The 140,427-nt window shown below is 45.2% G+C and overlaps 5 protein-coding genes, 1 long non-coding RNA gene and 1 other non-coding gene across 12 annotated transcripts in view; 2 read left to right on the plus strand and 5 right to left on the minus strand.

The window, feature by feature from the left end:
- Positions 1-13,080: 13,080 nt before the first annotated feature.
- Positions 13,081-31,861, minus strand: LOC141961273 (uncharacterized). The gene is made up of 3 exons (XR_012633756.1): positions 31,717-31,861; positions 30,690-31,455; positions 13,081-13,152 (listed from the first exon to the last, which is right to left on the minus strand). It is a non-coding gene; the product is annotated as an uncharacterized LOC141961273 (long non-coding RNA).
- A 1,388-nt stretch (positions 31,862-33,249) lies between these two features.
- Positions 33,250-96,959, plus strand: USP24 (ubiquitin specific peptidase 24). Its single transcript, XM_074906127.1, has 67 exons — positions 33,250-33,749; positions 43,943-44,108; positions 45,088-45,155; positions 46,646-46,789; positions 47,296-47,418; positions 48,297-48,332; positions 48,914-48,979; positions 50,448-50,513; positions 51,254-51,328; positions 52,093-52,251; positions 53,609-53,723; positions 54,268-54,371; positions 55,403-55,510; positions 55,993-56,088; positions 56,187-56,348; positions 58,190-58,297; positions 58,929-59,078; positions 59,826-59,957; positions 60,465-60,576; positions 60,819-60,895; positions 61,790-61,930; positions 62,077-62,130; positions 62,332-62,447; positions 63,111-63,177; positions 63,347-63,457; positions 63,854-63,952; positions 64,032-64,202; positions 64,846-64,931; positions 65,078-65,171; positions 65,438-65,593; positions 67,854-67,951; positions 68,711-68,806; positions 68,962-69,190; positions 70,130-70,289; positions 70,588-70,743; positions 71,318-71,388; positions 72,144-72,304; positions 73,139-73,200; positions 73,554-73,745; positions 74,909-75,026; positions 76,347-76,491; positions 76,946-77,065; positions 77,298-77,423; positions 77,636-77,734; positions 77,938-78,020; positions 78,250-78,391; positions 78,814-78,933; positions 79,312-79,532; positions 79,977-80,101; positions 80,753-80,894; positions 81,221-81,371; positions 82,666-82,761; positions 83,400-83,503; positions 83,926-84,039; positions 84,811-84,907; positions 86,386-86,502; positions 87,103-87,195; positions 87,542-87,644; positions 88,535-88,656; positions 89,161-89,274; positions 89,522-89,587; positions 89,848-89,914; positions 91,975-92,053; positions 92,673-92,748; positions 93,828-93,914; positions 94,240-94,350; positions 94,496-96,959. The coding sequence occupies exons 1-67, from the start codon at positions 33,441-33,443 to the stop codon at positions 94,556-94,558; spliced, it is 7,797 nt and encodes a 2,598-aa protein (XP_074762228.1). The 5' UTR covers positions 33,250-33,440; the 3' UTR covers positions 94,559-96,959.
- A 2,020-nt stretch (positions 96,960-98,979) lies between these two features.
- PCSK9 (proprotein convertase subtilisin/kexin type 9) lies at positions 98,980-104,510 on the minus strand. Its single transcript, XM_074908076.1, has 12 exons — positions 104,001-104,510; positions 103,633-103,821; positions 103,382-103,505; positions 103,045-103,178; positions 102,288-102,429; positions 101,984-102,180; positions 101,660-101,843; positions 101,192-101,362; positions 100,782-100,930; positions 100,525-100,690; positions 100,085-100,266; positions 98,980-99,802 (listed from the first exon to the last, which is right to left on the minus strand). The coding sequence occupies exons 1-12, from the start codon at positions 104,373-104,375 to the stop codon at positions 99,635-99,637; spliced, it is 2,181 nt and encodes a 726-aa protein (XP_074764177.1). The 5' UTR covers positions 104,376-104,510; the 3' UTR covers positions 98,980-99,634.
- A 1,298-nt stretch (positions 104,511-105,808) lies between these two features.
- On the minus strand, positions 105,809-105,879 carry TRNAG-CCC (transfer RNA glycine (anticodon CCC)). Its single transcript has one exon. It is a non-coding gene; the product is annotated as a tRNA-Gly (tRNA).
- A 1,059-nt stretch (positions 105,880-106,938) lies between these two features.
- On the minus strand, positions 106,939-111,209 carry BSND (barttin CLCNK type accessory subunit beta). The gene is made up of 4 exons (XM_074908077.1): positions 110,998-111,209; positions 109,706-109,785; positions 109,082-109,312; positions 106,939-108,300 (listed from the first exon to the last, which is right to left on the minus strand). The coding sequence occupies exons 1-4, from the start codon at positions 111,172-111,174 to the stop codon at positions 108,027-108,029; spliced, it is 762 nt and encodes a 253-aa protein (XP_074764178.1). The 5' UTR covers positions 111,175-111,209; the 3' UTR covers positions 106,939-108,026.
- Positions 111,210-112,463: 1,254 nt separating this feature from the next.
- Positions 112,464-120,706, minus strand: TMEM61 (transmembrane protein 61). 6 transcript variants are annotated; one of them, XM_074908080.1, is made up of 3 exons: positions 120,602-120,706; positions 115,412-115,822; positions 112,464-113,031 (listed from the first exon to the last, which is right to left on the minus strand). In XM_074908080.1, exons 2-3 carry the CDS (start codon positions 115,759-115,761, stop codon positions 112,746-112,748), a joined length of 636 nt encoding a protein of 211 aa, XP_074764181.1. In that variant the 5' UTR covers positions 115,762-115,822; positions 120,602-120,706; the 3' UTR covers positions 112,464-112,745. The 6 variants fall into 6 exon arrangements, with proteins under 6 accessions (XP_074764181.1, XP_074764183.1, XP_074764180.1 ...); XM_074908082.1 differs by having other exon boundaries at positions 120,523-120,619; XM_074908079.1 differs by lacking the exon at positions 120,602-120,706 and adding an exon at positions 119,856-119,925.
- Positions 120,707-132,626: 11,920 nt separating this feature from the next.
- DHCR24 (24-dehydrocholesterol reductase) overlaps positions 132,627-140,427 on the plus strand; it is a 10,490-nt gene continuing 2,689 nt past the window's right edge. Inside the window, exons 1-8 of the mRNA XM_074908085.1 lie at positions 132,627-132,918; positions 134,249-134,404; positions 134,843-134,948; positions 135,202-135,320; positions 135,411-135,674; positions 136,434-136,577; positions 137,530-137,727; positions 138,487-138,665. Of these exons, the coding sequence (XP_074764186.1) occupies positions 132,688-132,918; positions 134,249-134,404; positions 134,843-134,948; positions 135,202-135,320; positions 135,411-135,674; positions 136,434-136,577; positions 137,530-137,727; positions 138,487-138,665 (1,397 nt within the window). The 5' untranslated portion in view covers positions 132,627-132,687. The remainder of the gene's footprint in view (positions 132,919-134,248; positions 134,405-134,842; positions 134,949-135,201; positions 135,321-135,410; positions 135,675-136,433; positions 136,578-137,529; positions 137,728-138,486; positions 138,666-140,427) is intronic.

Genomic DNA, 140,427 nt, shown 5'->3' on the forward strand with positions numbered 1-140,427 from the left:
TAGGAGGTCACTGAGGTAACAGTCATTGCTGACTTCAGTGTACTTAAGTCAAAGTTAGCCTGTAGTTAAATATACAATTGCTTTCCCCTTTAAAGCTTAAAATAAATTTGTCTTAAACTACTGCATTGGCTTACATTACAACATAAATTATGAAAAATAAGTTGGCCTCAAAACATAGTTTTGCTTAGCTGCTCTGGGCACAAACCATTTCACTCGGACTCTGTTTTCTAGACCACCTATCTTCCTCACCAGGAAGATGAAGAGAAAATAATCAAGAGGGGCTGGAGCCTATTTAGACAACTGGCCAGCTCCTTGCAAAGGCCTGCTAAAGGCTGAACATAGTAATGATGCAATGGCATGATGTAACTGGACAGAAAGGACCAGGTTCAGTAGTTTAACCAGGAACACAGTGTATGGTCAGGATCTACACCTTTCTTTTTCCTGTCTCATCCTCCTCTCTTTCTCTCACTCTCATCTTCTTTCTCATCTTTACATTTCTGTAAGAGCTGAACACGTACACAGCACTACATACAACTCTCATCATACCAATCACTTGACAATGAGGATCCCAGTGCCCTTTATAAGCTCTATAAACAATTATAGTTGAAATCAATAGGAATCCATCAATATAAGCTCCTGAACTTCACAACCAAGCAATATGTACATCCTGAATCTTGTCTAATAGCACGATCTAACTCACTCAGAAGGGGAACTGTATTAAAATACAGTACTGATACACTATGTCATACATCAGCTCTAAAAAGAGAGAATAAGTAATCTACAAAGAGACCTCTGTAAAGGCATTATTGCACTGTGATTGAATAGTGCCTTTCAACAGCAAGTCAACTCATCAGCTCCCTTAAACTTACTTAACTGCAGAAATACAAGGTTTCTAATTCCAGTTCCCAAACATGGCCCAGGGTTGTGCTGTCTTCCCAAGTTTTATGACAGCTCCGCAAAGGTGACCCACTCCACTTGATCTCATCAGCAGACTTCCATTAACTGCTTTGCTGCTACCTCTGTTGGTCAACACAGGCAACTCTCTGAACCAGTGAACAGGACCGACTGTGCCTCACATTTAATATGTACCCTACTTTGGGTTTGTGCCTAGACTTGAACTACGAAAAAAGAAAAATTAAAAAAGAATTTATGATCTCATGAACCTTGAGAGCAGAGGCCCTTGAGCATCTTGTGAATGACAGCAGCACTCTTAAGTCTGGATCCTAGCCTGCGTTTTCAATCCAAGAGGACTGAGCGATGTTTGGAATTACATAGCGAGGAATCTAAACTAAACCAGGTGTCTTCCCAGTTTTGCCAAAAAAATAGTTTGACACATACTAGCTTATAAATAGATGGTTCTGCCAGATCAAACAATGATATATTACACTGACCACTCAAACAGCCCAACAATGAAGCAATTTTCATGAGGATGCAATACTTTTTTACTTTTTTAAATTGAAAATAATAAACAGATTGGATTGTATTATCATGAAAAATGTGCTAAAGGGTAAGGTCTGTGAAGAAAAATCTGACAAGTCATAGGTCATAAAAGTTTCGGTTCAAGCTTGTTCATATTATAGTAAAGTAAATTATTGCTGAAAACTTCTTTCAAAGAGTTCCTTTTTGATTGGGTCTTGGTCTTAAGATGAGCAAACGCTTTAAATGTGAGCTATTTCCATTGTTTGTGAGCAATAAACAGCAGGCTGAATAGAAAAGCAGAGACCACAGGTCATTCCCACTAGAATAAAAGAAATGCTACACAGTGTTGTCTTCCAACCATGGAATAACCTTTACCTGACTATGCCTGTATGCACTGTCTGTCCATGCTCAGGCACCTAAACAGGGGGCTCTCAGCATCATACAAGGTTTTCCTTTCTGGTACAGGTACAACCCACAGATCCAGCTGGCACTGGCTAGTGGAATGCTGATGTGACTGACTCGAGCACAACCTGACAGCAGTGAGATACTCTGGGAGCATAAGTCTTTTTAGTCTAAGATTTAACTCCCTTTACTGGAACTGTTTGCCATTTAATTCTCTTTTTGTTCTTTCTAAAATAAGACTGTTTTGATCACGATGATCAGTGTCTCCCTCAGGACAAAAACGATTTTGAGTGGAGACATGATGTAGATCAGCATAGCTGCATCAAACCACAGCACCGGAGTGCCTTGCACCTGTGGTGTCTGCAGCAGAACTACACAGTGCAGATGATTCGTCGAGAAACCTCTTTTTCCTGATAGCCTCTGGAGAGATGCCTGAATATGGTGATAAGGAGCTGACAGGGAACCAGCCATGCTCAAATGTCGTCCAGTTCATCTAAAGATGCAGAGAAAATCTCCTGTCCATATTTAATGTCTTTGGGACCCTTCCAGTCATGTCTTTCCCTTCTAACAGTCTTCCAGCTCCCCAGGACTTTCTGGCCCTCCTCAATATCCTCCTCTGTCTCCTCCTTCCCCAAGGACAGCTCTTCTCTTTTCGGTCCATTCTGCTTCCGCCCGGGAGGTTCCTGGGGAAGAGGCTGCAGATGCTGCAGCGTGTGCACGGCTCAGCCTGTCGCTGGGACACGCTCCCGTCAGCTGCACCTCTTCCTCGCTCAGAGACCCACTGGATCCTTTCAGACAAAGATTTTTTTCCAACACAGCAGCCACAACTCTCCCCCAGTGGCTGTTTCTAGCAGAGAAGCCTGCGCTCCGGCATGTGAAAGTGCTCTAACACACAGCACATACTTTTCCAGGCTCCACCGCAGTGTCAGGCTTAATGAAACACTTAATTATCAGACCTCAAAACTCGGGATTTCCAAGCGAGACAAATGGATGTCCTGCATTGGGGCCTGGCTGTGCAACCCTTCCTCCACTCCTGGGGACAGGTAAAACTAACAGGCTGAGAAACAAAGAGGCTACATAAAGCATGCCTACTGATAGGAGTGAGGCCATGCTGGTAAGTTGTTCTGGCAGCATAAGGAAAACCTGGTTACAGGATCCAAATAGTTGCTTGCCAGATGAGAAGCAAGGAACTAAATCAGGGACCAGAGACCTAAGCGTTAGTCCAACAAACACTAAAATCATTGCATTCATTGATTGAAGTAGTCTCACCCGGAACAGGCAGGTCTGGCTGGAAGAGTCTGGGATGACTGGACACAAGTAAAAGATGTAGATGAGGAGACACCACTGAAAAGACACTACTGAAACTGTAGCTCTTGTCCCCATTTCCACTTTCAGAACAATTCAGCAAAGTCCACCAGCAGCTCTCTCCCAGTGCTGAGGCATAGGACCAGACACATTGAGAACCCTCTAAATTCTCACTTGCCAGAAAAAGTTGCATATTCTAGACCGAAGAAGAAGCACTTCAAACCGTGGTGGCAGGATGCAGGTTTCACAGTATCCCTGTCACAGAAGCACAGGGGGGGTTGCAGTGCTGACCATTTGTTTCGTACTGAGCACAACAATTCACCCAGAAGTCAGAAGCACGTTGTTTTTTCCTCCCAGCCAGCCAGCCACAAAACGATTGCCAGCTTTCTTTTCCATTACAAATTTAAGATCTACCTGCAAAATATAAAAAGCCTCCAGCATGACAAATGTGCAGAACAAGAGCAACAGAGCTTAGGGCTGTCACCACTGTCTGTAAATCTCTTTGGTAGCTGGGAATTTGTGAGGTGGAAGGTTTTCAGTCCTGCTCTGCTGTTATCTCAAATGGATTGTATGGCGCTCTGAATTTTTTTATCAAATCTGTAAAACCAGTAAAACGCAACAGTCTGGTTAGAAGAACTCTTTCAGGGTGGAGTTAAAAACTAGAAACCATTGCCGGAGAGTATCTGGTGTTGATCAAAAGGAGAAGAAGTACTATTTGCCCAGAGAAAACAAGATTTTTCCACTAACCTCTTCTTCTGCTTTCTCAGCAAATTTTTCTGTTTTCTCTAGTCTGCAGCCCTTCTCTAGCCAGTAAATTCAATATCTTGTGAGATCTAGAGAGAACAAAGTGAGTATTAGTCAGACAAACAAGGAAGGGGTCAATTATTGTATTAAAATCCCCAAGTGCATTGTTTTAGCACAAATTTCACATTTGCTTGCGCATGCTTTTAAGTGATTCCTTATTTTGTACCTTATAAATGGGCACCAGATGCCAGAGAGAACGATCAAAATTGCAGTGAAACTCGAGATCAAATAGGTTTTGCCCTGACCTAAACCTACTTAAGAAATATCATACATGCTTTTCACCTCAAAGACTTAACAACAAAAAAAGCCTTTCTCCTAATTTGTCACCTTAAGAAGTTGACAAGGAGAAGTGTGCACACAACTTGCAAAATCTCAAAGACTTTGTCACTCCCGGTCACTCCCCTGTTAAGGCACTAAAAGACTAGAATTAATCCTTGTCTTAAAATCACGAGTTGGCTTTCCTTTCCCAAATTCAGACATCCAACAGCTGTAAAAATGGCATCCAATCAAGTGCTGACTCTGCCAATTTTGCAGTGTTTCTGCTCACGTCCATCTGTCTCCTCCTGCCACGCTGCAGCACATCAGCAGTACAATGAGGAGGTAGGGCAGAAAATGGCTTGTTACCCATGTGTGTGGGCCAGTAGCCAAGTGATTCCACGTAACAAACTGGCCACAGATCCACCTTTCATGTCAAAACATGGGGAGAATTAGGAAACTTTTTAAATTAAATAATTGTACAATTGATGTTCTTCTATTGTTTTTTTTCTTGAAAACCTTTTTCAAATTTTTAATTAGAAACACTTTATTTCTCTCCTTTTAAAGCCCTCCTGGACTGAGTTAGTTGGATCAAAGAACAGCAAGCTCTATACAAGTAAGATCATGTTAAGTTACTGAATCTTTTTATGAACTATCTGGCTGCCTGCAGTGTGGCTAAAAAAATTTTTTGCCACCATATGAACTGAAGAAAGACTGCAGATTTCTCATGAGACACTCATTTCTGAGAAGACAGTCCCTTTAGACATAACCTGTTGACCCACGTTAACCTCAGGCTATCTCGAAGAGTATTCCTAACTATATTTTTAACAATTGGGCATATTGGAACTGATCTGCTCTGCCAAAGCACCGTCATGAAGCTAGGGAGCTGAGCCTGACCCAAGCAAGGCCTACACAGCTTTCTAGGAGGTATAAGTACCTTTGTCTTGCTGTAAAGCAAAGAGTCATTGCATTTTCCCACAGCTTGGACTGAAAAAATGGTTTTTATCTGTCTGCCCCTCATGTAATGGGAACTACACTCTTCACAGTCTACTAATTATAAAGTTTGAACCAAATGTGCCACCTCAGGCTCCTTTTTCATCCAATATCCTGTTACAACCAGCATGGAGAGCTAATGCTCACAGTGGACAGTCTTCAGCCACCCTGAATACTCCTCCATTCAGGACACCCTGCTGTGTGTACTTGCCATGGATCTCACCAGGCAGGTGGTTCTCCACGGAAAACCTCTGACACTAACTAGGCTTTGGGAGAGAGAAAAGACATGGGCAGCACCACTGGCAGCACCTACTAGAAGATTTAGTAGGCGCTCCAGCATCCAGCGCTGGAGGCAGGGAGAGCCAGTCCTTTCTCTCCATAAGCATTCCAGCCACTTCTGCTCTTCCCAGGCTTCTGGAAACACTTTATCCCTCCTGAGCTTGGTCAGGAGCCTCCACAACATCACAAACAGGATTTTGTTTGCACAGGTGTCCCTTCAAACTTGACACCTTCCTTACATGTATAAATGATATTTTTATAAGCAAAAGAGATAGGGAAGAACTGGCCATTCCCATCATTTGTGCATGAATGTTCTCCACAGTCTGAACCAGAGGGTGCCTGCCAGGTTTTCAGACATTGGATCAGTTTGGCTGATCATAAAGACATCTTCCAGCTATAACCCACCTTAAAGGACAGGAGCCTCCAGTGGTTGAGTGAGCATCCATCTAATCCTTACAGATGTGAGCAAAAGCTGCAGTTTGCATCATGTTCTTCTAAGCTGAGAGAACCAGCAGTGAACCACCACCATACCATGGGTCTTGTTCCCTTAGGGCAAGGGGATACAGCTTATCTCCATCAGTCAGGAAAACAGAAAGAAGAAATGGTATATGGGCATCAAACACAATTGCAGTATTGGCCTATGAATGCCGTGACAGAAATCTCTCCTTTCTGTTAGGGAAAATGGCAATTGACAGGAGCAGCAGAAAAGAGAAGTTAGAAAAAATGGAAATTTCTCTATCACAGAGCTCTGACGCAGAAATGAGTGATTGCAATGTAACAAACTACCACACACCAGCGTCTTTCAGTCCACATGCATGCTCATATCCCTGGGGAGCTTTTTTTTTTTTTTTCAAATATGGGGTAGCTTTCCCACGAGCTAAAGAGAAAAACACTAAATCTAATTATTTTCCATTTACTGTGGATTGTCACAGGGTCAGAATATACCAACAGCAAGTTATTATTGGGCAGCTGACAGATGCTTGCTTGTGTGTCAAACCCTTTAGATCAGAAGCTGAGCTGAGTCCTGTTCCTTTTTAAGTCAACAGAACTTCTCTGAGATCTTTCACTATGTCCTAACTAACACTGCTCTTTATGGCAACTTTTAACTATGAAACACCAGGGATTGTCTAAGTCAGACACCTGGCTTTATATTGATTTCAAGCTAATGCAGCCCTTAAAATGGGAGCGGGGTGCTTAATGCCTTTGAAAAGCCTGCTCCACATTTTGTCATATATTTGGATAGTGCAGAAGCACAGGGAGTAAGTTTGGTAAGTCACTTGTGTGATCTCTCACTAAAACCCCAAGGTACTATTCAGTAATCTAGCCTTGTGGAAATTTTTGCATGCTGATTACAGGATACACTTAATCCTTTTGACATAAATAGGAAAAGTTGTTTGTATCAGAGCTTGATAGGTTGGAATCTTTCCTCTTTCTACATATAATACACAACAGAATAACTTCCGGAGTTGAAATTGCCGAGGTCCAAACCCCGTCAGTGGGAGCTTTGCCATTTACTTCATTAAAAGCCCAGTGTGGCCCTACAAGAACAGTATATACTTTATAACTGCAAGTTAAATTCAGTGTTGTTGCATAAAATATTCCCTCCCCAACTGACAGCACAGGAAAATTATGCCCTCTGCTGCACCTCTGTATTTGTATTCTATCTGAAAGTCTTTCAGGCCATGCTGTCTTTCTCGTCGGGGGGTGGGCTGTTTGTCAGCCCACAACTTTGCAAGTAGGAGTGATGAATTTCCCACTTGATCTTAACAGGCATTTGAATTCCACCTCCTGTTAAAAGACCTCTCTATTCTCCTGCTTAGGTTTTGGAGAGGACCTCACAGGATCAAATTCTTCCACTATTCTGATGGCTATTAATGACTTGCACCATCAGAAGCTGAGTTTAGCACAGAAAATGTCCTTGGATGACCCACCAGCAAGAGGTCATCACAATATATACACCTCTTAATCCAACACTGTCCCTCTGATATGTCTGCAGTGTTCGGCATTTCACTCCTCTGTGTAAAACCCTCGGACTCTTTGGAATTTAGGCCATTTAACTTCAAAGTCCAGGCTCATTTGCTGGTGATGGGTAGTCATACTGAGTCACCCCGTGTGTTTACTTCTAAAAAGTCTGTCCCATATCCTGTTTTCTGGGATGATTATAAGCCCTCCTGGGATGCTCAGTGCATCTCCCCCAGTCAGACAGAACATCTTAAATTCAGGTCTTACCTGGAGTGACACACTGGGATGTGGAAGCTGGAGAACACATCATTACAGCTCTATGGATGCACTTGAAACTCCCCAATGGCCAAAATATTGCAGATTAAGGTCCATTCACCAGGTTTTTTGGTGAGGATTTTGCTACCTTCTTAACCTCCACAAACCACAGCCAGACTGCTACCAGCCCCCAAATTGATCCATGTGAAGTTACTTCCAATCTATCTGCAGCCACAGCACAAGCCTCACTACTGCCACATCTTGCTCCAACTGGATCACCCAAGACTACAACCCTCTTGCAAATTCAGCTATTGCATATGAATTTATTTTCTGATTAGTCACAGCACCCCACTGGTGTTTATAACTAAGGCCAGTGTGGATGTTAGCAAGTCGGCAGGTTCCTATGGCAGCGGGCTGTTAAAGGGCAGCGGAATAGTCTTTGCTCCCTGTGGCTTAATTTGCCTTTGTGGAGCCCTGGAAAGGCAGGCTGGCTGGGAAAGGGGTAGGATAAAAGCATACTGCAACAGCATTTTGAGCAGCCTGAAAGAGGAGGGGAAAATGGGGGTCTGAACAGCCAGAGGCAAGGAAGCTGCAGCACTCGGATGAGTGAATCCTGGACAAAGGTAACCACTGAGAACAGTTAAATAATCCCCCACACAAGGGCACAGCAGAGACAAGCACTCCAATGTGAAATGCTGTTCAGAAAAATCTCCAAATGAGCTAACACTGAGGGAAACAAGGGGCTTGGAAACTGGATGGTGGCGAGAGGAAAGGTTGTTGTGGAAGTCGCTCTTCCTGCCCAGACCTGCCAGTGCAGCTGGATTCTGACTTGCAGCATGATCACTCCTCCAGTCTTGGCCTCCTGAACCTGCAAGCAGCCCCTCGCAGTGACCTGACAAACCTTTGCTATCCAAACTTACCCTCCTTTGAACAGCCCGATAAGGGGCCAACCTGTGCAGTAGCTTCTCACTATGCCCCGAAGGGAGAATACAATGAGGCCTGTAAAGCCAATTGCACTTGTTACCTGAGGCAGCTTTTGAACTCTGCATGGAGAGGCTGGAATGCCCCCTTCCACTTAGCAGAACAAAGGGCAGCCAACCTGCAGGGTTTTAAATCTGAAAGTTAAACATGAATGTGATTAATGTGTGGCTTTGAATTTCATGTATTATTGAATTGTATACATTACTCCAGGCTCGGAGGTTTGTTCCCTTTTATACTGCAACACAAATGTATGTTCTGTTTGGGAGGGGTGCAGAGCAGAGAACACCAGGCAAAAGTATTTCCATATGTATTCCCCAAATTCTCTGCCTGAAGGATTTGAGCGAGCCGGGATTTATACTGTGTTCCACTGACCCCGAAAAAACAACTTGAAACAGATTTAAAGAAGATGCACTGGAGCTCATTGCAATTGAAACGCTGGATACTTATTTGACAGCCTCCAGGAATCCTTCCAGGTCCCCTCCTTCCCGTGAATCTGCTAAAGCTCCAGAAGATTATCAGAGTTAAGCTAACGTGCAGGATGTTGGGTTTGAGGAGACGGGTTGCCCCTGGTAAGAGTCATAAAAATGATCACCTCTTGTAACCAGTGCTCCAACTCAAAAGACTGAGTCCTTGATCCCATTTAAGTCATAATCCTCTGATAGGAGCCAGAAAGCTGGACCACACCACTCCTGTATGATCCTGCTGGCTTTGGTGGAATGCTGCATGACCAGAAGAGTATCCTGGTTTTTACTACTGGGGAAAGGTTTAATGTATTTTTAGAAACAGTTAATTAACCCCATTCGTTACATAAAAGGGGCAACTGTAAAGTGCACCTGGACACTTCCAGTCAGGACTTTTTCATTCTCTGCATGGCTTTGGGCAAGTCTTCAGACTTTACCACAACATAACACAAAGGCTAACAAAGGTGCTGAGAAATATTTGAACATTTTCTTTTAGGGAATATGGTTCTTTTTTAAGTAGAAGGTTTCCCGGGAGAAATCTTAAATATAGAGTGTCAAACGGCCAGTATCTGATACATACTACCTGCCTTTCTGTGGCAAAGGATCTCCTTCTGCCAGTCCTGTGCATTTTCATTCATTCCTCCAGCCTTCTGCTGTGCTAGGTGGAGTTCTCATTACAGTACTGATTCTGTATAGAACTGAACAACATGTCTGTATAAATGATGAAGCTACACAGTTCAGTGCCCTGACACTTTTACTCTATGTTACAATTTTGATCTCCTAAGAAGCACCTTCAGCTTCGCCTCAAAGACAAGAGACTGGTTTCTCTCCAACCATCTAACTCGGTCGATTAGTACCGAATGTGTGCATTGTAATCACAGGCCCAAGGGTGTTGAGTTTATTGAAATTATTCTTCAGTATCCAGCCAGATCTTCAGAGAACTGTTTGCATTTTGATAAGACCACTCGGAGGAGGGATTTGCAATTGTATCATATGCCACCACGCAGCTTGCTATGTTAATTCTACGAGGATCATCATTAAAATGTCCAGTGAGCTGGCCTTTCGTGGGACACTTCTCACTGGGCTGTGCAGGGAGGATCTGAAAGAAATGAGAGGTGATATAAGGAGTTCCCCTTTTCCATAGCTCAGCTCTAAGATGGCTTCTCATAATTTTCCATGCCAATTTGCATCTGGAACTTTGTTTGCTTGTGGACTGGAGCAAGGCTTTTACAGAAGGAGAGCTCTGTCTCCGGAAATAGTTTCTGGCTCAGGAGGATGATTGACCTTTGTTCTGAACAGGAGTATGAACTCCATTGCCTTGGGACACCTCTGAATCCTTGTCTCCTATGCTTTAGCCATTACTAGGCCTATAATTCCAGGCCATGAATATAGGTTTATTCCAACAGCACTAATAACTTGCCTGGCTTGCCAAGCTTATTACACAGTAATGTTTCTTTAATTCTTCACTTCCCAATCAAAAGGTGCAGACAGTAGGTATGGGAATTGTAGCAGTGATTCTTAGACCTGATATATATCCAGTATTAATTTTGCTAGAGTCTTCCTGAAATATCTATAGAAAAAATATTGACCACTTAGGATCTTTTAGGAGCAGGGAAGCCCAGGATATAATATCATTGATACATGGCCTAAGATCAGCCCTGCAACTTCATCTTCAGTCTGAAATCTGGCAAATGCTGTGCACTTGCATGAAGTTTACAGAATCAAACTGCAAAGAATAAGCCTGCCATATCTCCAGCTCGTCTTTGTGCGGCACAGATGTAAACCAGACAAAGCATGACAACCACATTTCTGTCAGAGTGAAAATACACGATATAGTGCTTATTCTGGCTGTGCAATTTATGCTTGGGCCACAAGGACAAATAAGCTTTGAGCTGGGGACTGGGCAAGAATGCTCTTAAAGTTCTATGATCCTTGGTCTGGCCATAAAGTGCTGTGGACACATGATGACTTATTAGACCTGAAATCTGCCAGGATGAAATTACTCCTCCAGAAAAAAATGTTCAAAAAATATTTTTAAAAATGCTGAAATATTGACCCAGTTGAGCAAAGACTGTGATTTGGGACCTGCTGAGCATTTCACTTTGTCTGTAGCAGCACTGATTTGGTATCAGGTGCTTCAAACTGTAGCCCTACAAAGCTTCCTGGGGAATTTTAATTCTAGCACACATCAGTGTAGCAGTCAAATGTAGCAAAAATGTAAAATACAGTTTTATCCAAGCTCCAGAAACAAAAAAATCTCTACAGCTCCTCTGCAAAATGATGCTTTCCACCCTTACATCCTGCTCCCAAGCCCAGAGAACTGCCTGTTTGCTGGGGACATCTGCATCACTTCTGCTATTGTCTGCCAGCAAGAAGGCCTGACCTGCATCTGAACACATTCCAGGGATATTTCAATAAAACTGCAGCTTCCCAGTAAGCCCAAAAGTCCTTGGTTAGGACATCCCTGTCCTATGCAAGCTAAACCAACTCTCCCATTTTTAATATGGCATGGCTGGTCCTCCCCCAGTCTCCTAATTAAATGCAAGAGGAAAAAAAATAGAAATCCTGACAGGACCCACCGAGTGGCCCCTCTTTCTGTGTGCTCATGTGGCTCCATTCTTGGAGGCTGACCCAGGGCAGAGCTCTGCTCTTCTACATATATTTTCCAGTGGAAGCATTTTTTTTCCTTCCGTAGATTTATTCAGACTCCAAACTTCAAATTCATCAAAACTGTCATGGACCATTTGCAGGATGGGAAGATATTGTGGGTCCAATCAGCGTGGGTGTCACAAACAATTATCCACTGCACAGTGATCCCAATTAGTAAACACCCTGCTAACAGGCCACCTCCCCAAGGATGCTGATTGCCTGTGACAGTAGTTTTTTTCAGGATGTCTGCTGGAAAACTACAACTTAAGCCTTTGTGGCTGGCTTCTGGCAAATTCCTTGTTAACCCTACAAAAGAATCTACACATGAATAATTAAAAATAGATTGAAGTAGAAATTTAAAGTACATTTAGCTTTGTCACCCAAACCCTTTATAACAAGACCTTCTTCTCATCTGGAATAAAATGGAAATTCTATTCCCTGTCTTGGCTTGTACAAGGCACTCTGTGTTTTGAAGCTTTGCTCTAGGCTTTTGGAACTAAAGAAAGATTTTCTTCTCTCCTTTTCTGTTGGTGCAAAACTCTTAAAGAGTTGCCTAAAGGACCAAGCTCAGTGAGTGTTTGAAACCTAGCTGCTTACTCCTTGCCTAAGGCATGCTGCCTTTTCTGCGGTATGCTACTATCTAAAAGAACAGTCTTTAACAATCCCAGAGCTATTTTTATGGAATGAAATCACAAAGACAGAAGCAAATGAAAATATAAAACTAAGTATTTTTTTTTTAAATAACCTTTTGACCACACAGTTCTCTCCTGAGATGGACTGGGGAGTGATCAGTCACTCCTCTTCACCCTGATCTACTATCAAATCAAAAGATCGCAAGCCCAAATCTGGTGTAACCCAGGAATAGTGCCACTACAAGTAGTGGAGCTGCAGAGAGACTGAAGAGAGGAAGGACAAAATTCTGCTTCCCACCATGTGAACTCATCTCCTGCAGTTCACCTAAGATGGGCCAGAAAACAACTAGCTGTAGCTAAAATTCAATACATGGTAGGTAATGCCAGGAGTATGGAAGTTTGAAGCTGCACTATAAGATCATGCTATGAACTACCTATTACTTGGATCGAAAGATTGCAGCTGAGTGGCTTCCACACTGAAAGCATCTCGTATTAGCATTGCTGCCTATAATGCAAAGGTTACAGTCTGACCAGTTTTGTGCATCCTTTGACTAGCCATAATTTTAAACGCTCTAATGCCTAAGTCACTGTTTCACACTGCTATCAGCAGATGCTCTGAAAGACTAAACTGACAAATGCCACATAAAGCAATATAAAAAGCCATACCTCAAGCAAAATGGACTGAAGAGTAGCAGTAAGTTGCAGTTTCCTCACTGGTGTCTACTGAGATGGGCCCAGGCAGCATCTGATGCAAACTGTGGAAATCAGATGAGGAAACCCTTCATCCTTCTCCAGAAGCAGCAAGCCAAGTGCAGTAAGGCAGGATTGTTTCAGGTTCAGCCCTTCCATTCCCCCAGCGCTGACTGTGTTTTACAGTGCTGCAGATGATGCCAGTGGAAACTCACCCGGAGCAGGGAAAACAATAAAGAAAGTATTCCTGTTCTCCAAGCAGGTGGTCAAAACTTCATAAGATGCAAGTTGGATGGAGAAATACACTACCGAGACACACAGGTTCCTCCCTGAACTGGCCACAGTACACAAATGACCTGCATGCATGCACGTCTCCAAGGACAGGACCTAAGTATGAGCTATGCATTAATGGTAAAGTCATCATAATTGGACTCCTCGGATGGCAAGTGGGCAGCTTTCTGAAAGAAAATCTCATATTGAGCCACAATTGGTTGGGCTACACAATATTCAAATCTAGTACAGGGCAGAGTAACTCCTTCCTCTGTGGGACCACTGGGTACAATCTCATGACCTGCCTGTAGTGAAATCTTAGTAATAATCCACAGAGTCCAATTATACAGAGGTAAGAAGACTGATTTGGTTATCAAGGCTGCCCCCCAGCCAGCAGTCTTGCTCCCAAGGAATGGGCTTTAGTGTCATACTCCATTTCCTTTCAAGTGTGCCAATTCCTCCCCTACCGCTCCGTAGTACTCCCACACCTCTGCGATTTTGGCAGCCTCCTGTACAGCCTTCCTCCTTATCCTCTGGCCTGGGGTGAGAGACTCTCTCCTTTAATATGTGGGGGGAAGTAGATTCATTTAATTCATCCCCCCTACTTTCAGCTCTGATTTCAATCCAGTTGATTGGTAATTTCTTGGCAGCAAATTCTACCTCAGCTATATCTTCAGCAGGCATAAACTGCCAAATCTCTACAGATTTCCACCGAGCTATGCTGCTTACCCCAGTCTACAGTCTGGCCCAATAACCTGTCTCCAGTTACCTTGTTGCTAGTCTTTCACACAGACCCAAGTATGCAAACACAAACTATACACCACTCACTTTGGTGTCTCTCACATTAAAGCTTTTAGGGTTCCTCCTTCCTAAAGAATTTTGCTCTCAGATGTTTTGTTCAGATAGAAAAACTTACTTGCTTCCTCTAACTTTCCATCACTTTCATGATTTTTATTCCACCAAAATTACTCAGCTTCCTGGTTTCTTCCATGCTTCATGTACAAGGTACTCACTAATGTTTGCAAAACATCGCACCTAAAACTGTCATTAAAATGCTCTTTACTGCTTTGCTAATGCACAGGAGGAGCCCTCAGTAAAATGGATGAATCAAAAACTTTCATCAGTCACATACACAGGTGGAAAACTTCATGATCAGAGACATGTATCATTTGTCATTTCTGCTAATCCACGTGACTGAGTTCCTATCCAAAACAAGCCAAACAATTTTGGAGGGAGGGCAATATCTTGTGAGATCCTGTATCAAATGCTCTACTAGGCTCCAACTGCAATATATCTAATACAATCCTTTTGTCCAATAATTTGCCTTTGCATGATTGAGGATGAAATTGCATAACTATTCCCTCCCTGCCTCTCCCCCAAGCACAATACCCTGTGGTTTGGAGCAATTTAAGACTTAGTTCAAGAATTTGTCTCACTTTTCTCCCATCCTGGTGGTCCACACTAAATGCCAACTCTTTCTCTTTTGCTTCCTTATTCCTTCTTTCCTGGTCCACAATGGCCCCAGCATCCAGAGATTCACCATCCTTTTTCTTCACCTTCATACTGGAAAGTCTTTGGGACAAAATGGAAGAGAAGAGCTCCAATATGTTCAACTCAGTTTATACAAATCTTAAAGGGGGTGCTATTGCTTTCTGATCCACCTCTGTCTTTCCAAAGGAGATTAAGAAAGACTCTGAATTCCTCTCTCAGCTGAAGAGACTGTTCAGTCAGTTGAAGGACTCTTCAGCCCTCTGTAAAACTGCAAGAGGCATGGACACTTGTGAATTTGGGCAAAAAAGTAGGCTGGCTCTCTCCAGGGGAAGGGTTTTGCACATCAAGTTGAATGAAGATAGACAATCTTAAAGAGGAAGGACACAGTTGTATTTCTAGCAGGGACACTGTGTGAGTAACTCCCTCTGAAGACAAAGCATTTAGCCTTTAGATATCCAAAGGCAGAAACCAGGAGCCACAGAGTCAGTCTTTGTGTCAACTGATGGAACAAGCATCCTCCAGCTATAAAAAAAATAGCTCTGAACACTGGGATAAAGCTGGGAGCCACGGGAAGTATCCTTGCAGCCGCAAGCAGATTTATGACCCAAAATTCAAACAGGAATTATCACTGCAACCACTGCTGATGCCAGGAGACATCCATTCTCTGCCTATCCATCCTGTTGGGCTCACAGATCCCCGTGGTCCTCCTCAGGACAGCCACGCAGTCTATGTGAAAGCACTTGGCTTCTGCGGATGCCATGAATTTTCTGCGTTCCCTACTATGCACACTCGCCAAGTAAGTCTTGATTTAGCTACAGTAATCTCTGCTGCCTGTTCCCATAGAGAGAAATGTTTATTTTATAGGCTCTGATCTCAAACGGATGGTAATAAATGGCCTGCTTCTCCATCAGAACAAGGTTGCTGACCCAATCTGCTGCCCAGCAATTGTGTATAAATACAGCCAACTCCAGAACTGCAGTAAGATCCAAGCCTGCCCCAATCGCCCTGGGCTGCCAAGCTGGCTGCCTCGCGTTGGTGTATCCCAGGCAGGGAAATCCTGGCCTGTAAATGAGACATGAGAGATGACGGGACATCAGGGAGATGCACCCTTTGAAGGACAGCAGGGCCTAATGGCTTTCGCCACTGCAAATCCAATATAAGCTACACAACCAAAAGGGAAAGACGTGGCCAGCAGGAGCTTCCTGAGCTATGAAGGAGCAACAGCACTTTGGCCTAGGAGGGAAGTAGCCCATACACATAGCTGCAGCAGCTCAAGACACCACTCCTTCACAGGGAAAGTGCACTGTGGATCAGCTTGAGAAATGGGAACGTTCTGGCCGAGCCTGCTTTCTGGCCTTGATGCTTCCAGGCCAGAGGACTGAGATGAAAGTCTGAGTTGAGCTTGAAGTGTTTTACTGCAAATGGCCACTTTGACACCATCACACACATGCATCCTGTCAGGTTTTGCATTAGGGCTCATGGCACTTCCAGAGCCAACAGCTTCGCAAAGCGTCACATCGAGCTAGCCAGCAATTCAGCACGTGGTCACTGTGCCCTCTTCAGCAGTGGCTCCCTGACCACACAATCCTGAGATCTTCGGGACTCTGGCATAGGACTACTGGTGTCATTTCTGTCCACACAGCCAGGACACAGGCAGTGGAGTTTTCACCAGTTTTATGAGCCTACACCAGGAGGGCAGGTGACACCTGGCCCAGGATAAAGCCTGCCACTACCAAGGGAATCCTCCAGGATGGTTTGAACCAGCCAAGAGAGCTTGTACTGGACCAGCATGCTCACTCGTGTGGCTGCAGTGTTTTGGATCCAGTACTAACAGCCCTAAAGACATTTTTATGGTATCATTGGGGTGAGGACTTTGCTTGAACTCCTTTGGTTTACGCCTTGATTTAAGCTAATGCATAATTCATAATGGGGATGATAACAGATGGCAACTTGTTAAGCCACAGGAACTCAATCAGTTGTGATCACATGACAACACCCTAAATAATTTAAATCATATCTTACTGCAAGAGCTGTTCTGCTGGGGCCCCATGTTACAGAGAGACACCAATGCCACACTGTGGGAGTCACCTTGCAAGGCAGTTGTTATCAAACTCCCCTGTTTGCAAAGGGAGAAACTGAGGCACAAGAGCAAATGGCTTCCACATGCTCACTCCATGAAAGTAGATTGCTGGTGTCCTCCCGCTCCTCTGACCACATACCAGCCATGAGGCCCTGGTCTGTCCTTCTCTATATATTGTGTATGTTTATACAGCTACTTGCAAGAGGCAAATTCAGGCAAAAAGCATTACTTAAAAAAAAGGGGTGACTGGTGCCTGTCCTTCACAGCATGGTTGCTAACTCCAAGCAGGACTCCAGAGAAGTCTATCACCAGACCAGACTTATTAGCAGGTATACGATCCAACCAGGATAAAGGGGTGATTCAATCCATAAAGAAATCCACTGAAAACAATGGATCTAAAAACTAGAACCAGATCCCAGCTTTCCACTGGCAAAACCCCACCCTTGCTCCTGGTTTACCCTTCTATACCAGAGAGGTTGCAGGGGCAGGGTCCAGAGAGTGTATCCACACCAATTCCGACTCCCAGTTTTCATACTCTACCCAGCGGTGCAGCCAATCAATGGGCCAGTGGGAAACAAGAGACTTTGTAGAAAAGGATTGTAAACTGGAGCAGTCCAAGCCATCATACCCTGAAATATTAAACCCAACTATAGGGCTCCTAATATTGGGTAAAAAAAGCCAGAGCTATGTGATACAAAAGTGATAATCCAACAGAAAGTCACAGGTTTAGCTTTTGCTGTTGTAGGCTTTATGTTAGATCAGGACTTGCTGTCTCCCTGCAGCAAAAGTGAGGGGATAAAGCCATCTCATCCGCTCTGCATAATTCACCAAAAATGCAGGCACATCCCCTCTTGCCACAGATCCCATTTGTTCTCCGTGTATGACATGACAATGAAATGTCAACCCCCATTCTCATGTCAGAATCTCTTTCTTCAGCAACTACAGGAGGAAACTACCTCTCCAACACATGGCCTAAACCTCGGTGACATGAAGACCCTTCGGTGTCTCTATGAGAAACAGGAGGCCCTGCCAAATCCCTCAGACACTTGAGGAAGCAATATGGCATGGAGGGAAGCAGGGACTTTTCTCTTACGAGTTTCAGCACCTTGGCTTTTCTTTCCATGAATTCCCAAATTCCCAGGCTGCCACATGCACATGAAACCTGGGGCTCTGCAGGAAAGTTTCATTCCCATTGTGTTGAATTGGTCTTCTGAATGAGAATACTCTTTAGGAAAGAAATGTTCCAGGAATATTCCAACACACTCAGGATTACAGAAATGCTTTTACCACTGCAGGGGACAAAGCACCATAAAGAATATAAAAACTTGAAGGAATTATTATAATCCTCTCAGCATACTTATCTACCCCTTTGAAAAGACACAGTGAGTTTGAGTCTTCCCTGGAATTCCAAATCAATCCTAATCAGTACAGTTAGTCCCAGCTGAAGCACAGGCATTGGTTGCTAACCATAAGCATAATTAACAGAGACTGCTGCCTCCTGCCTCCTAACATATTACAAGGGAACACTGCTTACACTACATTCATCCTTAAACATCATTGGACTGCCAAACCATTTTTACTCATCGCTTCTAAAGTCACCATCCTCTTTTTTAAATACTTCAAATATAAAAGTGCTCATGAGCCGACCAGCTAAATTCTCCTACAGTAACTGTTGCAGGCACTTCATCTCCTGAACAGAAAGGAAACTGCCACCTAAAAATCCTTCCCCATCACAGAGGTGTTTGCAGCCCTGTTTGTTGGTCTAAGCACAATGCATGGAGTTCTTCCACACACAAATTCTCACCAAAGCACAAGTGTCAACTTTCTCTCTGGTGCACTATCAGCACCTGGCGAAGTTGTCTGCAGAAATACTGTTACATAAAACACAGCTCCGTGTGTGCAAGATGCACCAGATTCTCAGGTGGACTAAACTCTTTGAATCCAAGATGCCAAATGACATGAGAGAGATACAGATCCATGTTTCCTCTAAATCTGTGTGTTAGCAGTGAAAGATGTAACAGTAGATGGTAACAACCCTGTCCTGATCTTCAGGCAACACTGCAAATCAGAACATACCCCATGCCATGGAGCATCCTAAAACAGAGCTTCCCCTCCAAAATGGTAATCAACCCCAAACTTCTCACAGATGAAACAGTTTTACACTCAGAACAAGGCCATGCAAAATGCCTCTGTGCTGCTTGGGGCAGGGCCCAATCCTCCATCACTTTGCTAAGTGACTCTAAAAGTCTCAAGGCGTTGCAGCCGGGGGCAGGCAGTACTGAAGCAGAGCCCAGGGAAAGAACAAACCACGGGTTTAACCACAGAGTGATTTCGTCCAGTTGAGTCTGGGCCTAAGGAAGCTCTCTCTTCATAAGGAGCAAAATCCGTTTTTGCCATCCTGAGTGCGCAGTCCCCAGACAAGGCTCGGAGTCTCCCCTCCATTCCCCTGTCCCCAGGGCTGCCTATAGCCTGGGTGCAGAGGCCAGCAGAGCCAGGCTGCAATCCCTGGGTGGGGTGCCAGGAGGAACCTCTCACCTGCAGCGACGGACACTGCCTCTCCACCTCACCTCCAGCCCAGGCTCAGCGATCAGCCCGGAGAGGAGGCCCTTTTTACACACAAGTAATTCAGCTTGCCTTTCTCAGAAGGAAACCTGCAGGAACCCACATCACTCACATGCCCACCTGTTCAGGCTCCTAAGGAATGCCTCTTTCCATCTGAAAAAGCAACCTGACAACTTTTTTTTTATTATTTCAAGCGAGTAATGACATGTCTGTCTCATTGCGCAAACCATCAAGGCACTAACTTCAAAAGCAATGAATCTTACACCTCACCCTTATTACAGAGAATAGAATTATAGGACATTTTTTAGCACAGGGAACTGGAGCGGTCTGAACCCAGACTGAACTTAATCTCCTAAACAGGCCCAAACCCAAATCTCTACTCCAAGTGCTTCCAAACTTCAGGGCAGGTTGCATCTGGCTTATGTCTCTTGGTCCCAAGCATGCCAAGTCCCGCGGCTCCATGCAGGTTCTTGACACACTCCCAGAAAACTGGTGTGTTGGCTACCTGCCTCTGGGGAGGAGAGACAGCCAAACGCAAGATCCTGCGACACAGTGACCTTGTGCGATAGAACTGCCCGAGGAACACGAATTGCCGGGGTTACTGAGACCAGCTCTAAAGCAACCGGTGCCAAGGACAGCTAGCTCAGCAGAGGGTGGTGGAGGGAGGGAGGCTGGAGCCGGGAGTGAGGAATGATCAAACTGAGAAAACCAGGGAGGGAAACGTGACCTGCCAGGCCGGGAGGGGTCTATAGACTATCCAACAGTGTCACCTGGTGGCAGCAGCTAAAGCTGCCGCGGGGGCAGGGCTCCTGCCCGGTCACCCACGGCCGGCGTAAAATGCATGGCTCTTTAAATTACACGAGTGACTCATGTAAGTGGATAAGTAACAGTTGCTAAGTCATTTTGATCTTGCCTGTAGCTATAAGGTCAGGGTATGGTTTTGGTCAAGCTGAGGAGTGAGAACTGCAAAACAAATTGTCTACCTGAATGCGCACGCTCCGGCTCTGGACTTCCCCGTGGCTACCAGCTGGCTTGCCCAGGCTAGTCACCGACAGCCAGACCTGCCCAAGGTAATCCCCAGCAAGGAGGCTGCCACATGTGCAATGTCTTTCGTGCAGCTGGCCAGCAGGAATCCAAGGTTGTCTTCAAAACCTGGCTTGCTAAATTGGAAAAAAAAAAAAAAAATCCTTTGGCTGTTTCCAGCCTTCCCCTTTCATTTTAGTTTTAAAGAGAATTCTGGATGAAAGGCCCGACTCAAAAAGGTGTAAATCACTATAAAAATACCAAGTGGAGATTTGGAGTGAACTCAATTAGGCTTGGAGAGTGACTTTCCCTCAAGCTAGCCCAGCCAGACGGGACCAGCACAGAGCAGCGAGCTTGCTAGGCCACGGAAAGAAGGGAGGCTGGGCACTAAGGCAGGAACTTTCCACTTTGAGCTGGCTGGTTTCTCACTGGCACGGGAGTAAGGAAATCACAACACAGACAGCAGACCACTGATACACGTGAGCAGTCACTGCATGGCAGACTCCCAAAAAAGATGTCACAAACCTCAGAAACCACAGAGGGTGACACATACACCCTTCTGAAAAGGATGGAGAAGCAGAGGCAGGGGAGATCCAGCGAGAAAGAAGCCATTTCTTCCCATGATGGCAAATCTGTGCTGAATTTTTTTCAGGGAAAGGTTCCCCTTCCTGGCACCCCAAGTCTTCCCACGATAATCTGACTTCTGGTGGTCCACAGGCCAAGACTGTCAGGTGTAGCCCATGGCCTGAGGAAACCTGTGGGCTGCCAGAGGAAACGGCAAGCTCAACAAGTGGGCATGGGGCTTCTCTCCTGCTCACCAAACCCACGTGTCAGACGTGTCATCAGTGTGAGCAGTGCAGAGAAGCCCCCATGCTTTGGGGCTGTGGCTGACCAGTGCTCCCCAGCATTATGGGGGCAGATATCAGGGGAGCTCTGTGAGCCAGCATATGCTTTCCCACCTACTGCTGTGTTTTAGCTGCCACAAGACAACAAGAGCTGGTCAGGTAACCAGCTCCATGTTAACCCAATGTATCTCTGCATCTACATCCCCCACTTCAAATTCAGAAACCTAGATGAGGTGCCTCAGCCCCCCTAGCAAGCATAAGGCATAAAAAACAGATTTCTTGGAGTGGGAACGGTCAAAGGCAAGCAAGCAGAGACAACACTTTGGATGCCTCCTCCTCCGAACACTATGTGCTGTCAGGCTTCTTCACATCCGGAGCTGGGAATGCTCTTCAAGGGCAGGCACTCCCTGTTGTGGGGGTGATTTTTTCCTTTTAAAAACTTAAGAAAGAGTACCAGCCTGGCAGAGTGCTCAGCGTATGTCCTGCACCCCAGGACAGTGGGTTCCTAAAACAGAGATGTCTCCTCAGGATCTTTTAGCAAGAGTGTGCTGAGATCAGAGCTCAGAGCCTGTCTGAGCACACGAGGCTTTCTCCTGTGGGGAACTCTGCCTCGCTCTACCCCTCTGCTTCCCAGCGAGAGCACCCCAAGCCTCCCTCAGCCCGCCCAGCAGCTCGTGGTTTCAGGCAGTCTCTGGGAGGTGTGTACAAACTCCCCTACGATGCAGAAAACCCAGCTCTCCCACTCTCTGTGTAGGTGTTTGGATTTTGACTTTGCCTAGGGTTTGACTCACGATGTGGGCGCAGCCCCCAGGGACTTCCCAGCTGTGGGGAGCCAGACAGCGACAGCCCGGAGCAGGCAGTGCTGGGAAGGTGTAGAAACAGAGCTACAGGCACACGGGGCGATCTGCAACCCACAGAGGAGGTGCACAGTGAGGGGAGGGGACCCCTCAAGTAAAACAGGTTAAGAGAGGTGAAACATTTGGGATTACGGGGGTTTGGGGTTTTTTTTCATAAGTCTGTGGCTTCAAGTGTATTTAGATGAAAGGAGAGATATCTATCCATCAACTTGTGCAGCCCCAGGACACTCACTGTTCCAGGACACTCTGACCCAAGCACTGCCTGTTTCCATCTGCTGCTCCTTCAAGAGTCCACACAGTGAGTACAGACACTTCCAAGTCACATTGGGTTTTCTGGCTGACAACAATTATTTTGATAAAAGACAAAACAAAAGAATGCAACCGCTCTGAATAAAGGCTAAATATTCCTAGTGCCTAGTTGCTATAACGTGAAATTTCAGTAATCCAAAAAGGATATCGTGCAGATTAATGAGGTTCTCCAGGACATAAAAACAGTTGAACACAATGTCAGACACTGCCAGTACAAAATAACCCACACGAGGGCAGGAACAAGCACAGCATGTAGCAGAAACACGCCAATGTGAAACCATTACATCCCACTTGTTAAAATACCTGTACTGAGCAGACCAGCGCTCAGCTTCACACAAAATCACTCAGGCAGCAGCCAGGCACAGGCTCTGAGCTAGTGTAACCCCAAAGGGCACCCCTGAAATCGAGTCAGAGACGTCTCTTTCAAACAAGTCTCTGTGCCCAGATTGCTCCCACAACTCCGTTACATCTGGAAGTGTAAATTCTCCAAAATGTTTATGTCATAATTATGATTTTCCAACATTTACATAAAATTCCCATTTACAAGAAAAAACAGATGAAAGTCTTCCACATGTGTTCAGGAATCCAGCTAGCAGATTTCTGCAGTTTCTTACATCACTTTCTTGCATACAATGATAAAATCACTCATAAGTTATTTTTCCCACAACTGATTTCATGCAGTGCTGAAGCTCCACATAAACCCTCTCGTGAGGTCCTGGAGGGGATGTTGGAATCACCTGCAAAGTCTGTAACTCTGACCAAGTTTATAAATCACAGCACATATCAGATTCCCGCACAAAGCTCTAGCAACCATCCCCTGGACACTGAGGAAGGGCAGGTTCCTCAGCCCCAATCCAGAGCCCACCCAGGACCAAGAGAAGGCCGTGTGTCCTGCAGATACAGACAGCATGCCAGGAGCTCTTAGGGAAAGAAGCAAGAGCCTTATTTCCTCACTGCAACCACATGGCATTAGCCTTGTCTCTTATGGTAATTAGGCTCATTTGGGGTGCATCTGTGTCTGTCTAGTCCCACTTGAGTCCTTGGCCCACCCTAACCAAGCTGGACACCAAGGTGCAGACCCCAAATGCAGATAAATTCCTCCTGCTTCATAAAAACTGGGAGTCAGGCAGAAGAATTGTGTTCCCACTGAGGATATGCTGAGAAGCTTGCCTGTTATTAGTCATCAGCAAATCCACATGTGGAAAGGTAAAAGACAATCAGATACACTAGAAATCCAGCTATATTAATCCTGCTGTTCAAGAAACTGTGTGCTTTAAAGAGTGAGGTAATTTGCACTTTTCAGGAGAGGAATAATGAAAGCAAGTTGCTGTATCTACTTTCAGAAGAGTATTTGAGAAGTACAGGGACTAACTCCCATGTGTCTAGGACTGGACTGCTCCAAGAAAAGAGCCTTTCCCCCCTGCACTCCAGGTTGAATCTGCTCCAGACAGGAAGGGTGAAAGCAAGCAAAGACTGAGGCTGGATGCAGCCCAGGACAGAGCTGCATCTGCTGTGTAGAGGGAGGGGAAGACAGGAGAGGGGGCTGTGCAGCAGGAAAAGTGCCTCTCTTCACCCTGAAGATGGGAACTCATGCTGTAAAAGGCAGAGCTAATGGGGAAACGGTATGCTGCTGCTCCACTCCTGCTCCTGCCCCCCCAAATCCACCCCATCGTAAAGACAGTGCCGAGGCTCAGAAGTGGATTCTTTTCAACTCTGCCACTAACCTCCTTTGCAGTCCTAGCTAGATTCTCCCCTCCTGGTGGGGATTACCCTTAAATCAGAGCACAAGCTAGAGATGTGGGATCTCTCTGTGCATTTATAAATAGCTCACCTACACATTTCACAGGAGGGCAAATGCCAGTAAGCAGCTTTAATGGAAGCCCCAGCAACGACAACAGCAGCAGCTAAAACACTACGACCTTTCTCCAATGTGTCCTTATTTCCAGCATCCATCACACTAATAGGGACAATTAAAACCTGGAAGAAGCCCCAGGACACTGACAATTAGTGACTGTAGGCCAGGCCTGAAACATAGTCAAGGATCAGTAGTTATGAATCTGTGAAACAGGCTGGGCAAGTCATAAGAACTAAGCACATGACTGGCACCTCTGCTCCCCGCCTCATTCTCCCCACAAGCCTGGACCACATCTCACATGTTTTCTGCACCAGGCTGTGGCCCTTCTCCTGCCCACACAACAGGCAGAGCTTTTAACTTGCCAGTTCCGCACAGACCACAGTGTGGGAGAAAGGTTTTAAGGCATAAATAAAACAAGCCCAACCTGGCCAGTGGCAGGAAAGCGATTCATCACTATTAAATCACGTGAGGATCAGCACACTCTGGTCAGGACTCCCAGGGTTAGGGATGTATTGCAGATACAGGCTGTGCCACTTGGCTGGACCCCATTAGGAGACAGAACACCCAGGTTAGTCCCAGCCTTCCCTGGATTGCATGACCTAGCACAGCAAACATGTCCTCCACCCCACAGCCCTGCCAAGGTCCACCCTTGAGACAAGCTGGATCACCGATCTGCAGCCCAACAGCAAGAACTGGCTGCTGTGAAGGCTGTGAGGTGGTACGTGTTTCTTCTGCCAGAGTTTCTGCCCCAAATCCTACAAGTCTGGATGGCTTTGCTAGGTCATCTGGTAAACACCACCTCCAGCAGAACTGGCTCAGGTGCTGCTACCGGTTTTGCTTCCAACACTACTGGGAATTTTGCCGATTTCAAGCAAATAAAGTTTAAATTATTGTGTTGTCTCTCCTTTTGCCCATTTGTCACTGTAAAAAAACCTGTAAACCACAGAAAGTGTTTTCAGTCCTGCTGCACACAGAGCACCTTTCTTTGCAATGAGGTCTCTAGCTTTGACAGAATCAACCTCAAATTAAACAAGGTCCAGCCTGGCCAGCAAAAGGGGACTTCCTGCTGGAAAATCTTTGCTCGGTAACATCAGGATTTACAGACCAGCCAGAGCCCACAGCACCAGGTGCTGTGTGGATGGCACAAACAGCCCCTGTCCCATAGGTTTTTAAAAGCAGCAGCCAAAGAAACGCAACAGGGAGAAGGGAAGAATTAACCCTCCATATAGTGTCTGATGGAAATTGCCATCTCGTAGTGATTTTCACTATGATTATTTGAAGATTGAGGGGAACATGAGTTTATTGCATGCTTTAGAGAAAAAGAACTTGTGAGAGCAGCACGCAGGCAGCAGACATTGCAGCAGTTGCGGGTGATGGCAGCCTTGCACAATGTAACACAGCATTAAAAAACAAGGGAAGTTGTTGCTGCAGCACGGTAACAGATCAAAGGCTGGGAGCACCCTAGGAGTGAAAGGAGTAGCTGATAACAGGGTGCAGTAACAGAGCTGATACATGGGTGCGACTCAGCCCCGAAGCACCTCAGTGGTGAAGATAGAGAGCCTTCAAATGAGTCACTGACAGATCAAATGCATTGTAAGAGCGACAACATGGCTGCGTGTGCCAGCAGGCGGCTGAGGCAGGAGAAATCCAAGGCTTTAGGCTCTCATAGCCTTGAAGAAGCTCTTGTTATTTCTAAAAACTTAAGCCTTGTGCCTGAACCAAAAATAATCATGTGCTTCCACCTCCCCTGTAGTCCCACCTGCAAATCCCTAAGCACAGCACTCAGGCCTTCCTCTGGCACAGAATGGCTGCCGCCTCCCACCCCAGAGCTGAGTTTCAGTTTCAGCTGCCCTTCGGCCTGCGCTGTGTGAAATGACAGAATCCGTCCGAATGAGAAATTGAGAAATCCTGTGCAAATCCAACTGAAGCAATGGTAATGTTGAAGAAATTAAAAACGGGACAGAGGTTTTTCCATCACAGCCCCTCTGCCTAAAATTCCTTCTGATTTTTAGTCCCGACAGTGGGTTTCACCTCTTTCACCTCCAAACTCCTGCATGGGGCTGCTGGTGCCAAGCAGCTGCAGTGCTCTACTACAAAACCTGGCAGCAGGAACACGACTTCATGTTCCCACATCACCGAGGGCAAACAAGGTGGTGTTTTGATCAGGAGGTAGAGGTGCCTCTTAAGAGCAAAAGAGGAGTTGTGGACCAGTCTTTAATATAAACCAGTTTCTTGTGCTGATTTAAGCCTAGCACCACGCAGGCCTGTGTTGCTGTGGAACAGAATAAGATAAAAAATAAAAAGGCACCAGATCTGTAAAACTGTTTCCATTCGGTGATTTTCTCCCGCAGCAGACTCGTTCCTACCAATTCTGTGCTTCAGTAATTAGAGCTTAAGAAATGCTCCAGCTTCACAGACTTGTTTCTCAAGCTTCAATGCGGAATTTAGACAATGAGAAACTGAAGAAGCAGGTCTTGCTTTAAAGGTCAAAACCTAATCCAAAAGGAATCTGCACAAGGCAAAAAGCCAGCAAGGAGTTCCCTGTTGCTCTATCACATCGCACCACATTTCAGCCTACACCAGGGAAACGCCAACTGCTTTTGTTCCTGGATATCAGATCCACGAGCACTACAGAAAACAGCCTTCACCTCAGAGCACTGCATGTTACTGCAAGTCCTGTCGCCACACGGCACTGCCCTTAGCTAGACTGATGTGGTCTGCAAACTGAGTGTATCCCGCCAGCCTGGGATTCACTGTGTTGTTTCCTACCTGCATAAAAAGAGCCTCCATGCTGCTCCCCTCTACAGTCTCTTGCTTGTTTGCATGGAATTCATGCTCCTACTCACAGCTCCACCGATGATAATAAGAGTGCAAAGCCTGTAAACGTTGGATTGGTATCACAACAGCCATGACACTCAAACACAGAGCACCATGGCACACCTCCCCTCCCTACAGCAGTAACTTCAGTGGCTCTGTGCCACAGGGTCGGAGGGATCCCGGAGAAGGGATCAGCAAGCAAGGCTAGGACGATTTGAGGACAAAATAAAAGCACCCAACAGCTACCCTGTAAAAGTGTGGTGCCTCACAGACTTGTTCAGTGCAACAAGAACATCAGAAGTTTCCATTTCAGATCGTTTCACTTCTAAAATGTCACTGCAGGAGTTTACTCCTGCACAAACTGAGCTCTACAGTCTACTATTACGTCAAGTTTCCTCAGTTAACTTGGCTGAAGGATAGAGTGAGTATTCAAGTGCCTGCCTCTGGGTGGGTCTCTCAGGGTGCTGCTGCAGCTTGACACTGAATATCCTGTTTGTATTGTTTCTCCTCTTCACCAGAAGCTCAGCCAGGGCCACTCCACCATCAGAAATAATTATGTCGTTACAGTTCATCTGAAGATGAACTCACATGTCAACATGTCATTTACCTAAAATGACAGTAAAGAACTGTAACAAACATAGGGAAATAAATGATCTTTAAAAAAAGTGATTTTACCTACAACCACACATATTAAAAATGGATTAGTCATAACTGCAGGTTTTTTCAGGGCTCTGTTCCAAATCTGATTCTATTGAATGGCTACACTTGGTATTTCTGCATCTTTGTGCTTTCGGCTTGTTTTAAAGTTCAGCCTTTGCTTTCATTTTCCACAGCTTGTGAAGCTTGTTTCAGGAAGAATGAACAACCTCCTTGCAATTGCTTCATTTTCCAGCCCAGAGCCATGGAGATGTGTTGTGAGATGGTCTGAGTTGAAGAGCTGAAAACAAACCCATACAGTGAAGCAGAGGGGGCAGAGCTGCTCAGCCCCTGCAGTCAGCTGTTCTCTCCTTTCAGTCGTGTTTCCCTTAACATACTGTTCCACTCTTTTAATGCTCCCATCATGCTGCTTCCATTCAAGGGAAACAGTATGAAACTTCATTTTTGTATTCAGGAGACCAGCGGGTACTCAGCTTCTGCTGCAGAAAAAACGGTCACGGTTCAGCTCCCGTCCCCTTTGGGCACTAGAATAGCAATGGGGACAGACTTGCTGGAGAAGGCACATCACCACCACGAGATCTGTTCACCTTTCTCCTTTCCCTTTCAGCCCCACTACGGTTTGTAGCAGCTGTAAAAATTAATAGATATTGAGGAGCTAATGATACCCCTCCATTCCCCTATAAAGCTTGTTAGATAGCCATCTTAAAAGCACTGTATTAGAGCTAAATATTGTAATTATGATTACTAGTGTATATGAGTGCCAGCTTGAGACCAAGGTAAACTGCCTCTTTGCAAATCACTGCTGACAGCAGGCTTTGCCTTGGCAGTTACCCCAACACAAATCTCCTTTCTAGCTGGCCAAAAGCTGTGAAAGCAGCAAAAATTCCTAGCGTAGACGAAGTCTAGAAGTATATTGCATGAATCTGTCAGCTGGTGCTGGTGAATACTCACACACTTCTTGTGTCTGCTAAAATCTCTGCTTTGTGTGAAGCTGCACAGCTACCTCAGGGGTCAGATGCATCTGTGCGTCTGGTTACTCGTCCCTTGCAACTGCACTTTTCAGGGGGTTTACACAGTGATTCACTACACAAATGGTTTTAACCCCTCTGCTAAAGGCAACCAACCACCATTCATCAATATCTACATATAAGAAATGTGATTTTCAATAATTCAGGGGGATTTGCACTATCTGGTTCCCGAGGCACTTTCTTAAAACCCACCTATGACTTTATCTATAAATAAAGCAGAAGCAGGAAACTGGAGGAGACTGGGTGGGACAAGGGGAGGGAGGGAAGGAGGGAAGGAAGGAAGGAAGGAAGGAGGGAAGGAAGGAGGGAAGGAAGGAGGGAAGGAAGGAGGGAAGGAAGGAGGGAAGGAAGGAAGGAAGGAAGGAAGGAAGGAAGGAAGGAAGGAAGGAAGGAAGGAAGGAAGGAAGGAAGGAAGGAAGGAAGGAGGGAAGGAAGGAGGGAAGGAAGGAGGGAAGGAAGGAAGGAGGGAAGGAAGGAAGGAAGGAAGGGAGGGAGGAAGTCATTCCAGAAAACCTAAATTAATTCTTTGCCACACTATACAAAAGCTGGGTTCTGCAATCTCTCAGATACTCTTTCTTCAGGTAGTACAGAGTTCCTTCACCGCAACAGCCACCTATACTAAAAAGCAAGAAGTACCTTGCCCAGCCAACCCAAAAGGTTAGGGAAACCTTTGTAAAGATGTTCCTCTTGGCAGTGCTTAGTACGTTTAGGGGTACAGGGACAAGGTATTTCTCACCAGTAAACTACCTTCTCGTCTCCACTGGGTGATGGGATTTCGGGCAAGGCAACACCATTCACTTTGCTGCCTCTGCTGTTAATCTAATTCAAATCCACAAAAAAGCATTTACCCTGCAGCCTGTGGAGTGTCTCTGTTCATCTGGCAGATAGGACAGAAGCCTCTTCTTATAATCCTGAGATCCAACTGTATTAGGTGCCTAAATCCCAAACCGTTAACATCAGTGAGAAGAAGTGTTCTTCCCTTCCAGACGTACGAGCTGGGTTTCATACAGGCTCACACACACAACTCATTCACGCAACAACTGCAAAGGAATTTCTTCCAGATACTGTAACCTCAGCTTTCACACAACTTCTGTGCTTATGTACCATATAGTGGCAGAGCACTGTAATTAAATTTTGTCCTGATTTCCCATATTTAGTCATTATTTATAAAAGATTTATGAACAGTAAGTTTTAGCTCATACTAAGCTTCCCTTGGTAGTATATTCCTATGGTATTTCCAACAAAATATGAGAAAGATACTCTTTTGTCCTGAGTAAAACATACATGTGAAATTAAAGATTTGGTGGCAACTTAATAAACTTTACATTCCTTTCTATCAAAGTCTCTAAGTATATATATGGCTGGGAAGGTACAACAAAGAGCGAAACAAAATCAGGGTGGCAAAGGATGTTTTCCAATTACATCTGACATTTGGGTTGGAATTCCCCAACAGCTGTAAACAACAAGGGAAACCTCCAAATTCAACAAGCCAGAGAGTCACCTCTTAAGTTTGGCTGCAAGTTTATGTTCCACGAGAGCAATACAGCTGTTTATCTTTGAGGGAAAACGCTGCATTCGCTGTTTAAATAGTGAGAAAGCTGTAAACACTGTTTAAATAGTGAAAAAGCCGTAAACAAAGGACTGACTTTAAAACAGGTTTATGAAAAAAAGCATAAAAGCATCTTCAGTTAAAAACACAAATTAACTGAACACTCCTACTGTAACATCTCTGCAGAAGTGATTGCAGTTCTCCATCAAACTCTGCTTTAAGGCAAAGCCAGGTTCAATGTCACAGCATGACCACTTACCAAAACAGTTGCCTCTGTTCCAAAATGTCTCTTTTCTGTAACATAGGGGTTCCTCGTGTCCCGACAGTCTTCAGGATACACATATGATGCATACTGTAGAAAATAACTACCTTCCATAAAGTAATGCAATCAAGTAACTAGTAAACGTGTGTCATATCAAACTGGCAATTGCACAGGCACAAACTCCAAGTTATCCAAAGGCAGATCTTGAGGATATTTGTTCCCCACTCCATTTTCTTTCTTTGCCTTGTCTCCTTGCACCTCCTGGTGCCCCATAAGGAAAGACTCACTCGCTGCTTTTCTTGTTCTCAGTTAGACAAGTTTGCTGTGCTTTTCCCTGCAACTTTTCTTGATTTGACAACGCATGAAAAACATTTGCAAACTGGGACTTCCAGGCTGAATATTGTAACTTCTAGAAAAAGATGTACCCATCCCTTCACTATGCCGGAATATACGATCTTGTCCTTTAAGTGGTCTCAGGAGAAATGCTGTCAGTCTGTAAAAATTAACTTTAGGACCAGTACACCTAACTCTCAAAGTTAAGTTGAGCTGCTATGTCCAAGTGTTACTCTTACGTATCAGTAAATTCAAATTCCCTTCAAACTTTCTTCAGGACAGCTGGACTGTAAGGCATAGGTAACTTAACGGTAAAGCATTCTCTTCCTTCTTAGTCATCTGGGATTACAATCAGTTCCTCCATTACTTTTGGTATGTTTTCATTAGTTAGCTCAGCGCAAATTTACAGGAGCACTTCCTTGAAATAAATCTGAAAGCAATAATGGCATCTAATAAAATATCTTACTTTTTCCTACAAACTTTTCCTCCATTAGCAGGGGAAAATGTTGCCAACTGACTTCATCAGGCTGTGAAGATTAAACCATTATAATATGCTTCAAAAATAAGAAAGTGTAATTTAAATGTTGGCCACATGAGTAAGCAGTGAGTCAATATTCAGCGTATTAACTGAAAGCATTTGAAGCACTGGAATTTTTCTGAAGCCTGCCAAGCTTAACAGTTTCTTTTATACCTGGTGATCAGTGTGAATGAAAGACCTTCCTTAGATCCAGAAGCTGAAGTTCAGTCATATGCACATTACCTCAATTCCACTGAATGTCAGCCTGCAGAGAAAAAGAAAAAAAAAAAAAATCAAAGAATGAGCACAATGAAGGAGCTGTGATTACCTTTCGGGTCAGTATATAAGCAATATGAGACCACTGGTGGCATACTGCAATCTAAAAATTAACCCGAAACCTTGCCAGTCCAACACACTGACCCATCAGTTTGTCTCTTTCTACAAACTCAGGAGCAGAGACAGACACTGAGCCCTGGAAGTTCATATGCGTTAAGACACCTAAATACTGCTGATGTCCCCTACACTTGAAAGTTTCCTTTACACTGAATGTGATTTGTATCTAAAGCTTCAGACAGCTGTTTCTAGATTCCTAATCCCTGTGCTTTCAGTGATGTCAGCCACAATTAACACAAAAGTTTGCCAGAAAACACAAGCCTCCAAAGACTAATGTATATATGTAGATACCAACAATCATCCTGGCAAATCTTTTATCTGTTTTTTCCTTCCTCCTCTTCTCTGGACATAGAAAAGACAGTGTTAAAACGAGGTGATAGATTTTGCCTGGGAGATTGCCAGGAGATCTGTATCTACTGACTTTGGTGTGGTACTAGAGTTCACTAAGCGTTTTTAAGAAATATATACAACTCAGCTTCTGCTTTAGGCACTATTTAAATTTTTTTGCTATCTGATTGCATTCTGCTTCACTTAGTAGAGATTCACATCTCTGCTGTATTATGCACTTAAAGAACACATTTCTACAGAGAAACGAGCTGGATGCTGGCAGGGATGGTAGCCCAGCCTGTGGTCAGACAGTAATTTCTGGGTGTACTCCTGTGAACCCCGTGCTCCACTTGGGCAGGCCCAAAAGGCTGCTGCCCACCTCCTCCCTCCCCAGGTCCAGCTACCACCCACAAATGCAGACAAGGCAGGACCTTTCGGCAGGGGCCAGGGCTGCGTGTCGCATTAAAACCGAGCCTCATCACCTCAGGGAAGGACACCCGCCCGAGCTGCTCCCTCCCTGTCCTCAGATACCCAGGAGGTGCGCCTGGCCTGGCCTGGCCTTGCTTTTCCCGCCTCGCCTAGCCGCCCCCCTCACCCCCGCCCCGGGCCTTGTCGTGTTTGGCTGCGAAAGGCCAGTCACCACCCCGCCGGCCATGCCCCTGAGGGGCTTTTTCAGTGCTAGCAGCCGTAATTAAAGCAGGCACTACCGGCAGCGGGCAGGAGGCCGGCCCTGCGGCCTGCCCCCGGCCGCCCGGCTCCCGCTAGGCCGCGGCGCGGCCCGACCCCTCGAGCCGGGGTCCCGTTCCCCCGGCAACGCCGCTCCCCCTCACGTGACCGCCGCCGGCCCCGCCCACCCGCTCCCGTTGCTCTGGCGACAGCCGCTCCCTCGCCTTCCCCCCCCCGCTATTCCCACTCCATTCATGCCCGGGCTGCGCCTCCCGCCCCCCTCACGTGACGCGGGCTCGGCGTGCGCTCCCCAGCCGGGCTTCGGCCGCCGCTTCCGGGCGGAGGGGGCGCGTGTGTGTGAGGAGGGCGCGCGCGCGGGGGCGGCCGCCGCGGCGGCGGCTGAGGGGAGAGGCGCTCCCGTCAACATGGCGGCGCGCGGGGCGGGCAGCGCCTGAGCCCGGCGGCCCTCGGTTCGCGGCCCCCTCCTCCCCCGGCCCCGGCCCGGCGCGGCCATGGAGAGCGAGGAGGAGCAGCACATGACCACGCTGCTCTGCATGGGCTTCTCGGACGCGGCCGCCATCCGCAAGGCCCTGCGCCTGGCCAAGAACGACATCAACGAGGCCGTGGCGCTGCTCACCAACGAGCGGCCCGGCCTCCACTACGGCGGCTACGAGCCCATGGAGAGCGGGCAGGGCCCGCCGGGCGGGCACGGCTCCCCCGCCGGCGGGCAGGGCCCCCGCGGCGGCGACGGGGACGGCGGCGGCGGCGGTGGAGGCGGCTTCGACCCGCCGCCCGCCTACCACGAAGTGGTGGAGACCGAGGTGAGCTGCGGCCTGCCCCGGGCGGGCTGCCCCGGGGTCGGGCCCCTGTCAGCGCCGGCCTCCCCGCGGGGTGAGCGGGGGCTCCCCGGGAGCCTCCCTGCCGCGGGGGGTGACGGCGGGCAGGCGTGGGTCCCGCGGGAGGGAGCCCCGGGGGCCCCAGGGGACCCCCAGCTCCCCGCGGGGTCGGGTCCGTCGCCCCACGGGCCGGGTGCTGTGCTTCCCACCGCCCTTCGGTGCCGGGGGACTGCGCGCAGTGGCTGGTCCTTGGGGTGGCTGCAAGGTGAAGAGCACCCAGGCTTTTCCTTGGCATTCTAGGAATGTGTGGCTACCGTAACGTGTTTTTTTTTTTTTTTTTTCTTCCCCCTCTTGTGCCTTCTTGCATAATCCGAATGACTAATGACTGTCTAATTTTTTTTAAGTGCACAGTATGAAGGAAAGTACCGTCTGGGTATAACTTTATGTACGGTTTTATTTGGATAAGCTAAGCATAAATTCTGAAATAGGGATGCAGTGAGTTCAAATATTTTCAAAACATAGGCTTTAACTCATAAATTATAGCGGTGTTCTAAAATGGACTTGAAGTAGATAGAAGTGCTGGAGAATGCCAGCCTTTCCCAGTTTCTGACCTTCCTCCTTGTCTGCCTTTTTTTCCTTCTCTCTTCCATCTTTTTCCTGAACTCTGAACTCCTCCGCCAGCAGATACACTCACGGTGCTTTCCCTGCTGCCTGGAACAGTCTCGTAGCACTTACCTGCAAAGCCACCTTCTCCTCCTCCAGGTCTTTTTTTCCCAAAACTACCCTGAAGGCTCATATGAAAAGAGCTAATTAGTAGTGTCCAGACTCTGGAACTCCTGGGGATGAGAACAGAAGAACAGCCCCGCTGCACGGTAGGGAAGGGCCAACCACCTTGCATAGTCCCTGTCTCAAGAAGTCGTCAATAGCCTAACCAACGTGAATAAAAACAGGGAAACTCGTGTACCCTCGCAGGCTTCAGTGAACAGTATCCTGACGATTTCCTGTGCCAGAAGTGGTATCTTTCTGCCTTTCTGTATCTATAAATATACACATATATGAAGAATACATGCACACATCTTCTTGTGCATAGCTGTACTTGCACAGATCATCTGTAATCTGTGGCGTCCGTATATTGAAGGCCAGGCTTGCAGAATAGATACGTGATCCTGTTCACTGCATTAGCTGGGTTAGATCCTTAGCTCGTATCAGCTGATGATGTTGCTTGTGGAGTGAGGTGATCAGTGGGATGGCATGTGTGCTGTGGCAGGAGAGTCGCTGTTTAGCTTCACTGAAGCAATGGGGAACTGGTTTCTAACCTTTGCTTTGCAGCGTTGGGAGTGAATGAGAGTTCTGCTTGTTTGTACTCAGATCTCTGTAGCCTCCAAGAGAGTGGATTTTCCCATCAGGTAGTTATAGTTGGGATAATCTGGGTTGTCAGTGTGATACTTCAAGAGAAGCTGTCAGTGTAAACTTCAAAGAAGCACTTCCCCCCCCCCCCCCCCCCTTGTTCCTATTACAAATGACACTGACAGCTCTGACTAAGAGCTTTTTTCCCCATTATTTCAGCTTGTACCAGACATCAAACTTACTTACACTTTATAGTTTCCTTTGCCACTCATGTTCTTGTTTGCTTTGACTTGTGTTCTTGTAAATTCACAGAATCCACAAAAACACTTCAATATAGGCAAATGACTGCACAAAGTAGGCATTTTAGAAGGACTGAAGAATCTTGCTGCATGAAACTGTATAAACTCAGGCCTCAGTCTAGTGATTGGATTCATTTGCACATGAGCATCTGTCAACTCCTGCACATGTGTGCAAAACGGTATTTTTGTAATATAAGAGTTACACCTGTAAAAATCTTAAGACTTGGGATTGTTGCCTGTGCTTGTTTGTCTAACATTGCAGTACAGCCTAGAAGCTTTTGACATTTTATAAAAGGGTGGAAAATGATATATGATCACTTCTTGAGTGCTTTTATTCTTCAAATGTAATCTAGAACTACATTTAATAAACTAAAGCTATTATTTAGGTGGTTAATCAATCAGTAGTTTTCCATTCAGCACAAGCTTATGGCATATGAAGCTGTACAGAAAGCCATTGCACAAATAGCTGTATTATTCATTGTAGTCTTATACATTATGTTGAAACATATTGTACCCCATACTACCTTGTGGTAATTCAGATGCTATTTCTGGTTTACTTCCTCTTAGTATCATCTCTCTTTCTAGCAGCTCTTGGGGCATGTATTCCTCCTCATCATAATACCACTTTTATTTAGGGGGGAGGTAGTGTCGTGTTAAGAGTTTTGATTAGATTTTTGGATTTTATATATCAGCAGTGTACATGAACATACAAATTACAAGAGCACGGTTATTTAAAATTTTCCCCTAAATAAAATTTTCTGGTCTAGTAATCTGCTTCATGAACAAAAGGTAGGATTAGAATTGTTAATTTAAAAATAACAAGAAGGCTTTAGTCATTTGCCAAGACGTGTGTGTAACAGGTCTGTACTTTGTATTTACATTCTTTTTTTGGTTGAGTACATTTTACCATGCATATAAGAATAGATTTATGAATGATTAAACACTTTACATTTTGCCTGATCAGTAATGAATCCATTCTGTTTGCATATGCTTATTTGGTTTCTATTACATAATGCTAGAATCTGTTGTGTTCATGATGATCAAAGAAAGGCTTGTCTGGTGGTTTTCTTTGAGAATAGCACAGCAACCAGATACATATCATACTAGTAAAAACATACTTTCTTTAGGTCAGATAGTAAAACCAATGTGAATCCTCTTTCAGTAGTCCAGACTGCTGGTTTTCAGGGGTGTCTGGAAGTGTTACAGAAGCTTGAATTTGGAATAACTGGCCCAGAAGCAAAACAGCGGCTATGAGTTGGCTGGACACATGCTCTGTGCTATGTGAGACTTGAGATGAAGACATATAGAAATTAGTTGACATACAGAAATTAGTTTTCACGAGGGCTAAGCCTTCAGTTTCATCAGGCCACTGTCTTCCAAAGAGCGTACAATTGATTCTGGTTTAAGTTAATTGCTGTGGTGTGCCACTGGTGTTGATGCTGTTAGCGTGACCGTGCTTAACTCGTTAAAAGAAAAAGGCCAGACAAACTTGGGAACACAGAGGGGCTGCACATTCATTTGTGCAGTCTTCCTGAAATATCAGGAAGTTCAGCTCGAGGTTTTTGAAGTTTTGCCCCGTGCAGTGCCAAACCACTTCGATGGGCTGCTTTTACAAGAAGTAACTTTGCCTGTTTGACATAACTTCTATATTTATGTCTGTCAGCTGAAGTAAATCTGGTAAATGCATTTTGGCAAGAATCTGGGATTTCAGTGTTTATTCCGTAGGCAACATACAGATTTTTACGGTGAGGTGCTTTGAGTGGGGGGGTGGAAGGATGATATACTCATCTTTTCATGAGTGACAGATAAGCTGTTTTATGAACTGCTTCTAAATCCTTATAATTTAAGATAAGACTATAAATGACTGCGATGACAAAGTCTGTCAGTGTGTCCATGAATTGCCGCAAGTGCCGTAAGCGCTGACTCACGAGTTGGGGAGGAATGGGATGGAGAAGAGCAGACCAAATGAATGTGGGGATGGTGACCAGAGAACCTAAAATTGCAGTAAGGGGTAGGAACCCACTTACACTAAAAATATTGAACATGTAACAGTGGCTTATATAACCTTTACTAAAATAATCTTCATTTGTCTTTGAACAGCTTCTGAGAGTTGTTAGTGTGACCTTTTGGGTGAATTGTGATGAACGGGTTATATTACATTCTAGCTATTCTTGTCTCCTTTAGCATGTGCTCTTTTGATTATTTTCTTTTGGGTTCAGATGGATCAAAAGCTCATATATGCCAGATTTTACTAGATAAGGTTTATAATAAAACTTGTCCAAGATTGCTTTTAGAGGTGTTGTTTGATTTCAAGAGAAGGGGATTTTGTAAAAGAAACAGGCTGGCGACTGTAGTGATAACCAGTGCCAGGAACATTCTCACTAGTCATGCTGCAGAGCTGTTGTGTTCAAAACCCTGCCTCTCCTCGATATTGGAGCTCAGCGCTGAAAGTGGTTCTGCCACAGAAGCGCTGCGTCACGGTGGGTGTGTAACTTCTGGTTTAGCTCCGAGTGTGTAAAATGAGGATAGTGGTGTGTGCTTTATTAGGACTACCACAGACATTAGGCTTGTGAAGTTCTTTCATCCTCGAATGGAAGGAGTTGTATTTATTTAAAGACCAAAAAGGTATTTATTTAACCTGCAAGTGAATGAGGTGAATGTCACACTACAGTTTTATAAATTTAAAGTCAGTCTCTTGTTTTGTAAGTAGTGTTGAGCTTTGCAAAAGTGAGTATTTCTGGCATTCCCATGTGGAAGTTTTACAGTGTGGCCTGCCTAGGAATTGGCCTTGTAAAACAATTAAGCAATCAAATAAAGCTCTGTGGCAGATTCTGGCGTTGAGTCCCTGGCTGGATGCCATCAGAATGTCAAGTGGAATTAGTCTTTTAGCACTCCTGGTTTTCGGCATCGCTGTTTTCAAAAATTAGTGTCCCTGGTGTAGAGCTGCTGTTTAGATTCTGATTCTGTTAATGCTTTCTTGCATTTTGAAAAAAAATACCCTGATTTTCATTCTTGATATAACACAGACCATAAGAGATGCTACATAAAGTTAGAGAAAATAGGGTAATACTGAGACATGCAATTGGCTAAGCTTTGTTTTGAATAATTTATCATTATCATGTAATGTGATTGTCAGAATAATCGGATTTGGTCTAGCACTTAAAATTATTGGTTCATCAGTGAAGGTGATGCCTGTGGGGTCAGTGGAGGTAGGAGACAGCTCTGTTATAGCCAACTTCTCAGCTGGGCAGGAAGTGTCTTTGATATAATGTTCTCTGGAGGCATTTTCTGGTCATCTTCCCAGTTTACAGTGCTATTCTGTGGCAGCTGTTTAATAAGGAAGTGAAATACTGAGGAAGAATGAGAATAAAAACAAATTAGCCAGTGTTAGAAGTTAATTCCAGCAAATCATTTGGATTGCTTTTGGATTAAGGAACAGTAGCTCTTTGTATGAGGAGGGCAAAGATGGAAAGGAAGTGCTTGTTTCTTTTGTAAGCTCTTATTTTGAAAAAAACATGTATTTGTGCTGCCATAGGAGTAGTCTTTGGTATGTATGTCTCAGTTATGCTTCATTGACCAAATTAAAATAAATTTAAAAACCCCAGTGTGCTCAATATTTCTTACTGCTTGATCTTCCTTCTCACTACAGCAGTTCTGGCTTCTCTTGTCCTGATGCCTGTCGAGAGGCATTTAAAGATTTTTTCATATTAATACATCACAATTTTGTAACGATATGTTGTAGAACTAGAATTTGAACTGTCAGCTGCTTTGTCAGTGCTAGTTTCTGTCTTGCTTCGGCATGCATCCATAGAATAGAAGTATAGATGAGTGTTTAGCAGTATTGAATTAATTCTCCCTTCCAGAGCCTGACCTTTGGTCACTAAAATGTTATAATAAATACTTTATCTAGTGTTTCTGCAGCACTGTTGGTTTAATGCCAGGTGTTTTGGCAAAGGAATATAGAAGTATTGATTTAATTTTAAGTACTGAAATGCTAAGCATTTGTGATTCATCGTTTTAATTGTATTAAAGCACAATGTTTATCTGATATCACAGAAAGTTGAGTTATTTGGAAATAAGCATAGGTTTTGTTCTTATGAAAACTCAAGGGTTGGGAGGAATAACAACTCAAGAGTCTGGCTGTTTGTAGTTACGCTAGTGGAATAATTTTTTTAAAATATATCCACAGACAATACTGAAAACACATGCAAGATAAGTGTGTTTTCCTTGGTTCCTTATGAATGGCATTCTTAAGTGACCTCTTTCTGCCCTACAACTAGTTATCAAACTTTAAAATATGTTGCCAAAAGTGGTTGTAACACATCTCAGATTCCACTAAATACTATGGTAATATTGTATAAAAGGGCAAAGGTATCCCTCTATTTATTTTTTTTTAAGTGAAATGAATCTTTTAATCCACATGTGATTTTTATAGAGCCTCATTTATTTTGTTTTGCTGTAATGCTTAGTACTGTGTTTATCTCTGAACAACTAGGCAAGCACACTGGGGAATATTGCTTAGTAACATCGCACCATCACCCTGGAAATCAGGGAAACCAGCACGAGCAATGTTTTCAGAAAATCCTAGTTAATTTCTAGCTTTGCTGAATTTATTTTTCAAATTCATGTTGTGTTCTTATTCCCAGTATTACAGAGTTTTTGGTTGTGGGAGACTGGGAGGGGGAAACCGTGGGGTTTTTGTGGTCGATTTGTTATCATTTCCTTGCAACTGCTAAGAAGGGTTTGGTCTAACCATGCATTCTTGATAGTGCACTTGTACTACTCTCAGCTAAGGTCAGTGTCCAAAACTTTCTGTGAGAACATTCACTAAATAAATCAGAATTTTCTTAGGACATCTTTATAGTGAGGTGAGAGTCCAGATGAGCTTCAGTTAGGTGTAGTCTCTAACACAGGATTTATTTTCCTTTAGTGATAGGCTGGTAGCATTCCTTTATATTAACATGATGAAATATTACTATTTTTTCTTATGACAAGACTGCATTTTCTGGTGTAAAGTAGTGCACATTAAAAAATTGAACTGAAGAGCTAATTCCTGTGCAGAAAGAATAAAACAAAACATCTGTTTATCTCCCCAACAAACTTACTTTCTCTTAGCAGAACATAAATAGTAAAACGCATTCCTATCTATTGCTGTACTCAGAAATTTTGCATACAGATGTTTTACTGTGAATGAAAATGTGAGTGTAAGATGCTGTATCTGGGATTTAAACTGGTTAAAAACTGTTTCACAAATAAATGTCTGTCGGTGAAACATTTAGGAAATCACAGTGGGTTTTCTTACTGTGAGATAAGAAACATAATGTGGAAATTCCTTATATCGCACCAGTTTGAGGCTTACTAATACTGTCATATTCATAAAAGGATAGCAAGCTTGCTCTTAGCAGTGTAGGTTGAATGAGTTTGATCTGATGGAAAGAACAGGCAACTGGGAAATACTCTTCAATTTGTTCCTACATCTGCCATGTAATTCTTTAAACATGAGTTTAAAGAAGTTCTTTAAGCTCTTGGAGCACCAATTGATAAAAAGCAAGTAGATTACAGGTATGAAAATGTAACAATTTTTTTTAAACATTCAATATTTATGCTTAGTGTGTTCAAGTGCAAGGTGGTAGCTTTGATTTCTTTGAAAACCTTTTAATTCTTACCCCTGTGATTCAGTTCTAGGTAACAGAATATCCTCCTTTTAGGAGTTAATTAAAAGAAAAAAAAGAATTGACATCCAGGTGTGAAAAGTAAAAGCTGCGTTAATCAGTAGTCTGACAGATAGAGGGACTGTCAAGTCATTGACTTCAGAATTCATAGCTTCTCCCACAAATTGATAGACATAATAGATCAGAGAGCAGACAAACACTCTGTGTGGTTTTATGGGTATTTGATGTATTTCTCTTGCACTGCCTCCACCTGAGTACTTCGTGAATCAGCATGCATCAGCACGCTGTGGCAGAGGGAAGCATCACTGTTGACACTTTACAGCTGGGGAAGCCGAAGCATTGAAAAATTGATTTCTTCATTACTGTTTATTATGTCTGTAATAAAAGCTGCAAGGTGGGCCTAGGATTTTCAGCTTCTAATTCTGGCTTTAAGCATTTTTTTCATTACTGCTTTCCAGGGCAATTAAATTTGGTCCTGTTTGTAGGTACATGGCAACAAAATACAATTTTTTTTTTTTTAACAACACAGCAAAGCATCAAAACTCAGTTTTCTTGGTTTTAAAATGGTGATCACTTATTACAGAGGCATGAGGGTGAAGAGAACTGTCTGATCTGCGGGTATCTTAGTCTGATCCTCTTATTTCTTGAAAGAAACGTGACTGGGGTTCTGTTTCATAAGTTATACTGGATTCAAGAGCACTTGAATAATGTGACTTAGCTCTGGTGATAAATTCTGTTGGTAGCCTTCTATCAAAATCAAATTAACAAATTTAAATTATAATTTGACTGTAATTTCATTACTAACACTGCCAATTAGCATCAAAACACTTTCTTAAACTCCATGTTGTTTTATGTAAAGTGACCGGCATGGTAAATATCCGTGTCTTTACTTAAACAGTGTTTGACAAGTTAATTAGCTGAATATTACAGGAATACATTTTAAAGCTTTGAACTGTGACCTTTTTGCAATTAAAGTTAATTTGTATTTCACTTTTTGTGTGAGGACTATTCTTTGCTCTGTGTTAGTCTTCTCTGGATGGTTTTATACTACAGACTTAAGCGGTGTTTTACTGATCAGGTATTCAGCGTTATTTGTTTATTCAGCCTTTAAACAACTCTGGGAGGTGCCAGGTCCCCAGAGCGAGAGTTTCGAATCAGTGCTTGACACTGTTCGTGTGAGGATATTTCTCTTGGGAACGTGTGTGTGTGTATGTTTGGACATAACTGCATTTCTATACCTTGAAAATAAGCCAGAAGAGTCGAGACTGTTAGAATGGGGGGATCTTCAGGACTTTTGTGTAATAAGAGCTATATCAGAAGACATGGAAAATTATGTTAAAAGTTTGTCAGCAAATGTTTTCTGGTCTCAAGACTTCAGCTGCAGAAGGGAGAACAGTCACAGGATGTGTGATGTGCACCATAATTTCCTATTTCAGAAAACAGTTGATTCTTACAGACTTTTAGACAGTTTATCTTTGGATGAACCACTGGTTGCCAGGAATTTTTTTTTTTGTGTGTTTTACTATTAATACTATGTGTGCTGTCATCACCTGCACTGGTGAACTTTAAAGGGTAAGCTCTATACAATTCCTGTTTCCATGGCTTAATATTTTTGAATCATTATGAAAGTGAATATGACACATTTACTTTTGAATAAACTGGTCTAATCCTGCAAATAGCAAGCTGGAAGCACACTTGTCTACGTACATTGACTTCATTCTTTGTATACCATATCCTCCTGAGTTCAGTTCTTTCTTTTGGTTTATTCCTTTCTATTTGTTCTATTCACTTTCCTGATGCTGGCTTTGTTTTTTACTCTTGAACATGTTTCCTGCTTGTCTTTCCTCCCTACATGTGCCTGGCTTCTCTCTCGGGGGATCTTGTTACCATCACTGCACTCGTGTTTTCCTCTGTCGCTGACAGTTGCTTGTGGTTGCTGCCAGGCCTGACCCAGACATTCTGTCCTTTCTCCTGCTCTTGTGAAGGCAGGGAAAGTTAGTCCATGTGAACTCTTCAACATATTGGGTAGCTAACGTCTATGTGAGGTTAAAAAATAAACAAAAGAAAATAAATGGATAACTTGTCTACTTTTTCATTTGGCGCTACTGAGGCTGTTACCTCATATGGCACTTCGCAAAGAACATGGGGCTGGTTCTGTGTTCTGCCTGTACACAGAAATAGCTGCTGTTTAGTGGCAGTAGCAAGGGAACCTGCAGAGTTTATCTGCAGACATTTGCTTGCTTTTACCCTGTTTGCCTTCCAGAACATTTTCCAGTAACTCATTTTGACTTGAAGGACAATTGCAGTTTCCTTGTTCGACAACTGCATTTGAGGTGTAAATTTTTCTTTAGATAATTAACTAGTAAAAAAAAAAAATATATGTACTGGATTAATGTCTTGTGTTTCTTAATGTGATGGGGTGAGAGGGTGATGAAATTGGCCTTCCTTAGAATAAGCTGTTCCCTATTCTACAGCAATTGTTGAACAGAGGATTAATATGCACATCTATGAAGATCAAGGCTTGTACTCTCCAGTCTCTCTGGGACTGGAAGTACTTATCACTTGGCTCTAGGATCTGATACGCTAAGGAACAAGATTTGCCGCTTAAATAGGCAATTAGTTAGCAATTAGTTATGTAAACATGGTAGTTATCACCTACAGGAAATACATAAAGGTATGTAATCCCTTCAAATTGAAATATTAAATTCTACTTTGAAAAACATAAGCAGCCTCAGGGTTATGGAGAGTTTGACATGCTTGTTACAATCACAGCTGCTTTTTCTGAAGCTACTAAGTGCTTTAAAGTGTTTAGGAGGGAGAAGAAAAAAAAGTTTTCACTTGAACGTCTTTTTATTCACAGAAAAATGATGAAAATGGGAATTGCTCTGGTGAAGGTATTGAGTTTCCAACAACTAACCTGTATGAACTGGAGAGCAGAGTTTTAACAGATCACTGGTCCATACCCTATAAGCGGGAAGAGTCTCTAGGCAAGTGCCTAATTGCATCCACCTACCTAGCAAGACTTGGTAAGTTCTTTTTCTACACATATAAAGATTATTTGTTCAAAGGATTTTATAGACAGTATGGTGGGCAGTTATATCTTTCATATTAATCTTTCAGTTGTTTACTTAGCACTCTGCAGTGTGAAAGTGGTTAACAGTGAACTATTCCACCCAATGCTGTAAAAAGAATGTCAGTCTCTTTTTTCCTCTAAAGTAATTTGTTTACTTAAGCTTTTTTAAAAAGTGGAGCACATGTTTCTTTATGTTCTAATGATTGTAGGAATTACTGTTTTTCAGAGCTGAATTACTGACTCTTTTTTTCATTGTGCTGGTTATTTTCCATTTGTAAAAACAAGCTGTCATCTAAATCCATGCTGTCCCACGCTTGTATAACTGGTTGTTTTTCCCTAGTGAAATGCTTATACTGCATTAGACCTGAATTTGACTTTCCTGTATTCAGTACTTTAGCTGGGGTTAAGAGTGTTGTGGAGGCATCATGCCCAACAACTGATATATAATGAGAGGGCAAGATAGCTTTTTCCATCGTGCCTGATGGCAGACTAAAGGGATGCTTGTAATCTGTTGGAAAAAAGAGTTGTTAGGTGGTTCTGGTTTACTTCTTAGTTTCTAACCTGTGTTAAAAGGCTGTGCTTATATCTGGAGTTAAGTGGAGGCTGTGAAGCATTAGCAATGATCTGAAGTTAGTATGTGTTGTGTACTTAGAAGGGAGAAATACTTACAGTGCTAACAATGCTTGAAGAAGTTGTAAAAGAGGGAACACTGGGAAACTTCTTATTTCTAAAAGGCAAGTTCTCGACTCACACTTTTTTGTGGCTGAAAAAGCATGCTAGTTATGAATGAACAGTAGCACGTTTATTACTGCTGGTTTGGGTTGGTGCTCCCAAAAACTTGCAACAAGCTTCCTGAGGTAATCTTAAAAAAAAAAAAAAAATCTTTTTTTTTTTTTTAAATACTTTAAAAAAGCACTCTCCCTTCTGTAAAGGTCTTTCTGATTCTGATGAGAATTGCAAGAGATTTATGGACCGATGCATGCCTGAAGCATTTAAAAAGGTAAGCAGGTACAGTAGATAATTCAGTGTTTCTTTATGATGTTTATGGTGGAAACAGTGCCTTGTAATCTAGACTTCAGAAACTATGGTAACTAGTGAGTATGTTCTTAGATTAAAATCGCAGTCAGACTGTTTTCCTAGATGTAAATTGTACATAGATTAAAATCATACTAGGTCCCAGTTCTGCATCTCTGGCCAATTCTGGCATGTAACGTGGTGGGTTTTTTCCTTTCTTTTTCTTTCTTAAATGAAGAGCTCTATGGTAATTAGTGGAGTTTAAAGACAGGTTTAAAGACTTTTGGATACAGCCATTAGTGACAAGTTCAGAATCAGATTTCCTTTAACTCTATTCTTTCTGCTCCTTCTTCGAGAGGCTGCTAAATTATTTCTTGCCTCTTTTCACAGTCTGTTTAGAATTTGTCTTTCCCCTCGGTGCTTAATGCCTAATGTGCCTCTCTGACTGTTCTCTGAATCATTTTGAATTTTCTCTACAGAGACTCCAAACCAATTCACTTCGCACTATTCCATCCATTTCGGATACTGCCTAAGTTTCTTGCCCAGTTTTTAGACCATATGTATAAAAACATATATATATCTTTTAAAAAGTTACTCAATCCTAATCTTAAAATACTGAGAATATAAGTATATTTAAGGAAGATAGAAATTTAAGGGGAAAATTATTTTCCCATTTGGCTATTAGAGTAATAACCTTACATATAATGCTTTTAAATAACTTGGTATTTTTTGCATAGTAACTAAACAGTGTAGATTGCTCTTCCAGAAGGATAATCTGTGGAAATCTAAATTGAGAATGTGCTGAATTACAATTTGCCGAAATAATTGCAAGAAACTCTATTAATGGTACAAAAAGTAATTGTATTTGAAGTATTAAGCTTTTTAACTGCTTAGATTCAGACACAGCTAGCAAAAATTAAATGAAGTTTGCAGATGGAACCTTAATGTCCTTTATAAACAACCACATTAAACCAGATTTAATGAACATGTTTCAGTAGGTGGGAAATCAGCATTAAATATGTCTCTCTTCATGGTACATGTTCTTTGTTTTTCAATAGAAGAAACTGCTCAAAAAATGTGAATTGGTAAATGGTTATTACAGCTGAATCAGTGCAGCTTTGTGGCACGCCTACTTGAGGATTTAATAGTTGTGTGTTCAATCTGCAAACAAATTACTTTCGTATTAGTTGTTCTTTGCAAAGGTTACAGTCTTTACTAGTGTGTGGAAGTGGCAAACAGTTTGCTTTAATACATTTTATTTTCTGTCATAAACTGATTTAAGGTGCTCTTCAATGAAATTACAAATTTAATTAACTCTTAAGCCATTAGTGCAGGAAGAGCATCTGAAAAACTCACTAGGCAGTGATTAGTACACTCTAAGGAAACATTTGCTCTGAAAACAGTCTCGGGAGTTGATAAATTCCTCCTGTTTTGTGATTGTGCTCAAACTTAAAAAAAATACCTTTTTTTCTTCAGCTGTTGACATCCAGTGCTGTTCATAAATGGGGGACTGAAATCCATGAAGGAATATACAACATGCTTATGCTGCTAGTGGACCTGGTTGCAGAAAGAGTAAAACAAGATCCTATTCCTGTGGGCCTGCTTGGTGTACTGACAATGGTATTTGACTCTCTGTTGCAGTTTCTGGTATCTGGATATATGGCATTTCATATTTATGCTGCTGATGCTTTTTCTATTTAAGTTGTAGCGTATTGTCTTACAATCTGTAGCCATTGCTTGCTGCAGATTTCTAACATCCACTATGCAATTCATAAAAGGGTGAATGCTGTTCAAAACCTCTGAAAACTCGTGCTCTCAAAAAAAAAAAATCATATATGCTGTCACTTCACTGTTTGAGTGGTACTCTGAGTTTATCTCCCCTTTTTACAGATATCTGGCTCGCGTGGGTATTGGATATTGTCTCTACAGAATGGGAGCTCTAGAATGCTTTGTACAGTGGGAGCTGAGAGGCAGGAGCAGGGGTCTTCTGTTACACTTTAGTTTTCGCTAGATCTAGAACTGTCAACGAGGAGAATAGTCAACTGAAAAAGTCAAATATTATCAAGCTAAATTTTGAGACTGGCATAAGAGGCATGCTGTTCATTGCCATGGGCTTTTCTTTCAAGGCATTTAACCCCGACAATGAATATCATTTCAAGAACCGAATGAAGGTATGCCAGAGAAACTGGGCAGAAGTCTTCGGGGAGGGGAACATGCATGCTGTCTCGCCCATATCCACTTTTCAGAAGGTGAGCATGGCCATGCCCTGAAACCTGTTTTTAGAGTGGATGTGTTTGTTTCAGAAAAGATTGTTTGATTAGTGGGTATTTGTAACACAAGAAAGCTTAAATGTGTCACCAAGAGTTACAACAAATAGATCTTTAATATATGTTGGTCTGTAGAAATGAATTTGTCCTCTCAAATTGTCACAATTCCCTATTAGAGGTTGGATTCAGAAATTGTGTACTTTTGTGTCTGAAGTAGCACGCAGGCAGAAGGGTAGATCTGTTGATTCTAAGGACTGACATCTGTTTGGCTGTTGAGTGTGAAATGACCCGGATAACTCGAAGCATACAGTTCTACCAGAGAATTAATGCTTTTCTGACAGCCAAGGATAGGATATCTTCAAGTCAGACCCACTGGCAAGGAGGCAATTTGAGATTTGCACTGTCTTATTGCGGTTGTTCCAAAGGGGTGAGTCTAAAAAAAAGCATCGGTAGAGTTGATATCTCCTTCAGGAAACAAGTTTGTGGCCGTAGAAAGAAAATTCTACCTCTGCTGCTTTGGAAAAGGTTCTTTAGTTGTGTTCCACACTGCTAATGTGCTATAAATATAGTTGCTTGTGAGTCAGCAGCAGCCCCAGTGCGTACTGTTGCCACAGCACATGGTCAGTGATGTCAAGCACAGTCCAAACAAGGATGATGCTAATGAGAACCAACCAGAGCTCCAGCTACACCCTTAGTACAGGAGCTGTTACAAACACATTGCTGTTTTCTTTGAAATAACAGAGCGTACATTTGAGGTGTGGGTTAACGGGCTGAATGTGTCTGTCCAAATCTCGTTTGGAAGAATAATTCTGAACATTAATGTTGCAGCTACTAATTTGTTAATGTTTTAATTGTTCAAGGAACCTCATGGGTGGCTGGTGGACCTGGTAAACAGGGTAGGTAAATGTAATTCAAGCAGAATTGTTATTTGCAGCTGAATTAATTGGTCTTCAGAGATAATTTATTCTCCTCTCCTTCGTCTCCCAACTTGTTTTTCCACTCTTCACTTTTTTGACAACCACAAAAAAATACTTTTAAGATTTTAATCCTGCCTACATATAGGGAAGAGGCCTTGCTAAATATATCTTGTTGAGTTGCTGCCTGCTGCCTTGAGCACCTTTACCCTAACATGGTGGCTATGATTAGAGGAAGTCGAGAGCTCGGCTGAGGCTGCAGTGCTGTTTTCCAGTCAGACGTGACAGGCCAGTCAGCTGTCACAATATGTGGTCTAGCTTTCTTCCCTATATCCATTTTTACCCAGGACGGAGTTTCTAGCTTGATGTTTAAACTGGTACCAGATATAATTGCATCACATACCCCAATATGCCCCTGAATTCCCATGAAAACTTAAAGCTTATGTAGAATGTAATGTTCCATGCTAAAGGGTACTTGTTAGCGCCCCGGAAACTGTTAGTAGTGTATTTTTTATAGCACTAACATATAGCTCACTAACATAATACTGATTATTTTACTTCAGTTTGCAGAGTTGGGTGGATTTTCAGCAATTCAGTCCAAACTCAATTCGGAAGATATTGAACTTGGGGTAAGTTCATCTTCTGTTGTGGGACTTCTCCCTTTCCATTACACACTTTGTGTAGAACCAGTAGCGTCCCTTTTAGTGGTGCTCTTACGTTTGCTTTGGTATCAGCACAACACTCCCACAGAGCCCTGGAGAAGTGCTGTCTGGTGGGAGGTCAAATGAGGTTGTGCATAAGAATCCTAACTCAAGAGCTTCTGAGACATCACAGAAAAGAGGAAGAGTTAGTTTACCTTTCTGGTTAACATTCAGCCTTCTAATTAGACATCAGTCAATCTAGTGTCTCAGCATATTCACCAGAGTGTCCTTGGTTTTCTGTTCGCTTCAGCTGTAGGTGCATTTAGCTGCAAGTGAATTGACTTTTGTTGTTTATTATAGAAATCATTGTTTAAGAAAAAAAATCCTTAGGAAGACAGACGCTGTCTAATCCTAAGCAACTTTTTAAGAGCTGTGTCTGAAAACTGCCTGGTTCAACAGTGCTAAACTATATTCGGTGACAAAGCCTGACTTGTTTAGTTTTAGATTCCTAACCTATATGCAGGAAACTTTAGAATCAATCCAGCTTTGAAGAACAAGGACGCTAAGGGAAAATGATGCCATTTAGAATTGTGTCCCCCAGTATAAAATCAGCCTGCTTTCAGTGAAATGCCATTTGGAGAGAATTCAACTTGTTTTCTTTGGGTATTGGTATTTGATGCTTTATAAAAAGATAGATAGGCTCGTATGTGAGTATGACAGAAGAATAAGGAAACCCGATTTAAATCCTGCTACTGTAAAAGAAACTTTGACTTTCATTTAATGATTAGTAACTGCTTGCTTAGGAAGGAAGTCTGGGTCAGCATCGCTTAATTTAGCCCTTCGATTGCAGAGGAGCACACTCGATTTCAGAATTCTTGATCTAGCGTGAGAAGAAAACAATTTTGATGTTATTTATTGGCAAAAAATGCCTGTTTGTGTTTAATTTCTTGATGATAGATATCACTTGCAAATCATGCACTGAAGACATCTTGACGAGTATAGGATACATTTACAAAAGCTTTCTACCACTGAATGCTTTGAGAAAGAAATTTGCCATATGGCTTTAACCTTAAGTCTTGTATTCACACTTCTCGTTGCTGTAGAGAGCAACCAAAATGTGGTGGGCCCTTTTTGTCTCTTTATTTCTGTGACTGAAACAGGATCAGACAGAGAAGACTGAACAGATGAGAGAAGCAAAATGAGTGAAAACTGGGGAGACATTTTTTATTTCGGGAAAAAATACATAGCCTATACTGTATGCCATAGAGTAAATCTTTTTCCTGAACTGTGTGGTGTTGTAAAGGACTTGCACACCACAATCCGTTTGTAGGAGATGACTGGAAATTATTGTATGAGATAAATAATGCTTATTTACCTTCATTTGCCTTTTAAGGTATAGATCACTGGCTCTGAAAAGATGTCTCGTGTACCTAAATACTTGCTGTATTTCTTGCAGGCAATCTCTGCATTAGTTCAACCATTTGGAGTTTGTGCAGAATATCTTAACTCTTCTGTAGTACAGGTAAGAAGCCTTTGTTACGAGTTATCGGAGAACTGAAAATTAGTTTACAACTGTGTTGGTGTGAAACTGGTGACTAATTAAAAAGCCTTCAAAACTCACATTGCGTGAAGTACGAGAAACATTTTGAGCATTCTGAGGGTGATGGATGGAGGGCTCAGTGAGAAGCTTTGTCACTGTCAGTAGTAGTAAGCTTCATCAGTGTAAAGCATATGGGAAAAGAATCAAGCCTGATGGATGTATTTTGGTTTTAGTTTAACTTTCTGGCTGAGATCAAGCACATGGATATGAGCCTTTACACTGGAAAAATTGTGGTACAGGAAGAAAAATTCACCATATTTATACATGGAAATGTACTTCAGGCTTCGCAACTGCAGTCACTAACAAAAACTATTGATTTAGTAAGTGACTGAAAGTATTTGAAGAGGAGGTAGTTTAGAAGCCACTGGGAGTCAGGTGGGCACATGTATCTACTAACTGATGCATTTTGAAAGGTTGGTCTGTCTGCCTTTTTCACAAACATGTATTACGGTGGTCTGAAATGGCTTCTTACTCTAATTGCTCCTTTTTCTGGGCATACCTAGCAGGATAGTTCTATGTATGTTGTAGGGATTGCTTTATGTCTAAAATAATTGTGAGCTTTCAGCTAAGTATTTCATTTTGCTGCAGCCAGATCTTCTGAGTAATGTAATTGATTTCAGGAAACATAAAATGATTGTCATGTGTTTTCTCACATTCTTTAGCCCATGCTGGATCCAGTCATTCATAAAATGATTAAATATGTACAGAACGTAGAAGAGAAGGACTTGAAAGACAAGGTAATGTTTTATGTATTAGATGTTTAGGAAGAACTTAGTGTGTCTTGGAAATGCTGGCAATGTAGATTAGAAAAATAGCTTTATTTTCACCGGCAAAAATACAGCCTGTTCTGAATTCTGACTGAATGACATAAAAGAAATTCAGATACCAAATTTTGTTCAATACCCTTTTCAGTAGGCATCTGATGTTATGACCCTTTTAAAAATATTTTTCTACTGTTGCTATCAAATTTGGTTTTGTTGGTCCCCTTCTGCAGTGTGCTGAATACTCACTTCTCTAACTTGAAGATTCTTACTATCTTGCAGTCTGTTGTATGCACACAAGTTACCAGAATTTGACTGTTGCATTAGCTGTTTGCTTCTGAGAATTTGGTATTTGATAAAATGTCTGTGTAACTGGTGACTGCTTCCTGTATTACCCTGAATTTGGCATTCGGCTCTATTAAATTTTTCAGTGTTGACTTTTTACTTAGACTTAAAGTGTTAATTGTAAACTGTAAAGTATGCATAGGCTGTGTGACTCCAGAGGAGCAATTTAATGTACCAAATCTATGCCAAGAGAGTCCACTTTAACCAAAGGTTTTGTTGTCTTAAAATTTCTAGTGTACAAGTAATACTTTCAGATGTACATAGTACTGCATTTCATAGATTAAACAGTCTGTATTGGGTCACTAAACCTCTGCTTTGTGAATCATTGAAGTCTGAAACAGAATAGCAAAAATAGCAATGCCTCTATTTGTCCTTTTTTGTTTTGTTTTAAACAGAGACTAGTCAGTATCCCTGAGCTCTTGTCTGGTATCAAACTGCTGTGTATGCGCTTCCAACCTGATTTGGTGACTGCGGTAGATGACTTACGGCTGGACATTCTGTTGCGCATGTTAAAATCTCCTCACTTCAGTGCAAAAATGAATTCCCTCAAAGAAGTAGGTTTGCTTCGTGTGTGTGTGTGTGTGTGCACGAGCGTGTGTGTGTAGGTGGGATGGGTTGTTCATGAGCGATTGAAACCACAACCTTAAAAATAGAGATGGCGCAATATTTCCTGACAAATTGTGTTGCCTTAGCAAAAGCTCAGTTCATAATAAATACCAGAACAAGTTAATATGACAGGAGTGGTTTGTAATATTAGTAGCCACTGCAAGGACTGTCACCTCCGAATTAGAAAACATCTAGACATAGTTTGAACCTTTTCCAGGAACTGCAATTCCAGATTGATTTATAAGCCATGGTCTGTGCTGTTCATTGAATAACTCTGAGATAAGCCTGATAATTTGGAGCATCCTATGGGATATCCCTCTTCTCTCCTCATTGGGAGAAGACAGGGATGGGGGAGGGACACAGGATGGGACACGACACCCAAATGGGACTTAATCCTAGATTGGGGTCTCCATCCAGTTATATCAGGTCATTACACTATGTAATTGTATTTTTTTATTATGGTTGTACATAGACTCTGCAGTAGCACCTAGGAGCTGGAGTATGGACCAAGGCTCTTTGTGCTAGAATCTTATACTGAAGTAAAAGAAGAAAACAGTTGGGAGTTGTGACTTAACTATAGAGTTGTTCATTCATCTCTTCCTTCCAGAACCTGTATAATTTGTCAGAAAAAAAAAAAAGACATTTTCGTAGTATGAAGACATTGTAAGGTGTTTTAGAGTCTTATCTTTTATGCTTTTTGCTTCTTTGTTTATGGGAAAATTGAGATGTTAAACCCCGTTGCTGTTTGGTTCTTAATTGTAAATACTGTGTATTCTTGGTGAAGGTATAATAAGTGCAGGTTTTGAAGATTTTAGCAGAAATGTACTCTTTCTCCCTTGAGTGAGGAGCCTGTATTGGTTCTGTATTGGATAAAAAATAGGACACTGAGTGTAACAAGCAGAAGCCTGAGCTAACCTATTTCTGGTGTATCTGTAGAAATATACCTGGCAGCACAGGCCAACTTTTCTGTGTCAGACCGAGAATAAGAATCTACTGCATCAGAGACTGATGACAAGGAGGTGTTTCTGGTTAGGAATTTGCCTTTTAACAGCTTATTAAAACACAAACAAGAACAAAAAGCACAAAACAAAAACTGCAAACAAAAACCAAAACCACCCCAACAAAAACAAAACCCAGAGCAACTAAAAAATCCCCCCAAACCAACCAAAAAAAACCCAAACACCTCCTATGCTCAGTCTTCAAGATGCACCCTTGAGCTTCATAGTAAACCTTTTGAATAGAATTGCGTACATACGTAGTGCCTGTGGGAACCATTGTCAGAATCTCACATTTTGCAATTTCTAGGTAACAAAATTAATAGAAGACAGCACTGTATCCAAGTCGGTGAAGAATGCCATAGATACAGACCGATTACTAAATTGGCTAGTAGAAAATTCTGTCCTGTCGATTGCTCTAGAAGGTAAGCACTTTCACAAAGACTTTTGGCGTGTGGTTTCAATGTTTTAAATTTAAAAATTATGTCTGTCCCTTTCAATACGTTTTAACGGAATACTATTAACAAAGGAGTTCAAGGTTTTCATCATCTACAAAATAGAGTAAGGAAAACCCTACAGATTCTGATACTGTTATCTAGTCCTCTGATATCTGTGCACATGTCTGCTGGACCTGAGGCTTTTACTCTCAGTTTATCCTTGTATATTGTTAGACTCTAAAAAAGAGAGAAAAAATGTTTTTTTTCCATGTAGTAACATCCTGTAGGGGTGCAGTACTAGCAGATACATGAAGTAAAACAACATAAAAATGGGAAGAGCCTTGTTCTGATTCTTTGGACTGGTAGATTTGTGACAGTAGAGAGAGAATTTTTAAATGAAGATAGCTTTGTTCTACTCCCTTTTAAAATAACTTATTTATTCTTACAAATTTAATCTATCTAATTCTTACAAATTTAATCTATCTAATACTGTTTTAATACATTAACTTGGTTGCCTTTCTTTGTTTCATAGGTAATATAGACCAAGCGCAATATTGTGATCGTATAAAGGGAATTATTGAATTGCTGGGCAGTAAATTATCTTTAGATGAGCTCACTAAAATTTGGAGAATTCAGGTAAGTAACCAAGACTAGGTAGGTGCTTTTAGACTGTTTACAAAAGCAAACATTTTAATGGTGGGATTTTTTTTTGTTGTTCATAATATATGAATCTCTTCATTGCAGGGTGGAGGTGTTGAGATTTTTAACAGTAAAAGAGGTTGTCAGCCTGAAGTAGGTGATAGAGTGTTTGTCTAGACTAAAGACCATGCCTCAGGATAATAATTTTGGGGGCTGGAGGTAAAAATTCGAATGCAGCTCACAGTGTGATTTAAAGAGAGTGGGCTTAAACTGTATGATTTCCTGTTTAACCTCCTATTCATACATATAATTGACTGACATCACCTTTTCACATTCACTTTATACATGTTCAATTTATCACTGTGTGGGAAAAGTGGTTTGACTGTTTAAATACAGATAACACATGGAAATTTCAACCAGAAATGTAATCTATTGCTGCAGGAAATGGTTTTTTTTCTGTGTTCAAATGTTGAAGTTTTAGTCTAAACTCACTGATGCTGTCAGATCTGCAGTATGTGCAGGCAAGGTAGCAAGTCTTCCATGCTTAGCAGAGCTGAAGTATGACTCTAGCTTGCTCACTTTTATTCTTTAATATAATGCAATACTTCCTCCCCTTCCCTTCTGGCTGTTGTTACCATGGTGTTCCCATCAGTGTGGGAGGAGGAGATTTTGTATTTCTCACTCAAAGAGTGTCAGGGGTGGAGCACCCCACACATGAATTTAACCAAGCCATAAAAATGGCGATTGCTGGCACCACACCTTACAGCCCTATGTGTCACTGCAGCATCTTGAAGCTCCTGTAATAATGGCAGACTAACCTCTTTCCTGCTTTAGAATTACTTCCAAAGTCCTCTCTGCCAGTGAAATGAGGGGCAGAGACAGTTATTCTTACCTTGTATTTCTAACATGCCATAAGTTGTTATTCTTTCTCATTAGTATGAATAATAGGATAATGCTTACATGAAGATTTTTCTCTGTCTCATTTGGGATAAAAACATACCTTCGTGTGTTTTCCTTCCTCTTTTCAGTCAGGACAATCCTCCACTGTGATTGAAAACATACATACCATTATTGCTGCAGCTGCTGTCAAGTTTAGCTCTGATCAGCTCAATCATTTATTTGTTTTAATCCAAAAGGTAAGTTTTCACATGAATTTACATTCCTTAGGAAGAGAATTGGTGAGACGTATTTGTGCATCCAGCCTACCAGAAGGCTAATGCCTTGAATACGCTTATATTTTCTATATAAATATAAAATTGGGTATAAAAAGAAGTTTTAATATTGATTTTTTTTTTTTGTTAACCCAAAAGCCTGGTCTGCTACCGTGTTGCTAATTGACTTAGATTTTAAGTATGTTATATAGATAGTGCTAAGGTACTTAAAAATGAGATTTTATTATATTTAATCTCTTCTAGTTTATATTTGAAAAAGAATTGGGCAAATTAGTACTTTAATTCCCAGTAACAAAAATACAGAAATATACATGGTGGGCATACTTGTTTGTATTTTGATTTTCCAGCAGTAAAACAATTGTAAATTACATGTTTGTGAACCCTTGAGACTTAACAGACTGGCAGTGCTTGCTGCTTTAATAGTGACTTATTTCTTTGCCACACAGAGCTGGGAGACAGAGAGTGATAGAGTGCGACAGAAGCTGCTGAGCCTGATAGGGCGCATTGGTCGAGAAGCACGGGTGGAGACAACCACTGGAAAGGCACGTGAATTTTTGGGTTGTTTTTTTTTCTTTATTAAACGTAGGGTTGCTAGTCTCTGTACTTCCTTAGGTCCTGACTAACCTTGCACTTCTTCTAGGTTCTGGAGGTACTCTGGGAGCTGGCTCATCTTCCAACGTTACCATGTAGTCTTATTCAGCAGGCCTTGGAGGAACATCTGACAATCCTCAGTGATGCCTATGCAGTGAAAGAGGCAATCAAAAGAAGCTACATCATCAAATGCATAGAGGATATTAAGAGGGTTGGTTTATTATTTTATCTTTTCTGAAATGAAATAAATGTAGCCTTGATGCTGCCCTTTCTTTCAAATTGTGTGTCCCATCTGTAAGTTCTTACCTTGGGGAGTCCTCGAGAGGGGTAGGCTTTGTGTGAGCCAGTTTGTTGACCATGAGACTCATAGTAAGTCTCTTGCCTTTGTTTTAAGCAAATTTTCAGCACAAGGAGTGATCATTTTATGGGAAACTACCAGGATGGGCCCAAGGTTAGAATTTGCAAATGGAACCACTATAAAGGTATGTCAGTATTTTAACTGTCCCTTTCATGTGAAAGCCTAGATTAGTTTTCTTTGACTTAAGCATGTGTTCTGGCATGGCCGTTAAGTCTCAAAATGCAAATCAATATTTAAATCATAGTAGTTTCGTATTTTAATAAAATACTTAAACTCTTTTAATCTAACATAAAGAAGCTGTCCTCACAGCTGCCTGTACTAAGATGTTTCCTGGCAGCATCAGGGATGTGCATGGCTTAAAGGACTGCATAAAATCTATCCTGCACTGTTCACATTGCAAGCAGTTTTTCTTGAGGTCGGCAGGAATGCTCCTGTCTTTTTTTTTTTTCTGTCTGAAGTACACTATAAATAAAGAAAAAGGCTTGTACTTTTTTTAATTCATTTCTTTAATGATAAATTAGGCTTTGTCTGTGTTGCAGCAGCATCTGCAGAGAATTTTAGTTGCTTAGGAGACGTAGTATGTTGCTTCTTGATATTGATCACACTTCAGAGTGTGTGTGTGTGTGTTTATGAATATGGATTTCAAATTTTGGGTTCACAATGTCTGTACAACTTGTAGGTTTTTTTTCTTTTGGATCTTCTCTTGTGCTTTCCTATTCTTGCATTCTTTTTAATTAAATTTCTGTAAGGGCCTTTACAGAGGTGCTGCAGTGAGGAGCACTAATGGAAAGCTGTAATTGTAGACTAGAAGGGATTGGGGTAACCATACAGCAGACTTCTAAAAACACATCATTTGCTCATTTCCCTTCATTAGGGGAAATAAAGACATAAACTGGGAGGGAATGTAGTGTTAAGGCAGCATTCTCAAGTACATGAGGGAATCTTCAGTAGAGAGCTCTCTGTCACGGGCAGGTTACTTTAATCTGTCTAAGTGTGTAGGTGGTATTGGTTGTTGTCAGTATTTAAACCAGACATCACTTCTCTGAACAAGCAACCTCAGTACTGGTTTGTGTGGTCAAACTTTACAGAAAATGAAGCCTCCCAGAAAAGTGATGAGCAGTTCTAACAATGAGGTAGGAGGGTTATTCTTTGCAGGATCTCTTTCAAAATACAGCTTAAGTATCCTTTGCTTCCTATCAGAGGGCTCCTTGCAGCACCAATCAGAAATTTCTTCTTGTCCCTTAACCCTCAGTATTATTTCAGATTCTTTGTTCTATTATTCTTGCTTTAGCAATAAGTAACATCATTTGACTGGATTTGCCCTTTTATGCCCTAACAGGCCTGCTTCATCTCCCGTAATTGAGAAAGGTGGTGGTTATCATCTCTCCCTGGTGCAACTGAGTGCTTTTTGTCTATTTAATTTGCATGTTCTCTAGCAAGGAGGTGGTACTTTGGGCTTAATAATAAGAATAGCGAAATGGCATATGTGTGTGTCAAAGGACTTCTTGTAGAAAGTGAAGAAGGGCACCTTGAGTGTGTTTGGAAAGGGACCAGGAACAAGTAACTGAAGCCTTCAGAGCTAATAGCTGTTGTTTTGAAACAGCAACATCGTTAGGCTTTTAGGAATCTAAGAGGAAAGTTAATCTGTTGAGCATGTATACATGTGTAATTGTTTTTACCTTTCCTACTACTAGTCGTCCCAGCACAATAATCCTCAGTTTGTGTGGGTGGTGCCAGCACTGCGTCAGCTCCATGAAATCACCCGTTCATTTATTAAGCAAACTTACCAAAAACAAGACAAGGTAAGAATATATACTGAGGTGATTTTTGAAGGTATTGTAACGTCTGTGTGGCTCTGCTTCTGTAGAACATGGAAGTTTGAATTTAGAAGTGAGGGGGGAAAAAAAAGCCCCCACAAAAATCTTTGACAAGTAGTTTAGTGATGTAGCATAAACTGTTCAAGTACAGATGCTGCGTTATGTGCTGTCCATTTGTGTGTGCATGTGTATATATGTATAAATCTGTTTGCTGTGTCAGGACTAATTTATTCTCAGCTTTTTGTGGGATAATTAACAGGCATGTCTCTGTTAAGAAATGAACAATGGCTAATGTTTAGACCAGCTGCTTTGTGATTGGATCGACATTAACTTTTGGAAAATGGACTAAAACACCAGCAAATCACATGTGTTATACAGTGGCTGAGGGGAGGTGTGGGACTTCGTTTGCAATCCACAGCGCATGTATTTCAGCACATGCTGAAAACACTAATGTCAGGGGCTCTGGGTGCTTGGAAGGGGTATAGCTGACTCTGAGGGGTGCATTACTCCTGATGAGAGACATGTGTCTGTAGAAGAGCAGACTGATGTGTGCATGTGCCTTTTGGTTTATTTTCTTAAAAACCTCTTTTCTCAATATTTGTTTTTTTTTGCCAAGAGCATTATTCAAGATTTAAAGAAAAACTTTGAAATAGTGAAGTTGGTGACAGGAAGCTTAATATCATGCCACCGTTTGGCTGCATCTGTGGCAGGTCCAGGAGGGCTTGTTGGAGCAACATTAGTGGATGGCCGATACACTTACCGGGAGGTAACGAACCCTAAGCTTTTTATTACCTTAGGTTTTTGAAAACATAATGCAGTGTATCATTGACAGAGTTGCGTAAGATTAGGTGATGTTTCATTTTTGGAATTCACTGGTATGTATGTTCTTGCTGGTGAATAATTACACTAGTTTGTTTCTTTTATAGTTCTGACATCTATTAAGGCTTGTTGTAGCCTTGTTGTTATATCATAGAGCAAAGGGTGGACAAACATCACAATCTACAAGTTCCTTAGCAAAGCCTTTAACTGGTTGAGAGATAGGAGGTCCTGGAGTGGGGAAATCTGTCTCTGAGCTGGTACAGCTTCCAGTTTTTCCACCAGCTTTAGTTTAACTACCCTTGTAGATACTCTATCTTTGAACTTTGTATGAAGCTCTTGAAACCTGAAACAGATTTGCTAGTTAGGACATGAAAGTCACTCTTGTAACAGTTTGTTGCTAAAGCTTTGATAATGATTTTTTCCACACTAGTTGTGACTTAGTAGCTAGTATCAACTAATAGCAGTATCAGGAACTAATAGCATATTCAAGGAGACTTCAGTGTTCCTTTCTAAAAAGGTAATCAAAAAGAGGTAATGTCAAAAATTATCTAAAATAGAAATCTCACTGTATCAGCAATTTCCATTTTACAGGCTTTGCAATACTGTTATACTTGACAACCTAAGTTTGCAAAAAATAAAGCTCAGAGTTCTTAAGAAAAGTCTTAAGCTTGAGTTTTTGTTTCCTCTTTCTCAGTATTTGGAGGCACATCTAAAATTTTTGGCATTTTTTCTGCAAGAAGCCACGCTTTACTTGGGCTGGAATCGTGCCAGGGAGATCTGGGAATGTCTTGTGACTGGCCAGGATGTTTGTGAGTTAGATCGAGAGGTAAGAAAAACTTGAAAAGTTGGTGTCTGTGGTTGAAGAGTGAATCTTAATGAATCGTGACTAGCATGTGTATTTGTTGAGACACGTGAAAGAAGTAGCAAACACAAACTTTTTATATGTATTTATATGCTTTGCGTAAGCTAATGGAGCCGCTGTTACATGTTCACTTATGATTAGGATGCTCTTTTAACATTAAATTTTACTGAAGGAGGAACGTTGGCCAGAGGTTAATTGCAGGTTTATGGATGCTAGTTTGAAAAGAGGTGCATGGAAGTTTGCAGAGTCATAAATGAGACGTTCAGCATTATTTGGGTGAAAGATGACTATAAAGATGAAGTACCCGAATGATGCAATACAGCCAATATAATATATGAGGTTACTGGGAGATTAGGTAAAACTTCTGTAAGATTAGTTACTGTAGTATCTGACATAGTTTGCCAATGCTGTGTAAAACCAAAATATTTGCCATGACAGTGGGATGAAAATACATCTGCCTTTCATTCACAGATGTGCTTCGAGTGGTTTACAAAAGGACAGCATGATCTAGAGAGTGATGTACAGCAACAGCTCTTCAAAGAGAAAATTCTTAAGCTGGAGTCATACGAAATTACCATGAATGGTAAGAAAATGGTCAACAGATTTCTTTTTGAAATATATACCAGAAATTTGCTTCCTAAGCCTTCAAATCAAATATCCAAGCAGTTCTGTAAATCAAGATAGTAAAGGGGTCTTTTCCTGTCATTTTGAGTTTTAATAGTTATAGAGGGAAAAGGTCATCTCCTGTATTCAATATCTTTGTTTTTTCAGAAAAGCGTAGAAACTTAGCCTGACCTGAATAAAAAAGCTTTTTTTCACTTTCAGGTTTTAGTTTATTCAAGACTTTCTTTGAAAATGTGAACCTGTGTGACCATCGCCTAAAGAGGCAAGGAACTCAACTGGTAAGTGTTCTGGCGAGTTCATTCTTGTATGCTGCCTGTGGCATCCCGGGGATGGGAGGAGGGGAGACACGGGTTCTTTAGCAGCTGTTTGACCTGGTCGTGTTTGTATTAATATGCCGATCGTCCTTCTAGCATTAACATTGTTAAATTCTGAAGGTAAAATTCCAGAATTACGACAGTTAAAATTAAGCAAATTAAGTTGGAAGGTGGTATGTAACTTCTAAAACTTCGCAAAGAAATGAGTGGGCTGCTTTTTTAGCAGTCATGAATATTGATGTGCATTTTTTGCTTCTCCCTAGCAGGGAAATACTCCTTTTTTTTATTATTATTATTATTTATTTTTCTTCTTGACAAGAGATATTATATTCAAACTCTAACCTACAATAATTTTTAACTCTGTGATCCTTCAGGGGTTTTGTTAAATTAATGGTTACATGTCAAGTAGTTTTCCATAGACGTTTTAGATCTTTATCACAGAGAGCTAACTTCAAATGCTTTTTTTTTTTTTTTTGCCAAGTATCATAGGTTTTGTGATGGTTTATTATGTGGTTAGTTACCATGTTGACCTTTGTGAAACATATTCCATACCCGATTAAATTTCTTTGCAGTTTTGAAGTTTTTAATTTTTCAGTTGGCTTGATGGAGAGTGTTCTTTGGAACTTGTTTATCCACCTGTAAACAAATTATTTTGTTCTAGTATAAATATGCAAATCCGCAGCTATTGATTTCACTTTGCACTATGCCAAAGCTTGGCAGCGTCTTGGAAAAGAAAATTTTTAAGATTCAGTCAAAAGAGTCTTTTCCAGCAGATGGAAGACTGTTTTGTGCCTGTGGTTCAACTTACCATCATGTAAGAAATCCAGTCTTCTTTTACTGTTGTTCTTTCTTGAGCAGAGTGTAGAAAAACTGGAATTAATAGGAATGGATTTCATTTGGAAGATTGCAATGGAGTCACCTGATGAAGAAATTGCTAATGAAGCTATTCAATTGATAATAAATTACAGCTATATTAATTTAACTCCTAGATTGAAAAAGGTAAGAATATATTTGTAGATGAAAGGGCTTTGAAACTCAGTCTTGATACTGCATGTTGAAATGTGTCATTTGTTGGGTTCTTTCAGTTTGTAGCAATTCCCGTGATTTTTGTTTAAGTTCTAACTCATTGTACATTTTACCTTTAGGATTCAGTGTCACTGCATAAGAAGTTCATTGCTGATTGCTACACACGGTTAGAGGTAACGGACAAATCTCAGTTGTTCTTGTACCTACATCCTTTTTCAGTTTCTTTCAGTATCTTAGAATTAGAATAATTGACTACAGTAATTCTATTTAAAGAAAAAGATATATTTTCACAAGTATTTCTTGTCGTCTTAGCTTTCCAGGACATACTAATTGTCCATGTAAACCAGCACTTAACACCCTGCTTTGTATTGTAGGCAGCCAGCTCTGCACTAGGTGGTCCAACTTTAACACATGCTGTTACAAGAGCCACAAAAATGCTTACAGCAACTGCTATGCCTACAGTAGCAACATCAGTTCAGTCTCCTTACAGGTAGGTCTGCCTTGAAAAATATGACTGTAGACATTTGCTCCCAGCTGCTTCCTACATGATTTTGAGTGCTAATTAAAATTCTCAGTATTGGTAGTTACATATTCTGGTGGTTTCTCAATTGAATTTTCCAATTACAATGCAATTTGAGTTGCAAAGAGACTTTGAAAGACCTGTGGTTTTTAAAAAAAAAAACAACAAAAACCTAACCAGACAAAAAGCCCCAAAACTCTCCCCTCTAACCCCCCAAAAACCACCCAACCAGGAAAACAAAAACAAAAGCAAAAACAACACAAAAAACCCCCCAGGCTATTACCAGCCTATTAGTCATGTAATATTTCTGGGGCAACAGGGTTTGGGTTTGGGGGTTTTTTTTAACTGGGAGAGAAAAGGATGTTTTTTCATTCTCTAGCTTAATTTACACATATCTAAATATGTGTAAATAAACGTATGAGGACAGGGTGGGACCTTTAGCAATATGAAGCTTCTTCTGAAGCTGGCTACATCTCAAGCAGCATAACACGAGATTCTTGGCCTGTTTTCCTGGTTAATTTCAACTGAATTGACTCCAAGTTTAAGAAGTTATATTTCAAAACAGCTAATTCGTGGTAGTTACCCATTGAAAATTAATCTCTGAGACGAGTTACTCTTGTTTTCAATGTTTAGGTCAACTAAGCTTGTAATAATCGAGAGACTGCTGCTGTTGGCAGAGCGTTATGTGATAACAATAGAGGTAAGATATATAATTTCTTACTAAGCAAGGCTAAGAACACAACTTCCAATCTTACTAAAAATAGTATAAGTTATTGAAACTTATGCAACTCTAGTAACTTTGTTACATACCGTTATAGAAATGTCTATGCTTTCAAGGGTGGTATTTACTCATCCTTTTCTTCCTGTAGGACCTTTACTCTGTTCCCCGAACTATTCTACCTCATGGTGCCTCTTTCCATGGACATCTTTTAACACTTAATGTTACGTATGAGTCTACCAAAGATACCTTCACCATAGAGGTATGTGTGCACAGGTTGTGTGTGTCATGTGGTGTTGATCATGTGACTACTCATGGGTTTGTTGATGCCTGGACTGAACAGAGTAAGCTGGTTTTAAGGACACCAGTCAACTTGAAAACTCTTATTTGAAAATGTTGCAAGTGTCTATAAGGCTACTGTAATGGAATTGTTTGTAGACTAAATGTATTTTGGTGATCATTCTGGAGTAGGAAAAAGTTGTTTGCTTACTGTCAGTGATGGAGCATTTCTACTGCTGTCCTATTCTGTCCACCTTTTGTGGACAATACCTTTACCACCCTACACAGAGGAGACTCTAATGGAAGATTTTTCTTTTTTTTTCTCCTGGAATTTACTGCTTGAGCAGACTTACTGAACCAGTGTCATTTAATTTTACAGGCTCATAGCAATGAAACCGTAGGGAGCGTCAGGTGGAAGATAGCAAAGATGTTGAATTCACCTGTGGATAATATACAGATATTCGCCAATGACAGCCTGGTATGTTAACTACAAAGAATTCTCATTCTTTATGAAAGAGTCTCTTTTTCGGAACTAAATGATAAATATTTTCTTGCAGCTAACTGTAAACAAAGATCAGAAGCTACTCCACCAGCTGGGCTTCTCTGATGAACAAGTCCTTACAGTAAAAACATCAGGAAGTGGGACTCCATCAGGGAGCTCTGCAGATTCCTCAACCAGTTCCAGCAACAGCAGCAGTGTATTTAGTTCATCCTATGCAATGGAACAGGTACAGTGTAATAGCCTGAAACCGTCCCTCAGATTTTTCCTGGAGGAGGGGTAGTTGGGGGAGACACAGCTGGGTTGGAAGAGGTGCAGTAAGATGAGACAAACTGTTCATATCAGCTTAAGTATTCAGTCTTTAGTAGTCTGGGGTTGCTTTTCAACTGCAGTTGAAACAAAGCATTTAAATGCACAATTCCCTTTTGCATGCAAATTTGTCTTTCTAATCTGTATTCTGTCACCTAGTGTAGTCTGCTTGGTGTTTATTAATTTCTGCAGGGTCTTTTAAAGAAACAAGACCCATATGATTTAATTTTGAGATTGTATATTTGTCAGGGGGAGGGATTTCCAGTTTTCCACTATTAATAAAGCTGCGGTATGAAAATAAACTAAGAAGCATCACAACTAGTGTGTTCAGACCACTCCTGTTCTGCTTTGCGTGTCCACCCTAACAATCGACCTCAAAACATTGATTGTTAAACAGAAAATGCGTAATACAAAAATTGAAATGTTGTCTCAGTCTAGAAAGTAGCTGAGATTTCAAGATGCCAGGTTGGCATCTGGGTCAGTTGCTTCAGCGAAGAGATCTCTTAAATCACTTGCAACAGAGAGCAGAGGAACCAACCTTTGTATTTCTGCTTAATTCTCAGGAGAAATCCCTCCCTGGAGTAGTTATGGCTCTCGTGTGTAATGTGTTTGATATGCTTTACCAGCTTGCCAATCTAGAGGAGCCAAGGTAAGCAAACTAAATGGTTATTAAGTATTGAGGAAATGCTCACGCTGTGAAGTTTGAATAGCTCCTTATTTCACAGTATGTAGGCATCAACCAGGCCACAGTGTGGCTGAGCCCTATTTTGTGCAAGTAACTTTGATAACTTTCAGGATAACACTGCGAGTGAGGAAACTTCTGCTCTTGATTCCCACTGACCCGGCTATTCAGGAGGCTCTTGATCAGCTTGATTCCCTAGGAAGGAAGGTATGGATTAAACAATGACTAATCTTGGTAATCTTAACAAAAAGGATTTTACTATGAGGCTTCTTAAATTCTGTGTCAGGTTATAATCTGTGAAGGGTTTGAAACTCTACTGCAAAATAATGCTCATTTTCGATTTTGATTGGATTATTGACTTATTTCCAAGCAGCTGGAGGTGGGAGGGTTATTACAGGGATTATAGGGAATGTATTACCAATTACAACAAAATGGGGTAGTCTCAAAACATTTCTGTGGCTTTTTGCTCCTAGAAAACACTGCTATCAGAATCAACTTCTCAGTCTTCAAAATCACCATCCTTGTCTTCAAAACACCAACATCAGCCCAGCGCTAGTTCAATACTAGAAAGTCTTTTCAGATCTTTTGCTCCAGGCATGTCAACCTTCAGAGTGCTCTACAATTTAGAGGTAAGAAAACAAATGTACTTCTTTCTACTTGTGTTTCTGAGCACTGCTTAAGTAGTTCTCAGTTTCCTGGGTAGGAGTCCACCATGACACAGTCATTATGCAGAATGCAAATGTCATAGTCTGCTTTTATGTATGTGATAAATTCTACACAGAGCAAAAGACATAAAAAGTTCTCCTTTAGAGACTTTATTGAGAAGCCAGGCCCCTCTTTTTGTGATCTGTAAGGTGGAAGAAATATTCTGAAGTAAGTGGAGACAAGCAAAGAAACATCAGAGTCCTTGCTGTTTGGGTAAAATTCCTGCTTGAATGTGGTTTTTAGTGTATATATATTAAAAGAAAAAGATGAGCTCTTTTAAAAACTAATGGGAGCTGTTGAGTTTGATTGGTTTTGCTTGATGCAATTTGAAAGAAAAAGAATGCTAACTTCCCTTCTACAGAAGTCTACCATAATCTGTCTGTAGAGGCTAAGGAGGAGTATTTTTGAGAACCATTCAACTGTGAAGAATTTTCTCTATCTAAATGTGCAGGGCTTTTACTCAGAAACTTCTGGCCTGTTTTAGCTGTGCATGTAAAGTGAAATTCTTACCCCTCAGTATTCTCCTAAGTTCTTTAGCCAAAACACTGGATTGGACCCTGTAAAAAGGTTCTTTCCAAGTGTTCAGTGCATGGATTTTAAAGAATATAAGAGAGTTCAGCTGGTGTCATTGTTAGGACACTAATCTGCATGCTCTGGGAAGCAGAACAGTTTCTACTCAGAGGTCCCACTGTTTATAAGGACCCAGTACAAATATGGTTTGAACAACTTGAAGTTGGAGGACCAGTTGCCAGCAGTTTCAAAAACAGTGGACAGAGTCATTCTTTGATTCCCTGTGTGTGCCAGGATTACTGTAGGAATTTTCTTGTAGTTGTTTTCCTTTGGGTTTCTGTAGTCTAATGTTAGCTCTTTGTCTTCCTACACTGTCATCATGCTGGGGCATTAGGATTCCTCCCTTTTCTGTGCAGCTGGAACGAAATATTTGATGAGGTCTTTGAAATATGTTGACAAGTACTGCAACTGAAAACAAATGGCTTAGTGTATCAGAGCAAGGGTATCTTCTTGAACTGGCAAGTTCTACTGTGGTATGATGAGACAGTTATATGCTGCTTCTATACCAGAAAAAATAATAAAAGCAAGTAATAAATTGCTTGCTTTTCTGACAAGGGATGAGAAGTAGTAAATTGAATTAGATGGGTGGATTATATGAGTGGACTTGTTGCTCAAGTCCAGTCAAGCCAATTGGAAGATGATTCCTGTCAGGAAAAGGATGAGGTGCTTTTTTCTCCCCTCAACTGGTGATCTGTTGAAAATATGCAAACCAGTCTGAACTGCTTTCTAAAAAAAATGTGCAGAGCATATGGAAGAGATGAAAATTAAGTGTTGCAGATGTTCAGGGTTACGTCATGCAGTGCTGTGATAAGATTTCATGCCTGCAACTCTGTAAACCATTCTTCTGACCTGTGAACCTGGAAAAGATGTATTTTGTTTTCACACATGCAGCATTGTTGGCTGTACGTGCCAAAGAGACTTTTTGAGGAAGTAAATAACTTCTGGGGGTTTTCTGGGGTTTTGGGAGGGGCTGCGGTTTTCTTATTTGTTTGGGTGGTGTTTTGTTTTTTCTTTAAGTAGAATCAAGTGTAATGGATTATAAATGTACATGAGATCTGACTTACAGAGACCGCGGACTTCCTTATGGCTGTGTTTCTGACTGTAATTGCATTCTGAAGTTTAGTGCTGACATAAAACAGGAGGGATGGTACAGTGGTGATGTTCATAAGGCCTGTAGAATTACCTGGACCGTCTTTAATAAAAAGAAAACAATAGCAGCAATGGGGTTATGTTTCAGAAGGCAGTGAGCCATCTGTATTGTGTTTTATGGGATACTGTTAACTGCAAATCTAGAAAGGAAAGGAATTTAGGCTCTTAAGGAGCACCAGCTGAGCCTGAAGACAACATTTCGTGTGATAGACTATGTACTTTGTCCTTTCCCTTAACAAGTAAACTGCAATGAGAAAAAAATGCCCTTTGATACAGAATGAATATCTGTAATAGCCATAGTTGTCCTGAATATCATTAATATGATTTTACTGACTACAGCTTTGCATAAGTACATTGTTAATTGCTTCATTTGTAGCAGATTTTTTTTCTGTTCTACTTTTAAGCTTCAGCAGATAACAAATACTAAGGGAGGTGTATGCATGCTTATTTATTAATTTATTTTAGGTACTTAGCTCCAAGCTGATGCCAACTGCAGATGATGAAATGGCAAGAAACTGTGCCAAGTCTTTCTGTGAAAACTTTCTCCGAGCAGGAGGTTTGAGGTTAGATTTCAAAATCTTGATTCAATTTATAACACTTCATTTAGTTAGCAGTCCTTCATGGTTTCTGATTTCCATACTGTAGCAAACTAGTACACCTGTCAGCTTCTTTTTCAGAGGAAAAAAAAACACCCAAAGCTGTTATTTCATTATCTAGTGTCTGAAAAGCTACTGTCGCTACATAGTAATGTAACAGAGTACATGTTGTTAAACCCCAAGATAAAGTTAGGCACATATCAGCTTGTGAAGTGTAGCTTTTCTGAAGGTAGTTGATCTTTGGGTAGTTACCATTTAAGTGTTTCAGTTCAAATTTCCAACTGTATACTTTACACTGTCCTGCATAGACACTAGTGGACATTTTAAGCACTCAAAGCATAGACCGTGCAGTGGGAACCAAATTAAATTATAAAGTCTCCAAAATTCAGACCCCCTCAGATGGGGGTTGAGCATAACGTGAGTGGTTTGGAAGACCTGGCAATACTGCTTGTGCTTGTGTCAGATTGATCAAGTATATGTTGCTCTTAGTAATGCTATCCACCCCCCACCCCATAGATCCTGAAGCATTTTCCAGCAGGAGCAGAAAGCTTCCATCTGTAAATGTAGGAGAGAAAAATGGGGATGTTAGTTTCCAAAGGCGCCAGTTTGGCAGTTCTAATTGGCACTCAGCTGACTGAATAGCAGGGAAGGACAGAGATAAATTAATTGCAGCTCTCTCCTAATGTAAAACATTTTCAAGCAGAGTCTTATTGATTTGTATTTAAGCTTGGTGGTGAATGTGATGCAGAGAGATTCCATCCCATCAGAAGTAGACTATGAAACAAGACAGGGAGTCTATTCCATCTGCCTGCAACTTGCAAGGTATGTAATTGCCTTTCATTAGGAAAAGTGCTACTTTCTTGGCTTTTAGAGTGTGGCGTTTAATATTTAAGATTAATTAGCACTTTGAGTTCTGTTTCATTCACTTGCTGTGAACATTCAGAAATAAGCCTGACGTTTTTGCTCTGTGAATGTAGGTTCTTGCTTGTTGGCCAGACAATGCCTACCTTACTGGATGAGGATTTCATTAAAGATGGGGTAGAAGCATTGTCCTCACGCCCCTTCCGTAATGTCAGCCGACAAGCAAGTAGGCAGATGTCCATTTGTGGAACACCTGAGAAGTCATCCTACCGACAGCTCTCTGTGTCTGATAGATCCTCCATTAGGGTAGAAGAAATCATACCAGCAGCAAGAGTTGCCATACAAGTAAGGAAGTGTTTGATCGTTTATGGTGATGTAGCGGTGTCATCTCCAGTGACAGCTGTATAACTCCTGGGTTTCTAATCAAAAGTCTTCCTTTTATACAGGTTCTTGCCCAGGCTTCATTTAAAAGCCTCTGAAAATCCTGACCATCAATCTTCCTGATCTTGATCTGAATTTTAGCATAGTCTCAGAAATTTTGTACTGCCGAAAGGAAGCAGTACCCCAAAAGTGCTTTTCAGAAATAGATCTACACAGAAATCTTACTTGTGATTTTTCAGTCATGTTTAACACTTAAGATTTTATTCTTGTTAATCCTATGTGAGTAGAAACGAGAAAGTTCCTGCTTGAACTTGTGGCTTATAGTCCAGGTTTCTTTGAATTAGAAATTTTGGGCAAGATTTTTGTTTAAAATAGCTCATTAAAAATTAAATTTACTTGATGGTACCCTGGGGAAGAGGAAATTTTTATTTTCAGTACCTTTAAAATGCTCGTTTCGCCTTTATAAACATGTTGGTGTAATTAATCTGAGACTGACTATTTACTAAAACATTCTAATCTGACAAGACCTCAACCTGTTTGAAAGTTGAGTCCAGTTGAAAGAAACTTCACGGTTAATGTAACGAGTGTGCTGTGTTAGGTTCTTGGGCAGTGCTTCCCAAACGGATCGATACGATTTAAATCAGCATGCCCAACTCCAGATATGTGAAAAGGGTATCTACCCAAGTGGAGAGCTTGAAAATTCACTACTTCCTATTAAGGGAGCAATATTATTTCTCCTTGGAAACAAAAAGACTTGTATCCTTGAGCCTGTTTAGAGAAGAGAGAGGAAAACAAATCCAAATTTCAATTTGACATGATCCAGAAGATGCATTCCTCTTATCCCTATGATTAACAAAGGGTGTTGAATATTGCAGAAGTAACTGCTGTTTCTTGTTGCTTCAGACTATGGAGGTGAGTGATTTCACTTCTACAGTGGCTTGCTTCATGCGACTCTCTTGGGCTGCTGCTGCAGGACGACTGGACCTTGTGGGAAGTAGTCAGCCAATAAAAGAGAGCAACTCTCTATTTCCTGCTGGGATTCGAAACAGACTTAGCAGCTCAGGTGGGTTAACTGTTCTCTAAACCAATCCAAAGAAAGCATTTAGTTTATTCTTAATTAAATGCTTTGGAAGCTTGAAGCTGAATTCATTGGAGTTGGACTCAATGATCCTCTCAAGTCCCTTCCAACTCAGGATATTACATGATTGAATTACACAAATCTGAGCAAAGTGCTGTGTATTCATGGGACATTTGGAGATGTGGTATTTGGAGAAATCCTTCAAATTGCAGAGAACTGACCAGAAGCTGAAAACATCTGAAAAATGTAATGGATTACAGCACTTTTTGATTTCTTAATGCAGGAAGTAATTGCAGTTCAGGAAGCGAAGGAGAGCCAACTGCACTGCACGCTGGTATCTGTGTGAGACAGCAGTCCGTATCCACCAAAGATGCTCTGATTGCTGGAGAAGCCTTGTCTCTCTTAGTAACCTGCCTTCAGCTACGCAGTCAGCAACTAGGTATGAAATAGAACTGGATTACTCACTCTTTGGAATATGAGTAAGGTGGCAGAAGGCTTTTGGAGACAAACAAGTACCAAAAAACTTGCAAGAAACTTGTAGCTTTGTAAGCCAATACAGTTCAAATTAAACCCACAAAATTTTGTTGAAAAATACAGAGGTTTTTTTCCGGGGCTGAAGAACAGGTGGCATGAAACAAGGCATGTAGTGCTGTGCCTTAGCGAAATGTTTTGGAAACGCTGATTTACTGCCAGTGTATAAATATTTGTACTGGCTTTGAAGTATGTAATTCTCTAAGTGCTGCTGTTTGCATAGCTAGTGTTTAGTACTTGAACCTTTGTGTACAGGAAGTGTAAACGGTGGTGGTGGGAGCAGGTGAAGGAAAATGCTGTTATAACATGGTGCCAGTCTCTGATGAGGACAGGAGGTGGGGAAATACACAAATAGCCATTACTGCTTTTCAGTGTTGATGGGGGATGTCCTCTAGGTCCTATGATGTTTTAATGCAAGACTGTGACTGACTTATTTTAAACTATTATTTTAAAAAAGATAGCCTGGTACTCTTCTGTTCTAGGATCTTTTTACAATTTGCCTTGTGTTGCTGATTTCATTATTGACATACTGCTTGGATCACCAAGTGCTGAGGTGAGGATCTTTCTCTGAAAACTTCTTAAACGTTATACTTATGAAATGTGTACACTTTGACCATAATATGGTCTGAAGACAAAATTGTTCATTACAAATATTCCCACACTTTTTGTATTTGAATAACCTTTGTATAATTGTTAGTAATTCCAGTATCTAGTGATGTGTTAATAGAAAACGCTGAAGTGTTACATTCCTTAGACTTGTTTAATCCATGAGGTGCACAGGACTGTGCTGTGGCTAGTCTAAAGAAAATACTCTCATTTTAGTGAGACAAATTAGGTAAAACTAGTACTTTAGGGAAAGGTCCAAGTAACTGTCATCTCAGAAGATTTGGGTAAGATTTAATGGACTCTTCTGAACTTCTGAAAAATTCTTCCAAATGTCAGAACACCCCTAAAATTCATTCTTTCTGATTTAAGATTATTCTGGATACTCTAAAATGTAGAGATTTTTCAAGTCACGCTTACTTCATTTCATTGCATCTCATATATTTTGCATGAAGTCATTGCATCTTTTCCTCATCTGAATTTATAATCCGTGTTTAATAAAGCATCAGAGCTTTTAGCTCAAGGATGAAAGTGGATTGCTAAATCCCTATAAATAGAGAAACCCTGGCTGGCAGATGCAGAGCTCAGTCTGGTTTACACAAGCTTTTCAATGTCTGTTTTTTCTGTTAGTTTTCTAACAAGACAGAAGGGCATTTTTTGCAACTTTTGAACAACTGCTAGTGTTTGACAATGACACTGTTTCAGATTCGTCGTGTTGCCTGTGACCAGTTGTACACCCTTAGCCAGACTGACACATCAGCTCACCCAGATGTACAGAAGCCAAACCAGTTTCTCCTGAGTGTTGTTCTTGGTGCCCAGCTGCCTCTTTGGTCACCAACCAGCATCATGAGAGGAATCAACCAGAGGTAAGGCAGATGTGTGTTTATTGAGGAAGCAAATTATCACATTTTTAAGTGAGTAGTGCTGTGGAAGCTCTGAAGCACAAGGGATTAGGAGTTCAGAGGTCTGTCGAAAGGAGGCATACCTGTCTTGCCCCAGATAGCTTTGGAATTGTGTAGGTTGAAGGGAAATAAAACTGAATTCTCAAGGTACAGCGTGTTCTGTGAACTTTTATAGTTCATCTTATTTGACTTTCCGTTCAGGAGGTGGTAATTGCTGGATAGGCCCGCTCTGTCTAGGTCGTGGTCATGGCAGTCAGAACCTGGCTGGAATCCTGCATGAGGCAGAGAGGCAATGGAATGTTTGACAGTAACACTGAATTTATTTGACAGTGCTGTACGAATCTGTATTGGAAACCAATCCCAAAGGCAGTGATGTCTGGGCCCATGACTTCACCTGATTTTTTGTTGGTTCTGTTACCCATTGCACCTCTAAAGACTGTAGGTGTCAGACCTGTTAACGTGTATCTGACTGGCCAAAGGTTGTTGAATTTAACAGTAACTTTAAACAGCAATTTAGAGAAATCTGAGTAGAGGTGTAACTGAAAAATTAAAACATGTTGTTTTATTGTTGGCTGATAATTAAAATTGTTACGAGGTGAAGGAAGAGAGCAGGATTAAGTTTTACTCCTTCAGAAGTAGCTGTTGGGAAGGAATTTGTTTTAAAGTGCAGCATGTGTATGTGGAAGTACCTACGCTATTCTGGATTAGATGGACAGAGCACACAGGCCTGAAAGGCAACTGTTTAGAAAAGGTTTCTGGTTTTAAATTAAAGCTTTCTTGTATTTGTACCTGTTTCAGACTTTTGTCCCAGTGTACAGAATATTTTGACCTGAGATGTCAGTTATTGGATGACCTCACATGTAAGTATTGTACAGGCACACGTGTCATTCTGATTGCAGCTTCTAAGCATGTCTTCCTTCTGTAGAAAAGATGTAGAATTGCCTTCACAGAGGGGTTACTACACCATGAACTCCATGGGACCTGCCAGTGTGCTGGCTGTCCTGTGTTAATGCCTGGCCTAACCTGTTCTTGGCATTCAGTGACAGCAAGGCAGCTCACTCCTGGAAAGTGAACCCAGTTTCTTTGTGGAAAGTGTACTTTTTACACACTGTGGGGGAAACTAGACCATTACCAAACTGTTTGAAATTCTGTGTATTTATATTCTACATTTATAGAGCTGTTAATTTTGGGGGGTTTTCTTTTTCTCTTGCAGCATCAGAAATGGAACAGCTAAAGATAAGCCCAGCTGCCATGTTAGAAGATGAGATCACCTGGCTAGACAATTTTGAACCCAACCGCACAGCTGAGTGCGAGACCAGTGAAGCTGATAACATCTTGTTAGCAGGACACTTGAGGCTCATCAAGACTCTCCTTTCACTCTGTGGAGCAGAGAAAGAAATGGTTGGTAAGTATTCCTTTTTACTCTAAAGTGACTAGACTAGGGTGAATTCTGCTTAGCACTAACAGATGACGTGATCAGTAGACAGTACTTGTGAAAACATTATAATATGTCGGTAGAAGTGATACAGAGCCATAAGGAGTAATTTTGGCAGTACTTCTGTGGTGCCGTTGACATTTGATAAAATATTTGGATGTGTGTTTTGCTGAGCAGGGATACCAATTAAACTCAGACACCAGAGTGAAAAGAGCAGGCGTATTTTACTTAAAATAACTAAATAATGTAACAGAATAATATAGAAAACATACCATACAGTAAGAAAAGACACAACAGCACGCTTAAACAAATAGGAAAATACCATGTAATGCATCAAATCTTTACTACCTGAGAAAGAGAATAGTGATTAAGAAAGATACATCACCACTTGCACACTTTGCCATCATCCAGACCCGCAGTGGCTGGGCAGCCCCGGTTACAGCGAGGGTTTGCAGAGCCTGTCCCAGCAAGTGGGAAATCCTACGCGGTGCCTCTACCCGTAGGTGAGGCTGCCAAAGTCGCTGTGAGCGGGTCCAGCCTTGTATACCCAAAAATCAGCAAGCCAGAAGAGCTGGCAGCTTTGTTTTAGGCAGAAATACCTGGTTTCAATCTCACATTATTTTCCCCCAGAGCCTGGCCAGGGCTCAAGGGAGAAGCTCAGGGAGTTTCGGTGCTTATCTGATTGGATTATGCGCAAGGTCTCACATCAGGTCACAGCGCCAGACTGCGGTCTCCACGACCCTGTTATTTTATCCACACATAAAGAAAGATAAATACACATTCAAGGTAGCTACATCTTCCATACATATTTCACTAACGATTACATACTGAGTTAGCAGTTTCGATTCAGGGCCTGTTGCTCAGGCTTCCATGCTTCCACCTTTTCCATCAGAATAGGTGGTTTGTAATAACTCAGTAAAATACCCATTAGCACAATGGTTATCACTTATAAAATATATAGGATTCACCTATAGGTCAACTCTGGCTTGGGCCTATTGTCCAAGCCTTAGCACTTCAATGTGTTTTTTGTTGATATGGTGCTATTAAGTGATATTGCTGTTATGGAACACCTTTTGACATTTGCAGTGATAACGTAAGTATTTAATGATAGATGTGGATTACTGTGTTAACAGGTTCATCTTTGATTAAGCCATTGTTGGATGATTTCCTCTTCCGAGCATCCAGGATTATTCTGAATAGCCACTCTCCAGCAGGCAGTGCTGCAATCAGCCAACAAGACTTTCATCCAAAGTAAAAATGGGGGTTTTTTGTTTATGTTGGGTTTTATCCTAGATCTCATGAATGCAAATGTCACACTGGAGCTGTAGATACTAAGATTTAATACCATTGTTGGAACATTCCTCCAGTTCTCTACATTTCCTACATAAGTGACTGAACAGCATTTTTGTGTGACCCAAAATCTTTGCTTTTCTCTACTTCCAAAGCCTGTGCTTTGTTAGATCGATGATGAACTGCAAATGCAACTGAATGCTGATTTTAGGAGCCCAAAGAGTACTCCTTTAGCTCATCATCGCTTGGGAAGTTGGCTAAATTGGAGCATGAGCAGGAAATTAACTTTACAAGCCCATTGTAAATGAGAATCTCAAAAATTCCACTATTTTCTTTCTCCCTTCAAAAGAACTACATTTTCTACAAAGCTAATGCTGAGCAAGTCTCCTTGCACCTGAGATAGTTGATAATAGCCCAGAATATATCAAATGGGGAAAAAAGAGTGGGCTTTCTCTTTCCTGTCACACCTGTCTTCTGTTACCACCATACAGTATCTGAAGGAGTGGGTAAATTAGCTGTGTGGAGTTTTGTGCTGCTGCAGCTGGATTGCCTACGTTACACTGACTGGTTGATGTTAGGATTGGATCAGGTATCCACACTGCCTTTCCACAAACCCTAAAAGAGGCTCCAGTGGAGCATTTAGCAACCCTCGAACTGAATGAGACTTGCTACACCTTAGTGCTTTGCTCCGTTGCAGTTCATCTCAAGCATGCTCTTTTGTTTGCTTAAAGTAAATAAAGCCTTTTCTTTGGCCTTTGAAAGAAGGCACTAGTGTGTTTGATCTGCTGGAAGGTGCTAAGTAGAAGTGGTTTGTACTGGTCTAGCACAGCTTAGGTCTAAGGTCATCTCTTGTAGCAAGTAAGTTATCTGGTCTAGCTCTTGCAAAGCTTGTCTCCCTGTAAATAAGTCATTATGTCTCCATCAGTGTTATTACAGTGACAGAGAGTGTTTGTCTGTCCTCAGATCTACAACCAGTTCAGTGTCTCTTTTAGGGCACCTACTTTTCCTTGCTACTGAATGTTAAAAACAGGTGTCTCCATGTCAATGAGGAAGGCTTATTTAAAGGAGTGTTCCTAGTGCTGCTCTTCTGATTCAATTCTTCCCTATTCCTCTTCCCCAAGAAAGAAAAAATAGCACTCTGAAGTCTCTGAGGAGTGTTTTATCATTTAAAGTATTCCTTTTGAACATTAATTGTCACTTGTTCTGAGTAATATGGCTTTCTGGAATCAGAAATAATTGAGTCATCTACAAAATAGATCTCAAATGTGGTTTTCTTTTTAGGTGCAGTACAGCAGATAGCCGATTAGCTGCTTATGAAGTGTTAGTAATGCTGGCTGATAGCTCACCTTCCAATCTCCAGCTTATTACAAAAGAGCTGCTTTCTATGCATCACCAGTGTGACCCTGCACTTACCAAGGAGTTTGATGTAAGCAAGAAGCCTTTTTTGATTTGTATTGGCATGGTTTGGAGTACTGTGTGTGATCTGTTTAACTGCTCCATTCATGAAATTTCCATGGTCTTCAATTTAAAATGACAAAAAGCAGATAACAATAAATGCCATACCCATTTGATCTTCCTCAGAAGCAAATACTCCAGGGACTCTGTGTCACTTATTATCTGAATAAGAAAGGAAGTATTTCCTAAATATCACCAATTTTATTTAGATACATTTTAGGCCATTTTTAACAGTTTTGTGCAGTGTTAAATATCTAAATGACCAAATATAGTGCTCTTCCAATCTTTTAGACTTTATATTCCTGGTTTTCCATTAAATTGCTTTTAACAGCTCATATAAAGGTGCTTATAAAAGCTAAAATATGTTGTTGGAGTCTCATACTTCTTATAACTTACTGGGACAAAAAATGTGTTTGTCATCTTAGTATCTTCCACCAGTGGATAGTCGCTCCATTTCAGGATTTGTGGGACTGAAGAATGGTGGTGCTACTTGTTACATGAATGCCGTCTTCCAGCAACTCTATATGCAGCCTGGTCTCCCAGAGGTAATTGGTTCAACACCCAATGAAGTCCTCTTTTTGGAATTACTGTCACCTGAACTGCAAGTTCATCTTAGCACCATTTGTAAATGAGTTATTTAAACTAGAAATAAAACCCTGCATGTACGTGTGTGTGCAAAAATATATAAATTATAAGTTGTTGTGCTGTGTGTCATGACAACTTCCAGGAATAATTTTGCCAAGAACAAATTTAATAAGATTATTTGTTTCCTTCCAGGCCTTGCTTTCCATTGATGATGATACAGACAATCCAGATGACAATGTGTTCTATCAAGTTCAATCTCTTTTTGGTCATTTGATGGAAAGCAAGCTACAGTATTATGTACCTGAAAACTTTTGGAAGGTATTTTGTCTTTTTGTTTAGAATATATAGCTTTCCTACTTAACAAGTAATCATTTATTCAACCTTTTCTCATTGCAGAACTTCTAGAGATAAAGTTCTACTTCAAAAAGTCAAAACATGTAAACCCAAGAAATTTCTTTTAAAAAAACCCCAACTTTAGTGATATATATATGAAACAATGACCTTTTAATATACTTTTATACTTTATATAGATTTTCAAGATGTGGAACAAGGAACTTTATGTTAGAGAGCAACAGGATGCTTATGAGTTCTTCACCAGTCTTATAGATCAAATGGATGAGTACCTGAAGGTAAGGGATTTCTTTCCTTGTTTATATGCATCTCCTTGGTACCTTTTCTCATTTACTCCTTTGTTCTTCAGAAAAGAAGGCAGAGCACCATTCATCTTACTTTATAATCTACATAATATTTAGAAGTTGAAAATTCCTATTGCTTTCTTGGTCTTTCACTCTGCAATATATCCAAGTGATGTCTAACTTTACATCTTCAACAGAAAATAGGAAGAGACCAAATATTTAAGAATACTTTTCAAGGAATCTTCTCTGATCAGAAGATCTGCAAGGACTGTCCTCACAGGTAATGTTAAATTTAGTGCATTAGTTACCAAGTTATGTGCTCCCATAACTATTAAAATACATAGGTCAAAACAGCACAAGAAGGTAGACACAAATGCCTTTGTGAGCATCACATCTGGTGATAACCATGGGACAAATGCAGTATTCTTTCCTAATCATGTGTCTTGTTAATGCGAGTTGGATAGGCTCAACTCTGTAAATGCTTTGACTGTTTTTCTCCTTGAATTCAGGTATGAGCGTGAGGAAGCTTTCATGGCGCTCAACCTAGGTGTGACTTCATGTCAAAGTCTGGAAATATCATTGGATCAGTTTGTTAGAGGAGAAGTTCTGGAAGGAAGCAATGCGTACTACTGTGAAAAGTGCAAAGAAAAGGTATTGGTTCTTAATGTATGTGAAAGAAGATTCAGCTGCAGCTTGATATTTTCTGAAGCATTGCATGGCCATAGAAGTCTTGCTTAGATACTACTTACTGTTGAAGACCTAATCAAGAGGTTAAACCCATAAATCCATGCAGATAGCATTCCTCGTTCCCTGTAACTGGTGTTGTAGCCTGAACCTTTAGAGGAATGGCAGGACGGTAAAACGTTCTGTAACATACCAGCCCCCTGCACAGGCTCTTTCATACCTGCAATAGTACCTTATCTTTATGTGTTATAGTCATCTTATGGTCATCCTGCCTTCCCTGGCTGTACTGCACATCAGTGTGAGATGGCTGTAATTGTGCATCTGTAGAACTGTACTACAGAATGCTTGAGGTATATAGATAGAGGTGATATTCTTTTTTTCTTTTCAAGAGAACTACAGTGAAGCGCACATGCATTAAGGTCTTACCTAGCCTGTTGGTGATTCACCTGATGAGGTTTGGCTTCGACTGGGAGAGCGGACGTTCTATTAAATATGATGAACAAATAAGGGTAAGAAAACTTTTCTGTATGGGGCCCACCTCATCCCCTGGCTGCTTCGTGGAGTGGACTCTCACTCTTCCTTCATTCTCTCTTCTTTTCCCCGCATTTTGATACAGGGATTTTAAGTACATGGTATGCTTACAACATGATCACGCTACAAAAAATAAGCTTTTTTTTTCCTTAGAGCTTTCCTTGCTGCAGCATTCTCAGGGTCTTTCAGAAAGCAAGAGCAAAAACCTCCATAAAGACATTTAACTTCTGTGTCATACGGAAAAAAAGCTGAAGGGTGTTCCTCATGAGGGAAGTGTTAATACAGTTCTCATAAAATTATACTAAGCATGTACACCATATAATCTCTTGATTAATCTGAAATATCTCTTCAAACAGTTTCCCTGGATGCTGAACATGGAACCTTACACAGTGTCAGGGATGGCTCGCCAGGACTCGTCCTCAGAAGTGGGGGACAACGGTAGAAACACAGATCAAGGAGGCGGGAGCTCCCCAAGGAAGAAAGTTGCCCCTACAGAAAACTATGAGCTTGTTGGTGTGATTGTTCACAGTGGCCAGGCACATGCAGGGCACTACTATTCCTTTATAAAGGACAGGAGGTAACAGCCAAGAAGATTTGCTGGGGGGAGCTTGAGAGCAGTCTAAAGACTACTTGTTTTGGGAAGGTGTAGTGAGCCATTCAGAGCTCTATTGGAAGCACTCTTCTCTTTCTTAACACCCAACATCACGGGTGTTAAGAGAATAACACAGTAACATGGGACACTGTATTATAAAAGACTCAGCAATTCTTAACACACTTTGTATTGCAGTTTGAGGGCTTCATAGGATACTTAACTGCAGGTGATGTGGTTCCCATATTTTTAATTAAGATTACTTTTTTTTAATGTAACTTTGGCTTTGACTGAACTAAGCTTTCTATTCACTGTCCAAAAAAAAAAAATTAGTTCGGGGTTGTCATTTCTAGGGTATTCAGGATGGTTTGTTTTTTTACTAGATGATCAAGTGGCTTTTTCTGTTGTGTTTCTATTCTGTTTTGCTCACAGGGGATGTGGAAAAGGAAAGTGGTATAAATTTAATGACACCGTTGTTGAAGAATTTGATTTAACTGATGAAACCTTGGAATATGAATGTTTTGGTGGAGAGTATAGACCTAAAGTCTATGATCAATGTAAGCAGAAGTACAGATTGATTTACAGTAGCTTTGTATTTCATACTGGTTCTCAGTAGAGGTATTGCTCACTCCATTATATCTACTTTGAGTTACTTGGTCTAATAATCCTTCTGAAGCAGGATTTTTCCTGAAGCCTTCTGTTTACTGTAGGATATAACAGCTTCAGTATGGCCTAATACTAATTGAACCATTTTCACTGTAGTTCAGCACATTGTAGACTTAGTAGAGGAGATTCAAAAGTAAAATGGCACCTTGTTAAAATAGTTTAAAAAAAACAAACCAAAACAAAAAACCAAAACAGCCCAAGCATTAATTTAGGCTAGTGAAAATGACTGTGCATAGAACAGGGTGTGGCATCATATAGTTAAACTTTCCAGTGTTTTAAGGAATTAATTCCAAATACACCTCCAACATTCACTTGCTTCATAATTCTGATAATTATCTTTTTAAAATATATATGGATTTTGCAAAAATATTTTAGAATTCAGGTTTTTGTTACTTGCTAACACAGACTGAGGTTTTGATCTGACAAATGACTTCATACTGCCACAGTGTCTATTACTTGCACACCCAGTTTCACTTCCCTGTAGGAATGAAAACAGTACTAAACCTTCAAAGGCCTTCATCGACTGCCTTCTCTTCCATCAGCTAACCCTTACCCTGATGTGCGTCGGCGCTACTGGAATGCCTATATGCTGTTTTACCAGAGAGTGTCTGATCAGAACTCTCCAGTCTTACCAAAGAAAAGTCGAGTGAGTGTTGTACGTCAAGAAGCTGAGGACCTCTCGTTGTAAGTCCCTCTTGTGTCTGTAATGATTTCTCTTACGTTGATACCTAGACCCTATCTCCAGAACTAAGAAATTAATAATTCCTGTTTGACAAAGGAGTATACTGACCCTTCTGATGTTTTGTTTTTTAAGCTGCGTAATGAATAGTCCTTTTATTGCTTTTATAATTTCTGCTGCAACTATTGCAGTAAGACGTTCAAGCTGACTGACAGCCTCAGTCATCTGAATTTGCCTTAAAATTTACACTGGCCGTACTAGTATTTTAGACTTGGAACTGTGGATTTGTCATAGGATTTCATTATTCACCTTGAGCTTGTGTGTATTTCAGATCTGCTCCATCTTCACCAGAAATTTCACCCCAGTCATCACCTCGACCCCATAGGCCCAACAGTGACCGCCTCTCCATCTTGACTAAGCTGGTTCGAAAAGGAGAAAAAAAGGGACTTTTTGTAGAGAAAATGCCTGTGCGGATATATCAGGTAGAGCATCTGAAAGTGGCAACTAAACCCTACTCATACAAAATATAAGCATGTAGTGAGAGGAGCACAGTAACTTTGAAGGTGGCCTTGAAATAATTCCCTTCTTGAAAGCAAAGCGAGAAAATAATTCTGGATTCTGATGTAAAGTTATTAAAAAGGTGTTCAGTGGTACATTATTTTAAGTTTTCCTGTCACTTCTCACAGAATTGACCCAATGTTCTTTGCTTTGAAGAAACCGCAGGCAGTTAAGTCAAACATAAGATACGGCAGCAGTCAGCGTGCAGGCAGGGAGATATGAGCAGAGAAGATGCTTCATTTGAAGTACATGTGAGAAGCAGTGGAGACAATGGCAAATTAGTCATCCTCAAGTTCTTGAGTTCACAAAATCAGTTTCATTTCTGTTCATGTCTGTTAGCCTATGTAATACTGAATGTGATCTCAAAGGGGAAAACACGGATGGTGAAGGCAACTTTGCAAGTCAGGACTGAAAATGGAGGTGTCTTGGCATTGGCAGAGCAGTGGGAGGACGGTAGAACCTGGGTATCAGTTGGCTGTCATAAGAGGAAGGTCTCAGCCTGCAGCTCTGGTCCATACAGGAGAGGGTACAATCTTGCATATATTGGGCCTTCTGAACACACCCCATTCTGCTGATCTGCTCGTGTGCAAGAGAGCCTACATCATATACCCAGTCAGAATAAACTGTGCAGGCTATGTGCAGCCCTCCACGCAGGCTGGACCAGGACATTAATAGTCACTTTAGGCATTCTTGTATCCAAGGCTGTATTATTACAATAAACAGAACTTGACTCAAATTTACCAAGAGTCTTTCAGTAAGATCTCATTTGAAAAAAGAGAGGGTTGGCATTTAAGTACATTAATGTGGCTGCAGCTTGTAATTATACCATGGCTCCTTGCTCTGTACATGTACATTTGCTAAGCACTCATTTCAAGTTTGAAGGATGTTCTCCTGGCTTTTTTGTTAAAAGCAAGCAAAAGAAAATAGAACTTCTCGGCAACTTCTTCCTTTTTCTTTTCCCTTAATGGCCAAATGATTAAGTCCCTCATCTGTTGTCTTCTGTTTTGTAATATCCTTGGAAGAAAATCACTGGTTTTATACAAGTTTTCTAAATCTCCTTTATGTATTTTCCACTCTGCTGAAGTAGTGATTCAGAGTGTACACAGAATAGGTCTGACACTGTTTTTTAAAGACCACACATATTTACTTTAAAAATGCAGTTTTAGTTAGAGAAATGTACTTTGACAACATCTTAATTTCTTTCTCCTCCTTTTACAGATGGTGAGAGATGAGAACTTGAAATTTATGAAGAACAGAGATGTATACAGTAGTGACTACTTCAGTTTTGTTCTTTCATTAGCTTCACTGAATGCTGTAAGTACCTAGATTTTAATCTTGGAGTATTTGGAATATGTTGGGTAGAAAGGGCCACAGAAGCTATTCAGGTCACAACTGGGAAAACCAGAAGAGTAGAGTTAACATGATATTGCTTTTCCAGCTGAGCAAATAATTATCTCCAGTCATTTTTCACACTGATAACATCTGTCTCAAAGCAGATTCTGGCTTCCTGTTCTAGTAGTGGGAGAAACATCATTCTGACATTGTAAAATTTATTCAATAACACACACCTTTTTTAATTATGTAAACTGAGCTCTAGAGGGACAGAAATTCTTCTGTGGAACATCCAAAAGTTGTTGTTAGTCACCTCAAATTTGATAGGCTTTCATAGGAAATACATTTTACTGAATTTTTCTAAATGGAGTAATGGAGAAACCAGCATTTATTGAATTTATTAAATCCACAGGTCTCGTGGGCCTTACAGCAAGTTTGTTCCTGTTTTAGCATATTTGTTAATTAGTATAGTCAGCACCAGAGACTGTTTATAATACAGAAAAAGGCTTAGTTTTATTTTTTCCAAATGAGTAAATTACACTCAAGACCATGTTGATGTGTTTAAGAGAGAGCATATGTGCTGCAGGCCTGCTCTGAAGTAAATTTGATGTTTCTTTCAGACTAAGGTAAAGCATCCTTATTATCCATGCATGGCAAAGGTGAGCTTACAGCTGGCAGTCCAATTCCTCTTCCAAACCTATCTCCGAACCAAGAAAAAACTCAGGTAAGGCCCTGTTCAGCAACATGTGCTGAGGTTTTCATGCTTGTTGTTCCTACAGCACCTTGAAATACTGCAGGTAGCATAGACATTCACAGGAGCAGCAATACATTTCTGCTCTGCACTGGAATCCCATCGTAAAAGAAAACAGAGAGGAAGGAAGATCAGGTATAATCTGGCAGTTTGCTGCCTTTCCCAGCTGTCCATTATTTTGGTGGTAGTGGATTAGGCATGGAAAGGCTTTAATGGATTTAAAGACAGCAAGTTGTTCCAAAATACTTCTCTAAGTGTGTTTTTTGTCTTAAGTCATCTAATGTGTGTTCAATTAAAGTAAAAATTCTTTCTATCTGGCAAACAAGAAACATGGCTTAGGCTTTGGAGGTGTTTTTTCTCTCTCATTTCTCACAGTTGTCACTGTTTTGTTAAAGGGCTGATACAGAAGAATGGATTGCCACCATAGATGCACTGCTCTCCAAAAGCATTGATGCTTGTCAGTGGTTAGTTGAATATTTCGTCGGGCCAGAGGGCCGGGAGCTTGTAAAGTAAGTACTGGTCATTTTGTTTTAGGTATTTTACATCTCACGTAGGATAAAGCTTCCTAATAACACGATCTGGCCTATACTGATGTATTCCCGAAGAGCTGACTCTGCACATTCTTTAAACAGACACTCTAGATAATCACTGAGGTTTTTATTTCTAGTATTTTCTCTAATTGTGAAGCTTTCTGAGTAATTCTGAAAATCGAATAAAATAGTGCAGCATACATGGAGGAGGATGCAGATGTTTAATTCAGTGGAGTGCTCGGAATGTGTTTTAAGTTTGTGTAGTCTCTCCTGAAAGTGGTGGGAGAGGAGAATGTGGTGAAAGTGCTTGGGGTAAGGTAAGCTAAATACACCTGACAAAGATCACAGGTAAACCAGAAAGAGTTTTTCCTCCCCAGGCTCAAGATCGGGTAATAGGTGTTTAGAAAATACCCAAGACAAATTATTGAAGGTCTGACACACTTAGAGAGGTGTGTTAATGTGAAGAACATTTTCTCTTTGAAGTTGCATTGAAGGACAGGGTCCTATGATAGCTTTTCACTTCAGCTTTTTTGTTACTGGAATGAATAAACATGAAGTAATATTATAGACCCTACTAGTGACAAGCAGGAGCACAGGAAAATAAGTTAAAGCTTATCCACAGAAGTACAACACAAGAAGCATTTGAACCGTTACCCTTCTTAAAATAATAATCACCACACTTAATCGTGGTAACTGTGTGTGTACACGTTGATTCCAGTTCTCTTTGCAGCTTCGCCTTTTATCTTCCAGGACTTTCCTCCTGGAATGCAGTGTGAGAGAGGTGCGGGTTGCTGTAGCCACTATTCTTGAAAAAACCCTCGACAGTGCCTTGCTTTATCAGGAGAAGGTCAGTGTCACCTCGTCACCAGTGATCCTGTTGGTTGTCTCTACCTAACGGCTCCTGCTGTGTTTGCAGACAGAGCTGTGTGATTTGTAAATGACAAGGTGAAAGGTGCTTGTCTTGATCGTGCTTGTAGCTCTTCATTTCTTGAACAGGTTAATGCTTGTCTGTTCCTACCCTAGGAGGTAACACACTGCTGCAATTCTCAGAATTTCAATTCAAAGTATAAAGTGATTCATTATACATTCATAATATTTCAATTATAATTCTTCCTGATTTCAGCTTGTCTTATAAACTGATATCACATGTTCTATTAATAGTTTGGAAACAGTGTTTTCTTAATATTTATTATCTTCTAAGTCCAGAAATCATCTTAATTTTTCACTGATTCTCCTTCCTCTCTCAGAAGTAGTAGCAGCAGTAGTAACTGAGTTATCTTACTTCAGAGAGAGACCATAAGTATGGTTATTGTTAAAGGTTTAATTTTTTATTAAAAAATTGACAAGTATGTTTGGGAAGTGCAGCTTTGTTATATTTTGCTGAGCTCAATATTCTAGGAAGCAGGAAGTTTGTTAAAAGCAGTCCTTTATAGAATGTTTGAGCCTGTTTCCTGTGGTAAACAGTGAACCTGTTTCCTTTGGGATGCCTGAACCAAATCGAGTGTATTAAGAGAACTGAGACAGAAGTGTTATATGTGTTCTGGTGTGTTTCTGCAGGTTGTCAGTGGAGGCTTGGACGCATTTAAACATCTTAAGTCTTGTTTAGTCTGAGATAATTTTTTTTTTTTCATCAAATTTTAATATTTGATACAATAGAATGTTTTTTTCTATCCAGTTTCTGGGATCTGTCCTTTTTCATCCAGTGTCACAGGTGGATGGCACTACAGTTGTATAGGTCTCTGCTAAGGAAGTTTGTCATATTTAGAGCTTTAGGGAAAAATTGCTGTGAGGTCCTTCAAGCTGAATACAGGAGTAGGGAGGTGAACATTTACACTGTATTTTGATAAATTTTGGTTACTTCCTCTTGGCTGTTAGTTGTTAACTGGGAGGTAATAAATTATATACCAATGTGTAATATCCTTAGTGTGCTTTGATGCAAACTAAACACTTGACATTGCTTTTTGCATGGTTGATTGTGATAGTGTGCTAATGTTACTTTAATGACTGGAACATTTGAACATCAGTCTGGGGATTAATTTGAATTGCTTTAAAAATATTGCAAATTTACATAACTGTGAGTTCCACCTCTGAGCAATTTACCTACATGCCAATGTTTTCATTACTATCCTGTGTAATACATGCAGCGCTCATGCAGAAGAGTTAAAAATGGGAAGGCTGCAATCCCACGTTAGCTACTGATACCACTGCAAGCTTCTCTGACCACACATGATTTTTGTTAACTATAACCATAACTCTGACCTGTGAAACGCTTTTTGTTTTTTAAGCAGCAGACAATTCTTTACATTCAAATTAATTTTTTCACAGCTAAAAAGTCTACATCAGTTATTGGAGGTGCTACTTGCTCTGCTGGATAAAGATGTACCTGAAAACTGTAAAAACTGTGCTCAGTACTTTTTGCTATTCAATAACTTTGTACAGAAGGTAAGAAACCATTGTTTTTCGTGCTATTTTAATTTTAAAGGACAATAGTAAAGCAGCTAGTCATCCATATTCATAGAAGGTTTAAGCAGCACAGTGAAACGCTTCCAGAACTGTTATTAAATTATTCTTTCTTCTTTTTTTGAGAAGTAAATGGCTTTGAACACCAGATTAGGATAAAGTCACACAAAAATATAGCAGCAAGGCATACCGATTGGTCATTTCCAGAGTCTGAATTTTGGGCTTCTGTTTTGGGGAGGGTGTTCTTGGCTGTTCTTAGGGAAAAAAAAAAATTCCAGTATTCAGGATTTTTCTCCTATAGGAAGCAGAATAACTGACTGGACTGGACTGTTCACCCCTGTATGGTTTCTCTCTATTCTTTTTTCTTTTTTTATATTTTGCATATGTTGATTCTGGTCTGGTTTATATATTGTGCTCTATATAATGAGACAGCTTTTTAGAGGTGTACCTTATTGATCTGGGTGATTTTTTTTTTTTAGAGTGAAAAATGCAGTGTTTAGCCTATGCATTTGCTTTTTGTTCCCTAGAGCACTAATTCTTTACCTGCCCAGGAATGTAATTTTTTTATTGTTGTCTAAACAGCAGGGTATAAGGGCTAGCAGTCTTCTTCTCAGACACTCTGCTTTGAGGCACATGATCAACTTTCTACTTGGCCCCAACCGGCAGAGTAATCAGGTAAAAGTTTACATAGCCTGTGTTGTGCTGTAGTTTGTCCATCCCCATGTTTTTTATAATGCTTAAATTATGGACAAATACTTTCCATATGGTAGGACAGACTAATCCTTGCATGATTCTGTAAACTTCATGCAAGTCTTAGTCTGCCTCTGCATAGTTAGTGTGGAAATAAATGTTTTGGCAGAAGTGAGTGTTATGTTTTTGATAAGAACAAAAATTTCACCAACTTCTTCAAAGTATTAGAACATGGTGGTGGACTGTTAAGGACATTGCTTTGTTTTGACTTGACAGAAGTTGACTAAATCAATCAATCAAAAGCTAATTAAATCCTCTTTGGCTCAAGCAGAATCGCAGGTGGAGTTCAGCACAAGCACGTGAGTTTGGGTATCTTCACAACACTGTAGCACTACTTGTTTTGCACTCTGATGTCTCCTCACAAAGAAATGTTGGTAAGAACTGTGGTTTTGCCTTTTATTGACTTTGCATTTCCGTTACTTTGACTGGGAGTAACTTAATATCAGTGAGGGAAATACAATAAATGTGAATTTAAGACAGTAATGGTTAGCATGTTTGGTTATTCTTTTATTTTGCTGTAAATGTACTGAGAGGCTTTGGCATAGTATTACAGGCACTCACAGAGATGGGGGGTGGAACATCGATATTAACGTTATTGTGCCTTCCCCCCTTACCCGTATGGCTGAAAGGTCTTTCCTCACGTGAGTGAATCAAGCTGTGCCACTGTTGGCTGGAACAGACTCACAGCCTAACAGGCTGTATTTTGCTTAGATTTGTTATGTGTTTTGCTAATCTGAAGGGAGGAGTATTTAGACTGAACTACTGAATAACAAGCAATTAAACACTCTGCTAGATGTTTCTTACGAGAGGCAGAAGTATCCAAGTAAAGATAATAAAGGAATGAGTTGACATCCTGAGTTTCCTGAAGGATGAATTTAAAGTTGTCTTTTTATAAGAATAACTTGATTCTAGGGTTAAAAGTTTCTGGAGTTGGAGGGAGTCAGAAATCATAAAGTAAAAGAAGAATGATATGATGATAATGAGATGAGTGTGATAAATGTGCTACAGTGATTGGGAGTGAAACTAAAGCAAATATGAGCATTTTGCTTTGGCCTTCTTGCAGTTTGTTTGCCTTTGTTGTCACTAAAGTAAACAACGCTTCAGTGTACAAGAGATTGTTACTTGGAGTGGTACCATACAAGCTATAAGCTAGTTGAGATAAGCGTTGTTGGAGATTACATGGTGCCAAATGAGCAGCAGTGTCTTCAAGGTGTGTGGAACAAACTGATTTCTTAGTGGATTGTTTTTGTATTTGCTGTTATAGCTCCTGGTCTCTTTAAGCAGCGTCCACCTCTAAGCATCACCACTTCAGGTCCACTTTTGACACTCCACGAAGAAGTGGAAGCCTTGTTATTCCTGTCTGAAGGAAAACCCTACTTAATGGAGGTATCTGTTCTCAATTCTGCCCTGCCTCAACCTGAAAGCTGCTCTGATGTGATTTATTTGAAGTATCCTTACATGAAACCCACTGAATATTAAAAAGCAACCAGCAGGGGAGTATGTGGTTATGATTTTGAACCTAAAGAAGGCGGCACCTTTGGTTTCTTCTTGGCCCCTTCTTATTCTAGTATAGCTTAGGGGTCTGGTTTGAAGAAGTTAGCAAAGGCAGCTGACCACATTTTGCAAGTGCCCATGCAGGCAGTGACCGTGTCAGCTGGAGCTGCTAACTTGGATTGCTCTGACGTGATGGATCATGCTTGCCCAGACCCTTGGAGGTGGGCAGCAGGAGCTGAATGAGGGGGCTATGAGGCCAGGGGTTCAGCTCGCTGGGCCGTGCAGGTGCTAGGAGAAAAAGCTTCATCCTTCCTGAAAAAGACTAACATTCAATTACAAACTTACTTAAAAATAATTGTGTGGCTGTGCCTGAAATGGTTTGCACTTCCCCATTAGGTGATGTATGCGTTACGAGAGCTAACCGGATCTCTGTCGGTTCTCATTGAGATGGTGGTGTACTGCTGCTTCTGTAATGAGCACTTTTCCTTTACTGTGCTACACTTCATCAAGGTAGGGAGATAATGAAGATAAGCTTTTTGCATAAGTGTTTCTTCTAGGCTTTGGTCGTACTGTGTCTCGTGGGTTATACTGGCTCTGGGATCTGCAGAACAATCAGTACAGTTTGTTGGGTTTGGGGGGTTTTTTTTAGGCTTTTACTGTTTAAACCAACAAATTTTCAAAAATGTGTAAAGCTGTCTTGTACAAGTTCTTTGCATCAACATATTTTGCTGTCTAACTTTCTATTTCTTACATACAGACTCAGCTGGAAACTGCTCCACCTCATGAACTGAAAAATATATTCCAGTTACTCCATGAGATACTGGTAGGTGGTACAGGATAGATTTTGTATAGATGCATAATGACAAAAGTCAGGACTGCATTGGTAATTTCAACATCAACGTATCTTTTAATCTTTTCAGTTTGGAGTTTTTATCACTTTCTAAATTACTGTCTTGATAATCCAGTGATACATGCAACTTCATAGGTTTTATTTTTCATCTTGAGGTGGTTAAAGCTATTGCGTAGAATAGATACAGGTATCACACACAACTTATTTATATGGATCTTTTTCTTTCCTAACAGGTTATTGAAGACCCATTACAAGTAGAGCGCATCAAATTTGCCTTTGAAACTGAAAATGGATTAATAGGCAAGTAAGCCAGTGGGTGAATGACTCTGTCTCCTACTGACCCTTATGGTGATGATGGTTCATATCATCTCCTAGTTTCTAATCCTTCTAAACTGTTTTACTTCTCAGGGAAAACAACTAGACACGTTTGATTTAGCCACCACTATCCTAAAAAACACTCTAAGAAAATCCAAAATAAGCATTAGAATATTATAGTAATGACAAACTGGAAAGGAATTCAACAGGGAAAAATTATCTCTCACAACAGCAGTCAGTGAACCCAGAGAAGAGTAATACTTATGTACTTAAAAACTGACATTAACCTTAACCAAGGGGTTGGGAAGAGGCCTTTTTTAAATAAGCAGCAGGTCAGGGTGTATACATAGTGCAGGGGAGGGGAAAGTACCTTGGATTAACATAGCAGAGTAGCTTTGTGAATCCTGTAACCTTAAAAATTTTTTATTTCCTACCTGTCTTGAAATTGCCAAGTTTTTAGTTTTGTCAGTGTCCTAATTAACATAAAAAGAAAGTGTTTCAGCATGGAAGGATGCAAATACTACCAACTGCAGGATAGCCTGATAATCGGACAGGTGGCTCCCATTTGTTGCTGCTCGTACAAAGTCTTGTCTCTCCATTTGATACAGAGACTTTACTAAAGCATTCAAAAGCAACAGAAAATTCCCAGCACTGATGAGAGCTTGCTTCATGTGAATCAGGAGAAGAGGCTTTGTGTGCAAGAGAAATGTGGGGTGGCCACATGGTGCTCGAAGAGCACTTCTGATGACTTAGTGCAGCTTGAGCATCTCTTTCATAGCTGTTTGGCTGAGGAGCTGCTTCGGATTGTGGCTTTCACGTTAAGTTATTTTGGATTCTGTTTTAGTCAGAAGGAATTTTTAGCTTTGTTCTTTTCGTTTTATACTTCAGTGCTCTTCTGTTTAGTAGTTTCCATGTATAACTGATAGAAGAGGAGATAATATGCAGCAGTGGAAGAGAATAGCTAAGTGGTTATTTTATTTCTGGGTAAACAGGTCCCACTTAGACCAATACTGTAACTTGGGCAACATATGATCTTTTTTCCTCTATGGAGGAGAAGTGCAATTACTCAATTGGATTTTTATGTTGAAGGCTTCAAGGTTTCCTGTGAGCTTTGGGAGTGAAAATTGCAGTTTTACTTTGGAGTTTGTTACAACAGAACTGAACAGCATCCAGTCTCACTGCCCATGGACCATTACCTATCTGTCACATTGGCTAGTTCTACTTCAGGAAAGGAAATGAGGAAGTAATAGTTTTCAGTGGTCCTCAGTAGGGTATTTCTGCAGTTTTCAGTGCACCAGTGCTGTAATTTTAATCATCTGCTGTACTTCGACAGTAGAAAAACGCAATTTGCAGTTCCCTAGCAATTATTTGCCAACTTTAGAGGTTTCACTACCATGTTCTTCGCTGACTGCTATGGACAGAGCACCTTTTGAGTAGCAAATCTGGTTGTGGCAGCTCTGTGGAAATCTTTGTGTTTCTCCTTAGTCAAAGAATTTTATTAAAAAAATGAGGGAATTCACAGTGTAGAAAACTTCCTGGTAGGAGTGGCCTGGGTTTTGCCCAGGTCTCCCATAGAAGAGTGTCATGGCTGTTGAATTCTGCTATGCTTGTTTGTGTGAAGAATTTAAGCATTCTTCTAGCTTTGGAAATTTTGATCCAGGTGGAAGCTGGTGATCTGGTCCATTTAAGGGAGTTTCAGACAAATATTTTTTTCCTTCAGATAGATGTAACCATAGCGATTATCTAATGGATTATAGGGGAAGAATAACTGCATTAGGAGAGGACTGTTTAAAATTCAGGTACCGCATTTGAAAGAATTACTGCATTTTCACTTTGATCTATTTTTAATCCAATAGAGTTGTGGAAGTATTTAAAACTGCCAGCAAGACAGCAGTGTGTTTTAACACAAATACTCATGCTAACATCTGTAGAAAAAACTTGTGTCAGCTAAGATAAATTTTAGCTTCGTCTTCGGTATGTTTTCAGACTGGCTGGTACACAGAAATCCGAGTTGTGTTTTTTAATCCCTGTGTTGCTCCCCACAGCCTTGATGCACCACAGCAACCATGTGGACAGCAGCCGTTGTTACCAGTGTGTCAAGTTCCTTGTTACTTTGGCTCAGAAGTGAGTAATACAGGTTTCAGTTTAACCTCATCCCCTACCTTAGGCACCTCTGTGACTCGAGGCTGCTACTCTTTCTACTTTTGATCAGTTTTATCTTTTGTTACTGTGATATAAGTGGTGCTCAAAGGTCTTGAAGTGACATCTTTACTGATTAGTACTTGAGATGGATTTCTCAGAGAACAACAGGTGATTGCTGTTTATAGACAACGGTCAGCTACATCCTGTAGAGCAGGAGCCTGGTGTGAAGACCAAGATAAACATAAGGAAACTTTCCCAGATCTCTGAAATATTACAGTTCCTAAAATCTCTCTGTTTAAAACTTGGTATATGCCCCAATAAAACTTAGTTCTGAAACATGAATCTATGTAGTAGACTACTTTGTGTAAACTCTACTAGACATTATTGCTTTTGCTAATTCAGCTAATACCAGGACTGGACAGTTTTAAGTCCGAGCTTGCAGTGATAACTGCATACAGAGGTCAGCAGTCAAAGAGAGAGGTCTTCTGATTTTTTTTTTTTGTTTGACACAATGCCAGAACCAATGTTTCATCAGTTAAATCAAATTCTTCAGCAACAACGTCATTAAATTTATACCACTTCCCTTTTCCACATCCCCAAGGTGCCCTACTGCGAAAGATTATTTCAAGGAGAATTCCCACCACTGGAGTTGGGCTGTGCAGTGGCTACAGAAAAAGGTAATTTGGTTGTAACCTCATGGAGAAACTGTCGCTTTGTTTACAGTGAGGCTTACAGAACCTTCATCTCTGTATGCCTCTCTGAGATGACTAAAACCAAAATATGAGCTGTTTTGTTTTTTACGAGGACACTTTGGATACAGCTAAATCTGATGCATGCAAGAACTTCAGTGGGCCCCCACGTGTTTCAGGCATAGATGCGTGAACAGTGAATAAAGCTAAGTGTGAATGGTTGTAATGATTATTCCGTGCCATATGGGAAGCTTTCAGTGCCGCTGTATTCATGTTAGAAGGTTTCCACTTTTTTAAAAAGCAGTTTTCCTTTGCCTGTGTGTTGATGCGAGAGAGTGCGTAAATGAGTGCAGTCCTTACAGAACCATTGCAACTTTGCACGAAACGTAGCTGTTGACAGCTTTTTCCTCCCACACGTGTAGTTCTTGTTCTTCCCTCTAAACTTACCGTAGGTTGGCCAACACATCTTTAATAAACACCCAAAAAACTTAAAGCTCAGCAGAATTGGCCCAGGTTGGCCCACAGGCAAGCAGGGCCGTGCTTGGTCTCCCAGCACTGCGTGTACAATGTGACAGTATCCCAGCTCCAGGCTGCCTTTCTGTCCTGACAGCTGCTGCCAGGCAGATGTCAGATGCATAAACTAGTTCTGTACTGAACACTGGAAGTGGAATTAGTGGGATGCTTGCAGTGGAGCTGGCACAACTTGTTGCCACTCTCCCCTTGAAAGGCAGCAAACCGACAGGTCTGGATAGTCCTGCTGTACTTACCTTTACTTTGTACTGGGTCATGTAAACCCTGAATCCACCACTCTTCAGCTGGCACCCAGTAATTTGCACACAGTTACCAAATAAAGGGAGCTGGTTGCTAGTTTTCAGCTGAAGGACAATGACCTCTTTGACTGCATTAAGAGCACGTGCTTGTCTATGCCCCCGATCTCCAGCTCGTTGCCGAAGGGTTCAGGAAGCTTGTTCCAGACTTGTTAATTCACCTACTATCACAGGTGGATGAGACTTCACACATGTAAAGCTTGTATGGCCATTTCATGGCTTTTTTGGCTTTTTATGCAGATGTCTGAACATTATTGGGCTCCACAGAGTAACGTGTCCAATGAAACATCAACTGCAAAAACCTTTCAGCGCACTATTTCAGCACAGGTATGTGTCAGTCTTGGGAGACAATGTTAAACTTGGTTTATTCTCTTTTTGGTTTTCAGTTAGCACCTTGAGTTCTGGCAACCTTAGTATATTTCAGTGCACTTAAGACCATTCTTCCTTTAGAAGCCCAGGCACTGTGGTTATTCCTAAAAAAACTAACCTTTCAATGATATTAGTCAGTACCTCACAATTACCTGCGGTGACTCAGCTATCTCACTACAGCAGCTATATTGTTTCAGAATCAACTTTTTTTTAAAAAATAAAAAATAAAAAATTAAGGTATCACCATGGTCCCTGACGCTCTCTTGGACTGTTTCCAACTCAGGACACGCTGGCCTATGCCACAGCCTTGCTGAACGAGAAAGATCAGTCTGGAAGCAGTAACGGGTCAGAAAGTAGTCCAGCCAACGAGAACGGAGAGAGACACCTGCAGCAGGTAACTGTAAAATCAGGGCATTTTCTCTTCTGCTGCGTTGCTCCTGGGGCTCGGGTCAGAACCACGGAATGTAGACACGGTAATTGGGCCTTATAAAAGTAACATGCCATATCTTTCTCTCCCCATCCCTTGTGTGTATTGAAAGGGCTCAGAGTCTCCTATGATGATCGGTGAGCCTAAAAGTGACCTTGATGATGTTGACCCTTAGAGGATACCTATGAACACAAGAACAGATCAACTCAAACATTTAATGCCTGGTACCTACTGAAACCGGAGTCCCGTTGCTTTTGCCGTTAGAAGAGTCTGGAAGAGAAGTTGGCTTTATAGGATTGGAGGAGGTTGCTTCCCTGAAAGCTAAAAGCGTTTTTTTTAGCCACAAAGGCTTCAGATCAATAAATACTCTAGAAAACTGCATCTTCACCTGCAGTAGCTTATGACAGTCCAGACACCGAAAACAGTTTGTCAAGAAGATTTTATCAAATACACACAAACGCTAGTGGTTGAATTTTTATGTGAACATTAAATGAGTGAATGTAAAACTGTTGCTTTTCTGTGATGCTGCAAAAAAATTCTTTTGGTTTTTATACAGGAAAAAGAAACAGACTGCCCTTATGTATGGAGGGCAAATTTTTAATCTTTCTGATAATATTGAATAGGAATATTCAAATTTCTGTAAAGATGTGTGATGACTTACATTTCATTGTAAAATATTAGTTAAAGAATGGGTTTACATAAGGACTTCTGTATTTAATATGTCTCCCTGCTAATTTGTAAAGCTCTTTATGAGAAGGATCAGCAAGTTTGCTCTGTAAGGGGAGTGATCCCTTACAGAATGGTTTGATCAAGGAGCTCTGGAACGGGTTGTCTTCTCTGGTACCCTTCCAAAAACCACAGACAATTGGGAAGGGCAATAAAAGAAAAGCTTTGTTCTCTAGGTATGCAAGTGTTCATTATTAAAGGATGTTGGTGGAATTTAAAAAAAAAAAAAAAAGTTAATGAGTAGTTAAAAGAAAAAAGCACTTTAAGATGGAATTCTGTTGCAGTTTTACTCATTAAATTTTTTTAACCTTTGGAGACATATTGAATAAAATGTAGTCTCAATCATGTGATCTGCAATCACTTGCTTATGCTTTGAAATTACTGAGAAAGTTGGTATTGGTTGTATATGATGAATAATTTCTGAAGTGAGTTGGGGACACTGTTGTGCAGATTTTATAGCAATTTTAACATGGGAAAAGAATGATTTGGCTTTGTTTGTATTTTCACTTGACCAGGCAACGTTTAAAATATCACAGCTCTTTTGATTTGCTCGTAAACAACTGGAAACCAGTTGGGATGATTTGAGCACAGTTTTGTTTTCCATGTCAAGTGCAGTTCAGTGATTTCTGGCTCCGGATACTAGCTTCTTTTGTGCCAACTAACTCCTCATCTTTGGTACATTTTGCGTTTGTCACGTTTTCTGCACTGCTTTTTGCCTTTATTTATGGATTCTGCCTTACTTTAAAAAGAATTATAAAAACAAACATGCACAGAAACGGGGGACATCTTAAGGAGTGCCTGGGTACCTCCAGAATAGATAAATTTGCCAAGTTAAAGGCACAACCAGCCAAAAAGTGCCTTTTTTTTCTTTTTACATACTGTTGCCGAAACAAGAAGCAGCAGACAGCTTTTCACTGTTGTGCACTAATATTGAAATTAATCAGTCATTTCACTGTTGGAAGTAAACATCCAATCTGATTTCAGCTGTACAGCTTTATAACTTATTGCGGGTTAAGAGAGCCGTTGTCATAAATTGCGTCTGCGAAGAAGTAAAGGGTGGCATTGTAGTGAATCTCTCACTTTCTTTTCCAAACAATGTCTTCATAGACACGTGGCAGAGTTAGCATTTTATAAATGTTTCTGATAATGTGCTGGGACATTTTAAATGTGATGTTTTAAATTAATTTTGAATAAACCATTTCTTACGGATACCCCTTCTTCCTTCCCCCACCCCTAATACTTTGTTGATGGGTCATAAAATCATCACAAGAAGTCAGTACACAGCGGTGATGGTGATGGAAGAAGCTGGTAACGTTCCTATGGGTTGGCACCACTTGTCACTTCAGGTTCCTGTTATTTCCTATGGAAACAACGTCCTCGATTACCGCAGGCTCAGAGAAGCGTTGATAAGAGAATTGCATCGGGATCGCTCATCACCACTGTATACTTGAAACCAATACAAACTTTTTCACGGTTCTGCTCACGCTTGTACAAAGTCAATGGTTATAATTTGCAATAAGATGATACTTGGTCAATTATTTTTGTTTCCAGCTGCTGTCATTTGAACCTGCTGAAGATTATTTTTTGGAAAATAGAGTTCAACAAAACTAGTTTTTGTGTAAATTGTGATGCATTTCTATGTTGTAATTTTTACTGCCGATCTTTTTGGATGAAAATGTTTTTATACAGCTTACAAAATGTTCAGTGAGGATCAGCCGCAGCCTGCCTGTGAGCATTCGGGGAGATACTGTCCGATTAATACGTAGACATTTGGCACTGGAAAAATAGGCAGTCTTGAACAGTCTTGGGATTCCTGGTCAATGGAATAAAGTTATTCCTTTCACAGAAAACTAGTGTAATCTTTAGAGTGCGCATACACTGCTACGCTGTTGTCTTGTTGATCCTCTTATCTTGAAACTTCTTAGGCCAGTCCTGCAGGTGATAAGCTCTGAGAGGTTGCCCTGTTTGCCATTTTGGCTCCTGTCCATTGTAAACGAAGCAGCTGCCTGCCCCCGTGGCTGTGCTGCTGTACACGCTTACACCGGGGCGTGTTCCGGGGCACTGTCAGATCTGTATCTGTGGGCAGTTTCTTCTCCTGACCTTCTTAGCAGAATGATTTACCCCGGCTACGCTTGCAGTCAGGGATTAGGCCGGCTTTTGTGTGTCAGATTTGCAGGCGATCTGGACTGTAATTAATACTGCCTTTTCTGTTGGTGCGAGGTGCTGAAAGCTGGAGCAGCTGCGGTGCTGGTGTATCCCCCTGCTCACCCCTCTGCTGCTGCCCCAGCAGAACCAGGAGCTACAGCCGGGGCTGCCGGCCCGGCTCTGCCTCCCTGACAGGCACCTTTGTCCTCCACTCCAAGGACAAAGACTTTCACATTTTAGGCATGACCCAGCCCCTGCTCCCCCCTGGCAGTGCCAGTCCTGTGAGCCTGGACTGGGTGTTGCAAAGAGGGTGCTGACAGGACTGTCCCCAGCATACCTGGGCTCAGCGTGGCTTTCTCCTGAACCAGAGGGGCTTTCCTGCCTACCCACATCCAAGATACTAAGCAAGGGCTAATCTTTTAATACCATTTCCTTCCACCAGGCTTATGGTTACTTGAACTAAGCCGTGAAAGCTGTATCTGGCTTATTGTGCATGGAACGTGCTCACACCTTCTGCTGGGAGCCGGCGGGGAATCAGGCAGCAGGATCTTCTCTCGCAGGGAAGTCAGCTGAGGTGAAATATCTGATGTGTGTTTTGAGAGGTTACAGCCTAGTGAGTCTGCTGAAAAATTACCAGCTGTGTCAGAGCTGTTCAGGAACTCTTAGGCTAACATCCCTTTTTGTCTCATCCCCTTTGTGCAAAATTCAGATTATAGCTGATGAAGTTATGGGCTGTAATTATATACATCTTATGTAATTACATGTTTAGATTAGGGCTGGGCTTTTTGCCATCTTTAGGTAACAAGTTAGAAATAGTTTAAACCTTTCACAGGGGTGCTTCGTGCTCGGTCTCTCTTCTCTTGCCCATTAAGGCTGGATTAATAGATCTGTAAGGGGCTTTTTGATGGGGGAAAAACACCCAACCTAGAACAGCCAAAGTTTGAAAGGTTAACCTGCTGCTTGTGGTATCAAGCTTTATTTTTCTCATCTGTCCTCAGGTAACACAACACAAATTTTACATTGTAGTACCAGGAGGCTGCTAATCACCCCAAAAATGTGAGCCCCAGCTTTGGTGGCTTCAGGTACTTCTCAGCCTGTCTCTGCTGCTGTGCATCTCTCTGTGAGCATCTGTGCTTTACCTTCTTGCTGGGGCTTTAATGTTTATCAAGGGAAGACCAATGTTAACTAGAAACAGCAGCAAAAAGCACAAGGGCACGTTCCCCAAACGTGCGTGATGGTTTGTTTCCGTAACTGGAAGCTCTTATCCTACACCACTGTTTTAAAAACAAACGTCCTGCGTGTGCATGGGACAACAACACTCAGCCCTTGTTCTCTGCTGGGGCAAGGGGTGTCTGTGCTGACCTTGGAGGCTCCAGGGGCCCCTCCTGCCAGAGGCAGGTTTGGAGCCCGTGGTGGCAGCCTGGGGCTGGCTCCCTGACGAAGCAGAGCTCGTTTTGGGGAGCAGCATCCCTGCCTGCCGGGTGCCAGCTCCCCCTTCCAGACTGATTCCCCCTGGGTATGTACATGAAGCGAGACAACGGATCAGATCTACTGAGCACTGGTCTGTGAATTTTATTTTAAAAAGACGTTTATAAAATGTTTATTTATAAAATTCCAAATAAATATTTAAGGTACAAATGTAAAAACCAAGGTACTATGAAAGCTCTTTTTCTTCTTTCTTTTTTTTTTTTTTTTAAAAAAAAAAAAAAAGGAATTACAGCCAGTTCTATGTGTCTTGGGAAAACCTGAAAGGGAAACTTAAAGCAAGGCATAACACCAGATCATTAACTTTGACTAAATAACAGAAAAACCACTACGAAAGCAGTAGTTGACTGTAGCAATACAGATTAAAATCTAATTAAACAAGCAGACTCTTTAAACTACAGCCCCTACACTTGACTAAATAAAGAGGTCTCTTAGGTACATGAGTAGGCAATTATAAAACTGCCCAAAAAGGGCTAAACTATGATTTTTCAGGTGCGGAGCAGCATTAGCTGATATATAACGAGCAACAAAGAAGGAAAATAGGGGTTGGTTTTCTTTTCAAAGGTGGTGGTTTTGTCCTATGCTGGGTGACAACACGAACAAACAGCCTCAAGACGGCTCATACGGCCGGGGTGGTTCTAGAAAGACCCTGTGTGTGGTGGGGAAAGGATTCGGGGATGGCTCCCGGGGTGGGACAGGGCTCCGGCTGCGCGGGGGCTGCTCGGAGACCGCTTTGCAGAGCAGCAAAAGGGTGACAAACTTGTGCCCCGCCCTCACGGCAGCCCAAGCGCGGGGGTCGGCAGCAGCGTCGCAGCGTGGACCGGGACGGCACCGAGCACCCGGCTCGGCCGGACACGCCAGGCCGGGGCAGCTGCCTCTCCGGCTCAGCCCGTCCCTACGGCCGGCTCCGGCAGCAAATGGCCACGGCCGCGGCCGCACTGCTGCCCGGGAGGCTGGCTGCCACGCACGCATCGTCCACGGCGTAGGCTCCCATGGTGCCGGGGCTCGGGGAATGGGCGTTACAGCCCGTCAGCGTCCAGCCCTCGTCACAGGACACCGTCACCTAATGGGGGGGAAGAGGTTAACCCTCCATGGGGGAGCAAAGGGCAGGGGTCTGCCCCTCCCCGAGGGTCCCCAGGGCGATGTGGCCGGTGTCACACTGAGCCGCTGGACACCAGCCAGGGCGGGTGCCCTGTTATAGGTGAGCAGCTGGGGACACCAGTGAAGGCTGGGGTTGGGGTGGCTGCAGTGAGATGCCAAAGCCAACCCAAACCCCATCAGGGTGGCAGAGGGACAAGCAGAGGCCAGGACAGCACCGTGGCAGAGGAGTGTGGACTGTCCATACCTTCTCCACGGAGCCCAGGGACGTGTGTTCCTTCACCCGGCACTCGAGGCCGGTGGCGGGGCAGCACACGGCGTGTGCCATCACCTCCGTCCTGCCAGCGCAGTGGCTGGGCCCGCTCCCCGGCCCCGCAACAGCTCTGCCGCCATCACCCAGCAACGTGCCGGGGGAGTGGAAACCGCACCCTGCGGAGGGGAGAGGGGCTGTCGGCACGGGGCAGCCGCAGCAGCATCCCAGCACACACACACAGGCACTAAGGGATGGCCCTGCTGGGCCCTGAGCCTTCCCTGCTGCCATTCACGCAGCACCTGTCCCCTTCCCCTGTCACCCCAGCACTCACACCCACCCTTTTACCCCCAGGTCCCAGAGTTTTTCTGGAAGAAACACTCTTGGCCATCACGGTGTTGGCTCAAGGCTCTGTAACCCGCCGTGTTGGGTGTTACCAGTCAGCACGTGGTCCCGCGGGGAGCAGCCGGCCCCCTCGGCCGCCGGGGAGCTGCCGTTGATCCGGCACTCGGCCCTGGGCCATGTGCAGCACCTGGCGATGGCGTAGACACCCCGGCCCCGGAAAGCGTTGTGGGCCACGCACTGCTTCTGCCCGTCCTTGTCCTGCAGCCGGGGCAGCACAGCGTCACCGGGGGTGCTCGGGGGCTTGGGACACCCCAGGGGCAGTACTTGTGTCCCGGCATGCTCTGCTCACCTCCATGTGCTCCCCCAGCCGCCTGCCGCTGCGGGAGAAGCTGGAGCAGCTGAGCATCTCCTCGGTGCCGGCGCAGCGAGCCACGGCGGTGGCGTGCCGGGTGAGCCCCGAGCGCGCCGACCACACCGTGCGGCAGTACAGCTGCTCGTCTGCAACGGGGCGGGTGGCGTCAGCGGCGGGGCGGACACCCACAGCAGCACCCAGAGCCCACGGCACGGACTGGGCTGCCAGCCAGGGCTGGCAGGTCTCCCCGCTACCCTCTGCGTGCCAACAACCACGCTCGGGCTCAGCCGTTCCCCGGCACAGCTCGGCGGGGAGGAGGATGCCCTGCCGACACGCCGTGCTCTCACCCAAACACCTCTTTCCCCAGTAAGGGCAGAGCTCACCCAGCAGGCAGCCGAGGTGCTCACCTGTGCCCAGCCGGGCCGGCAGCCCAGCCACGCTGTTGGGCGTCTGGAGCCGCTGCTCCTCGGGGAACCACGCCATGTCCATGGCGTTCTTGGTGGCGAAGTGCAGGAGGCGCTGCCGGAGCTCGCCGAGGCTCAGCTGGGGCTCGGCACTGAGCAGCATGGCGGCGATGCCTGCGAGAGCCCAGGGAGCCGCGGTGAGGACCAGGAGCTGTGTGGGCACCCACCCACAACTCAACTCCAGAGAGACTCCAGAGGAATCGCTGCGGCCCATCCTCCACATGCCCCAGATGCAGGAGCTCAGTGCAGGCTCCAGCACCCCAATGAGCCAAACAAGCCAAAACCGTGGCACCGAGGCACCGAAAAATGTCCCCAGCAGAGGTAGCCCTGGTGCCCCGTGCCTGCAGCGACACATGCCCAGCACCAGCAAGCGGGGCCCAGCCCTGCCTGCCACCCCGGAGCCCAACTCGCCTGCCACGTGCGCGGCCGCCTGCGACGTCCCGCTCTGCGCCGTGAAGCAGGTGCTGCAGTCGCTGGAGGCGCCGATGATGTCGTCCCCCGGGGCGAACAGGTCCACGCAGCGGCCAAAGTTGGTGCCCAGGGTGCCGATGGAGGCGGGTTGGTCCTCGCTGTTGGTGGCACCGACAGTGATGACCTGCCAGGGCGGTGACGGAGAGGGACGTGGGCGCAGCCCCAGCCCGCTCAGCTGACTTGGTGCTGGAGTAGATGAGCCTGGGGAGGTGGCAGCGTGTCGCCACACCCCCCCAGACCTCAGGGAGCCCCCCCAGCCCATACCTCCGGCTCGGATGCTGGTGAGTAGAGGCAGGCATCATCCTTGTAGTTCCCGGCGGCCGCGACCATCACCACCCCCATGTGTGCCATCCGCCGACAGCCGGCGTTCAGCATGCGGCTGTAGGCGCCGGCGAAGGGCAGCAGCACCACCAACGGCGCGTAGGGCTGAGCCTCCAGCCTCGCCTTGATAAATTCCAGGCCTGGGGAGTGGGGATAAGACAACGCACAGGACATTCTCATAGGAGGGGGACAAGGCGGGGGACTCCAGGAGGGAGCGTGCTCCTCTCCGGGCCGTGGGGTCACTCACCGATGAGGGTCCCGCTGACAGTGCCCTTCCCCTGGCAGTTCAGCACGCGGAGGCTGTGGATGTTGGCGCCAGTGGCCACGCCGGCGTCGCGCCCGCTCAGCACCCCGGCCATGTGGGTCCCGTGGCTGTCACACTTGCTGGCCTGGCGCAGGCACCGTGGTTTTACACCCCAGCCCGTTGCATCAAAGCAGATTTGTAACCCCATGGCATCTTCTCCAACCCACATCACCCCTTGTGCTTTGCACCAGCTAAATTCCGCTGCAGAATAAATCCTTAAAAGTATTGCAGGGTGGGGGCGAGATTAAAAAAAAGTCATGCTGTGCAGGAGAAAAGCTGGCAGAAAGGATGGGGGATGCAGACTGCCTTCCCCGGGTCTGTGTTAGCACCGGGCTCCCCAGGGCAAGCAGGATAAAGCCATGCAAGGCAGTGCTAGCCCCCACCCTGTCCCAGCCCTGGCTGTGGGGTGAACCTCAATTCCTTCTTGCAACAACACCCTGACACGCACCTGTGCCCCCCCCCCCAAGACTGCTTTCCCCAAAAACGAAACCTGCCCCGCTCAGCCACAGCTCCAAACAGACCACGTTGAGGGTCCCAGCATCCCCCTGGACCACAGCTCCCGCTGCTGCCTGTCCTGCCTGGAATTTTGCCACGAGCCAAGCAGCTCTTGCCCTGGGAAGCCCCACGAGCCTGCCCAGGGTTTGGTGGGTGCAGGGAGAGGCTCTTGCCGGGCTGCAGTGTGCGGCGCCTCGGGGCTCACCTGCCTGTGGAATCGGGTGCCATCCTCCTCAGGGATGCTCTCGAAGTCAGTCACAAGCACCCTGCCCTCGATCTCCCGATGGGTGCTCTGCACACTGGTGTCCAGCAGGTAAATCTCCACCAGGTCACCTTTATCTACCAGGGACACGGGCAGGGGGAAAGGCAACCACCACCGCCGTCAGCCCCGGCCACCTGGGGTGCTCCCAAAACGCAGCTCCAGAGCCGCGGCACCACGGGGTGGGGGCGTTATCCCCATCCCCTCAAGATCAGCAGAGGGGACGGGGTCACCGACCCTTCCCCAAACCCCCACGGTCTGCCTGCTGCACCCCAGTGCTTACTGGGAGGGCTGTAGGCTCCCGAGCTGGGCTCTGGTGGCACAATCCTGCCCAGGTTCCAGGGGATGCTCTGGGCAAAGACGTAGGCGTCCTCCTCGACGTACTCCACGTGTGGCAGCTTCAGGGCCTGCAGGGAGCAAACGCAGCGCCCGGCGTGGTGGCAACGCTCCCATCCCCCCCCCCCCCCCCCAGGACCAGGGCTGACGCTCCCACCAGCGCCCACCCCGCCACAGCCCGCCGCCCGCTCCCTGTACCGTGTCCAGGACGTCGCGGCTCATCTTCACCAGGAAGGCGGGCAGGAGGTGGAAGACGTGCAGCAGCTCGGTCAGGTACCCCCGCCGAGCCGCCCGGGCCTGCAGCCGCCGCGCTGTGCCCCGCACCTCGGCCTCGCTGGCCCCCGCCCGCAGCACCACCACGTAGCGCCCGGGCAGCCGCCACGACGCCTGCAGGGACACAAGCACCATGCTTGGGTTTTGGGGGGACACACACGTGCTTGTGGCCGCCCCATCACCATGACAGGCATCACCATCACCACTACCACTATCGGCACCACCACTACTCACCACCATCACCACCACCAACACCATCACCACCACCACCACCACCCCCCCACACTCCTCACCTTGGCGGCACGATGGAAGGCAGCTGGTCCCGACGGGGGGACCCCAACGGGGGGGGCCTCCTCCTCGGCCGCCCCCAGGGCCAGCACCAGCTCCTCCTCCAGCTCCGCCGCCGCCCGCGCCAGCACCAGCGCCAGCACCAGCGCCAGCGCCCGCGGGGCCATGCCCGCCCGCAGCCCCGACGGGGCGCACGGAGACGCTCCCAGCCGCCGAAGCCCCCTCGGCACGGCGCAGCCCGGAGCCGCCGAGCAGCCGCCGCGCACCCGCGGAGCCCAGGAGCCGCCGCGCACCCGCGGCTGCGGCTTTGCCCGGCGCGGCGGGGCGGGGATCACGCCACCGCCGCCGGCCCCATCGGCCCACCCGGGCGGGTTAACCATTAACGGGGCCGCGGCCGGGGGAGGGCGCGGGTGGGGGCGCGGGGATGCGCGGCGGGGGTGCGGGCACCGGCCCCTGCCCGCCAGGGACGGTCCCCCCAGAGTCCCCGTGCATCGCTGGGGGCTCCGGCGGGCAAAACGCAAACGCTCAAGGACTATTTTCAGAAAGGGCTGAAAGCTTTTATGTGCCTCATGCTGGCTTACTTCAGAGATAAACGTCCATGAAAGCCTTTAATCCTGTTTAGGCGTTTTTTACAGAGGCGTCACACATCGCAAATACGATTTTTCCGGGATACGGGTGGTGCTTTCCTGTGGCACCCACCACTGCTCCCCTCCCGCAGCACCCCGCTGCCCCCACACACCCCCGTGACCTTCGCCAGACCCCTTCCCTGCTCCCTGCTGTTGAGGGAAATGGGGATTTTACAGGCTGTTTATAAGCTCCTCAGAGCTGATACGGCTTATATGGATGTACACGTTTCACACGGCTGTGTGTGTTTTATCGTGGTGTGTATGGTTTTTGTGCATGAATACGTTTTGTATGGATGTATATGTTTTATACATAGCTATACATTTTATTCTTGTTGAGATCGCGACTGGGTGCCTGGTTTGGGTAACTGGGGGGGATGCCAGACCCCACTTGCCCCCCACTCTGCACCACAGTGAACTGACATCCCTGGGGTCTGGCATCCAGGGCCAGGCTCCTCACAGGGACAAGTCTCGCTCCCAATTTCCAGCTCAGCTTAATCATGCACCGTTAAAACCCTCCTGCAACTCGGAGCTGATGCTCTGGCACACCCTCAGGGCAGTGGAGCGCTGGGGGATCCCGCTTTGGAGGGGGACAGGCTCCCTCTCCCAGCAGAGTTGCTCACTTTCTTTTCACACAGGGGACAGGCCGTGTCCGAGGACGGACGGAGAAACTCAACTCTCTGTTGCCCCCCCCAGCCCCACACGCACCCCCCATGTGCTGAGCAACCCCAGGGAGGCCTCAGCATGAATACCCGACCCCAACGCCTGTGCGGGGAGCGTGAGAGATGCCCAGTCCTGAAGCTCTCTGGAAGGAGTGGATGTCTGCAGAAAGATTTTTTTTTTTTCTTTCATGAAAAATATATTCAGAAATAGCCAAAACTTTGCACCTTGTAGAGCGATCTGATTCCCATCCTGTCACACAGGGGAGCTTCTCTCAGGCATTCCTGCTGCTGAGAGCAGAAAAAGCAACAGAAAAAAACCCCAACAAGAGGGAAAGCGCCCCTAAACCCCTTGGTGCCCCCCAGCCCCGCGGTGGTGCTGGCAGAGGGCAGGGTGATGCTGGGCGGGGGGTGTCCCCCGCCTGCATCCGGGCAAAAACCCGGCCCTTGTCCTGCCCCCACTTCTGGGGCAGCACAGCGGGTAGCGGATTGCGCAGGGACCGCGGGGCCGCCACCCGGCCTGGCCTTCGCTGCACCAGCCGGGAATCGAACCCGGGTCGCAAGAATGGGAATCTTGCATGATACCACTACACCACTGGTGCGCGGGCGCTGCGCCCCCCGCGCGCCGCCAAGGCCCTGTGGGGTGGGCACCCCCCCCCCCTTACCCCCCCCCCAAACCCCCCATACACCCCCCATACACCCCCGTCCCTTCCCCAGCCCCATCGGCTCCCCGCGGCGGGGACGGGGCGGTCCCAACCGCGCCCCACGGATGCGGGGTGACACGCGTTGGGGCGCTGTGCCCCCACCCCCAAACCCCCCCCCGAGAGGCCGAGCGGGCGGCCGGGGCCCTTTGGGCTTTGCGGAGCTCTTAATTTCATGCAGGAATGTCCCGTTTCTCACAATGTTTAACCTCAGCCGGCGCGGGGGGAGCGGAACCCGCCGGCAGCCTCTGTGCCCGCCGCCCACCCGTGGAGGATGCTCCGTGGGCTTGTGGGCCCCCAAACCCAGCGGGGGGAGAGACTCCACTCCCCATCTCAGCCCTCTGTCCCTGCCCAAAGGAAATGCGTCTGAAAATCGAGTTTCTTTGGCCAAAGGTTTTGGGTATCTCAAGACTCCCGCGCTCAGCGGCAGAGCGGTGTCCTGCCCCGGGCACGTCCCCGCAGCCGCCGCGCTCCCCCCTGCCGGGAAGGACGGGCGGGAGTGGAGCAAGTGTGAACAGTTGGGTAACGCTCCCCCTTGGACGGCCGCTCGCGATCCTGCCGGCAATATTTAGCAAACACGGGTGTCTTGGTTCCCCACCCTGCTGACAGCACTGATGGCCACAAACACCCCGGGGGGGGGGGGCTGCCTGCCCTTTTCCCCGTGCCGCTGCGGTGAGGCGAAGGTGAGCAAGGGGCACAGTGATGCCAGGAGGGGTGTCGGGGGGGCACGAAGCCCCCAGGCAGAGCCGTTTCTTATGTCGTGCTGGATTGTACCAGCAAAGCACTCCCTGGGCGGCAGGGGAGCATCGTTTCCACTCTCCATCCCCCTCAGGTGCCGGAGAACATCTTCCCCCCTGCTTGTGGGTTTGTCGACCCCCATAAATTTGTTGAAGAGCAATAAACAAGAGCATAAATTTCAACAATAAATAAGAGCATACATTTGAGCAATAAATAAGAGCATAAATTTGTGCCTCCAGCCTCCTGGGGCCGTGCCGGGTGCCCACGCAGCATCCAGCCCAGCTTTCCCAAAACAGGGCGAGGGACTCAGCATCCCCACACTGTTGGATCCGCTGATGCTTTGATCAGAACGCAGCCACCCCGCGGAGGCTCAGCCACAGAGCTCCCTGCGGCCCCGAGCAGCCCAAGGGCAGGCGGAGGTCGCAGCAGCTCCAGCCGGCGCTGCTGTCTCGGCATGTTGCAAAGAGGCTGCTCAAAAGCTGCTGGGTTGCCCCTATCATGGTGACAAACCAGGCTTATCTCCATCAACGAGACTTCAACGAACGCTTATTATTCAGAGGGAGTTTGGGAACAGGGGTTCTGGCATGCAAAGCCACCCGTAGCGCTGTGGCTGTTGACACCAACCTGGCAGAGAGAGAAAATGTTGCCCCAAAGCACCACCTTGAGCAGGTCCTCGAGAAGCCACAGCTGTCACCAGGGTTTCAGCTCATCCTCTGTCCCTGCTGGCGCTGGAAATTTGTCCAGGAGATGGGGGACAGCCCGGTCTGTCTGCCCCCATCACCCCTCTCCCAACCTGGAGACATGAAGGCTGCCTGCTGCCGGAGTACCAGGATCTCATTTTAATTCCAGGGGGGCTTTGGTAAGTGGGAAAAAGGCTTTGCAGACATCTCTGCCTTGGAAAGCCTACCTGTGAGTGAATACATCTTTACCTAACTAAACGCTGTTCCTGTTTCAAGCAGCAAAGCTAATCTTTTCCCTTCCTAAGCTCATTACTGAGCCTGGATTCTGCCCAGCCCAGCATTTGGACTTATCTGCACCCACCCAACGGGCTCCGGTGAGGGGGAGCCTTGTCCCCTCAGCTGCAGAAATTCAGGACGTGGCCGGGCTCTCCTCGGGTTTTGCGGGGCGGCAGCCTCCCCTGCGGCTGGGCGGGCGCATGGCGCAGGGGACGGGCAGGACCCTGAGGGCTCCTCCACGCCGCAGACACTGCGCCTTCAGGGGTCAGCCCCAGCCCCTTTTCTTCCAGACTGCCACCTTTGCGTCCCCTCCACAAGCTGAGTCCATGCCAAGCGGCCGTTCTCTCCAGGAAATCAGTTTTCAGGCTCAAACAGGCAGTCGCTATCCTCGAGCAAAGCATCAGGCCCCTCTTGGAGCCCGTAATAAAGGTCATCCTCCTCCCCAGCGCCTTTGTGGGGGGAACTGGGGTGCTGTCTCCCCGCTGGAGAGCCGGAGCGGGCGGCGGATGGTGGGGGGCGTCGGCCCCGTGGCAGGGGGCTGCCGGGCGCGGAGCCCTCCAGCGATGGCGTGTCCATGTCCTCCAGGAGCGACGCCAGCGGCGCGTCCCCCAGGGCCGGCCGGGGGGAGCTGCGAGGACAGGGAGAGCTGAGGGGTGGCGGGCAGGGTGGGGGTTACGCTAAAGACAGCTGGGCAGGAGCTGGGGTTTCCCCCAGAGCTGGTGGCTGCTGGACCTGGTGCTGGGCTCGGCGTTGCTCAGCCAGCGGCCCAGCATCACCAGTCCCCTTGCTGGGTGGTGGGGTGCATGGGGAGGGCCCTGTCTCCCCCATCTCAGCCCCCCGTGCCTGCCTCTACGGGGACAACCCACCTGCCGCGTTCCTTCTCCTGCCCATGGGGTGCCCATGGGGCCACCCTCGCAGGCTGTGCAGAAAGCAGAGCACCCCATGGCTGCGTTTTGGCAGAGGGCGTGCCCGAGTCCTACACCCCGAGGCTGCACGGTGACCCCCCATCTCCTGCAAAGCGCTTTTGGGACCTCCCAAACCAACGCGCGGCCATCACACGTGGCATCTGGTTTGAGGGACACGTCCTGAGAGTCTCATTTCTATCGAAGTCTGACCAGGAGTTGGGATTTATTGTGGTGGGGGACATTGTTGCTGTTTACAAAATAAAAGCCAAATGCAAATTCTAACCAAATGCAATCCAGATATCCTCTGGGGAAATAATTTGGTACTGAGACTCCCCACGGGCTGAGTCTGGGCTCCAGCAGGGCTGGGGGTGCAGGGGGTCAGTGTTGTGTGAGCAGCAGACACCCCTCTGCCTCGTCTCCCTTCCGCCACACCGGGGGTCTGACACCCCCCAGTTCCACCCCACAGCCTGCCGGTGCCACCCCGACCCCGGGAACATCACGTACCAGCTGCCTGCTGCCGGAGCCAGGTCTGGGGGGGGTTCTCCATCACCCCCCATCTCTCGGTGGACCTCTGCTTTCGCCTGCACGGCCAGTTGGGAGCAGCTGCGGGGTCTGGGCTGGCCCATGGGTGGGAGTGGGTCCAAGCCCACCTCCTGCCTCTGGATCTGCTCGTAGGATGGCAAGCTTTTCTCGTAGGTGCTGGTGGCCTCTTGGTTGGGGCAGGGTGTAATCAAGCTGCGGGTGAAGGAGTAGCAGGGTGCTGAGCAGGCCCTGGGTCCCCACGGAGCCGGGAGATGCTCAGGGACATGCACACGAGCCTCCATCAGGTGCTTTAGAGGCCACTGAGGCCACATCACTGCCCACGCCAGCAGCGGGTCCGTGCCGGGGGATGCCCCAGGACAGCCGCAGGATGCTTTGCACCCTCCAGCATCTCTCCAGCTCCAGCCCCGGGACAGCTCAGCCAGCCCTTGCCTCCCCCACCACGGCCCTCGCGTGTCATTTTTTTTTCTGCAATAGGTGTAGTTGTCCCCGGTGCCAGTGTGCTCAGACGCTGCCCTTGTCCCCGGGGGCAGGCAGATAACTGTGTGTACAGATGAAAACACCCACCAAAAGGGTGCTGGGACCTACCGGGCGTCTCTCTCCGGCAGCACCATGGGTTTGTGGTCCAGGAATCGCTCAGCCTCGAGATCCACAGGGATGAACGTTATCTGGGGGGGGGAAGAAACACAGAGCCCGGGGACCCTCAGTCCTCGGCAGGGGTAAAATGGCCGGGCTGTTCCCTGAGCTGGGGTTTTGGTCTTTTGCCAACATATTTGGATGTCTTGCTTGGAAATGGTTTTTTTGGCGGGGAATCAGTAAGGGCTTGGATGAACCCAGCACGCCCCGCTCTCAGCACCTTGTCCCCAGTGGGGTCATGCGTGTCCCCAAGCCCAGGGAGGGTCCCAAGGCTCATGGAGAAGGTTGGTGGCCAGGGACAATTCTGAGCATGGTGACAAAGGCACATCTCCTTCCTCACCTGAGCTGAGCTTGGCTTTGGGGGGAGCTGGGGTCAGCTTCACCCTGGTCCCAAGGGACTCACAGCCGGTCCTGGGGGGTCCCAGCTTGTCCCAGGGTGCCATGCACAGCCCCAGATGTTGTGGGGTGCAGCCAAGCTGTTGATGGGCCATCCTGCATCACTGAGATCGGTGCCACAGCCGCCGTCTCCTTGGCAAAAAGCCTTTTCTGCCAGCTCCGTTTCCCGGGGCAGGGACGCGTGGCCGCCCTGCCGTGCCGGCGGTGCCCTCTGCCAAGGAGACCGGCTGGTGAGGGCTGTGCTCGGGAGGGGCCCGGGCCCCCCGCACCCCCCTGCCCACCACAGCCCCTTCTTTGAAGTCCTGGGAGCGCGGTGAGCCCCCAGCCCCCCGCGGGGGCAGGGAAGGGGCTGGTTGGGGTGGGGGGTTGTATGGAAGAGATGACCACAAGCTATTTTCCTTGGGTTTATTCCCCGCTGCCTTCCTGGAAGCAAAGCCCAGGCTCAGAGCGAGTGTAGGGGTACAGGGGACCCTTGGCCCTCGTTTGTGGTAAAATGGCTGGGGTGTTCCCTCAGCGGGGGTTTTGGTCTTTTCCCAGCACATTTGGATGTCTTGTTTGGAAATGGTTTTTTTGGGGGGTGAATAAATAAAGGCTCAAATGGCTTGAATGAGGGAGTGGGGCTGCATCCTGCAGGCATCAGCGAGGAGGTGCAGCAGGGTGTGAGCCTCTCTTCCCCCTCCGGATCGCCCCAGCCACCTTCCCTACTGGGGTCTGCTTCTAACCCACCCCACAGATGGGGAAACTGAGGCACAGCCCGAGGCTACATGTCCACAGCATCCGAAGCCCCTCCAAACCCAGCTGAGCCCTCGAGCCCCCCCGGAGGCACACGGCAGCGGGACGGACCCTACCTTTGGGTAGCACTGGCACATGCTCCAGATGATGCCCACGACTACGAGCAGGACGCCCAGAGCGCAGAAGGTGATGTAGATCTGGGGCTTTTCCACGCTCATGATGAACATCCCCGTCATCACCAGGAAGAAACCCAGCATGATGAACCCGTAACGGAAGGTCTTCTCCTCGGCCATGGGCGCCGGGTGGGAGAGGCAGGGGCCGGGAGATGCCAGGAAGGCCGTTTCTCTCCGGCTGCTGCCCGCTGAGCACACCTCCAGGGTAAGGCAAGGAGTGGTTTCTTTCTCTGGAGGCTGCCAGGGGCTGAGGATCAGCTGCACGTTGAGCCTGGTCCTGCCCAGGGCTGAGCCAGCCAGTTTTTAACGGGTTTGTAATGAATGCAAACACTGACCCGCCGTTCACACTCCAGTGAAGCCGCCCGGCACGTGTCCGGGTAACCTTCCCTGCAGGCACACGCGGCCGGACCCCACGGCCTGGGGAAGGGATGGGGAGGGAGAGGGGGGCACCAGAGACGGGGACCTGGAGGGAGGCTGATCCCAACGGGACTTTCCCAGCCCTGGGTGCTGGAGCTGGATTCGGCTGTAAATCGGAGCTGGCAGAGCCCCAAAATAAGGGGGACGCCAGGGTGCAGCGTGTTTTCAAGGGCTGCGAGGCTGCAGCAGGGGAGGAGAGGGAGCTCCGGGATCTTTTTGGAGGCTGGTGGGGTGGGCTGGTGGGGACCCACCAGTGGGGCTGCCTCGGTGGGGTAGCAACCGGGCTGCGAAGGGGGGGCTAAAGCCGTGGAAGGATGAAGCAGGGTTGGTCCACCCAGGGGGAGTGAGGACAGAGCGTCTGCGTGCCCTGTGTTTGCTTAAGATGGAGCTGGGGTGTTAAATTCTGTCCCCTTCCCACTGCACGTTCCACAGCCGGAGGGTAGCGGCGGGTTAATCAGCCTTCTTTTTGTTCCCTTGTTTTCCTGCCCGTGTGGGAACACATATACCTGGCTCCCGAAAAATAATAACCTATTATAAACAATATGTGGTATGGCCGCAGCCCTGCAGGTCCGCAGGGGGCCCAGGGCAGCCCGTTACTTCGGTGGGATGGAGCAACCATCAGCAGCCCCCAATGCACTTGGAATTTCCTCTGGGCAAGGCAGCAAACCCGTCCGTGGCGGGCAGGGAGGGGACTGTGCCTCTCAGGACGGCTTTTTATAGGATGCTGCCTGAAATGCCAAGTGCACCTGGATGCCCTGAACGCACACAGGAGCCACTGAACATCTCTAAAGCAAATGAAGTGCGGCGTGGGAAGTCAGTATGTGGGGAAAGCAAGGTGGAAGGGATGGTGATATGGCTGGAAGGGGCGTTGAAAAGGCAGAGGAGCAAACAGGGTGGCACAGAGCTGGTTTTTTTCTCTGGTCAGATTCCTCGTTCTTTGCTGCAATTTTTATTATCCAGCCCTTGCTTTGAGTGGGCAACCCCTGGTCGGATAGGAGCTCCCCAGGGTGGGTCAGAGCAGGGAATGCAAAGCACCTGCAACCCGCAGTGGTTTTATTAAAAATACAAAGGCTTTCAAACATGCCCGTTACCCCCGACGCTCTGAACACATCGCGCATGGGACCCGCAATCCCGACAGCCCTGGACTGATGGTTCAAAAGCCAGATGGACCCTTTCCCCTCCTTGCCCACCCTCCTCTCACCCCACAAAGGAAAGGGCTCGGTTTGAAGCCGAGGCAGCCACCCGCAGAGTCCCAGCCCCGTGCCGCCGCCAGCTCAGACGCCCCGGACGCTGATGTTTTCGTAGCTGGGGGGAGGCGTTGCCTGCGCCTCCCCCGGGTGCTGGGTGTCCAGCCAGGACGGGCTGGGGCGGAACAAGGCGCTGTCGGAGGAGCTGCGCCGGCGGCCGCCCTGCCAGCTCTCGTCCTCCTCCAAGTAGCGGTACAGGGGCGGCGTGAGCTCCTCCTTTCTCCCCGGGGGCTGGACATAGGCTGGGATGCCGTGGGCAGGTCGGCAGGTCAGGGCTTCTTCGTAGGTGGGGATGGCACTGGCATCCCAGGTGCTGCAAGGGAAGAAGAAACTCAGCAGCACACCCCATCAAACGGAGCATCCCAGCACCCAGGAACTGGAGCACCCCAGCACTGGTCAACTGGAGCATCCCTGGGCCCCGTCAACCAGAACCATCCCAGCACCCGTCAACTGGAGAATCCCAGTTCCCTCTCAAATGGAGCACCCCAGCACCCATAAACTGGAGCATCCCAACACCCGTCAACTGGAGCATCCCGGCACCCATCAACGGGAGCATCCCAGTTCCCTCTCAACCAGAGCATCTCAGCACCCATCAACCGCATCTGCTGGAGCATCCCGAAGCACAACAGACGCATGTTTGCTGGGGATGGCACATGGGCAGGTTTTGCATGCTTAGGGGCAAGGGAAGACCATGTCAGCTGCTTCCTGGCACCAGGAGGGTGGGGATCTGTGCAGGAGGAAGGGCATCTTCCACCAGACCTTGTGACAAGGCAACATCACCCAGTTCCCACTGAGTTTATTAACCCGAGAAGAGGAAGGGCAGCCTGGTCAGACAGCCTCAAAGAGCTGCCACCTCCAGCATTAAGGGCTACAACACATGAATGACTGCAAAGCAGCCGAGGTGCTGGCTCTGGAGACATCTGCCCCCCATTCTGCACCGCAAGGCTTCCCACGGGCAGGAAAACATCCTCATCATCTGCCTAACCCCAAAGTCACCCCCCGAAGCACAGAGGCTGCCAGCAGCTGAGTGAGAGGTTTGGCATGAGCAGCCAGTCAAGAGCCAGGTATCCCGGTTCAGTGCGGTCGCACCCCACCCTTGTGCCCGCCAGAGCCCTCCACGTGCTGTCCAAGCCTGGTGCCACTTCCAGCAGCGCTTTGCTGAGCAAACACGGCTTGTGTACAGGGAAAACCTCCGCCCAACCTTTGCCCTGTACCTGGCCTGACTCAGCGCCCTATGAAACAGTGCAGTCCCAAAGACGGGAAGGCTTTGAAAGCACCCCCCCCCGTCTGCTTGCTTTTGCAGATGAAACCCCAGAGCAGCCTGCTCCGGGAGGCTGCGGGCATCGGAGGGGCACAGCTGGCCCAAACGGAAAGCTGTGATGCTCCACAGGGATGCCTCCTCCATACCAAACTTGGCAGCCCCCCCGTCCCAGAACTACCACCCGGGCATCCACACCGCGGCTTTTGCCAAACAGCTTCAGTTTGCAAATGTCTGCTCCCTTGGAAATGTGGAGAGGGGGATTTCTCCCAGCACAGGACGCTTTGCTGCGCAAATGCCAGTGCAGCTGGGGCTGGAGGAGCTGCTGCAGAGCCAGCAGTGCCCGGGCACTGCCCTCCCATCCAGGATGGGAGCTGGGAGCTCAGGGAAGGGGACGTTCCCTGTGGGGGCACAGCAAAGCCCTCCACGGGAGGAGGAAACTCCCCCCAGACTGCCCAGACTGGCTCACAATCTCACCCCCAGATATTCAGATGGGTACTGAAAGCCCCGGAGAACCAGGAACGTGCCTCCCGCTCTGACTGAATTTTTATGGGTTTATGTTCTTAAGAGTTTCTTTCAGTGCTGCTTTTCCCCAGAGCCCAATTTATGCTGGAGCCAAGATCTCTGCTGTGACCCCGTAAAACAGCACTGGGAAGGGCCGGCTGGCTTGGCTTCCACAGCAGTCTCTGGAAAAAAAAATCCAACTCTTTTGATCAAAAAACTTTTAAATCAAGAAGTGGGAATAAATCTCAGGCTCATGTAGGAAGAGTCTGGGGACCCAACAAGCTGCAGTAGTGTTTGGGGTGGGGCGAGGGGTCTTTCCACACCCCAAAACAGGCTTCATAGAAGGACCCTCTGCCTACACTCCCATCTCAATGCCAATCCAAGGATTATTTTCCTGCTTTTTTTCTTTTAATTCCTTTTAACATAGATTTTGCTTCCACTTACTTCCATGGACCCCCTCATCCTCACAGAGCACTACAGACCTGTGGCACTGGGGAAGGTCTCAACAGCTGGAGGTCTGGATGACCCCTTCATGCACAAATTCAGACCTTCTGCCAGAAAAACAATGTAGTTTTCTGCTTGGTGGCTCTGCCAAGGAGATGTCTGCCTTGGCCAGTGATGGCCCTGCAGGGCAAGGAGAGCTGTCCATGGCTGAGCCGGCTGCAGGTGCAGCGAGCGCAGGCACGGAGGGTGCCTGCAGGGAGGGCAGGTTCTGGGGTGAAGGTTGACACTAATGAGCAAAAGCATCTGCTCAGGGAGCAGGAGGAGAGCACAGAACAGGGTCTGAGCAGCACGCGGTGGCATTACTGCTCATCTGAGCTCACCAGTAAGCAAGCCTGAGAGCAGGCTTAGGTACACGGTCATGTCGGGACAGTCAAACCCACCCTTGGCTTCCTCCCACCCAAGCGTCAGGCGGGGACGTGGCACCCACCTGCAGTTCCACTTCTCCGGAGGCTCCGCGGTGAAGTACTGCAGGTCCCTGGGGAAATGGTACTGGTAGCGGCGGGAGACCACCCTGGCGTTGGCTTTGACAGACCAGAGGAGCCCGAAGAGGAGGAGGATGCCGCCGATGCCGCAGCAGAAGAAGCTGACGGAGCGGAGCAGGGCGCTGGAGGAGGAGCTGGGAACTGCCTCGGCTTCCCGGGGAGGCAGGAGACGAGTCCCAGAGCCGGCCGGTGAGCCCACCTCCCCGTCACTCCACCAGGCAAAGCACAGCGTCCCCGTCACCAGCAGCACGGCCCCGGTGATGGTCATGCCGTAGCGGAAAGAGGCGGCTGCCATCCTTCAGAAGGAGGTTTTAGGAGGGGAGAAGAGTGAGACAAGGCATGAGAGAGCCCACGTCCTGCGAGACAAGAAAGGGACCAGGTTTGAGCAGGACAAGGACATGGAAGATCTGCCAGAGGAGAAAACTACTGAGCTAGGGCCTCGCTGAGGGTTGCACACTCTTTAGCTACTTACTTTTGACCATCAGAAGGGGCATTTCCACCATCTCAGATGGGAAGCCCTTGAGCAGAACAAGTCAGCTGCCCATTTGGACCCATCAGCTTCCCCACAGCCTCATACAAACATCCTCACTTTCAAGAAACAACAGAGCACTCCCATGGAAGCAGGATGGAAACCCCAGCCAGGGGAGCTACGGAGGCGGCTCCGGGGACTTGCATAGCTCTTGGTTTTGGATTTTATTCCAGACTTCCTCCCAAGCTTGGAGGAATGCCAGCTGGATTCCTGATCAAAGCAAGGCTTATGGAAGAGGTTAGGGAGAGGGACATAAATTTAAGATGTCATCGCTTCCGAATTATCAGTGCACATGTTTTCTCCTCTGAAACTGGAGGTAAATCAGCCCTGCGGTGACAGTAGGTGTCTGGCATCACTCCTCAAAAGCCCACAGTCCAGAGGATTCAGGGCTGTGCTGCCTCTTGCTTTCTCAGGGAAAAGAGCCAAGTACCTTCTCTGAAAATCACAGAGCTGCTATTTCAGGGGGAAAGCAAACCCCTGGGATGCTGGCAACCCAGGGAACCTCACCTAGGGATGGCTCCTGAGACACCGAGTGAGCAGGGACCCCAGTGAGCTCTCCCGTCACTGACGGAGCCGGCAATAGCTGCATTCCCCTCTGTGACCAAGCTCAGGGCAAGGATGAGAGCAGAAATCCATCCGTATCTGTTAGAAGTCAGCAATGTGCTGGATGCAAGCTAAACCCTCGGAGAGGGTATGACCTAAGTAGGTGTTTCTGCTGTGCTGGTCAAGGGGGTGAGGCAAGAGGCCACCAAGATATAAGAGGCTCTTGTTGACCCAGCTAAGATGTCCCATTTCGAGATACTCCAGAAGCACAGAGGGGCTTCAGTTTACTTTGAAGGTGGGTAAATACGGTGACACTGGAAGAGTCTGCTCAATCTTCATCCACATGAGCTTTGGTACAAAAACTCTTGTTCCCCTGAGTCAGCTCCAGCACACACCTTCTCAGCTCCCCAGCACAATCAATCCTGCAGGTGTTATTACTGCCTTCACCAGCCCTATCAGGGTGTTTTGAGGTTGGTTTGACAACTGAAGAGAGGAGGCAGTGCCACATGTCACCCGCTGAGAGCAACCGTCCCTCCCCAGTGCAGGAAAATTTGGAGACAGGGAGCTGGTTTCTGATCTCTGGGGCTCTCAGTCCCCCTTGCTTTCTCCAACAAACAACAAGCATCTGCTCACCAGGCTTGGGGATCCCCAACCCCCAACTAAACAAACAGCACCAGCAACCAGGGAGGCAGAGAGGTCCCACCATGTCCCCTCTGGCCTTGCTCACTGCCCAGCAACAAGATTCAGGTTCATTTCCCACTTCTTGATGGATGAAAAGATCTGGACTATGTGGGAATTAAGCATCAGCACTCCCTTACGGATTCAGTCTTGGGTGACTCCTCTGTTAATGCTTCTCGTGGTGTCAGTACCATTGGAGAGCTGGCACATGGGGGCTGGCCAGGACGGAGATGGGGCTCAAGCACAGAGGTGGGTGGAGAGCTGGGTGACCCACGCTCAGCCTCCACCTCTGCTTTTGCCACTTTGCCTGTATGTCAGTAAAATGGAGATGAACTGGTGGCTTTGGTCTCCACTCCTCCAGGCTGGGCTCTCCTACTACAGCGGGGAATCAAACTGTACCCTGAGATCTGGAAGTACCAAGCCAGAGCTAAGGAGGGAGCAGAAGTCCAGCACAGACTCGGAGTGATCAAGGGCGGGTGGAATTACATTATTTCAAGCCGTTATTTATCAGATGGGCCCACTAAATGGAAAGCTAAATTACTTCGTAGTGAAAGAAACACCATCTGATCTAATCTATGTTTAATGAAGAAATCCGATGAGAAGTGGGATTTAGGAAACCTGCAGGAAGGCTGCAGGACTGGGAGCCCCAGCAACACACTCTGGCTCTCGTCCTGCAGTCATGAGCCCGACTCGTTGCCCGGGCTGGTGGTGGCCGGCGGTCACCCGCCAGGAAAGAGGTGGTGTTACCTGGCTGAGAGGAGGCAGAGCTTCCCCCATAACAAGGGACATGTTTAGATGTCCCTCCTGAATGGCTGAGCCAAGACGATGCAGGGACTGTCAGGGACCGGTTAGAGATGCTGTTAGGGATCAGTGCCCTCCAACTCACCACCAAACACGAGCAGGACACAGCAAACAAGCTGGACTCATGCTCAGGAGAGCACAAGGAGTCCACTGACCCATGAATCCAGCTCTTTGTGAGAGCATTGCATTTTCCTAGAAAATTTTCTGCCAACATTAACTGAAAAAACAAAACCCCACAACTTAAAAACCCTACAGCAAAACTCTCAATCCAGCAGCGTGGAAATGACAGGTGGCTCAGCACTGAAAGCCTGGATTGAAACAGCACCAAGAGTTGAAATTCAGCTCCTGCAGTCAACACTCTCCTCGTTTTTGGGGTCAGCCTGGTGAGGTTTGGGAGATGCTCTGATTCTCCTGGTGAGGTCTGGGAGATGCTGTGATTCCCCTGCCCGGGCACAGGGAATTTTGCAGCCCCCAGCACTGCGCACATCTGGGAGCGCTGGCAGTGAGGGGGAGGCGGATGTGGAGAGAAGGCGGAGAGCCTCTGGGAGGTGACGGATTGACAGCTCGAGAGAATAAACTCTTCTCTCTTGACAAAACCAGCGCAGGGAGCGACGCTAAAAGCTCCTCCAGCCTACCCGGCACGTGCTCCCGCCGCGCGTGTGCGGGGGTGGCTCCTCTGCGCTGGGTGACATTGCCATCGCACCGTCCCCTTGCCAAACCCCCCCTCGGGCTGGCATAGCTCTCCTGAGCCTCTTTGAAAGACCCACAATGTTTTTCTCAGCGCACCAACTGCTGGGAGAAGAGGCCAAAGGAGCGGGAAGCGAGGTGTGAGGCTGGGGCAGGACCCGAGTCCCTGCTCCCGGCTCTTCCCGCGGCGCTCAGCATCCCGCACATCAGGTCTCCCAGGGAGAATTTCCAGCACAGGGCTTCCACGGAGGGGCTGCTCCTCCGAAGACGGCAATTGCCAGCTCCCAAACACCCGTCTCCACCCGCCGAGCCACGCTGACATTTTGTTCTGCCCCGTCTCCTCCTTTGACCTACTCTGAAATAGTCTTTCCAGGGAAATAGATTTGCACGTTGCATGTACAAACAGATACGACTGTTAATAGTTTACATAGTTCAGTAAGATGCTGAGAATAGCATCCCCCATATAAAGTTATGCAGATGGTGATTCATAGGGTCTACTAACCATTACTCAGAAAAACACTCTTTTCCAGCAATACAAGAAACGAAAAGAGTTTTGAATCTCTCCCACCGCCATCAAGCAGAAATCCACCTCCACAGCCCGTCCCTTCACGGCGCTTACAGCCCCGTCCTTCTGCCGTGCGGGCTGGAGACCTTTAACCACACGTGGATGTGCCAAGAGGAGCGCTGGCGAGAGACGCGCCGTCGTGCGAGCGTGTCACTGGGGAGATTCCTTCCTGCCGGTATCTGAATTGGCTATTATTGTTGTTGTTGTTATTATCATTGTTGGGGCTTTGGTACCCATCCAAACCCTCGTACTAACGATGCTTTTGAAAGAGCATCCGAGGAGCTCTGGCGCCGTCAGCCTCCCCCCGCGATGGAGCGGAGCCCAGCGCGTGTGTCCCCCCCGCGCCCCCCGCCAGCCCAGCCGCCGCTCCGCCCGCCCCGACGGCGGCGATGCCACAACCCGACGTCCCCTCTACAGAAGCGGCTGTCACCCGGTGGCACCCCCCGGGGGGACCCCTCCCCGGCGTGGCCGGTGCCCCCCCGCCGCCTCTCCCCTCCGGCAAAACCACAAGGAGGGACGGGGCGGGGGGTGTCCGTCTCCCCTTCACCACCCCCCTCCCCGAACCCCGACCCTCCGCCACACTCACCCGCCGCCGCCAGCCCCGCTCCGGCCGAGCGGCGGCTCCCGCGGAGCCCGGCCCGTGGGGCGGGCGGGGCGGCGGCCGGGCGGGGCCGGGGGCGGGCGGTGGCGGAGCTCGGTGGGGCGGGCGGGGAACGGCGCTACCGGGAGCCCGTCGGTTCTTTCCCGGCCCGTCGGGTCGCTCCCGGCTCCTCGGAGCGCTGCTCCGGGCTCGGCCCGTCGGGGCGCAGCGCTCCGGTGGGGAAAACACACAGAGGAAAAAAAAAAAAAAAGGTAAAAAAAGAGAAAGAGAAAGGCCAAGGGAAGCCCCCCCGCGGGCGCTGTGTTCTGCTTGTGAAGGAGGCGGCTTGCTGGGGGTGAACCTGCCGCCCGCCAGCGCCGGGGAGGGGAGGTCGGTAAGGCGGCGAGTGCCCCGAAATGGGGGTTCGGGGGTGGCACTGCCCCTGCTCCCAAGGGACGGGCAGCAAGGAGCCCGGTCGCCCCCGATCCGCCAGGGAACAGGCGGATCAGGGACCTGGGGAGCGCTTCGGGCTGCAGAGCCCAGGGGAGGTTCCCTGTGGGCATCGCTACCCACGGGTGGGACCCCACTGTCCCGTGGGTGGGACCCCCACGCTGCAGCACGGGGGGAGATCTCTGCCACAAACTTGCTTTGTGACCACCTCAGTCCTCCTCACCTCTCTGCCAAATGCCAGCACGGCCCCTTTTCCCCAGCTCCGGCTGGCTCTCTTTGCCCCGCAGCACCCGTGAGGATACCTGGGCGTTATAAACAAGCCGAGGGCGCTCCGCGCTGAGGTTCGGGATGCTCCGTGGGCCTGGGGCCTTCACGCACAGTTCCTCAGGGCAGAGGCAGGGGTAGATCCTACCAACCGCTGTCGCGCCACGCTGTGCTCTGGCTGCACACTCGCACAGATCCATCACGTTGCTCTCGAGCTGAGCAGCGCTGACAGACAAAGCCATTTCTATGGATACACCTGCGCTGGAGCTGAATGAACCCTGGGCTGCTGGTCCCGTGCTCCTTGCAGCTCCTCATGTCGCTGGCGGAAAACAGCTCAGGGTTTATCTGCACAGGCTGCAGGGACTGGTGCAAAGACCCGTCCCGTAATTCTTATCTGCGGGGTGCATGCCTGGTCACCACTCAGCCTAGCTGAAAAATGTGGGAGTGTGCAGCCCCATTTGCCTGAGGACACCGAGGAGTTTTACAAATGGTAAACTGAGGCACAAAGAGGAGTGGTTCACACGGGGCTGGCCCTGTAGCAGACTGTGTCTCCATCACAGAGAGAGGAGCATGCGGCAGGGGTCCCTGAGGCCAACGCCCCAACATGGCCTCACCCCCCCAGGCTGGGATGCACCAAGGTCCTCGAACCCCAGGGTACAATCCCTGACAACAAAGCCCAGGTGTCCTCCGAACACGGTGGTCTTCGCTCCTTGGCGGGACAGAGTTTGGCCCCGGAGATCCCAGGAGTGAACACCTGCATTCCTCTGTTGTAGCTACGCTGGAGCTGAGCACTCACGTTACCATCCATGAGTGACACGGGCACTGTGAATCATCAGTTCCCTTATTAAAGGACAATGAGACATCTTCTGCTGCTCGTTACCTGCTCAGATATTATATTTAACTGAAATTTGATTGTCAGATGGCTTCTGAAGCACTTCAAAGCGGTGTTAGTGCACGGCTCTGTGTGCTCTTCCTAGCTCAGGGCTGCAGAGAGTGAGGTGGCTCCGTGACAGCGCATTGCTCTGGCCCTTTGGTCCTCCAGCCCCATAACCATCTGTGATCTTCTGTCTTCCCCAGAGCTGGCCTGCAGGCAGCCACAAACCCAGGACAAATATTTCACAAGGTAGAGGCTCTAAGTGCTGAGTGGTGCCAGCTTAGCAGCGCCTCAGCCAAAACATATTTTCCCTCTCTGAGAACTTTTCTGCTGGGGGACAAGGTGCTGTAACACATCACAGGGCATGGGCAAAGGGCTCCTCCAGCATAAAGGCAGAATATCTGTGCAAAATATGTAAAACATCCCATGCATGGTGAAACTACAGTGGAGAAAAAAGAGAAGATATAAAAGACAGTTACAGCCCCTGCAAGAACAGGAACAAAGGAGGAATGGAGAAAAAGAGATTGTTCCAGTAATTGCCTCCCCCAGGTAAGGATGCTGTGCCTGATCAACGCTGCTGGCACAGAAAAGTGCTGCTTCTTGATTCACTGTTCACCACATTTTGCTGCTGCAGCAAATCACATGTAAAATAGTGTATTTCACTGTATAATCAGACTAAATAAATTAGCTTTTTCAATACCTCTCTGTGTGTGTGTGTGTGTGTGTGTACGTGAATGTACTTTCTGCCCCATCAGACCAGGTGGCTGATACCAGAGCACCAAGCCAAGAGCCAATTTGGGTGCACTAGGGCACCAAGCCCAGAGAAGAGGAGCCCGGGCTCCCTGCCAGGGCTCTCCTAGCTGGGACAGGAGTGTCGACACCCTGGGCCAGGTCCCCGGTCCCCAGGGGTGATTTGGCACCCAGGCCGCTCTCCTCGTGCCCATCTGCCCCCGGCAAGCACCTCTCGGCAGCGCTCTGCCACACATGAGCGAGACACTAAAGAGCTGCTGCTGAGGCTGTAGGGGACACACCTCTGGAGGCCCATATTGTCTGGATCAGAGAGAAGCCATTCCCAAGGGGCTGGCACACCTCGTGTTTCCCCTTAGCACAGGCCGCTGGGCACAGCAGAGGTGGGGGCAGCCTGCAGCACACAGCCGTGAGGATGTACAGATGGGAAGGAGTTCCTGCACCCGGCACATGTAAAGCAAGGGAGAAACCTCCTGCTGTTTATCTATGCCTTCATCTGCATCTTCTTAAAATGCCTAATTAGTTGCGTTAGTTGATATAGTGGCTCAGGCACTCCTACTTAATCCAACCAGTAAATCTAGGCATTGAAAATATTTGTCCTACATCTTCAAAAGACGCAGTGTTGACCAGTGTCCTTAGGCCTATTTGGGGTTGAACCTGCAGCTGGCCGTAGATCTCTCTGGGGTGGTTCTGCTGTGTGGGCAGCTGGAGGGTCTGGGATGGCTAATGTTTGCTCTCCAGCAGGCAAAGCCCAGCATTTGGATGTGAAAGTGATCATCCCCATGACCACAGAGCGGTGTGTGCTTGTTTAGGCCAGGTTCACCAATAAGTACTCCTCCTGTGGACAGCTGTGTTTTCACTATGAGACTTTACAGACTCCAGAAGCTCATTTTGTACATAACAGATCTTCTTATTTAGTTCCAATGGCTTCTACTGGATTTGAGTTACAACAGAAAAGTGAGAGGTGTATAAACTGCATTCAGCTCAATCACTTGTTTAATATCAGTTTCTGAAGTGGTTTCTGCACGAGCTGTGTCCATCATGTAGCAAGCTTCTGGACCCAAAACCTCCGCGTGTGTTAAAGCTTAAATGTGTGCTAACCTGACTGTAACAGTCCTACCCAGCAGTTTGTAAAGCTGCAACACACTGAGGAACATGGCTGTGGTGGGAAGTCCTGGAAAGGGAGAAGTCCTGATGCCCTCATCCACAGAGGGCTTTGCGGACAAGTAATGATCTCAAATTCCTTCTGCTCTTCATTCGAGACTTGTGTTAGCACAGGAGCACCGGGCTGACCTGGCGTCACCTCCTGTTGAGGCTGTTGTGCAGATGAATGAGCATGACAAAGCTGTGAGTATCCTGTAAGGAAAGTTTTGTGTTGCAAATGGAGACAGCAAGAGCTTCCTAGGAGCTTTCCACCAAAATCTGCAAAGGATTTGCAATTCACCTAAAAAGGTGCAGGTGGGAAGAAAGAGTTAAATCTTGATGCTTCTGCTCAATCTTTAGTCAAGCAAAACTTTTCTTGAGCTCCTGGAGATTTTTGCCTTAGGGAGGCCCCACGTGCTCTGAGCATTTCAGATCGGAGCTTCTTCCTCTGGGAAGATGCACAACCGTTGTGCTAACCCATGCGTAACCCACCACCCAGCGTGTTTTGCACGCTGCAGATGTTGCAGCTCCGTTAGAGCATGAGCTGCCATTTGGCTCATGGTGAAGAAACATTGATTTTCAGCCCTGTAGGCTCCTCAGTCAAGCTTGCTGCGGGTCGTGAGTGCATTTATCACACCTGAGCAGAGAGAGCTATCGAAGATCTGCGCTGGCTGCTGAAACATGCAGCAGTTAGCTTTACTCTGCACATGGAATATCTGAGGCTGAAGCTCCTGTGTACCCTTGATTCCAAATGCTGATGTTCAAAAAAGCAGCAAGCACTTACAATCAAAGCTGGCTTTCCAGAGAACTCAGCATTACACGCGGGATGAACTACAGCTACCCTGACATCCTCGAGACCCTGTGCCACCTTCATGTCTCTGCTGCACTCAGCTACTACAGTGATCTCCAGGAAGGAGGTAATGGGCTTTTTATTTTTTTTTTCCAGCACAGAAATGCAAAGAACCTTAAAAGCAGCACTAATTATGATTTTTAGAAAAAGGATGGCGCAGCCATCTCGCTCTTCTGGTTGCCACCATGAGTGAAGCCCCAAGGAAGCCCTCGGTGTCCGACACACGCCTATCCCAGATATTCCACAGCTGGTTTCCTTTCCCAGTGCCCCCTGCATTATCTCACTGGCATCAGGCTGCCCACAAGCCCTTGCTAACATCAGTGAGCTGTGCTGGGTGGTTGCTGAGGGATATTACACTGCCGGCAAACCTTGCAAAACTTTTGTTGGAAGCATGACAGCCTGAGGAGATGCACAAGGTATGGCTGAAAGGAGAGGGAGCACCTTTTATTAGTCTGAGTGATACATAGCTCAAAAAAAAAACCCCAAACATACTTCCAGGCACAAAAGCCCCTCTGCAGGTCAGAGTATTTGGGGCAGCATCTGGTGTCTGAGGGTTATAGGTGGCGGGAAAGGTGCTGTGTTACTTACATCAGCTTAGGAGGTAGGTGTTGTTAAGCTTGGTTCTTTTTTCTTCACGCTGCGTGGTCTCCGTTTCAAACAGCAAATGTCACTCTCTTCCTTCCAGCAGCAGTGATGCTGCTCTGGCTATACTGCTGTGCCCAAAAGCTTGTCTGCTTTCTTCAAAGCTGGTCTGCAATGCTGTCCGTTGACCTAGTAAAAACTGTTATTTTTGCCTGCTGTTGACCTAGTAAAAGCTGTTATTTCTGACTGCACACCTTGCCTTGCTTTTCACCTGGAAGATTTACATCTTCTCACCAAAGTTTCTAGGTAACTGGAGACAATTTCAAAATTCTGCAAAAAATGACAGGAGGTGAGTTTGGGAAATAAAGGGCTGCAACTTCTCTGTAATGGCATTAAAAGTGTCAGAGACAGGCTGACGGAAGGTATCAACACTCATCTCCAGTGAAGCCAAGGGCAGTACGGTGGGTCCCTCAACGGTGAATTTGGCTCACATTCCGGTTAGCTCTGCAGTTTGAGGCTCTGTGGAGAGCCCACGCTCAGCATGGTCTCCTGATTTACTCCTGAAAGAAACAGCAGTAGTGGAAGATTTCTCCTATGGAGGTGTAGGAGCAGGTTGCTCCTAGGTCTTTCCCCCAAACTGTCAAAGTACAGATCCTATATGGACCTGGGAGAAAGAGAAGGATGTGAACGTAACAGATGTTTATACAGATGCATGAGAAGAAACAGATGGAAAACGTTGCCTAAATTACTTACCTTCAGACTCAAAAAAAAAGGTCTCTATCTCCCATACGCAGGTGACTTACCATCAGCATCTCCGACTGTGGCAGGACCTCAGAGAAAGCACCTTTAAGTAGCATCCCTGAGATAGAGACCTGCCACTGCCAATGGGGAGCACAGGCTTCCCTGCTTGACCTCCCTTTGAAGTCATCAGGGACCCAGAGAGTTAATCTTTCTCCCCAGAATGTATCCTGTCCTTCCCTTAGCTAGGAGCTACTCTGGCTACTCATCTTCTTTGAAAGAGTGTAGTTTCACTTCCCCAGAGGTGTAAATACTCCTGTGCCAGGAAACTGTCAACTGTTGTTGGCGGGTGACTCCTTGCCTCGCAGAGGGATGAAACTCTCCTCCCTCGATGATTCACTGTGCCTCTTCCAGCAGCAGGGAGAGCTCATCCCAGCCCTATAATCTGCTTTAGTCTGGATGTGAACGGACACCTCAGTGCAATAAAAGTTCAGAGCTTATTACAGGTTTTTGGCTGATACTAGAGATAATGGTAATTAACCGCTCTGGGATAACAATGGCTTATTGCTGGCTGATCTCCCAATGCTTTTCTTAAGGATTTTGTAAAAAAATGTGCTTCACTGAGGACGGAGAGGGCAGGAGACAGAAAGCAATCGTGTGAGTTGCCAGCTCGGCACGCAAGCCTTGAGAAGCACACCTAGGTTTTAATGTGAGCTGGAGACGGGATCTGTGCATTTACTCATTTTCAGGTCTATTTTGGGAGGCACAGCACTTCTGGCTGTGGGTATCAAAAGGCCGCTGCTCCCCATCGGCACAGTTTTGCAGCCATCACATTTCTGCGCTTGCTAGAGGGACAAAAAAATTGGGTTTTGATTGGGTCAGGAGGTACTGAAATTGCTCTCTTTTTACCAGGCATTGCTATAGTCTAGTCTGCCAAACTGAATTTTACAGGACTCTTGTATTAAGGGAAACTGAGCAATCACACCCTCACCACCTTCCCGTGCAGAGACCTTTGTCAATCGCGTATCTGCAGGGGTGAGGACCAGGTTGTTTATTCAGTTTTCACTCAGTCTGAAATTATTCTGTATCTCCACGAGATGATCCACACATGGGAAGAGGTCTTGTTGCTCTCGATAGGAAGGGGCAGGAACCTCTTCTCAAAGCCTCCAACTTCCTTCTGCTCAGTTCCGTACGCGTGGGAGTCGCTTCCCAACGTGGACCGCCACCGAGCCACATCTGCCACCGAAAGGAGGCAAGCAACTTGGAGGGAAGTAAAATGGCTTTAAGATACTGGCAATCAGCTTTTGACCTGATTTTATGCTGAGTTTTCTAGTGAAAAAGTGGCATTTAGCAGTCTATCAGCACAGCACTGAACCATATTAAAGACGCCTCCATTTATCTTCAATAAGACTAATACTGTTCCTTATTACTGGAACAATGGTATATTTTTGTCACCCTTAATTATTAACTTATCTGGCTGGGATTGCTTTGCTCAGAAAAGGGTATGCTAGATAACGATAATAGCTATACAACTCTTATATAACCAACATTTTAAACTTCTTTTTTTCAGCCTTCCTTTTCCTTTTTTGCTTTGCTTACAGCTTTTCTATTTTTCTTTGGCATAGGTAAGTAAACCCAAAGAGCTAGATCCTACAGTTGCACTGATATTTTTGGAGCATGGCCTGGAGTTTTATCAGTTTACATCATCTGGGAGTGGGCCCATGAAATTTTTAAAACATTGAAATAAATGAAAGCAGACAGGTGACGGAGCGGCAGCACCAGACGGAGAGAATGGTGACGGCCAAGGCAGCGAAAGCCTTAGCTTTATTTGGAGGAAAAGGACCCGCAATTACATCTGGTACCAGGAAGCTAAACACACATGCAGATTTGCTGGGAGCTGAAAACGGGAGAAAAATGTAGCCTGTGCAAAAAAATAACTTCCAGTGTTTTCCTCCGGTGACATTGGCAAGCCTTCACTGTCACGTTAGCAGCCCCAAATGCTTTTTGCATGTTCCCACCACATTTGCCACTCCAGGCAAGAGGAGGCCGGAGGCAAGTGACAGGAGAAGGTATCCTGGAGACGTTCATCACCAGCCGTGCTTCACAACTGCCTTCACGACAAAGTTCACCCTGGGCATCTTGGAGGCCGCTGGCACACGTGTCCATTCTATGGAGATCCAGCTATACCATGAGTCTGAAACAACACATCTAGTGTGCAGGGTGGGCCTTTCAGTGCCTGCAGCTCCTTTCTGATTGCCCAGCACAGTTGGTGTCTGCAGGATCTCACCGATGGAAAGAGACGGGGACCACTACTGCCTCTCCAAATGCTGCCCCTCCTCCCTCTCAGACAGCCTCATGCCCAGCAGGGCCACAAACCCAACTGGTGGTTGCCCATGAGCTCGCTCTCCTCCGCTGCTCACCCACGAGGAGCGCAGCCTCCCTCAGTTTCTAGTTTCAGTGCTGGAACCCCAAGTCCTTCACTCACCAGCTCATCATGCTGGCTACCTTGCCACAGCCATTTCATTTTTGCTGCTGAGGACACTGGCCCCAGTGACAATGAAGGGAGGGCTGAATTCCTTTCCCAGCCCGGCTCTCTGTTTTGACAAGTGATTCTTTTTATAAATCCCAGACAGTGCGTCTTTTCACAGGCAGTTGTAAAGCTGGATTTAATACACGTCAGAGAGAATACACGAAAGCTCTCGCATGTTCTGCAGCACGGGGGGGTTTTTTCAGTGGCTCTGTGAACGTGCTGACCGGCAGCTGACCTTGCCTCCTGACGCAGTACACAGACACCGAAGGATGGGCCCCATCCTGCCATCATTAATATTCCAGATTTCACTTCACACCCTACATCTGCTTCCTCCCAAGATGACAGCTGGGCTCCCACCAGCCGTCTACAACAACTCGTTGCCGGAGGAGTGGGGCCACACAACACAGCCACTGTGCAAGCACATAGGGTACAGCCCAGGCATCCCTGGTTCCTTGTCCTGCCTTGCAGCACCTGTTATTCCTTCTCTTGGTGAAACCCTTCCTGGTGTAAACAGGGTGACTTCAGCCTTGAGAGGACAAGGGGAAGGCAAGGAAGAAAGAGCAAAGTCACCCTGAGGAGAACGTGTGCTGAGCAGGCTAGGCCACAGCCACCGGGAGACCCTTCCCCATCTCAGATGTTAAACAAGTCCTTCCACAGTAGATTAGGTCCACCTACACCTAAAATAGCCTAATCATCCTAAAGATCTTGTCTTAGTCTTCGGATGGTGTTTCATTTTCCCCGAGAGCTACCTGGCGGTTTCTAAAGTAATTGCAATCCCATCATCCCTTTTTGGTTGATTTTTCAACAGCCACCACAGCTACAGCTGTTGTACTAAACCCTCTGCCTTCCTCCTCCTCAAGACCTCATGCATCTCTACTCCCTCACATGAAACAGTTGTGAAACCTGAGAAGTGGGTCCTGGCTAATGGATATTCTGCCCATAAATATCTTTCAAAAAACACCATCTGGAAGCCAGACAACTGAGTGACCTAAGGTAAACCTCATTCTTCCCATACACCCTCTGAAGAGAAGGTTTTCAGGGGTACAGCGTGCAGGTTTGATGAGTCAAACATCAGTAGAAATGTCTCTGCTCTCTTTTGAAATCTCCTGGGCCTCACAAACGTGCATCCAGGTGGAGAAAGGCCACACAGAGCCACCCCAGCTCCTAAGTCCCCGCTCCTCAGGCAGGTAGGACAGTCACACCAGCTATTTTCCGTTTAGGTTTACACTATCAAAAGGATTTAGCAGTTTTTGGCTGCTCTTCTTCACATTCTGTGGAAATGTACCCCAATCCCAGGACATGGCTGTCAGGTGTTAGGTGGGTACGTGCTTCTCCTGCCTGCTACAGCCTTGCTTTGCCTCCAGAAGGCAGAGAGCACTCCACAGACCAGGCTGGCTTTAAATCTTCCTGTGCCACAAAGTGACTTTTTTCTTTCAGAGGTAATATGTAAGTATGTGCCATCCCTCTGGAATATTCTGGCAGTTGTTCTGATATCATCAGTCTATAAAACAGCTGATAGCATTCCCCTGTATTTTTTTCCTTCAAGCTGACATTTGACATTTTTCTTCAATTACTGGATGTACAAAAGCTCTCGAGGTTCGTTCAGCCCATATCCAGACCAACGTGTGTCAACCTGCCCACCACGTCACACCAAAAGCCCAGGTCCAGCCCAGTCCCCCAACAGGCTTTTCCCTCAAGGCGACCGAACATACTTTCATTTTCTCAGCAGAGGGAGCTTCTCACACAGGAATTTGAAAACCACCTCCCTCCAACCCTCCGAAACCAGCTCTGTGCCAAACAAATGCGCAGGAAACCTGAAGGCAGGTGATTAAGAAAATGTTCTCCCAACCCCTAGTGACCGTGGGCTGGTTTGTTTGTTGAATTAAGGCAGCTTGCAGCCTTCCCAAAATTCTTGATTAGTTTTCACAACTGTAACTATTAAAACACCCGTCCTTTTGGCGTCCTGGTACCACTCACCAGCAGCGCTGTGGCAGTCAGTACCAGGGCTGTGAGAGCTTGCATGGGAAATAAAGGGTTTTCTAATGCTTTTCAGTGTCTTTCTTTGGTTCCACTGAATGCCTCTTCATACTTTTCTTACAGAGACAGAAGTTTTTGGCCTACTTTTGTTCGCAGCTTGAACGCTCTGTACATCATTATCATGTCCCCTTTAGCTGTCCCCTTAGACAAACAGCTGCATCTTTTCATTCTTTCTTTGTCCAAAAGCCTTTGCATAGTTGTTACTGAGTCCCGCTTAGTAACGAACAGAGTCCTCATGGTATCAGCGGGGTGAGCTCTCACCAAGGCGATGGGTAGCTCTGGCATGGCCAGTGAGAGCTCCCTGCTCTGCTCCCTGCACCCCACCTACACAAGCGTATGTGGGGTGAACTCCACCAGAGAGCTGATCCAGGCAGAAAAAAAACTGATTTAAAAAAACAGTTCAATTCTTCAGTCAGATCAGTTCCTCAACCTGTTTTACTGAGTGACAGCAGACGCATTTTGTACTGCACAGTGTGCCCAGAACAGCATGAGTGGGTGGACGGGATGGCAGGAGCGGGAGGGAGGAGAGGAAGGGAAGAGGACTGCTTTTTTAAGAAGCACTAACAGCTTAAACACACTTAAAATGATAATTTAATTGAAGAGATCAGGGATTTCAGTCTTACCGAAGATACCGAGGGACTCTTAGCTTTTCAAACCAGATTTGTGGATGATGTTTTCCTAAGCCTATGTAGATTGTTGGATGATGTTTTGCTCACACCTAAAATAACTAAAATGAAAAACGTCAGCATTTAAAACGTCTGTCTCCCCTTCCCTCATCCCCTTCGGATTCCTCTATTTTCTATGCTTGGCATCGCTAGGTACACAGGCAATTACACCCTAATCTTAACGGTGATTCACTCCTCTGTTTTAAAGCAGTTTCGCATTGCAATCTTTGAGCTCACCTAACTCCCTTCTCGCTGCCTAGGACCTTACAAAAACAAGAGCAAAACATGGAAAACATTATAAGCACTTCTAATAGGTCTGCATAAAAACAATTTCAAAACAGTATTTACACTGAAGGTATAAAATATCCCCTTATGAATAAATGATGCTGTTACCCAATAACCCTGCACTTGATCACACTCAGATCAACAATAATTATTTAGCTCCTTCAGAGAGGTTAAAATAATCTCTGTTAGGGCATGGGAAACTTCTTTTCCATGCATAATTTCAGTCAGCGGACAAATTGGTAAATAAAAGCAGATAACATCAACTTGGATGTAAGAAGGAAAAGAGCTAGTGGGCAGACTAGGCACAAGTGCAGTGAATATAATTTGGCCGTGAATAAATTTAGGCTGGAAATCAGGAGACCATTTCCAAACATCAGAGCTGTGAAGTTTCAGAGGAGTATTTTGATAAAAGCGGTGGGACAGAAAACCGAACAGGGTTCCAAACAAAGCCTCTGAGTTGTCTGAAGGAGACTGCAACGTTTGGCTGCCTGCTATAGCTGAGCTCTGATGCAGCAAACCCTCCCAGCCTGGTGCTCCCAAGTTATCTCCTGTGGCAGTTAAAGGCACAGGTGAGTATCTGTCCTGCTGACAAAGGGGAAGAGTCACGTTAGTGTGCTATGTCACCGTGGTAGCATCCTGACGACACACCTGGACACCATGTTCCTCTCTGAAGCCAGCGGTGCTGCGGCAGGGTCCCTCTGCCTCTCTGGTGTCCCTGACAGCACTGTGCTGTGTCAGCATCTCCTGGCTGGTCACTGCCTGCTGGGCACCTCTGCCACTGCCCTCTCAAACAGCACTTTGGGGATTGTTTGAGAGGGGCATAATGGATTTTAGCTTGAAAAAAAACACCTTATCTTTCTCACAGGCTTTATATATCTTCCCTCCTGCTGTCCACCACGGTGAAGAATTTTCTGCTAGGGTTTTGGAGGGGGTATCTCTTTCTTCCTTCTAGAAAGCAACCTGCACAGCCCTTTTTGACTTTCTGCGGGAGACACCTGCGCTGCCAGGTTCACTGACACCTGAACCACCGCCGCAGGGCTGCACAAGAGGGGCACGTGGAGACGTTTTGCTCCTGCCTCCTCAACCCAAAAGCACCAAGGGCAAGCCGCTTGCCCGAGGGACACCGGCCACCACAGCACCTCCACCACAGGGCTGCCCGTCCCCAGCGCCATAACCCCTCAGCCCCGACTGGGAGGTCCCCGCTGCCTCAGGCCCTGCCCCAGGCCCTGTCCCCCAGCTCAAGACCCGTCCCCAGCCCTGGCCGGGGCTCTGACCTTGCCTCGGGCCCCGTCCCAGCCCTGGCCGGGGGTCTGGCCCTGCTCCCCGCCCCGTGCCAGCCTGGCCGGGGCTCCCCCCGGCCCCCCGCTGCCCCACGGCGGGGGACACCCCACGGCGAGTCCCGAGGGCCGGGCGGGGGCCGGCGTCGGCGGCGATGAGGGGAGAGCGGGGCCCGCCGCGCGCAGCCAATCGGCGCCCTCAGCGCCTGGTCCGATCTCCGCGGAGCTCTCCTATTGGTCGCCGCCCTCCCCTCGCCTCACGGCGGAGAGCGGCGGCGGCCAATGGGGCGCGGGCGCGCGGGGGGGGGCGGGGCCTGGCGGCGAGCGCGCGAGCGGCGGGCGCGGCATGGCGGGGTCCCGGCGGCCGTGAGGGAGCGCGTGCGGGCGGCGGGCGCCATGTCGCCGGTGTGGTCGCTGGGCGCGGGGCTGCTGCTGCTGCTGCTGTGGGTGCGGCACCGGGGGCTGGAGGCCGTGCTGGTGCACCACCGCTGGGTCTTCGTCTGCCTCTTCCTCCTCCCGCTCTCCATCCTCTTCGACGTTTACTACCAGCTGCGCGCCTGGGCCGTCTGGCGCCTCCACAGCGCCCCGCGGCAGCATGGACAGCGCGTCCGCCACATCCAGGCGCAGGTGAGGCCCGGCCGGACCCCCGCTCCCCCCGGCTCGGCCCGGGGGGCGGCTCCGCGGGAGGAGAGCTCCTTCCCCGGCCCGCTCCTCGCCGGCTGCCCCGCGCACCGGCGCTGCCCGGGGCCTGGAGGCGAGGCGCTCCCCGGCCCCCCCCCCCCCCCCCCCCCGCGCTGCCGCTCCCAGACCTGGGTCAAAATCCAGCCTTGAACCCGGTTGAGGCAGCCGAAGTGGGAAGAAGCAAACGAATAAAAGGCAGCGGGTGTTTCTGCCCCTGTGGGTTGGTTGGTTTTTTTTTTTCTTTTGCCCGTCTGAAACTCCTCTCAAAGTTGCGGCGTCAACAGCCGGCAAAGTCCGGCTGCGGCGGTGCGGCTGCTGTCACTGCAGCATCGGTAGAGACGGGCTGTGGATCCCTCTGGACACTCACACGGCTTCGGCATGTACGTGTGTGCACGTGTGTAACATGAAAAATGTTAGCCTTTGAAAGGCTGGCTTAGTACCGTGCTTTAGTACAACTTACGTCCAGCCTCTCGGCGTTGTTAGTTCCAAGAGGTGATCGAAGGGGAATCAAAACTTTTCTTCCACCCGGAAATGCAGATGTCTTTAATGCTCTCTGATATTTATGGTAATTCTGTCACGTCTGCTTCAGTTCTCTTCCTTGTCTCGCGTTCATTACAGATACAGATGGATATTAAGGTGCACAGTGTTACTCTTTTTGAGGGTCAGGGGTTGGTTTTTTTACCATCAGCTGTAGTAGCAGTTGAGCTTTGAAGAAAATGCTACAATTGATGTTTGTTCTCCAAATCTTAACCGCTGTGGCTTTGCAAAATTCGTGGGTCATGTATATAGCTTACACATTCTCCTTCTTAACTTTTCTCTCTTTGCCTGTTTGTTTTCAGGCTCAGACCATTTTTTGTTGTGTCTAGGAGGAGGCATTGTTTAATTAACCTTCATGGAACTGACATTATTTATGACAGTGATAATACCTCCCTTCCAGTATAGGTTTTGTTGTAGATTTTTAAAACTTTCATTCTAGTTTTCAGAATCCCATCTTCGTAAAACCCCAAAATCTACGGGGTATTAGAAATGCTTCTTCCGCATAACTAGACCCCTCTGGTGGTATTTTATTTAGAAGTTCAGAGGTCTGCAGAGAGACTTCCAAAGCATCGCTGCTCAACACAGAGACATCCAGGCTTTGTTACTTGCAGGTAACATGCGTGTAGAGGAGTAACAATATTTCTGAATGCTTTTTCACAACGAGGGAAAAATGTTTTTGGTGTACATTGCTGACGACGTGTATGCCTTACAGCGCCGGTTCAGTTGTTACCTCTTGCAGGTTCGGGAATGGAAAAATGAAGGCAGCAAAAGATACATGTGCACTGGCCGGCCTGGCTGGCTGACTGTATCACTTCGTGTTGGGAAATATAAGAAGATTCATAAGAACATCATGATCAACTTAATGGATGTTCTAGAAGTGGACAGTGAAAGACAGGTAACAAATTCATCACGAAGCTTTCATAATAATGAAGTTTCAGCTTTTTTTCACTGTATTTGTAGCTGAAGAGGAGATTAGATTCCACAAAGAACAAAGGATTTTTGTAGCAGTAGACCCACCAAATTTCAGGTTTCACAGTGTGTGCTTGGATCATGCTATCCAAAAAAACAGCATATGGAATTGCTTAGCTTTTATGTGCTGAAGTCTAAAAGACCAGATTGATTTATGGTTTTGGGGACTGAGCAACAAGATGTTGAGGCAGAGGAGGAATCACTAAACAGTTTCAACTATTTTTAGTAGTGCTCTTAGGGAAAGTAAGCCTCTGAGTTCTGATAACAGATGGAAGTACAATCCAGTTATCTGTATTTTGTCATCGTTAATGCTAAACGCTTAATTTATGTTTGGTGGGGGGAATTGGGTTTTTTTGCTTTTTAGGTTGTTCGTGTGGAACCTTTGGTGACCATGGGCCAGTTGACTGCACACCTGAATCCCATGGGCTGGACTATTCCTGTGGTACCAGAGCTTGATGACCTTACAGTAGGTAAGGGTCATTGTGATGACAAGAGTCTTACTGATTTTGCTGTGTTTTCATTAGTTTTTTATGCAGTAACATATTGCATTATTTTAAAGGTTCCAGAAATACTCTGTTGAACTTTACATTCTGTTCTGGTTTGGTTTTGTTTTAAATAGTCTCAAAAGTCATTCCCAGAGCTTAGAAGTGGGGTTTTGTTCTCATGAACCACCTTTCTTTTAGAGTGGGTTTCATTTGATTCGTTACATTCTCTCTTGCTAAGGTGGCCTGATCATGGGAACTGGCATTGAGTCGTCATCCCATATATATGGACTTTTTCAACATACCTGTGTGGCCTATGAACTTGTTCTTGCCGATGGAAGCCTTGTGAGATGTTCACCAGTAAGACAAAATGTTATTTTGCTATCATTTACAATGTCGTTGACAGTTATCAGTGTGGATATATGATTTAGTATGACATACTTTTTGCAGACTGAAAATTCAGACCTATTTTATGCAGTGCCTTGGTCTTGTGGTACTCTGGGTTTCCTGGTTGCAGCAGAAATAAAAATGATTCCTGCCAAGAAATATATCAAAATACATTACGAGCCTGTGAGAGGACTGCAGAAGATTTGTGAAAAGTTCACTGAAGAATCTAAGAAGAAGGAGAACAGTTTTGTGGAAGGACTTGTATATTCTCTTGAAGAAGCAGTCATCATGACAGGAGTCTTAACTGATGAAGCTGAGCAGAGCAAGGTAACTAAAGGGAAGTTACTCACAGAGGAAAAAAATACCCCCAAAGTTTAACAGAAGCTGTACTGTATGCCAGTATAAAACCAGATTCGTTATAGATCAGAACAATCTCTTAACATGGGATTAGAAGTTAGATCTGTGCCTCAGAATATTTGAAATTACAGCTCTTCGCTACTACAACAGAGTCTGTGCTCTAAATCCCCTCAATTGATAAGAAATAACCCATTGATTGCATTATTCTAGCAAATAGTTTTGCCTTTTCATTGCAGTACCCAGGGAAGAAGAGAAGTATCTTTTCTCATATACTGTTTTAAATGGCAGTTATTCAAAGGAACTTTTCCCAGCAAGCTTTTAGTACCGTTAATATTGGTAAAACACACCAGGGACATTTACAGGAGGGACCTGCTAACTGTTCACTGCAACCCTCAACCCTGCCCTAGCAAGACTTTGGATTAAGGACAGGTTGAGAGATTGGTTTTTAAGGCATCCAGTTCTGTCACATTCATTGTCTCTTAATTAGCTTGTAACAGGCAAGCCTTGTTTAAATTAAACCTTAATGGCAAGAAAGGTAGGAAGGAGCCATGCATGTGGAGGAGTGAAGGCTCCCTAGATCTTTTGTGAACACTCTCATTCAAACTGCTGCAGAGGGTGTAACATTGATTCTTCACGGTAAAGGAATTTGGGGATGTACTTAATGTTGTCTGGTAAGGTGTAACTGTTACCTGGGTTGGTGTTTGCTAATGAACGCGTGTTTTCTTGTAGATAAACAGGATTGGCAACTACTACAAGCCGTGGTTCTTTAAGCATGTGGAGAAGTATTTGAAAGCTGACAGGACCGGAATAGAATACATTCCCTCAAGACATTACTACCATAGACATACACGCAGCATTTTCTGGGAGCTCCAAGTAAGGCCAGTTCCAGAATTAGAGTAACATCTCCAGGAGGGTACTCTGCTCTTTCTCACTGTAGGTGCAATGTACCTTCTTCCCTTTGGCAACAGTTCTGTCTTTCATGACAGAAAAAAACAGTGAAGTTCATGGCGAATCTAAAAGCCCTGCATTTGGGCAAAACAAATCCAAAGGCACTTCTTTATATCATAACCTCCTAATTTCTGTTTTAGTGCTTTTTTGAATTTAGACCTTAAGTACGTATCTCAGCATTAAGCTTTCATACCTACAAAGTGACTTTCAAAGGCAGCTGGTGGAAAAAAAATGAAGGTGAAATTATGGCTGAAAATTTGCCCTGCCTTAACTCAGCATAGTAATTATGCAGTTAGGTCATTACTGTGAGTTTCATAAATGTATTTGCTGTGATGTGCATTTATGCAGAACTTTATTTGGCATTCTGAAAGATTCCCATCGCTACATTTTGAATCTCTGGAGTTTGATACCGGATCCTTTCAGCTCCCAGAGAAATTAAACGAGTTGGCTGCGCAGGAAGTACTTAAAATTTTACGGCCTTAAAATTCTTTGTAAGAGCTGATCTTGTATGTGTTTATTCTTGCAAGAGTTCTGTAAGTTTAGCTTCTTATGCACTTCTTCTTTAGCTGTTTTAAAATAATAACCTACTGTTCTCTGAACTTCGTTCTCTGAAAGTATTTGGGACAGAGTATGTTGTGATTCATATGACTGAAAATGGATTGTTGTAACGAGAGGAGGCTTAGGGCTGGGCTGTGTAGCTAAGTTCGGTCCAGGCCTCTCTTATTTGTTCATACTTGTGTTATAGTAGTTTAGCAAAAGTATCAGCAGTTAAATTTATTGAAAATCTGGCTTAATATTGCTCTGAGGATTCTGAACCACTGCCTTCTGGTTCACTTCCACATTCTTAAGTGAAACTTTTTTTCTTTCCTTTTCAAAGGATATCATTCCTTTTGGCAATAACCCTATTTTCCGTTACCTGTTTGGCTGGATGGTTCCTCCAAAAATCTCTTTGTTAAAGCTCACCCAAGGAGAAGCCATTCGAAAGCTGTACGAGCAACACCATGTTGTGCAGGACATGTTGGTGCCAATGAAGAGCCTTGAAAAATCTATCCAAACCTTCCACGTTGACCTTAATGTAAGAACACATGCTTTTAAAATGCAGCAAATCTTGGATTCTGTGCAGTAGGGACTGTGACTGTTGATCTTAAGGCATAATAGTGTGCTTGTGTAAAAGGTCGTTATTGTATCCTGGGGAGTACTGTGCTTTGTGATTCTATGATGCAAGGCTGCAGAAGAAACAAACGCAGCTTTCTGAAAAAAATAATTTAAAAAAAAAAAGTGAGATTCAAACTTATGTAGAAGGCAAACACTTCTAAAAGATTTATCCCTTAGTAAAACTTGAACTGATTTTTCTTTCACCTGAAATGACTGGCAATCTCGCTAAACCCCCACTGTGGGAATTAATGTCCCCTTCTTGCTTTTATTTCTGAGTTTATTTTAGTTAGTTAAAGAAGTACAAACTTAGCAATTTCAATTTGGGACTGACCTGGAAAAGAAAACTCTTCGTTCTCCTTTTACTCAGAACATGCATTCGGTTGTTGCTTTGGGATCAGGGATTTTTATTTTTTTATATTTCAAATATTTAAGGGGGAGGAGATATAATTCTAGGAGCACACAGCACATACTCTGAACATCTCAGTCCATTCCTGTTACAGTCATTAGAAAGCAGAGCTAAGAACCACAGCAAGGGAACTGGAAAGGAAGAGTGTATAAATTTCCTTCCCAAATTGGGAAGAAATCCTCTTGACTCTTCATTTTGTCACATTTATTACGAGATAGTTTAAAGGATCATTTTGTTAAAAACAAGTGATAAAGTGCTTTCTTACCTCTGCAGGTGTATCCTCTTTGGCTCTGTCCTTTCATATTGCCCAATAATCCTGGTATGGTTCACCCAAAAGGGGATGAAGCAGAACTCTACGTGGATATAGGAGCTTACGGAGAGCCCAAAAGGAAACAGTTTGAAGCCAGGGCTTCAATGAGGCAAATGGAGAAGTTTGTAAGAAGTGTGCATGGGTAAGGATCCCGCTCCGTCAAATAGTAATAATTTCATATCATTTGCACCCATGTGGTTTAATCACAGTTATTTAATCCTACAGCACTTGAATATTTCAATAATTTATCAACCAAAATAACTAAAAAGTCATTTTAATTACTAATTTTGGCGTTAGAATTTTTAAATACGCTCTTGCTATCATTATTCGATTGCAAAACCAAACGAGCGCAGCGGCCGAAGTTCTCGCAGTGTCTTTGGGAGCCGGGTGGCTTCAGGTCGCCTGTGCCTCTGTTCAGCTGTGGGCTGCTCTGGGAGCAGAGTAACACAGAAAGACTTCAACAGGTCTGCACTGGCTGCGATGCTGACACTAACTTGTTTTGAGCCGCTTCAGAGCAGGGGCAGAGCAAGTGCTGTTTTGGCCGCAGTCCCTCCAGGAACCCCACAGGCTGTTCACGTTTGGGCAGTTTCCCTGCCTGCCCTTGGGCCCGTGCTGCTGGCGCTGGCGTGCCCTCGCACGGGGAGGGGAGCCTCGACTCTCCCCGGCAGTCCCTGTGCGGTGGTGGGAGCCTTTCCTCCCTCACAACTTGTACTTCCACTGCTTCCTTTTCCCTGCCCCGATTCTTATTCCGTAGGACCGTGGTAGGCGTGAGATATGTGCCCGCCATCTGTCACAGATTCGTGCCAGCCTAATTTGCTGTAGTAGTGTCAGTGGAGAAGCTGTTACAGGCTTGTTTCTCAGGAACAAAAAACAACTACACCGTATTTTTAACACCATCAGTATAATTTATCCACATTTCTGTTTTGACCTACTTCTCAGACTAACAGTGATTATATCCCATGTGGCTGAGTAACAATGGTGAGTCTGCTTTGAGATGATTTGGAGAGTGTAAATGACTTTTAGCTGCAATAAGTGATCTGCCAGAGAACAAAGCAACCGAAAGTTAATTTTAAGCTTTTTTTAATTAACTTGAAATTAAGCCTTTAATTTAAAGCTCTTTACTAACAAAGTTTTGTCTCTTCTCTACCTGTCACTGGGAAATGAACAATGGATAAATGCTTAATCTTACAGTTTTGTAATCACACACAACAACAGAGCTTTTATGTAACAGTTGTGTTTTACTGCTGCACTCTGCTAGCTGCATTTGAGAGCGCACAGCGTGAAAGTAAGGCAGAGTCCACAGCTAAATAGGGATTTTATTTATTTTTGTAAATGGGCCTTTGTTACACTGGGCTTCATTTACACTATAAATTTATCTTCTCGGCCTGGTCTGATTTAGCAGGCTTTTGCTTTCGCAGTTGTATTTTCAGTGTTCAGTTCAAAGAAACTGTAAAATGTCAAAGCACATATTGCTACATCTGCCTTGAATGCGGTTTGTAACACAGGCTAATAGGAGACAGCATGACTGTACCTCCACGGATCATAAGAAAGCATGTAGAAAAAATACTTCCTTTTTTTTTGAAACTGAAATTAAAAGGTTTCTGAATGGAAGAAAAAAGGAAAGCATGCTTTCAAAAGTGGTTAGAAAAGTGTTTGTCAGGGAGAATTTAGGTTATGTGTGGTTTTCTGTGCAAGGGGCCAGACTCTTGGTTTGGGGGAACTTCTGAAGTTCTCTCTAGACTTGTGTTTCTGTCAACACAAGTTGTTAGAATACAAGTTGTCAGAACATTTGACTGCACGTGGTTAGGATGTCTAAACACAAACCACTGTTTTACACGCATTATTCAATCCTTCTCCTTTTCTCTTTGTAGTAGCAAACCTAATGATAGTATCAATACATTGAT

This window comes from Athene noctua, chromosome 5 (genome assembly GCF_965140245.1).
Source record: "Athene noctua chromosome 5, bAthNoc1.hap1.1, whole genome shotgun sequence".
NCBI classification, from domain to species: Eukaryota; Metazoa; Chordata; class Aves; order Strigiformes; family Strigidae; genus Athene; species Athene noctua.

Excerpts from the sequence above, each read along its gene's own strand:
- USP24 (XM_074906127.1), top strand. The coding sequence starts at position 33,441 with ATGGAGAGCGAGGAGGAGCAGCACATGACCACGCTGCTCTGCATGGGC. Across the intron at positions 67,952-68,710 it reads CTCCGAGCAGGAGGTTTGAG|CTTGGTGGTGAATGTGATGC; the intron begins GTTAGATTTCAA and ends TTTGTATTTAAG. Across the intron at positions 76,492-76,945 it reads CACTTACCAAGGAGTTTGAT|TATCTTCCACCAGTGGATAG; the intron begins GTAAGCAAGAAG and ends TTGTCATCTTAG.
- PCSK9 (XM_074908076.1), bottom strand. The coding sequence starts at position 104,375 with ATGGTTAACCCGCCCGGGTGGGCCGATGGGGCCGGCGGCGGTGGCGTG. Across the intron at positions 103,179-103,381 it reads GGGAGCCTACAGCCCTCCCA|ATAAAGGTGACCTGGTGGAG; the intron begins GTAAGCACTGGG and ends TGTCCCTGGTAG. Across the intron at positions 102,430-103,044 it reads GCACCCGATTCCACAGGCAG|GCCAGCAAGTGTGACAGCCA; the intron begins GTGAGCCCCGAG and ends TGCCTGCGCCAG.
- BSND (XM_074908077.1), bottom strand. The coding sequence starts at position 111,174 with ATGGCCGAGGAGAAGACCTTCCGTTACGGGTTCATCATGCTGGGTTTC. Across the intron at positions 109,786-110,997 it reads TGTGCCAGTGCTACCCAAAG|ATAACGTTCATCCCTGTGGA; the intron begins GTAGGGTCCGTC and ends TCCCCCCCCCAG. Across the intron at positions 109,313-109,705 it reads CTGCCGGAGAGAGACGCCCG|CTTGATTACACCCTGCCCCA; the intron begins GTAGGTCCCAGC and ends CTTCACCCGCAG.
- TMEM61 (XM_074908080.1), bottom strand. The coding sequence starts at position 115,761 with ATGGCAGCCGCCTCTTTCCGCTACGGCATGACCATCACCGGGGCCGTG. Across the intron at positions 113,032-115,411 it reads CCGGAGAAGTGGAACTGCAG|CACCTGGGATGCCAGTGCCA; the intron begins GTGGGTGCCACG and ends CTTCCCTTGCAG.